Source organism: Bufo gargarizans, chromosome 1 (genome assembly GCF_014858855.1).
Source record: "Bufo gargarizans isolate SCDJY-AF-19 chromosome 1, ASM1485885v1, whole genome shotgun sequence".
In the NCBI taxonomy this organism is placed as follows: Eukaryota; Metazoa; Chordata; class Amphibia; order Anura; family Bufonidae; genus Bufo; species Bufo gargarizans.
The window spans coordinates 352,385,962-352,530,140 of record NC_058080.1 but is presented as its reverse complement, the minus strand read 5'-3'; the positions used below and the strand labels follow the sequence as shown (position 1 = coordinate 352,530,140).

Below are 144,179 nucleotides of genomic sequence, written 5' to 3'. Positions count from 1 at the left end.
CTGACTGTGATCAGTTCTGATCACTTACAGATACTATAAAAGTACCAATGCTGATTAGTGATACGCTAATCAGCGAATCAGTGACTGCTGTGCGCTGGGCTGGGCGCTACCCGATGTTAACTACCTACCAAAGCGGCCTAAACTAACCTAAATCCTAACAGTCAATACTGGTGAAAAAAAAATGTTTACACTGATCACTTTTTTCCCTTTCACTAGTGATTGACAGGGGTGATCAAGGGGTTAATTGGGGTGATGGGGGGGGGTGATCTGGGGATAAATGTGTAGTGTTTGGTGTACTCACAGTGATGTGTGCTCTCTGCTGGGACCAACCGACGAAAAGGACCCAACAGAGAGCACAGAAGCCATTTAACACACTATATTTTTAAATATAGTGTGTTATATGGCTTCTGATTTGATTTTTTAAAATTCACCAGCCTGCTAGCGATGATCATTGGCTTGCAGGCTGGTGACTAACTTCTCCTGCGATGATCATGTGCGGGCCGGCTATGCTTGAAATCTCGCGTCTCGCAAGAGGACACGCCGATGCGTCCTGGAGGAATAACCCGACCGCCCGCAGGACACAATCCTGCGTTAGGTGGTCGGGAGGTGGTTAATGGTACACACTCAGATTGGGTCACTGTCACTAGTGGGGTACCTCAGGGGTCAGTATTGGGCCCTATTCTCTTCAATATATTTTTAATTATTTTGTGGATTGCACAGTAAAAAATACATTTTTGCAGATGACACTAAACTGTGTAAATTAATGAACACGGAAGAGGACAGAATACTGCTACAGGATCTACAGGAGGGATCTAGATAGCTTGGAGGCTTGGGCAGAGAAGTGGCAGATGAGGTTTAACACTGACAAATGTAAGGTTATGCACACGGGAAGGAATAATGCAAGTCACCCGTACATACTAAATGGTAAAACACTGGGTAACACTGACATGGAAAAGAACCTAGGCATTTTAGTGAACAGCGAACTAAGCTATAGAAACTAGTGTCAGGCAGCTGCTGCCAAAGCCAATAAGATGATAGGTTGCATTAAAATGGGCTTAGATGCCCGTGATGAGATTCTCACCATGATGAGATTCTATTCAGACCACACATGGAGTACTGTGTACAGTTCTGGGCTCCTCTGAACAAGGCAGAGCTGGAGAGGGTTCAGAGGGAGGCAACTAAAGTAATAACTGGAATGGGTGGACTACAGTACCCTGAAAGATTATCAAAATTAGGGTTAATCAGTTTAGAAAAAAGATGACTGAGGGGAGATCTAATAACTACAGTGGAGGAAATAATTATTTGACCCCTCACTGATTTTGTAAGTTTGTCCAATGACAAAGAAATGAAAAGTCTCAGAACAGTATCATTTCAATGGTAGGTTTATTGTAACAGTGGCAGATAGCACATCAAAAGGAAAATCGAAAAAATAACTTTAAATAAAAGATAGCAACTGATTTGCATTTCATTGAGTGAAATAAGTATTTGAACCCTCTAACAAAAAAAGACTTAATACTTGGTGGAAAAACCCTTGTTTGCAAGCACAGAGGTCAAACGTTTCTTGTAATTGATGACCAAGTTTGCGCACATTTTAGGAGGAATGTTGGTCCACTCCTCTTTGCAGATCATCTCTAAATCCCTAAGGTTTCGAGGCTGTCTCTGTGCAACTCTGAGCTTGAGCTCCCTCCATAGGTTTTCGATTGGATTAAGGTCCGGAGACTGACTAGGCCACTCCATGACCTTAATGTGCTTCTTCTTGAGCCACTCCTTTGTTGCCTTTGCTGTATGTTTTGGGTCATTGTCGTGCTGGAACACCCATCCACGACCCATTTTCAGTTTCCTGGCAGAGGGAAGGAGGTTGTCGCTCAGGATTTCACGATACATGGCTCCGTCCATTTTCCCGTTTATGCGAATAAGTTGTCCTGTGCCCTTAGCAGAAAAACACCCCCAAAGCAAAATGTTTCCACCCCCATGCTTGACGGTGGGGACGGTGTTTTGGGGGTCGTAGGCAGCATTTTTCTTCCTCCAAACACAGTGAGTTGAGTTAATGCCAAAGAGCTCTATTTTGGTCTCATCAGACCACAGCACCTTCTCCCAGTCACTCTCTGAATCATTCAGGTGTTCATTGGCAAACTTCAGACGGGCCTGCACATGTGCCTTCCTGAGCAGGGGGACCTTGCGAGCCCTGCAGGATTTTAATCCATTGCGGTGTAATGTGTTTCCAATGGTTTTCTTGGTGACTGTGGTCCCTGCTAATTTGAGGTCATTAACTAACTCCTCCCGTGTAGTTCTAGGATGCTTTTTCACCTTTCTCAGAACCATTGACACCCCACGAGGTGAGATCTTGCGTGGAGCCCCAGAGCGAGGTCGATTGATGGTCATTTGGTGCTCCTTCCATTTTCGAACAATCGCACCAACAGTTGTCACCTTCTCTCCCAGCTTCTTGCTAATGGTTTTGTAGCCCATTCCAGCCTTGTGCAGGTCTACAATTTTGTCTCTGACATCCTTGGACAGCTCTTTGGTCTTTCCCATGTTGGAGAGTTTGGAGTCTGCTTGATTGATTGATTCTGTGGACAGGTGTCTTTTATACAGGTGACTAGTTAAGACAGGTGTCCTTAATGAGGGTGACTAATTGAGTAGAAGTGTCTAACCACTCTGTGGGAGCCAGAACTCTTAATGGTTGGTAGGGGTTCAAATACTTATTTCACTCAATGAAATGCAAATCAGTTGCTATCTTTTATTTAAAGTTATTTTTTCGATTTTCCTTTTGATGTGCTATCTGCCACTGTTACAATAAACCTACCATTGAAATGATACTGTTCTGAGACTTTTCATTTCTTTGTCATTGGACAAACTTACAAAATCAGTGAGGGGTCAAATAATTATTTCCGCCACTGTATGTATAAATATATCAGGGGTCACTACAGAGATCTCGTCCATCATCTATTTATCCCCAGGACTGTGACTGTGACGAGGGGACATCCTCTGTGTCTGGTGGAAAGAAGGTTTGTACACAAACATAGAAGAGGATTCTTTACGGTAAGAGCAGTGAGACTATGGAACTCTCTGCCTGAGGAGGTGGTGATGGTGAGTTCACTAAAAGAGTTCAAGAGGGGCCTGGATGTATTTCTGGAGTGTAATAATATTACAGCCTATAGCTACTAGAGATGGGTCATTACTCCAGGGAGTTATTCTGATTGCCTGATTGGAGTTGGGAAGGAATTTTTTTCCACTTAAGTGGGGAAAATTGGCTTCTACCTCACAAGTTTTTTTTTTTGCCTTCCTCTGGATCAACTTGCAGGATAACAGGCCAAACTGGATGGACAGATGTATTTTTTCGGCCTTATTAACTATGTTACTATATGTCTTATAAGCATAGAAATTTAGCAAATTGCAAATTTTTCTAAATTCTGGATAAATTTTACAGTGTGTTACGAGAAAACATTCTCAGAATGGTTTAGATATGTAAAAGCATTCCAAAACTATTACCATATGAAGTGACACATGATTTGCAATAATCATAGGTCCAAAGTCTATTTCCGTACAGCATTAAAATGTATTGTCTCCATGCAGGCAAAGTTCATATCGCCCAAAGTCGCACGAGACTTAGGTGTATTACTATGGTATTCCTTTCTGTGTATTTAAAAACATTTTAAAATAGGATACCGAAGTGGGCTTTAGTACCAAGGTACTAGCCAGTACCAAAGCTGACTTCTTATTCCTATTTTAAAATGTTTTTAAATACACAGAAAAGGAATACTGTAGTAATTCACCGAAGTCTTGCATGACACAATCTTTTCCTACATGGAGCAAATACAGTTTAATGCTGTTCAGAAACAGCAATAAAAATGACTTTTTTTAACGAATCAACTTCTCTTGCCACAGGCGGCCAGGAGGATGATCAGTGAGTGGAAACAACATTTTGGAGGAAACACCCCCCATCATTTACACTCTCCTCCTTCAGACAGCAGTATTCTGGGACTTGTAGGCAAGACTGCAGCAACATGGGAAGAAATTCTGAAAGAGAAGTAGCCATTTTTAATGAATATAGCAAAGAGAAAAGCCAGATAAAGATGTCAGACCAGCCATGGAAAACCAGAAAGGAGAATTGTAGCAGGGTTGCTGCAACAGTTAGACCTGTTTTGACATACTTGTAAGACATATCTTTAGGTTTACAGAATAAAAATGATGGGAGTGCTTTATTAATCCAGAGGTTCACTGCATTATCCAGGTATCTGCCTTAATGCCAGCTTTCAGCCAGACAAAAAGTTGTGCATGCATGAATTTTTGTCTGTCTGAAAACCAGCAATTATGCTATTATGCAGTCGGATCTCCATCGGATCCCGTTGTAGTCAATTGTAGTGTGCGTTTTTTAGTTTTTTTTACCTATAGCAATGAATAGGTCATAGCAATGAATGAGGCTAGGATACGCCCCCATTTGTCTGATAGGTGCGGTTCCTAGAGATGGGACCCCCACCTATCTCGTAAACTCAGCCGAAAACGAAGCCAACACACTCGGCTATTTTTTGAATCCCCATAGAAATTGATGGGAGCGAACAGTGCTTACGTGGCCACCATTTTCATTCACTTCTATGGGGCAGAAAGAAAATAGCTGAGCCAGTGCTCAGCTATTTTCGGTGGCCCCATAGAAGCAAAGAGAGGGCGGCAGGGCATGCATGGTGCACCTTCTTCACTTTGCCGGCGTTTACAAGATAGGTGTGGGTCCCACCTCTGGGACCTGCACCTATCAGACAATGGGGGCATATCTTAGCGATATGCCCCCATTGTCTGAGATGGAAAAAAAACCTTTAAAGGGACTGAATAATTTTGTCAATTCAATATTATAGGGGATTGAGTGCAGAGTTTTGTTTTTCATTTTAGCACAAGGCTTCAACATAAAATGTGAAAATTGTGGAAATATGTTAAGACTTTTGCAAAACATTATATACCACTATGAAGACATTTTTATGGAATATGCAGGGTGATGTGAACACAACCATGCAGATCATGTTTCTGATTTCTAACCAACTCCATACTCTGGACTGATGAAATACTGAATTATGAATCATCTTCTACTCATCATGCTTGTGTGACTATACTCTCTTATTACCGCTAGATGGCACTATCAATTTTCAGCATTTGAGGACTCTTATCTGCTGCCCAACAATCCTATACTACAGTATAAACTGTGTAAAGTAATTAACACGGAAGAGGACAATATACTGCTACAGATGGATCTGGATAGATTGGAGGCTTGGGCATATAGGTGGCAGATTAGGTTTAACACTGACAAATGTAAGGTTATGCACATGGGAAGGAATAATGCAGATCACCCGTAAATACAAACTGGTAAAATACTGGGCAAAACTGACATGGAAAAGGACCTAGGAATATTAGTGAACAGCAAACTAAGCTGTAAAAACCAGTGTCAAGCAGCTGCTGCCAAGGCCAATAAAATAATGGGATGCATCAAAAGGGGCTTAGATGCCCGTGATATGAACACAGTCCTACCAGTTTACAAATCACTAGTCAGACCACACATAGAGTACTGTGTACAGTTCTGGGCTCTTGTGAACAAGACAGACATAGCAGAGCTGGAGAGGCTTCAGAGGAGGGCAACTAAAGCAATAACTGGAATGGGTGGACTACAGTACCCTGAAAGATTATCAAAATTAGGGTTATTCAGTTTAGAAAAAAGACGACTGAGGGGAGATCTAATAACTATGTATAAATATATCAGGGGTCAGTACAGAGATCTCTCCCATCATCTATTTATCCCCAGGACTGTGACTGCGACGAATGGACATCCTCTGCGTCTGGAGGAAAGAAGGTTTGTACACAAACATAGAAGAGGATTCTTTATGGTAAGAGCAGAGAGACTTACAGTGAGACGACAAGAGAGGTGAGTTATTAAAGTTGGAGATTGAACAAAGCCGGAAGAAGACCAAGTCAAGTGTGTTACCGTCTTTATGTGTTTGAGAGTTTGAAAGTTGTGAAAGGACAAGAGAGGAGGTTAGAGAGAGAAGCTGGGAGGCAGACAGGAAGAAGGTGATGATTATGGGGTTATTGAAGTCTCCCAAGATAAGGTTTGGTATTTCTGAGGACATGAAGTGTGGCAGCCAGGCAGCAAAGTGATTCAGGAACTGGGTGGGTGAGCCAGGGGGGCGGTATACAACCGCTACTCTGAGGGAGAGGGCATGAAAGAGCCTGAGGGTGTGGACCTCAAAAGAAGGGAATGAGAGTGACCTGGTATGTGCATTGTGGGGACAAAAGTATGGCGACTCGTACCACCATATATGTTCTAAGGTCTGGTGGTATGGGAGAAGTGAAGGCTGCTGTAGGAAAGAGCAGCAGGGGAAGCTGTGTCAGATTCCTGAATACATGTTTCAGTGGGGGCCATCAGGTTAATAGAGTTAGTAAGAAAGAAGTTATAAATGTAGGGGAGCTTGTTACAGACAGACTGTGGATTCCAGAGTGCCCAATTAAAATAGGGAAGAGAAGGCAGTCAACAAATCTTAACCAGTTTCGTACCGCCGCATGACTTTCTAAATCATGGCAGTAGGCTCTTATCTGTAACCTGATGTATAATAGCGTCGGGTTACATTGCGAACTGCTGGCGACCATACGGTCACAGATGTGCCGTGGCCAGCTGGAGTGGTCTGGCTACAAGAGTGTATTACATTGAAGAAGTTGAAAGCCAGCAAGGAGCGCTTATGTAAGAGCGCCACCTGCTGGCTTTAAAATTGTCAGTGTGCAGGCTATGAATTAACCTCTTCCTGCTTTGATGTCACGGCCTTTGGTGCGCACCGTGACACTTTTGCCACGCTATCAGTTGCCCTGGGCAACGTGTTGCTGTTATGGCATGTGGTGGCAGTGTCTTGGCTTTTGCTGTGTGCGCCGTCGCATGGTTTCCACGCATGCTGTTGCCTGTGGTATCTTGTTGCTTGTTGGCTGGTGTGTGCACTTCCCCTTTTAGTGGTATCCTCCCTCTGTCTGGTGCTGGAAGGGTTAACTCCCTGACTAGGTGTGGCCACTAGGGTATATTCCCCTGTGGCTCCCTGGCTGGAGTCAGTTGTACTTCAGCTGTCGTTGGTGCTGGAGCTCTGCTCCAGTCCAGTGTGTTTTGTCTGCCTAGTCCTTGAGGGCCACCTTGTAGGACATACTGTCACGGTGGGGAGTGGGGAAAAACCCCAACGTACAATGTCAGGTATAATGGGGAAGCAGCTAGGCCAGGACGCCAGGATCAGGGAGCAGGTCACCTCCTAAAGCGTCCCTAATCCTCACCCTAACTCCTCACCGTATGAGCGGACCTTGATGGTAGGATGGCTCATACCAGGATACCTTTGGCCCTGAGTCGCCCTGATAATCCCTCACATAAGAGCAGGGGAGAGACGACCTGTTCTTCCCAGACACGGATAAACAGGAGTCTCAAATGGCCTAGCAGCAGGGAAAGGAAAAGACCATATGCAGCAACAGAGTCGGCAGGTAAGAATACCAGAAACACACTTACCTGATGCAGCCACCAAGACTGGAACCCGTGCATAAGTACAGGTGCCCACACACCAAATAGGACACCGTACAAACAACACCACACACTGATACTGCCTGGGCCCCATACAGCAAGGTGCACGGCAGCCCCAGGCAGCACTGCATACAGACTTATGGTTCCTCCCTCCGGGAAACCAACCCCCTTCCGGAGGAACAACACACACAGGTAAATGTCTTGCGCACATGTAGGGACAAACACCAACAACATCCCAGACATGTAACAGCAAACAAACAAACCCTGAACATAAACCCACACCAAACATACAAGTGAGGTTGGGTACACAGAGGATACAAGGGAGACAAAGGAATTACATCGCAGATGACATCAATGTCCTACAAGGTGGCCCTCAAGGACTGAGCAGATAGAGCACCCTGGACTGGAGTAGAGCTCCAGCACCAACGACAGCTGAAGTACAACTGACTCCAGCAAGGGAGCCACAGGGGATAAATCCCTAGTGGCCACACCCAGTCAGGAAGTTAACCCTTCCAGCACCAGACAGAGGGAGGATACCACTAAAAGGGGAAGTGCACACCAGCCAACAAGCAACACGATACCACAGGCAACAGCATGCGTGGCAACCATGTGACGGCGCACACAGCAAAAGCCATGACACTGCCACCACATGCCATAACAGCAACAGGTTGCCCAGGGCAACTTCAAGCATCGCAAAAGTGTCACTGCACACACCAAAGGCCATGACACTTGACTGTGGCAGAAAGGGGTTCATTCGCTTTAAAAAAAGTTAATAAAAAATAAATAATAAATAAAATAATACATTTTAAAAGATATAACAATAGTTACTAGTATTAGCAATAGTCGTTACACTACGTACACACCCATACAAACATCCCGCCCCTTTTTTGTTCATAAAAAAAAAAATATATATATATATATTTATTAAATGTATATATATTTATTAGTTTTAGCAATAGTATAGTGGAATTTATATGTGTAAAAATACAAACATATACACATTTGTTTATTTTAAAAATCTAGGTATTTGTTTTAGCTATATTTTGCATAGCAGGTTTTTTTTTTTAGCATAAAATTTACAAACGCACGCAAAAATGTAAAAACAGCCCAAAACCTTAAAATGTCTAAATTTCCCCAAGATGAACACCTTAAAAGACTAACAAAAAAAAGTCATATTGAAGGGGCTTGTAGCGTTTTGGCGCTGTACAAGAGTTTTTCTGGCAGTACGGTGCCATAGAATCAGCAATAAAAAAATAGGCCGCCAAAATCCAAAATGCGCTCCAGTCTTTTGAAGTCTTGCAGCGGGCCCAGCCAGTATATACGTTACATAAATAGTGTACATTTTTAGGGTGCAAGCATACAAAAATGGTTTTAGAAAATTTTTGTCTTTAAACCTTTTGTAATAGTTTGAAAATAAATTTAGAAGAAAGGAAAAAAAAATGTTTTTATAATTTTCAGTTTTTCCTTACATTTTAAAAAAATATATTATATCCAGCATCTAATGATACAAAATAAAGGTCTAAGGCGTCCCAAGAAAAATAATATCAAATACATGTAAGCTGGCTCAGAAGTTATTTGCAGTTAGATGGACGCATTGCTACAACTGAAAAACACTCCGGTAATGAAGTGGTTAATGAGGTTAGCAGGGTCCTATAAATAAATAAAGTGCAATGCTTATCTTGTTAAGATCCTGAACTATAAGGTATTATAGCCCAATTCTACTGGGCTGTTATAGTAGCACAGTGAGTTTTTCTGAGATAAGACTGCTGTACGGCCTATAGTGTTAAAACCACGCATCCCAGATATTCACCACAGCTAGATGTATACATTTAAAGGGGTATTCCCATCTTAATGATCACTGTTAAATCTGTTCAAAACAGTGATCATTTTTCTAAATATATTTAATTAACTAATTCCCACCCCTTAGAAGAAAATAAACATATACTTACCTGACTGTTGTCTTCCGTCTCCCCTGGTTACGGCCACCGCTCTTCTCAGGAATCGCGGTGGCCACGCTTGCGCAGACGACTTCTCTTCTCCCGGCCAGCCGTGCACAGTCCCGAAAGCGCACGCCGAGGCCGCGCAGGCGCTATGGTGATTTTTCCAGCGCACGGCCCAGCCGGGAGAAGACTTCACTCAAGATGGAGCCCGCCCCCTGCCGAAACCAGGAAGTGGACAGCGCGTCGGGAGCAGGTAAGTATGAAACTGCGTGATCAGAATACCCCTTGAAGGGCGTTAGGGGCTTAAAAGATCTTGGGGGGAGATTTATCAAAACTGGTGCAAAGGGAAACTAGCTTAGTTGCCCATAGCAACTAATCCAATTCCACCTTTCATTTTCCAAAGGAGCTATGGAAAATGAAAGATGGAATCTTATTGGTTGGTATGGGCATCTATGTCAGTTTTCCTATGCACCAGTTTTGATAAATCTTCCCCCTTGTTTCTAGTCATAAAGAAGCATTCTGGCCATTTTTTAACATATAATGCTAACTCAATACCAATGTTCTAGCAGTGTCTTTTGCTTCATCCATATCCATATGTTTTGATCCCTTTTATTATGGGTACCTGTTCAAGTGATCTCCAGTCTTACCCCAGTGCATATTTTCCTGTCAATCCTATCAAATCCATCCTGGCAGCTTTCAGGCACTTCCCCTCACCATCCATCTCCACCCTCCTTTTTTCTCTGTATGCTGTGCTGCATAAAATATAATTTTTCTTTATTTTTGCCTTTGCCTTAATAACCCCTTAAAGGGATATTCCAGTTAGATTAAGTTATCTCCTATCCAAATTAGATTGGTGGGGGTTCTACCACTGGGACCCTCTCCGATCACGAGAATGGGGGCCCTGAATCCCCTGCAGCCTCCTTGAAATGAACAGAGTGGCATTTAGGCATATGTGCGGAGTGGCATTAATTTCAGTGGGAATTAAGGAGATAGCCAAACGCTGTACTTGGCTATTTCCGGAACTCCCATAGAAATGAATGGAGCGGCCACACACATGTGGGGCTCCCAGCAGTAGAACCCCCACCGATCATGCCCACCTGGCATACATGTATGGCACAACAAGCAAAGTGTTTGCGCATTCCACTTTCCATATACGGTGCTCTGATTGAGAGGGCACAGGAGCTGTGTCTGCTCAATCAGTACAGAGGCCTGGCCGTTACTGAAAGCTGATGTACAGTATCTGCCTGCATTGCAGAAAACTCTGATGCCAATGGATTTACCCCCTGGGTGCAACAGTCAATGCTGAAGAGGTAAACAGATGGAGGGTGATCCTTCTCTCATTCCATCGGCTCAATGCAATGCAATCGCAGGTTGCCATGGCACCCAGATGCCTTGCAAAGGCCTACAGCCCTGGTGTGTACTGAAACCTATGAGGCCCAGCTCCCAGGCTGCGTCTAAAAGTCAACTGTCAGTGTGAAAATGACAGCTTTAATGCAGTACAGTAAAGCATGTATCAGTTCCTCAAAAGCACCACGGTGAGGCTAAAATTAAAACAAATGTTTTATAAAAAAAAAAAAAATACATTTCATCTGTAAAAAAAAAAGCCACCCTTTCACCTAATCAAGCCATTTGTAATAAATCTTAAAAAAAATTGACATATTGAAGGGGTTGTGTCACTTCGGCAAATAGTAATTATGTACAGAAAGTTAATACAGGCCATGCTTGTGCGCTTTAGAAAAAAGCAGCAGCCTTTGTGAGCTCCCACGGTCCCGGCCACCAGAGAGGCTGCCACTTTTTCCTATAGCGTGCAAGCACAGCCACTGCTGATGGATTGCAGGGTGGTTGTAACCTTGAGGTGGTCGACCTGGTGAAGCGCTCTGAGGCTACCAGGACTCTACAGGGGGGTTCTTTTGGGAGGGGAGCAGTCAAACCCCTGAAATCTCCACCCCAGACCCAGCGACTGGTGCCAGCAAAACCCGCCTGGGATGTACCCCCTACAGACCTATAACTATAGCTACCGCCACTCCTTGTATGCCAGGAAGCTGTGTGCAACAGGTACCCCAGAGACTATAGACAATAGCCACCTGTGCCAGGTGGAATTGGGAGACACTCTGGCGGTAGCTCTGCTGGACTCAGGGAGTCTGGTGTCCCTGGTAAGAGCTTACCTGGTGCAGCCCGCTGAGTATACTGGCCGAGAAGTCAGGGTCATGTGCATCCATGGAGACTTAAAGGACTATCCCACCACCCTGGTGTCTCTGTCCATGGTGGCCGGCAGGTGGACTTACAAGGTGGCCGTCGCCACTAATTTACATTATGAACTCATAATAGAGAGACTTCCAGGCTTCACCGCACTGTGGCCTGCTATGAGAGTGACTGATACCCATGAGACATGAGTAACCCTAGCAGAGTGGCCTGGCTCAGGGGGAGACCAGAACCCTGGGAACCTGAGACCGAAGGGCCAGCGGTAAGGGTGACCGCCACTTCGGTGGAAGAGGGGGGAGACAACCCCGCTAAGTGTGATTGTGGGAGACGTGGAGGACTTGCCGCTGGGTCCTGAATTGGCAGACCTCAGTGTCTCCGGGGATAATTTTGGTACCGCCCAAAGTCGGGATCCAACCCTATCCGGGTCCTGAATTGGAAGGCCTCAATGTCTCTGAGGATCATTTTGGTACCGCCCAACGTCGGGACCCAACCCTAACCCATTCCTTGGAAAATGTGTTAATAGTAGATGGTGAACCACATCAACCTGGGGCAGAGTCAGTGTTTCCCTGTTTTGTGGTTCATCAAAATATGTTGGATCAGGTAAACCAACTACGGGGTGAACCTATTGAACAGTTGGTGGTCCCCAAGGCTTATCGCAAGCTTGTGTTAGATCTAGCCCACAACATGTTTCTCGGGTGTCACCCGGGGCTGCAGAAAAATCAGGATTGTATTCTACAGCGGTTTTACTGGCCCAGCATATTCAAAGAAGTGGAAGCGTTTTGTAAGTCTTGACTGACCTGAGTATGTGACACAGTGAGAGGTTTGGTGTGGGAAAACAGGTATTTTCCTACTAGCATGTGCTGCTGGGCTGATCTACAGCCAGGTAAGGTCAAATACCGGACCGGATTTTAAATGCTGATCTGGGTTTTGCAGCACCTGGCTGTCTTTAAATAGGCAGCTGGGCTTAGAAGCCATGTCTCTGTGTTGGGATCTGGTGTCTGGATGGCATGAAAACAGGTTGGTGCGGCTGTCAGCAAGGACTCTGAGGCAGAATTGCCGCATGGGTTGAATTACCAACACCGCAAGGTGACTATTTGTTTGTTTTGTCACTTGCCTGAATAAAAACACTGGACTGTTTGATCCAAAGAACTTGTTGTTGCCTCTATATTGCGTCCGCAAATTCTGTCTACCAGAGCGAGTCCCCACAGTAGGCTGTGGACTCTAAGGGGTTAATGCAGAGGTGCTATCGTGCTCAGTTTTCTCTGTGAATTCTGTTGTATAATACAGCAGCATTCATAGGGTTCAACTCCTCTTTCTAAACTGAGCTGAAAAGATAACAGGCGATTGCTCCGATGTTTAAGTGGTTAAAATGCCCAAACCTTTGCCCAAGTAAATAGGCCACCTCCAGGAGGGTCTGACAGTAGCTTTCCCGCTCTGCCTAATGAACACATACATATGCTTGGCGGATCATGCTTGTGTATAAAGGGGTGCATTGCAGTAGCTGACAGCTTTCTTTAGAGTGTGACCATCCTAACAGGCTCAGCATCAGTGGGCACCAGTAGGAGTGCGTCCTATACAAACTCCCACCTTCTTCTTTCTCATGATCAGCCATGGCTTCAGCTACAGCCTTGTACTGTTAGGTCAAATAGAAATATATAGCCAACTCTGAACATAAGATGTGCTTTCTGTTTTTGCCTGGGGTCAGGGTTTACGTTTAGATATTTAGCTGTTGGACACTTGCATTATTTCAACCACAGCTAAGGTTTCCCTGTGTGAAGAGAGATAAAGTATAATGTTAGTCTAACTGTAATCCATTTCTGGAAATAATATCCCAGCACTTATGATGACAGGAAACTGGACATCCATGAAAGAAGTGTATTTCCATCTCTTTAGAACAAATGGAGAATCTGCTTTATTGGACAACCTTTGTTTTGTTGCCATGGTTTCCAATGCAGTGCATCTCATAAGAACCAGAACAGAATGGAACTGATTTATTAATGCTGTATTAAAGGGGTTGTCTCACTTCAGCAAATGGCATCTATTGTGTAGAGAGTTAATACAAGGCCCTGACTAATGTATTGTGATTATCTACAGGTCCTTCTAAAAAAAAATTAGCATATTGTGATAAAGTTCATTATTTTCTGTAATGTACTGATAAACATTAGACTTTCATATATTTTAGATTCATTACACACAACTGAAGTAGTTCAAGCCTTTTATTGTTTTAATATTGATGATTTTGGCATACAGCTCATGAAAACCCAAAATTCCTATCTAAAAAAATTAGCATATCATGAAAAGGTTCTCTAAACGAGCTATTAACCTAATCATCTGAATCAACTAATTAACTCTAAAGACCTGCAAAAGATTCCTGAGGCTTTTAAAAACTCCCAGCCTGGTTCATTACTCAAAACCGCAATCATGGGTAAGACTGCCGACCTGACTGCTGTCCAGAAGGCCATCATTGACACCCTCAAGCAAGAGGATAAGACACAGAAAGAAATTTCTGAACGAATAGGCTGTTCCCAGAGTGCTGTATCAAGGCACCTCAGTGGGAAGTCTGTGGGAAGGAAAAAGTGTGGCAGAAAACGCTGCACAACGAGAAGAGGTGACCGGACCCTGAGGAAGATTGTGGAGAAGGACCGATTCCAGACCTTGGGGGACCTGCGGAAGCAGTGGACTGAGTCTGGAGTAGAAACATCCAGAGCCACCGTGTACAGGCGTGTGCAGGAAATGGGCTACAGGTGCCGCATTCCCCAGGTCAAGCCACTTTTGAACCAGAAACAGCGGCAGAAGCGCCTGACCTGGGCTACAGAGAAGCAGCACTGGACTGTTGCTCAGTGGTCCAAAGTACTTTTTTCGGATGAAAGCAAATTTTGCATGTCATTCGGAAATCAAGGTGCCAGAGTCTGGAGGAAGACTGGGGAGAGGGAAATGCCAAAATGCCTGAAGTCCAGTGTCAAGTACCCACAGTCAGTGATGGTCTGGGGTGCCATGTCAGCTGCTGGTGTTGGTCCACTGTGTTTTATCAATGCAGCTAGCTATCAGGAGATTTTGGAGCACTTCATGCTTCCATCTGCTGAAAAGCTTTATGGAGATGAAGATTTCATTTTTCAGCACGACCTGGCATCTGCTCACAGTGCCAAAACCACTGGTAAATGGTTTACTGACCATGGTATTACTGTGCTCAATTGGCCTGCCAACTCTCCTGACCTGAACCCCATAGAGAATCTGTGGGATATTGGGAAGAGAAAGTTGAGAGACGCAAGACCCAACACTCTGGATGAGCTTAAGGCCGCTATCGAAGCATCCTGGGCCTCCATAACACCTCAGCAGTGCCACAGGCTGATTGCCCCCATGCCACGCCGCATTGAAGCAGTCATTTCTGCAAAAGGATTCCCGACCAAGTATTGAGTGCATAACTGAACATAGTTATTTGAAGGTTGACTTTTTTTGTATTAAAAACACTTTTCTTTTATTGGTCGGATGAAATATGCTAATTTTTTTAGATCGGAAATTTGGGTTTTCATGAGCTGTATGCCAAAATCATCAATATTAAAACAATAAAAGGCTTGAACTACTTCAGTTGTGTGTAATGAATCTAAAATATATGAAAGTCTAATGTTTATCAGTACATTACAGAAAATAATGAACTTTATCACAATATGCTAATTTTTTTAGAAGGACCTGTATATTGTCTCCTATGCTAGCTGGATTCATTTTTCTATCACATTTTACGCTGCTTGTATCCAGCAGTGGTGACAGTCTTGCACACTATATGAAAAGACACCTGTCTACAGTACATGCACTCCTGCAATCTCAGCACCTTTTTACTATAGAGCAGGGATGCTCAACCTGCAGCCCTCCAGCTGTTGTAAAACTACAACTCCCACAGTGCCCTTCTGTAGGATAATAGCTGTAGGCTGTCAGGGAATGATGGTTGTTGTAGTTTTGCAACAGCTGGAGGGCCACAAGTTGAGCATGCCTGCTATAGAGTGCAAGCACAGCCACCACTGCTGGATTGCAGGCTGGTCATAAACCCCTGGATATGAGCAGTGTATAATGTGATGGCACAATGAATAAAGCCAGCAAAGGAATATGGACAATCACAATACATTATATTAACTTTCTCCACATGATAAATGCCATTTGCTGTAGTGACACAACCCCTTCAAAGCTCTCAAAACTCTTATCCCTGGGCACCTGACAACTCAAAGCTAAACTCTTTTAGTACGATACAAATTCAACTTAAACTCTAAGTCTGGGTTCACACCTGAGCGTTTTACAGCGCGTTCCTACGCGCTGTAAAACGCTCAACAGGCAAGAACCAATGATTCCCTATGGGAATGGTTCTCACCTGAGCGTTTTACAGCGCGTACGATCGCGCTGTAAAACGCCCGACGCCCCAAGAAGTACATGAGCTTCTTAGGGGCGTCTTGTCGCGCGTTCCCGTACATAGACTTCAGCGGGAACGAGCGACAATAGGTGTTCGCTTGTCTCTGTATGCGCGATTGCAAACGCGCATACAGAGCGCTCCATCGCGAACTGTCAGGTGTGAACCCAGCATTAAGGACACAGGGCGTGACCCCCCCCCCCCCGTGTTAGCGATCGCTGCAAACCGCAGTCAATTCAGACCTGCAGTTTGCGGCTTTTACTGGAGTTGCGGCAGGCGGTCGGAGGTGCCATCGGGACCCCGTGCGGCTGTAAGGGGGACCCGATGGCATGGAAGGCAGCACAATGCCTTCCTCCTAGGCATCGGCGCTGCCTTCCGGTGACAAGCCTGTCATTTTTTTTTTTTTTTTAAAAGCTGTTATTGTGTAAAACTTAAGTAAATAAAAAAAAAAGTATACATATTAGGTATCGCCGTGTCCTTAATAACCTGCTCTAGAAAAATATCACATGACCTGACCCCTCAGGTGAACACTGTACCAGGGTACTCTTTATACAGAAGAGACAGAGAAGGCAAGGAGGAGGAGTGGCCCTGTATGTGAAAGATAGCATTAAATCTAACCTAATACAAGTTGGTGAGGCCAACATAGAGTCAGTTTGGGTTACGTTGCAGTTTGCTAATCATGCAGTAACTCGTGTAGGTGTGATATATAGACCACCTGATCAAGTTAAAGAACTAGATGATCTACTAGTTGAAGAAATAGCTAAAATGACAATGAAAGGAGAAGTTATCATTATGGGAGATTTCAATCTTCCAGATATAAACTGGAAAACCAAAATAGCAAGTTCTACCAGGAGTACAGATATTCTAAATTCCCTACTGGGGTTATCCCTACAACAAATGGTTGAGGAGCCAACCCGGAGGGAGGCCATTTTGGATTTGATATTCACGAATGGGGATTCGGTATATGATGTCATTGTAGGCGAAACCTTGGGATCTAGTGATCACCAGTCAGTGTGGTTTAATATAAGAACTGTGAAAGAGTCCCACCACACAAAAACAAAAGTTTTAGATTTTAGAAAAACAGACTTTTCAAAAATGAAATTAGTCATAAATGAGTCCTTATCAGACTGGAACGGATTACATGGAGTCCAGGAGAAATGGGACTACTTAAAAGGTGCAATATTGAAGGCAACAGAAAATTGCATTAGACTTGTCAGTAAAAGCAAAAAAAGGAAGAGACCACTGTGGTACTCAGCAGAAGTGGCCCAAATCATTAAAAATAAAAAGCTAGCATTTTGCACTTATAAAAAAAACCAGAGCAATGAAGATAAGGAAATCTACAAGATTAGGCAGAAAGAGGCCAAGCAAGTTATAAGAACTTCTAAAGCTCAGGCAGAAGAAAAACTAGCTCAGTCTATGAAAAAATGGGAATAAGACATTCTTCAGATATATAAATGAAAAAAGGAAATTAAAACAAGGAATAACTAAATTAAAAATAAAGGACGGAAGGTATGTAGAAGAGAATAAAGGGCTAGCCGACTGCCTTAATGAATACTTCTGTTCAGTTTTTACAAAAGAAAAAGAAGGACCTCCACTAGAAAGGATGACTATTAAATCGTTTGATGCATGTGTCTTTACAGAGGAAGATGTTCTAAGTTTGCTGTCTAAAGTGAAGACAAATAAGTCACAGGGGCCTGATGAGATACACCCAAAATTATTAAAAGAGCTTAGTGGTGAGCTGGCAAAACCGTTAACAGATTTATTTAACCAATCATTAGTAACAGGAGTCGTCCCGGAAGATTGGAAATTGGCAAATGTCGTGCCCATTCACAAGAAAGGTAGTAGGGAGGAATCGAGCAACTATAGACCAGTGAGTCTGACATCAATAGTAGGCAAATTAATGGAAACCCTATTAAAGGATAGGATTGTGGAACATCTAAAATCCCATGGATTGCAAGATGAAAAACAGCATGGGTTTACTTCAGGGAGATCATGTCAAACAAATCTTATAGATTTTTTTGACTGGGTGACTAAAATAATAGACGGTGGAGGTGCAGTAGACATCGCATATCTAGATTTTAGTAAGGCTTTTGACACTGTCCCACATAGAAGACTTATCAATAAACTGCAGTCATTGAGCATGGACTCCCATATTGTTGAGTGGATTAGGCAGTGGCTGAGTGACAGACAACAGAGGGTTGTAGTCAATGGAAAACATTCAAAATAAGGTCATGTTACCAGTGGGATTCCACAGGGATCTGTACTGGGACCAATTTTGTTTAATATCTTCATAAGTGATATTGCAAAAGGCCTCGATGGTAAGGTTTGTCTTTTTGCTGATGACACAAAGATATGTAACAGGGTTGATGTTCCTGGAGGGAAACGCCAAATGGAAAAGGATTTAGGAAAACTAGAAGAATGGTCAGAACTCTGGCAACTGAAATTTAATGTGGATAAGTGCAAGATAATGCACCTGGGGCGTAAAAACCCAAGGGCAGAATATAGAATATTTGACACAGTCCTGACCTCAGTATCTGAGGAAAGGGATTTAGGAGTAATTATTTCAGAAGACTTAAAGGTGGGAAGACAATGTAATAAAGCAGCACGAAATGCCAGCAGAATGCTTGGATGTATAGGGAGAGGTATAAGCAGTAGAAAGAGTGAAGTGCTTATGCCGCTGTACAGAACACTGGTGAGACCTCACTTGGAGTATTGTGCTCAGTACTGGAGGCCATATCTCCAGAAGGATATTGATACTTTGGAGAGAGTTCAGAGAAGAGCTACTAAACTAGTACATGGATTGCAGGATAAAACTTACCAGGAAAGGTTAAAAGACCTTAATATGTATAGCTTGGAAGAAAGAAGAGACCGAGGGGATAGGATAGAAACTTTTAAATACATAAAGGGAATCAACTCGGTAAAGGAGGAGAGCATATTTAAAAGAAGAAAAACTACCACAAGAGGACACAGTTTTAAATTAGAGGGGCAAAGGTTTAAAAGTAATATAAGGAAGTATTACTTTACTGAGAGAGTAGTGGATGCATGGAATAGCCTTCCTGCAGAAGTGGTAGCTGCAAATACAGTGAAGGAGTTTAAGCATGCATGGGATAGGCATAAGGCTATCCTTCATATAAGATAGGGCCAGGGACTATTCATAGGATTCAGATATATTGGGCAGACTAGATGGGCCAAATGGTTCTTATCTGCCGACACATTCTATGTTTCTATGTAAAAATAAACTGTAAAAAAAAAAGCAATTTTTTGTCACCTTACATCACAAAAAGTGTAATAGCAAGCGACCAAATAGTCATACGCACCCTAAAATAGTGCCAAACAGTCATCTTATCCCGCAAAAAATCATACCCTACCTAAGATAATCGCCCCAAAACTCAAAAAAACTATGGCTCTTAGACTATGGAGACACTAAAACACGTTTTTTTTTTGTTTCAAAAATGAAATCATTGTGCAAAACTTAAATAAAAATAGTATACATATCAAAGTAGTGCCGCGTCCGTGACAACCTGCTCTATAAAAATACCACATGATCTAACCTGTCAGACGAATGTTGTATAAAAAAAAAAAAAGTGCCTAAACCGCTATTTCTTGTTACCTTGCCTCACAAAAAAAGTGTAATATAGAGCAACCAAAAATCATATGTACCCTAAAACTAGTACCAACAAAACTGCCACCCTATCCCACAGTTTCTAAAATTGGGTCATATTTTTGGAGTTTCTACTCTGGGGGTGCATCAAGGGGGCTTCAAATGGGACATGGTGTTATTAAAAAAAAAAAAAAAAAAAAAACTGTCCAGCAAAATCTGCCTTCCAAAAACCGTATGGCATTCCTTTCCTTCTGCGCCCTGCCATGTGCCCGTACAGCAGTTTACGACCACATATAGGGTGTAAACTACAGAATCAGGGCCATAAATATTGAGTTTGGTTTAGCTGTTAACCGTTGCTTTGTAACTGGAAAAAAATTATTAAAATGGAAAGTCTGCCAAAAAAAGAAAAATTTTGAAATTGTATCTATTTTCCATTAATTCTTGTGGAACACCTAAAGGGTAAAAGAAGTTTGTAAAATCAGTTTTAAATGAGGGGTGTAGTTTCTATAATGGGGTCATTTTTGGTGGTTTCTATTATGTAAGCCTCACAAATTGACTTCAGACCTGAACTGGTCCTTAAAAGTGGGTTTTTGAAAAATTTCAAGATTTGCTTCTAAAGTTCTAAGCCTTGTAACATCCCCCAAAAATAATATAATTCCCAAAATGATCCAAAACATGAAGTAGACATTTGAGTAATGTAAAGTAATAACTATTTTTTTGAGGTATTACTATGTATTATCGAATTAGAGCAATTGAAACTTAAAAATTGGCAAATATTTTAAAAAAAATTGGTAAATTTGTTATTTAAAAAAAAAAAAAAAAAATGCATTGCGCTTGGGGCGCCCTGACGTCACTCTGGAGCTGCACGGACGGTAAGTATGCTGCTCCCCCGCTCCCCACTACACTTTACCATGGCTGCCAGGACTTTAGCGTCCCGGCAGCCATGGTAACCATTAAGAAAAAGCTAAACGTCGGATCCGGCAATGCGCCGAAACGACGTTTAGCTAAAGGCCGGATCCGGATTAATGCCTTTCAATGGGCATTCATTCCGGATCCGGCCTTGCGGCAAGTCTTCAGGATTTTTGGCCGGAGCAAAAAGCGCAGCATGCTGCGGTATTTTCTCCGGCCAAAAAACTTTCCGTTCCGGAACTGAAGACATACTGAACGGATTTCACTCCATTCAGAATGCATCACCCTGGGTTCACACCTAAGCGTTCCTCAAACGCGCGTTTTACGCGCGTTTTTATGCGCGTTTTTTGTAATAGTAAACGCGCGTTTGTGTCATTGACTGCAGTGTCCTATGGCCACAAACGCGCGTCAAAACGCCCCAAAGAAGCTCAAGTACTTGTTTGAGCGTCGGGCGTTTTACAGCGCGTTCGTACGCGCTGTAAAACGCCCAGGTGTGAACCCTTCCCATAGGGAAGCATTGGTTTTCATGTCTTAAGCGTTTTACAGCGCGTTTGAACGCGCTGTAAAACGCTCAGGTGTGAACCCAGGGTTAGGATAAAACTGATCAGGATTCTTCCGGCATAGAGCCCCGACGACGGAACTCTATGCCGGAAGAAAAGAACACAAGTGTGAAAGAGCTCTAAGTCAAAGCGTTTTAGGCTACTTTCACACTTGCGTTCGGAGCGGATCCGTCTGGTATCTGCACAGACGGATCCGCACCTATAATGCAAACGCTTAGATCCGTTCAGAACGAATCCGTTTGCATTACCATGAACAAAAAAATAAATAAAAAATATATAATTTTATGATAGTGCAAACGGATCCGTTTTGACTTTACATTGAAAGTCAATGGGGGACGGATCCGTTTGAAAATTGAGCCATACTGTTTCAACTTCAAACGGATCCGTCCCCCTTGACTTACATTGTAAGTCTGGACGGATCCGTTTGCCTCCGCACGGCCAGGCGGACACCAGAACGCTGCAAGCGGAGCCCCGAAAGCAAGTGTGAAAGTAGCCTTAAAGTTACCACAAAGTGACACTGGTCATAAATGCAAAAAAATGGCCTGGTCCCTAAGGGGTTAAAAAGAGGTATCAGGAAGGTACGGCTACAGTTGGAGCTGTTTGAGCAGCTCTCTAATGGATTTCAGTAAAAACCGAAAGCTTTCAACATGCTTGATTCTCAATCTCTCAATGGGAGATAATACACCATGTGTCTAGTAGAAGCTTATACCGCTCCCCCCATGTAAAACACAACCATGCTTGGCAGATTGTATGGGGCATCTATCTGAAACATATGGACGTTAGCACAAAGATTTACTGTATATCCGAGAAACTTTTAGGTTTCAACATTTGGAACAATTCTTTATGGGAAGCAATTGCAGAAAGGCATACACAAGTAACACAATCTAGTAAAATTGTCAGACAGCCCAGCACTTGCAGCATCGAATACTCAGGGCAAATAAAATGGCCGATGTCCACTTAGAGTACACAAAACCCGTCCTAACTCACAGCTGGACAGGTTAGTTCAATACAAGGAAGCAAAAGAGCTGTCTCAGCTCTCCTCACACCTCTGGCTGTCATGAATTACAATCCTACACACAGCCAATAACATCTTCAGCTCTGTGCGTGTGGGAACTAAGGGAAGTGAAAACCCAAAGGATGGACTGGTGCGGTGTGGCACTCTGCTACATTACCACAACCTCACCTTGTTCATTCCTACACATACAGAGCTATAGGTCGTATCAGCTGTTTGTAGGATCATAGTTCAAATGCTGTGATACGAGCAGAGACCGCTCTTTCGCTCCTGCTTTAAAGGAACTAACCCGTCCAGCTATGACTGGTTAGGGGACATTTTTTATTATTTAGTCATTTTAAGTAAATGTATTATTTCCTGGAACAAATGGATAGTAGTATATTTCAAAAAATTCACTTTTAGGTTGTCGTCCTGAAGCTTTTCTACCTTTTACAGATACATTAAATATAATGCTCTGAACATTAAATAATCCAGCATTGAGGATGAGCAAACTTGTGTTTTCAGGTTCGGGTTAGCTAAGAATTCCATTATGGATTCTGCTACCATAGACCATAACCTTTTACGTGGAACTTGAAACCACAAGTTTGCTCATCCCTCTCCAGCACTCATCAGGTCCCAATTATGTCCTACTGAATTAATCCTACTACAATGCTGTTATAGTGCCCACATGGTTCATTTTGTGTGCATCCACTAGAGCCGATCACTCATTAACACATCTTGAATATGTATCTTGATTCAAACTTTGTCTCAGCTTTCAAAATGGTCACATTAAAGGGGGGGGGGGGGGTAGAGCCAATGGCAGGCAGTGACTGGGACAAGCCTCCCTAGCATCGGCGCACAAGGAGAAGCAGCGGCGGCCGTGCAGGGAGCCAGGTTAAGTAGGGGACATTTCCTGTCTCGGATAACCCCCTTAACTTTCCAGTGTGTGCAGATAAATGTGGTGTTTTAATACAGTTTTACTTAACACCCTGAAGGTCAAAACATACAGACAGTCTTTTTTGCATTTTATATTTAATTTTTAACAGCCACATTACCCTTTTTGGTTAAATAGTTTGTTCTTTATTTAAAAAATAAAAAAAAGTATAATTAACATTTTGCCTAGTTCATTTTATTGATGACATTTAACAACTCTCAACTTTAAAAACATCTTTTGTATTTTTATACCAACATTGTGGTCATGTAACAGAACAATATAAGACGAACACTGAACATTGTGTTACTATTCTACCTTTAAATGTACATGGAACCTTTGTAAAAAAAAAAAAAAATTCTTAAAAAAAAAATAATAACACCAGGTTTAAAGCTCATCATTATGAACATTTTTTTTTAAAATAAAATATTTGGTCGCAGTCATTGCAGTTGTCCCCTGAAATGTTTAGAATTAAAAGTGACAGATTGTAAGACGTTATGGAAGGAATCAAGTGTGCACAACGCTCTTCCCTTTGCATTATAAGTTGTTGAGTTCTAATAGTGTTTGGTCCAATACTTGGTGCATTCCCAGGTTTTCTTCTTTGGCATTCGCCAGTTTGTCTGAAAAAGAAACAAAGATGAAGTATTTGCATATTTATAAAGAGGAAGGACATTTCTTTTCCACTATTAAAAGGGGTCACACAATCCCTACGATGACCCCCAGAATGCTTGGGCCCCTCCTCTAGACCATACTTACCTGCTCCCCAGCATCTCTCCAGATCTGCATGGCCGTCGCTGCACCATGCGATGCTAGGGAGACTTGTCATAGTCACGGCCTGCTAGTGGCTGCTCCCCCAGTCGTCGGTTTTGATCTGCGTGGTGGGAGATGCAGTGGTGGCCGTGCAGAGATCTGGAGGGACACTGGTGTCGGGGAGCAGGTAAGTATGCCCTAGAGGAGGGACGCGGCCATTCTGGGGTCATTATTGGGATTCGATTACCCCGTTAACGTGACTATACTGTGTGTGCAGAGCATGCACAATGTAACAGAGAGAGAATATGTGTACAAGCATCATGGTGAGACAATCTGAGGCATCATGATGTATCCAGTCATGGCCACTGAACACAAAATCTGAAATTGAGAGAGTAGATCTCATGTATGGAAAGTGTTTGACATGTGTTCATACATGCACTGTACACAGGAAGGAAATGAAGGAAAGGAAAGAAAAAGGGTGCAGATAGATTTTTATTTCAAGAGAATGAGCAGTTCAGAAATTCACAGACAAGAATAGGCAACAAAAGTTGAGAGCCACATGACATGGAACCAATGGACAGTCTACAACGAGGTCATGTCATTGAGAGCATGGTCAAGCTCCTCGCTGATAGCCTTGTACTTCAGCTTCTGGGCATACAATTCATCTGTCATAGAGAAGAAGCAGGAATCATTCAGAAGGACAGAAGGAGAGTCGTGTACAGATGCAGAACAGTACGGAGGAAGCGTGGAAGAGAAAGAAATCTCGTTATTACAGAAGTTCAATGCTACAAGTACTGCAATATTAAACAATTCTCAAAAAATGCAGGGCAGCAACTGTTCAAAATTACAGAAATTCAAATGAGGATTTATTCTACTGAAAAAAAAAAAAAAAAAAAAAAAAGCGATAACATATTGCTAAGGTTAGTTTCACACTAGCGGCTCTGGCAGGCTGTTCCAGCGGGTGAACAGCCTGCCGGATCTGTGCTGCCGCTAGTGCACGCTTGCCGTCGGAGGTCCGCTCCGGCCCCGTTGACTATAATGGAGGAGGGCCGGAGTTGCGGCAGCAGCACGGCAAACATGCAGAGAGGCACTACGACATGTCGTGGTTTTATTTCGGCAGCCTCTCGGCACACGTGCACTAGCAGCAGCACGGATCAGGCAGGCTGTTCACCTGCCGCTAGTGCGAAACTAGCCTAAAATATTCACTCGAACTGAAAAGTTTAACCTTAACCTTATTGACCACAAATACAGCTTTTTAGGACTGTCACTATTGGCCCTTAAAACTGAACTTTTGCGGCTCTTTTTAGTGGCAGTTGGGCTCCCGCTCTAGTGGTTGAGAAAAACACAGCAGTTTAACCTCCTAGATGCTGCAGTATATAGCCAATGCAACATCAAAGTGGTTTCAAAGACAGCCTCTGTCAGTCAAACATCAGCACCCCTGCCATTGGATTCACGTGGTGCTGATGCTATGGCTGATGATTCTGTAAAAAATATAAAAATTGTCAAATCAATTTGGCCAGTCCCTCCGCGCCACTTGCCCAGCCTGTCCCGCCGTCTTTTGCCTCACTGCCGGTAGGTCTAATGAAGGCATCTAATGAAGGCACCCAGGACTGCCAGCTTTGTATGCCTATTAGGCATGGCCTAATAGATTGCCTGTCAGTTTCCTAATGACAGCATAATACATTGCACTACTTAAGCCGAGGTGCGTTATTATGTAAGGGATCAAACAACTGCATGCTTGTAGGTCTAATAGATGGTAAAAAAATAAAATATAAATAGGTTTAAAAAATCCATTTATAAAAAAATATAAGTTTACTAAATAGAAAAAAATAATAATAAAAACCCCATAATTGGTATTGCTGAATCCACAGCGACCTAACAATTATCATGTAATTTATTCCATACAATCAACAGTGTAGAGAAAAAGCTTTTAAATCTACCACCAAAAAACTGAATAAGAAGCAATCAAAAAGTTACTAGTACCCCAAAATAGTACTATTGAAAACTACAAGTTGTCCTACAAAAATGAAGCCCATACACATTCAGTCAGAGGAGAAAAAAATAAAAAAAAAGATGTACAGGTCTTAGGATGTGGCAATGCAAGGCCCATTTTTTATTTTGTTTTTAAAAAGGGTTTTATTCTTCAATAGCACTAAAACTTAGATACACTGTGGTGTTAATAAAATCTAATAAATTGAGTTATATGCACCCCAAAATGCAGACAAAAAAAAATAAAAAAAATAATTGTCCTGCAAAAAGCAAGTTCTCTCACAGCTACATCACCAGAAAAATAAGTTATGGGACAATGAAAAAAAATAAAATAAATTTGCTTCGCAGTCAAGTTCCAAAACAGGCTGGTCACTAAAGGGGTTAAAATGGGTGGAAACGCTGCCACTCTAGACCATGCACTGACATACCACAGACAGCCCAGTGGCACAGTTTCTATGTGAAGGCGCTTTTGTATTCTCACACAAGCCCTTCAATGATAACTCAATATGCGCATTAAATGATAACTACACCCAAAACAGCCTTGGGTGCAGTTTCCTTTATATGATCATCCAATTTTCCTTTTTTTTTTTTTAGGAGTTTGGCCTTTCTGAGAGTGGCAACTCTCATCCCAGTCCGTGAGCGGACATAGTAGCCACCATCGAACTCTTACATGTAAAGCCCTTTGGAAAATACAACTGAGAGCAATGTCCAGCACAGCTCTTTGCACCGGAAAGCTGTACTGTCGCCAACCATAAGCCGTTAAGGTCAATGGACTCCGTGTAACAAGCATGAAACACCTCAGCAAGTGACTGTACAGGAAGAACTATACAACCAGTCCATTCTGCACCACACTTGAGAGGTACAGTGGAGGAACTTTCCTATTGTATATATGTTTTGTCCACTCTCTTATTTATACATTTATAAAACCACAAGAAAAAAAAAAAAAGAAGGGTCAATGATTAAAAAACAACAGCTTACCTTCAAGGTCATCAATCGTTTTTTCTAGTTTGGCAACGGTTCTTTCTGCAAATTCAGCCCGGGTTTCCGCCTGTTAAAGAAATAGGAGTTTAATGTAGACAGTAAACTATAGTGGCCCTACACTTATATACTGCTCTGCCAGTGGTGTATGTTGTGGAAAATCCACAAATCTGCATCAACATCCACATGAGTCACATGCAGATTGTGCCGCACAGTTGCCTCAGATTTCACCCACCGCATCCTCACAAATCCCCAGTGGAAACTTGCAGCCCAAATTAACATGCTGTGGATTTAAAAGCCACACCACACGTGTGGCATACATACATTTTCTGCAGCGTCTTAAGAAAATTTCACCCCTTTAATGTATTTGCTGCGGATTTTCTGGATGCAATTCTGCAGTATATATAGTGTGGTTGCACACTGAAAGGACCAACACCAGCCCACCGGTATGGTCCTGCTTTGTAATGCATGTTACCTCTTTGAGCTTGTCTGTTAAGATCTTGATTTCTTCTTCATATTTATCTTCTTTTTCAGAATACTAAAGTGTAAAAATAAAACAAAACATCAAAATCCAACTAAGTTTTGGCGAGTTTTTTAGTTGATGTTCAACTTTGTGAAAAGTGTGATAAACCAAGGCTTCAGTTCATGGCCTGGAAAAAAACCCCATCTTACTTGTACTATTTTCCTGGGATATACATAAATTAGTCTAGAAACATTAATCAGGTTGCAGTTAGGTGTGACCTCCTAACAGTCGCATTAAAATTTGAAAAACCCTCCCAAAAATGTCACTTTTATTGTAGATTTTTATTGTGTGTCTGAAGTAAACATCGTTGGCACACAAATTGTGTTTTTAACCCCTTAATGACATAACTAATTTTAGCCTTAAGGACTAGTACCCTTTTCCCTGTGTCCAGCAGCCATAACTTTAATTTTTCTTCAAAATGTATTTATTTTTTTGCAGGAGGAGTTGTAGATTTTTTATGAACCAATTTGGGGTATATATAGCATATTAAAATAAATTATTTTATTTTTAAGGGGAAAGATAAACACACAATTTTAACATTTTGTAGAATTTATTTATGGTGTTCCCTGCATGTTATAAATAACTATTATGTGGGTCAGCAGATCTATAAAATTTGTATTTATTTTTTCCTCTCTCTCCTGCATTAAGCTCCGCAACTGCCCCCTCCTCTAGATTGAAGGGGTGTGGGTGGGTTGCTTTAGCTGCTTATATCTCTGGACAGGTTACAGCTAGAGGTCTTGTTTGAGGCGCCCCCCCCCATCCTGCAGCCTGAGCTCTGCCCCAGTACTGTTAAATACTTTTCACAAAGCTGAAGTAGAGCTCAGGCAAAACTGTTGGATGGTTAAATAGACCCATGTCCATATTAAATATATCTGTAGTTGGGGGAATCCACACCTCAACCTTTAGTTGTTATTTAAAAGGTATTTATGCAAGACAATTTCTGTTATGTGGGGAGTAGATCTCAAGGATGATCATGTCTGTAGGACAGGTCATAAATTATGAGGGACTTACTGAGCAGCTTAGGCTTCAGCATTTCATTTTTGGTCAATGAACTGGGCATAAACAAGTACATTATATATGCTTTACTTCTAGTCCCTTTACCTTTTCAGATTGAGCCTCCAGAGATTTTAAATTGTTAGTCACATTTTTCAATTCTTCTTCCAGATCACCACATTTACTGCAAAAAAAAAAAAAAAAAAAAAGTTTGGATCAGAAAAATTTGCAGAAAACCTCATTGACTACTCTATTATGTTCCATGTAAATAAATTTAACCATTGTATAAAAAACAAACATAATTTTCATAAATTGAAAATTCAGCTATGCAGTGGGTGAATGAAACAAGTCTGTATAATAAAGGTATTAGGCCTCATGCACATTACACTGAATAATGGCCGTGTGACGGTAGTTTAAGTAACCGCCGTCACACAGCCATTTTTATCTCCAATGAAAGTCTATTGGGCTATTCACTTGAGAAGAGACTGCTGCAGTGCGAAGTGGATAAGGAGAGTTTTTTTTTTTGGGGGGGGGGGGGGGGCCCCCCAAGCCATTATTTAAACCGTGGGGGAAATTATTTTAAGATGAGGCCCTACATTGGGGCATTATTAATGCAGGGGGCGGTATGGAGAAGAAAAAAAACAAAAACAAAAAAACACACACACACTATGGGGGACATTTTACCAGGAAGCCGACGTGGGGGCATTCCTACACTATGGAGGACATTATTTAGCTGGGGGCCTACCATCCTGTGGGTGTTCTCGGAAGGGTAGGTCTAGAAATAACTGCCAATCAAATTCATAAATTTTTCATGTCCATTTTTAACAGATATGAAAAACTGATGCAAAACCGACATTAAAAACAGACGCACGGACAGAAAATGTATGCACACACCGATGCAAAATTGCTATGAAAAACTGACAAAGTGTCCGTTTTTGACGGACGTTTTTTTTTCCACTGTTGTGTGCATGTAGCCTTACAGATGAGCGAATTTCCGGTTAGGAAATTAGTTTGCGATTCGTTTACTGGTTAAAGGTGAATTGCGTTCTGGATTCAGTTACCATGGACCATAACGCAATTCTATGACGGAATGCCTTTAGAGGCATTCCGTTATTCAATCCGTCATAATAGAAGTCTATGGGCTGCATAACGGATCCGTCCCGTTTCAGTTATGCAGGAGAGGACGCCCCTGCATAACGGATGCAAAAAAAAAAGAAACCTGTGGTTATTTCTGATTCGATTCTACCTACATAACTGTGAATATAACTTTACCCTACCCTCCACTAAACACCTGATTTAAAAACCTTTTACAGTATTCCCAAATGAAGAGGCAATTGAGCCGCCTGAACAATGCCCGAGACCGGATGCAATCCATTACAGATTGTTAATGCGACCTTGTCCACACAGATCCATCCAGCTGCACATGGTATTACATTATAAAAGCAATGAAGTGAATGTCAAAACTTTCACCAAGATGTGAAGGAAAATGTTCTTACAGTTCAGATACTTCTGCGCGCTCCTCTGCTCTCTCCAGCTCCCCCTCAAGGATGACCAATTTACGTGCAACCTAAATGGAAGCAAACGGAAAACAAACTTGGTATATGAAGATATGTAAATAGTATTTTCCTTCCGTGTTGTGACATCATCGTGCATTTTCCTTGTACACTGAACCTGCCAAAAGGCAAAATACTCAAAGCACAGGCGAACAGTTAATAATCCCAAATAGAACAACAATGTAATAAAAATCTAATATAATACACCGTAAATGAAGTCAAAAAACATTAAATACTAAGATCAATTCATAATGCAAAGAGGTTTATGTTGGCAATGTATAGGAATTGATCTTAGTATTTCTTTGGTCTTCATTTACGGTGATCTATTATTATTATATTTTTAATACACAGTTTTATTTGCGATTATTAAATGGTCTAGAAATAACTCTATATACGGTCTGTGCCTTGAGTATTTTGACTTTTCTTATACATCTAGTTACACATTTTTCGCTCCATAGGCATATTACTCAGCATAGAGCAATCCATAGTTCTGGGCAGGGTGAGCCACTGTTCTAGTAATCATTCTGCATTGAGACACCAGAGCTGAGAACAGCTACGCAGGACTTCATCTCAATACGCCATTACTGTGTGGTGGGTTTTTACAGAGCTTTTAGCCATTTATTGCTCTTCCTTACCTCTTCATATTTGCGGTCTGCTTCTTCTGCAATGTGTTTGGCTTCCTTAAGCTGCATTTCCTGGATTTCCATTTTTTCTTCATCTTTCATGGCCCTGTTTTCTATTACCTTCATACCTCTTTAAACATAAAATAAAAAGCTTTTTAAACCTTGGATAGAAAATTTTGTATTACATTTTTTTTCTTCTAAACTTATGTGCACACTATGAAATAATCATTCTTTTAACATTTCAAATATATTTCCGACATTAAATAAGATGTAAGCAAAATTGTGATTTCCCATTACTATTGCAAAGTCAAGGCTGTCCAATAAAATTGGTCCAAGTACTCCCTGAAGCCTCAAAAGGTCTTCTGCAATGCCAAGTTACAAAAGCCAACATGGTCCTCCTGATATTGGTTATGACTGGCAGTAAAGATCACTTACCATCAGCACAAAACTGGATTTAGTAAGTGTGCATCACAGCATGCTTTAGAGCAAGAAGATGTATAATGTGCGCAGTGACATTCTACTACATTGACTTTGAAGTGGTTGTCCGCTTTTGCAATATTGATTAATAATTCAAAAGGGCACAATCCCACTAACTCAAGTAGCATGCAACTTGCTTGTGACTTGGCTGTCTATTTCACCGAAAGTGGCGCCACATCAAGTCAAAAATATTTTTTGTTGCACAACTTTGCTATTGTGCGACACATGTGGTGCAAAGCACGTACGCCAGCTTTTTTGGTGCCACTTAGAGGTTTGCAAGAACTAAATGATGGCTGATCCTTAGGATGGATTTTTAATATGTAACTGGCAGGTGTCTGACCCCTGCACCCCTTCCGATCTGCTGTTTGAGAGCCATAGTCTCATCCTATCCCTGTGACATCATATTCATTGACCACATGACATTTCAAGGGAGCCCCGTCATTGATCACCCCCCACCGGAAGGCTCCATTCAGATGTCTGTATGTGTTTTGCGGATCCACAAAACACATACGGATGTCTGAATGGAGCCTTACAGGGGGGGTGATCACCCCATGTACACTCCCTGATCACCCCCCTGTCAGGCTCCATTCAGACGTCTGTATGTGTTTTGCGGATCCGCAAAACACATACGGACCTCTGTATGGAGCCTTACAGGGGGGTGATCAATGACAGGGTGGTGAACACCCCATATAGACTCCCTGATCACCCCCCTGTAAGGCTCCATTCAGACATTTTTTGGGCACAAGTTAGCGGAAATGTTTTTTTTTTTTTTTCTTACAAAGTCTCATATTCCACTAACTTGTGACAAAAAATAAAATCTCACATGAACTCTCCATACCCCTCACGGAATCCAAATGCGTAAAGTTTTTTAGATATTTATATTCCAGACTTCTTCAAGCTTTAGGGCCCCTAAAATGCCAGGGCAGTATAAATACCCCACATGTGACCCCATTTCGGAAAGAAGACACCCCAAGGTATTCGTTGAGGGGCATATTGAGTCCATGAAAGATTGAACTTTTTGTCCCAAGTTAGCGGAAAGGGAGACTTTGCGCGAGAAAAAAAACAAAAAAAACAAAACAAAAACAAACAACAACAAACTATGAACTCGCCATGCCCCTCATTGAATACCTTGGGGTGTCCTCTTTCCAAAATGGGGTCACATGTGGGGTATTTATACTGCCCTGGCATTTTAGGGGCCCTAAAGCGTGAGAAGAAGTCTGGGATCCAAATGTCTAAAAATGCCCTCCTAAAAGGAATTTGGGCCGCTTTGCGCATCTAGGCTGCAAAAAAGTGTCACACATGTGGTATTGTCGTACTCAGGAGAAGTTGGGCAATGTGTTTTGAGGTGTCTTTTTACATATACCCATGCTGGGTGAGAGAAATATCTCTAAAAGACAGCAGCTTCTGATCGGCGGGGGTCCGACACCCGGGACCCCCGCCGATCAGCTGTTTGAGAAGCGCCGAGGCTTCTCTCACCGTTGGCCCAGTGACGTCACAACTAGTATCAACTAGCGTGGGTGGGGCTAAGCTCTGTTACCTTGAATGGAGCTTAGCCCCGCCCACGCTAGTTACTACTAGTTGTAATGTCAGTGGGCCGGCGGTAAACAGTGAGAAGGCTGCGGCGCTGCTGCCTTCTCAAACAGCTGATCGGCGGGGGTCCCGGGTGTCTGACCCCCGCCGATCAGAAGCTGATGATCTATCCATAGGATAGATCAGTTAAAACAAAGTGCATAACCCCTTTAAATGACGTCATACACACCTTGTCATCGTGCAGCCAATTACAGAGGCACAGACAGAAACAACACTATTCCGCATTTCCGTGATTGCGTACCCATTCAAGTGAATAGGTCCGCATCCGTGATGCGGGGTGCATACAGCCGGTGCCCGTGTATTGCAGACCCGCCGTATGTGGGCCGCAATACGGCCACAGGCACACAACGTTCGTGTGCAAGAGGCCTTACTATTAATTGAAGTGGCACCAAGAAATGCATTGCTGCAGAATTCAAGGGACCTGTAATTTAGATAATGGAGAAACCCAGGTACAGCCCTTTTCAAAGCTGTAACTGTGGTTATTTCCTGTTGTAACTTTTGGAAAATAGTAAGGACAGAATTAGTTAAAATATCCATCAGCCCCCAACTCAAGTGCCAGTTTTCTAACAGAGAAAATTAGATAAATAATCTGATGTAGGTATCCCCAAATGCCTCTCACAGAAGAGGATCTGACACACCTGACATTAGATTGTCTGCTGCTCCAAAATCTGGATTCACTTACAAAATATGGCTATAGGCAACTTTATACCCATCTAAACCTACATATACATAAATCATATAAACCAGATACACTGACTCTACTTTGAATACAAGCAACTAGTATCTACTTATAGCTGGACTGGAGCATACAAAAAACGTTTTTCATCTACAAAAGATAGGCTTGGCAGAAAATCCATCTGCGCCAAATAAAGATTAATATGGAGATTAATATGTGTAAAGTATAGGGGAAGTGATGCCAAACCATTTTTGTGATATACTTTAATTACTGAAATCCTACATTTCTTTTAGAAAAAAATAGCTAATTTTGAGCCTTGGCAACGCTCCTCTGTCTTCTGTTTACATAACGGTGGAGACATGCTCAACAGGACAGGAGCGTTGCCAAGGCTCAAAATGGGCCACTTTAGAGCTATTCTTCTAATAGAAATCTATGATTTCAGTAATTAAAGTAGATTACAAAAATGGTCAGCATCACTGCCCCTATACATTACACAAATAAAACGGCAATTACACCAAGACATACAGGAAAACCATAGTGGCTGATATGTATACTTTCTAAAGAAAGTAATTTAGACATGCTGCTTACAGAAGAGCAAGAATACACTATAGATGTCTATTCTTCACGATTGTTGGCATAATATTTGTCATAACTTAGAGAAGTATATGTTTTACAGCAACCGAGTAAAAAGTGCTCTAAACTTTGTGACAGGGGTGATGGTAGGAAGGGTGCAGTCAGTAGCCACAAGGTGTGTGCCGCAATGATACCTTTCACTCTCATCAGCTGCCTTTTCTGCTTCTTCTAGTTTTTGCAAAGCTGTAGCTAGACGCTCCTGAGCACGATCCAACTCCTCTTCCACAAGCTGGATACGACGGTTTAATGCGGCAACATCCCCTTCAGCCTGAAATAAAATGACATGTATGTATAGGAGACATTCATAGAGACAAAAAGCAAATTGCTGTCATTACTTAGTTAAAGTTCTGCAAATTAACAGGATCTCAATACAGGACCTTGGGGGAGGTTCATCAAGCTGGTGTAAAGCAGAACTGGCTTAGTTGCCCATAACAACCAGATTCCACTTGTCATTTTTCACAACTCGAAAATGAAAGGTGGAATCTGATTGGTTGCTATGGGCAACTAAGCCAGTTCTGCTTTACACCAGCTTGATAAATATCTCCCTTTGGGTCTCCTAGCTCCCTGTTCTTTCAGTAATGCACTTTAGGCAATATTACATCCTAGGCTACTTTCACACTCGCATTTTGGGCGAATCAGTTTATATTATCTGTAACATTGCCAAGGCGGATCCGTCTGGAACACCCATGAAAGTCAATGGGATACGGATCCATTTTCTATTGTGCTAGATTGTGTCAGAAAACAGATCCGTCCTGGCACACAGTGCATGTCAGTGGGGACGGATCCGTTTGGCTCAGTTTCATCAAGCTGCAGGCAGCATTTTGGTGTCTGCCTCCAGAGCAGAATGCTGACTGATCGGAGGCAAACTGATGCATTCTGAGCGGATCCGCATCCATTCAGAATGCATTAGGGCAAAACTGATCGGTTATGGACCGCTTGTGAGAGCCCTGAACGGATCTCACAAACTGAAATCCAAAACGCCAGTGTGAAAGTAGCCTTAATAGGAGAAAGATCAAGTAGATTTCTTCTCTTCTCTTATAACCAGACACAATCTGCTTGAATATAGGGCATAAAATCAGGAACTGAAGAGAACAAAGTTCTGAAGAAATGAATAGAAAATAGCTTGTGTTCCATCATTGCACAAGAGTAAGCTGCGAGTAAACGCCCTCCTCATGGAAACTCCACCCTTCCCTTCTAGAATGCGAGGCGTCTCCTTATAAGGTAAAGGCAGTACGGGAAGCCTGGCTGACAGGAAACCGCCCGCAGAGCAGCACTGGAAAGCCGGCAGGATGCTATCTGTGGGAAGAGCTGGAGAAATGCTGATCTCTGGAAAGATTACTAATAGGTTACAGATTGCCAGCACAACTGCATGCTATTACCACCCTTACATTTCCTACGGTAAACACGCCTTAAAAAGCAACCAAATATAATAGCCAGAAACACTGCAATGTCTGGGGTACTTCTACTGAATATTGTAAAGCTCTGGCGGTCCCGATAAAGTAACGTACGGATTTATTTCAGCTCCAAACGGATTAAACAAAACAGAAACACCACCAAAAAGCGTTAGCCTGGCTCGGCTCGTATAGTGAGGGAGCACCCCTGCCTGATGCTCCCAGGGGTGCTGGTAATACTCGGCTCTGTTACCAGTCTGCTTGTGTCCCTCAGCTAGGTTCTTTTACAGAGACCTACTGCTGGTTCCCTCAGGCTTTTATGCACCTGTGATGAGGCACCCTTTTCTCAGCTAAACGGACTGAGTCTCCCACACTCTCTATTAGAGTGGGAGTAGCGAATCCCACTACCACCTATTCACCACTCCATCAAAGCCGGCCCAGATTTTACCATTTGCCAACAGTTCATCAGCTAGGCTCCTGAACAAAACAACATTATCCGACTTTTAATATCTCACCCAGCTTAACTTTCTGGACGAGATACACTCCCTCCAATACAATTCCTGCTCTCTGCCTACAATAGTTACAGTGGCAATCAAAACGAGAACACACAATTTACACTATGACCATGACATTTTGGAGTCCTATGTGAATCTATTCTAACACGAGTAAAATAGCAGTATTTTAAGATTTCATAAATTGTATTTATTCTAAAGCACAGAATAAATTTTTTAATGAGATAATCGAAAAAGAACCCTGATCAAAATTAGAGAACACTTTCAGATACCTACAAGTTATTGGTGTTAATCTGGCAACTGGTGCCAATTTTCCTAATGATCTGACAAACCCTATGCAACTGGCAGCTTAACCTTCCAGTTTTCACTGACTTTGCCAAAATGGTGTGCCGTTCCAAAGTGACTGAAACCCTCCGGCAGCTGGTTGTCCAGATGAAGGCCAAAGGGGTGACCCTATCAGCCATAGCAAGAGAAGTTGGTTGTTCCAAGTCTGTGATTTCTGGAATATTGCACCTTTACAACATCAAACTCATTCAAGTCCCCCAAGAAGGCTGGTCGCCCTCGAAAGACAAATGCAAGAGAGGACATGATAATGGAGAATCTCCATGGGTAATCGTTTCAATACTGCAGCTGGAATTGCTCGCCAGTTCAGCACTGAACAGGGTAAGGATCTGTCTCGACATACAGGGTCTCGACGTTTAAGAGCATTTGGACTGAAAGCCCACTCTGCAGTGACCAAACCTCTCATTAGGAGAAAGAATCAAAAGGCTAGACTCGCCTTTGCTGGGGAGCATGTTGTGTGGACAGAGGAGAAGTGCTCCAGAGTTCATTTTAGTAATGAAAGCAAGTTTAATTTATTTGGGTCTGATGGGACACATTATGTTAGTCGACAAACTGGGGAAAGACTGAATCCAAAGTGTGTAAAGAAGTCAGTGAAAGGTGGAGGAGGAAGTGTCATGGTTTGGGGAATGTTTTCTTCTTATACAGCCACATGGCAGCGTGAATGCAAGTGTGTATCAGAACCTTCTTCAACAACACATGGTTCCTTCCTTGCGTACATCACTCAATCAGCCAGCAATTTTCATGCAGAACAATGCCCCCCGTCACACAGCAAAAGGGGGAAAGCAATTCCTTGAAACTGAAAACATTGAAACAACCAGCCCAGAGCCCTGATCTAAACCCAATAGAAAACCTCTGAAAAATCCTTAGGCTACTTTCACACTAGCGTTCGGGGCTCCGCTTGCGAGTTCCGTTTGAAGGCTCTCACAAGCGGCCCCGAACGCATCCGTACTGCCCTAATGCATTCTGAGTGGATGCAGATCCGCTCAGAATGTATCAGTCTGGCATTGTCTGTCCTCCACTCAGCAAACGGACACCCGAACGCTGCTTGCGGAGGCAAACTGATCCGTCCAGACTTATAATGTAAGTCAATGGGCACGGATCCGTTTGAAGTTGACACAATATGGCTCAATTTTCAAATGGATCCGTCCCCCATTGACTTTCAATGTAAAGTCTGGACGGATCCGTCTGAGCAACTTTTCACATTTAGGCCTCTTTCACACGGGTGTCATATTTTTGGCACGGGTAAGAGGCGGGTGCGTTGCGGGAACACGCGCGATTTGTCCGCGCGAGTGCAAAACATTGTAATGTGTTTTGCACTTGCGTGAGAAAAATCGCGCATGCTTGGGATTGATGTTCTGAAGATTGTATTATTTTCCCTTATAACATGGTCTCTTCTTTACTAGCTGTGGGCTAAATGACCTGTTGTGACGTCAGATCACATGCTCCAATCACATGGTCCATCACCGTGGTCATGGAGCATGTGATCTGACGTCACCACAGGTCCTTTAGCCCACAGCTCATCATTAAAGAGGTAAAGAAGAGACCGGGAACTACACGATCAAGAGGAGAAGGAGAGTTAATTTTTTTTATTTTTTTTTAACCCCTCCAGCACTATTATACTATGCATTCTGTATTCAGAATGCTATTATTTTCCCTTATAACCATGTTATAAGGGAAAATAATACAGTGAATAGACTGTCATCTAGAAACCATGCGTGAAAAATCGCACTGCATCCGCACTTGCTTGCGATTTTCACGCAACCCCATTAGTTTCTATGAAGCCTGCGTTACGTGAAAAACGCAGAATATAGAACATGCTGCGATTTTCACGCAATGCATAAGTGATGCATGAAAAACACCGCTCATGTGAACAGCCCCATAGAAATGAATGGGTCAGGATTCAGTGCGGGTGCAATGCGTTCAACTCACGCATCGCTTCCGCACGGAAAACTCGCCTGTGTGAAAGGGGCCTTAGAATTTTTTCTAAACTATAATGCAGACGGATCCGTTCTGAATGGATCCCATCGTCTGCATTATAGGAGCGGATCCGTCTGTGCAGACACCAGACGGATCCGCTCTGAACGCAAGTGTGAAAGTAGCCTTAATGACAAAGTTATGGTCAAGAAACCCACAACAGTCACAGAACTGTTGAAATGACTGGAAGAAGAGTGGACCAAAATCACCCCAGAGCAGTGTGAGAGACTAGTGATGTCCTGTGGCCACAGATGTTCTGAAGTCATCCAGAGCAAGGGCCTGTACACTTCCTACTGATTGGTGTAACCTCTGCGCTACAGTCATTGATGTTCTCTAATTATGATCAGGTTTTTTGAAAAATAAAGGTTTTAGGTTGATATCCTTTGGTTATTTTGGAAAACACTGTTCTAATGGCATGGTGTACCCCTTACAAAAAATCCTTTAAATGATGATCAATGTAGATTATATTATTTCTGGAAAAAAAAGTGTTCATAAATTGTTCTCCAATTTTGATCGCCAGTGTACATGGACTTGTTAGATAATATGATGTACGCAACACATTAAATACAATGGTAAGCCTCTCTTAAAGGGAAAGCTGCAACGTGAAGACTGCGCCTCTAAATAGATTTGTCTATTACAATTCATACTCAACCTGGGTACATAAAGTATACATGCACAGAAAGCAAGTTCTTTATGTTACAGGGGTTATTTATCACCTATCGACAGGATAAAAATCACCTCCGCCCGTGAAGCTGAGAAGTCCCCTCTCTTAATTGACAGTAGTACGCACTTTGGTGTCTACATCAGCTCCAGAAGAGTTAGGCCTCCTGCACACGACAGTATTTTTTCACGGTCCGCAGGTCCGTGACCGTTTTTTTCGTCCGTGGGTCTTCCTTGATTTTTGGAGGATCCACGGACATGAAAGAAAAAAGTCGTTTTGGTGTCCGCCTGGCCGTGCGGAGCCAAACGGATCCGTCCTGAATTACAATGCAAGTCAATGGGGACGGATCCGTTTGACATTGACACAATATGGTGCAATTGCAAACGGATCCGTCCCCCATTGACTTTTAATGTAAAGTCAGGAGTCCCTTTATACCATCGGATCGGAGTTTTCTCCAATCCGATGGTATATTTTAACTTGAAGCGTCCCCATCACCATGGGAACGCCTCTATGTTAGAATATACCGTCGGATATGAGTTAAATTGTTAAAACTCATATCCGACAGTATATGGTGATGGGGACGCTTCTAGTTAGAATATACTACAAACTGTGTACATGACTGCCCCCTGCTGCCTGGCAGCACCCGATCTCTTACAGGGGGCCGTGATCAGCACAATTAACCCCTCAGGTGCCGCACCTGAAGGGGTTAATTGTACTATCATATCCCCCTGTAAGAGATCAGGGCTGCCAGGCAGCAGGGGGCAGACCCCCCCCCCCCCCTCTCCAGTTTGAATATCATTGGTGGCCAGTGCGGCCCCCCTCCCTCCCTCTATTGTAATAGGTTGGTGGCACAGTGTGCGCCCCCCCCCTTCCTCCCTCTATTGTAATAATTCGTTGGTGGCACAGTGTGCGCCCCCCCTCTATAGCATTAACAACATTGGTGGCCAGTGTGCGGCCTCCCATCTCTCCCCCCACCCCCCGATCATTGGTGGCAGCGGAGTTCCGATCGGAGTCCCAGTTTAATCGATGGGGCTCAGATCGGTAACCATGGCAACCGGGACGCTACTGCAGCCCTGGTTGCCATGGTTACTTAGCAATAGTACAATAGTAGAAGCATCATACTTACCTGCTGGCTGCTGCGATGTCTGTGTCCGGCCGGGAGCTCCTCCTACTGGTAAGTGACAGTTCATTCAGCAATGCGCCGCACAGACCTGTCACTTACCAGTAGGTGGAGCTCCCGGCCGGACACAGAAATCGCAGCAGCCAGCAGGTAAGTATGATGCTTCTACTATTGCTATGTAACCATTGCAACCAGGACTGCAGTAGTCGCCATGGTTACCGATCGGAGCCCCAGCGATTAAACTGGGACTCTGATTGGAACTCCGCTGCCACCAATGATCGGGGAGGGGGGGAGGGATGGGAGGCCGCACACTGGCCACCAATGTTGTTAATGCTATAGAGGGAGGGGGGGGGGGCCCATGAGGGGCGCACACTGGGCCACCAACGAATTATTACAATAGAGGGAGGAAGGGGGGGGGAGGGCCGGACACTGTGCCACCAACAAATTATTACAATAGAGGGAGGAAGGGGGGGGGACCGGACACTGTGCCACCAACAAATTATTACAATAGAGGGAGGACAGGGGGGCGGCACTGGCCACCAATGAAATTTAAACTGGGGAGAGAGGGGGTCTGCCCCCTGCTGCCTGGCAGCCCCGGATCTCTTATAGGGGGCTATGATATGCACAATTAACCCCTTCAGGTGCAGCACCTGAGGGGTTAATTGTACGGATCACGGCCCCCTGTAAGAGATCGGGTGCTGCCAGGCAGCAGGGGGCAGTCTTGTACACAGTTTGTAGTGTATTCTAACTAGAAGCGTCCCCATCACCATGGGAACGCCTGTGTTAGAATATACTGTCGGATATGAGTTTTCACGAAGTGAAAACTTAGATCTGAAAAAGCTTTTATGCAGACGGATCTTCGGATCCGTCTGTATGAAAGCAACCTACGGCCACGGATCACGGACGCCAATCTTGTGTGCATCCGTGTTTTTTCATGGACCCATTGACTTGAATGGGTCCGTGAACTGTTGTCCGTCCAAAAAAATAGGACAGGTCCTATTTTTTTGACGGACAGGATAAACGGATCATGGATGCGGCTGCAAAACGGTGCATTTTACGATTTTTTCACTGACCCATTGAAAGTCAATGAGTCTGCGAAAAAAAACGGAAAACGGCACAACGGCCACGGATGCACACAACGGTCGTGTGCATGAGGCCTTAATGGTACAAGGGACAACCATGTGAAATACCACTCCATGTACAGAGGAGGCTCCTCTTTTTTGGGATCACTGCAGTCCCATCTGTCGCCCCCCTATAATCCATTTATCACCTATCCTGTAGTGATAATTTTCATGCTAGAACCCCTTAAATAATCTTCAGAAGAAAAAGCACAAGACACTAGTGAAAACCACACACAGGAGAGCCCTAAATCCGCTCCCTACAGTGCTTACACCCATTTTCACCATCCCTGGTTTTGCAGTTCACCATTTGGATTCTTTTTTTGTAACACTGGAAATGCCCATGAATGCTTAAAAGGGTTTTCCTCTGGATAGGTTATCCGTATCTGATCATGAAGTCCAACAAGATAGGCCCCCACCAATCGGCTATCTGAGAAGGCAGTGGCGTTCGCAGTAGCGTCGCGGCCTTCTCACAGCTTTTCCAGTGACAGCAAGTTCATCGATCATGTGGCCTAGGTGCAGCTCAGCCCCATAAAAGTGAAGTTCCAGGTGTTGCACCCCCACTGATGACCTATCCAGAGGATCCTGGAAAACCCTTAGGCCTCTTTCACACGGGCACCCCGGATTTTCTCCAGATGAGTCGCGTGTGCATTGCAGGAAATGCGCTCTAGTAGGCACGAAATTGCAGTCAGTTTTGATGTTCATTTTTTTCTGCGTGAGTGCAATGCATTTTGCAAACGCGTAAAAAAACAAAGGGGTTCTGCACTTTGTTTTAACTGATCTATCCTCTGGAAAACTCTCGGTAGACGACCTACTATACAGTTACAGCAGGAAAGGGGGAGTCTGCCAGATACGGTATCGCCAGGCTCCAAACACAACCCTGCTGCCCACTTTCAGATAGAAGCATTACCGATTTCCACAACTGTAGAATTAATAAAGTATTAGGTTTACCAACACATTTTGAAGCATCTGTATACATAGAAGCAGATTGTGCATTACACTTACACGCTCCACTGACCCTTCAAGGGAGGATATGAAGTCCTTAAAGGAGTTTTCCAGCTCTATAAAAGTGATGACCCAACCTTGGGATAAGCCATCAATACCAGATTGGTGAGGTAAGAACTCTTAGCACCATCAAGTAGAGTCACTACTAAGGCCTTTTTCACATTGAGGGCCGCATATGGCGGGTCCGCAATACATGGGGCACTTGCAGTGTGCATTCCGCATTCACTTGAATGGGTCCGCAAATCCGGAGATGCGGTGTGGAACGGAAGCACTACGGAGTGCTTCTGTGGGGTTATGTTCCGTGTTCTATCTTTTTGCGGAAAGGACGGACCGCAAACCCCATTGAAGTGAATGGGTCTGTGATCCGCATGAAGCTGCCCCGCGGTTGGTGCCCATGCATTGCAGACCGCAATTTGCAGTCCACAGCACGGGCACAGAGCCTTTACGTTCGTGAGCAAGAGGCCTAAAGGTGCAGGGCATCATCACATAATGATGGCCTATCCTAAGGACAGACCATCAGTGTTGTAGACCTGGAGAATCAATACAGTAGGATCTACAAATCCTAATATTTACACTCCCTCGTACCCTTGATTGGCGAGAGAAAAAATAAAATTTTAATAAATTGAAAAACAAAAACTGTCTAGGGATACTTTCACACTAGCGTTATTCTTTTCCTGCCAAAATCCCGAAACAATACCGCACTTGCCGGCATTCATTTCCATAGAGATGTACTAATGCCGGATTCTTGCGCCGAGCTTTTGATCTTTAAAAAAAAAAATTAAATAGCGAACCCGTTATTCCAGATGAGACGGAACTGGGATATCACCGGATCTGGAAAAAAAAAAAAAGCCATCCGTTTGTGCACAGCTTGCCGGATCCGGCAAGCAGTTCTGCTGCCGGAAATGCCTGCAGGAGTCTAACAACGAGAGTGTGAAAGTACCCATGTCCGTGTTGTGATCGGAGTACAATATTTTCTCAGTCCCATTACTAGAATTGACTTGCCTGCAATACGGACATGTTCTATAAATTTGCTGAACAGACGGCACACAGGATGACATCTGTATGCTTTTAATGTGGACCCATAGGAAAGAATTCATCCATGTGCAATACGCAAAAAAATGTGACAGGACACGTGGAAGGCATGTACACAAAATGGTGACAGACACGTAGACTAGTTGTTTGCTGCAAATTGCATGTAAATTCTGATGCATTTAGCTTAGAAAGTCTCCCCCAGTGTATTTTACTGCCATTTTAGTGGGGGGGTTCCAGTAGCAGGTTGCTCAAGGGCAATATCTCATGCATAGACCTCAATCCTAATGCTTGTGTGATCCAAGTTCTGAATCTAATTACACAATTTAAATTGCCAATTAGCCTGAAGGTATCACAAAAACTGTGTGGCAGATTCCAGTTTAAAACAAAAACATTTTTTTGTGGATTGGAAGCGGACCCATTCCTTTCAAATGGGACAGCAAAAACAGTATTCTGTCCGCATCCATACGTCCATTCCGCAGTCCCACAAAAAAAAGAACGTGTCTATTTTGCGGACAAGAATAGGCATTGTTACAATGGGTCTGAAAAAAAAACGGATGCAACACGTCATACGTATTTCTTGCGGATCTGCGTTTTGCGAACCACAAAGTACATACAATTATGTGAATTCACCCAAAGTAACATCACAAGCAGAGGGCACGCAACATAAAAAACACTTTGGCTGTCAACGTACGTTCAATCTATATGGTAATATCCTGAGGCAAAGTTTTAATCTCCACGTATCCCAAACAGGCATGGTGGTAACTGGGTTCATATTTCCGTACAGGGCTGCAAAGTGCATTGAATGACTGTTCCAAGCAAGAATTCAGACATAGATTTTCCACAGCAGAAATCCAAGATGGACCTTCGATTTCTGCAGTGGATTTGCAGTTTGCACTGCCACAGATCACTGGAGATGGCCAGGAGAATTAGCCTCCCCCAAAATGAGTGACACCACAATTTTTTTTCGCAGCACCTACCAATTCACCACAGAAACATTCCAATGCATGTGAACAGCGTTGCAGAAACCCCATTCATATGCATGGGATGTGGATCTCCACATGGCACGACACGCACAGAATTCTGCATAAGAATTCCTGTACCAGAACATAGCCTAAGGGCTCTTTCACACGAGCGGATGACGTGCGTGGAATTTGCTGTGTGAAAGACAGACACGGAGCAGTAACATGATTGATAATGCTCCGTGCCTCTCGGATCTTTGTACTACATAATCACAATGACAACTTTATCTCTCTGTGATTTTGTAGTAAAAAGGTCACACAGAGCATTATCAGTCATGTTACTGCTCCGTGTCTCTGCTGTCCGGAACGGGGCTTGGCTCTCTTTCACTCAGCGGATTACCCACACGTGTGAAAGATTAGGGATAGATCTAGGATTTTGGCGATCGTGCTTTTAACAAAAAAATTAAAAAAAATGCCACAATAAGCTCTTGAGGGTCATTTATCAAATTGGTGTAAAGTAGAACTGGCTTAGTTGCCCATAGCAACCAATCAGATTCCACCTTTCACTTTGGACAGATACTTTGGAAAATGAAAGGTGAAATTTGATCGGTTGCTATGGGCAACTAAGCCAGTTCTACTTTACACCAGTTTGATAAATGACCCTCTTTATTTGCCACTTGTGGAATTTGTGGTTTTTCTGTGGCATTGTCTGCAGAGTCCTACATTTGTTTTGGACCTCACAAACAAAGCCAAAATGAGAGTGTGAAAGTAGACTTAACTGTATAAAAATACACAGGTGCCACCCCCACCAAAAAAAAATGTATACCCTGCCATATGAATAATGCCCTATTTACTGGCGCACAAGTAGAGCCATACAGTATCCCCATATCCGGTATACAAGCATGTGCGTTATTTATAGTGGGTACGGGGCACTGTCCTCTGCCATCCTGGGCCAGTCTGTAGACAATACACAAAGCATGAATTGATATGTATATTATGAAGGAAATCTTCCATATGTATCCTGCACATAAAAAGTAGGTCCCAGCTCACATTTAACTAATTGTGGGCAATGTAATCTGTACTAATGTTTAATGTGTGAACAAAACTGAGAATGGGTGTCCGCTCTAACAAAGTACTCCATTGTCTGTAGGTGTCGGGGTGGCCGCCGCAAGGCAGCAGGTGTGAATATTAACCAGGATCAATACACAACATGCAACGGATACATAGTAGAAGTAAAGCTATGGTGCAGGCCTTTAGGAGACCGATGTGCTGCCATTTTACACTTGCTTAAATGGAACAAAAAATTAGCTATTGCTCAAATCACGTTTTTTGGGTTTAATTTTTTTTTTTTTTTTTTTTTTTTTTACTTGTGAATTTTTTTCTATGTTACTATACAGTGTAGTGTAATTACAAGTGCTTATCCAATTCAAGTGAATAGAGCGAGTACTTACATTTGCTTCAAGATGACGCATAGTGTAATAAAAAAAAGAAGTACTCGCATGGTGCGCCACCTCCTCTGTGGCGGTGCCAGGTATCGGACTCCCACCAATCAGAGGATGACCTAGCCTGGAGGTTAGGTCATCAATATAAAATCCCTGACAACCCCTTTAGGCCTCTTTCACACGGGCGTCACGGGTGAGGGCTGGATGCGATGCAGGTGCGTTCAGGGAAAATCATGCGAGTAGGCATGCTCTGTGACTTGTGCAGAAGTCAGGAGGATCAGCTCCGATATCTACTGTGAATGGTGGAGCCTGATTGTATGTGTAATATACAGGTCCTTCTCAAAAAATTAGCATATTGTGATAAAGTTCATTATTTTCTGTAATGTACTGATAAACATTAGACTTTCATATATTTTAGATTCATTACACACCAACTGAAGTAGTTCAAGCCTTTTATTGTTTTAATATTGATGATTTTGGCATACAGCTCATGAAAACCCCAAATTCCTATCTCAAAAAATTAGCATATCATGAAAAGGTTCTCTAAACGAGCTATTAACGTAATCATCTGAATCAACCAATTAACTCTAAACACCTGCAAAAGATTCCTGAGGCTTTTAAAAACTCCCAGCCTGGTTCATTACTCAAAACCGCAATCATGGGTAAGACTGCCGACCTGACTGCTGTCCAGAAGGCCATCATTGACACCTCAAGCAAGAGGGTAAGACACAGAAAGAAATTTCTGAACGAATAGGCTGTTCCCAGAGTGCTGTATCAAGGCACCTCAGTGGGAAGTCTGTGGGAAAGAAAAAGTGTGGCAGAAAACGCTGCACAACAAGAAGAGGTGACCAGACCCTGAGGAAGATTGTGGAGAAGGACCGATTCCAGACCTTGGGGGACCTGCGGAAGCAGTGGACTGAGTCAGGAGTAGAAACATCCAGAGCCCCCGTGTACAGGCGTGTGCAGGAAATGGGCTACAGGTGCCGCATTCCCCAGGTCATGCCACTTTTGACCTGGGCTACAGAGAATTATTACTGGGCTCAATTGGCCTGCCAACTCTCCTGACCTGAACCCCATAGAGAATCTGTGGGATATTGGGAAGAGAAAGTTGAGAGACGCAAGAGCCAACACTCTGGATGAGCTTAAGGCCGCTATCGAAGCATCCTGGGCCTCAGCCACGCGGCCACGCGGCATTGAAGCAGTCATTTCTGCAAAAGGATTCCCGACCAAGTATTGAGTGCATAGCTGAACATAATTATTTGAAGGTTGACTTTTTTTGTATTAAAAACACTTTTCTTTTATTGGCCGGATGAAATATGCTAATTTTTTGAGATAGGAAATTTGGGTTTTCATGAGCTGTATGCCAAAATCATCAATATTAAAACAATAAAAGGCTTGAACTACTTCAGTTCGTGTGTAATGAATCTAAAATATATGAAAGTCTAATGTTTATCAGTACATTACAGAAAATAATGAACTTTATCACAATATGCTAATTTTCTGAGAAGGACCTGTATATAGGATCTATTACACCAGTGGATGTCATACAGATCATGATAAACAATTGAAGATGTAGCAACTCCTTGTCACTTATTATACACAGATAATTCTTGCAGTCGTTACTTGTTCGCTTTTAAAGAGGGGACCCAGGCTATAAGGGCTTATGGACATACAAAGAGGATAACTCTCCACCCACCTGAAACCCCAAGAGTGATTTTTTTTTTTTTTTTTTTTTAACTGATGCTTAAAAAGGTTGCTGAGGTGACAACTTTCCCACCACCGATGCCTTAGCTCCGCCACATCCATGGTGACGTAACATCAGATGGCCTCATCACCCAGGTGCTGCAGGCCACAGTGACATTTACAGTATTCATAGTGATGTCACATCCTGTGGAAGCCATGATGACACGGCTATGTTACATTACATCACTCTGGATGTGGCATTGCAGAGTTTTTTCCCTTTTTTTTCTTTAAAGGTATATTCACATAATCCAAGCATGTGATGCAGAACAAATCCCACTGAGACGAATGGAAATGTTCTGAAACATTTCAGGAAAAAACAAAACAAAAAAAATTAGGGTCCGTTTAGATGGGACAATTCAGCAGACGATTGTTGGAAAGGAAGCGTTCCTTCCTACCTGCTTGTCAGTGGGGAGACAGCTGCATTTACATGCAGCAATCTTCTCCACAGTACGGGGAGGAGTGATCGCTAATGCCATAGCCTGTTTGCCGATTTAGTGCATTTCGCTCGTTCATCGGGTAATCAACAGCACCTTTACACCGCCAGATAATCGCTAACCAGCATTCCTATGAACGCTTGTTAGCCATTATATGGCAAATTCTAGTCTAGCTGTCCATACGCAGGTTGATCAAGCATGCAAGTGCCCTGAATGGGAAGAGGTGAGAAAGCAGCAGATTATCTCCCAGTTGAAATCCAATTGCATGATCCTTATCTCCCCCAACACTTGCCATCAGGGGAGAGTTGGAAGACCCCAGTACACATGTGGTTTGGCCAACATCTGTCTAATGTGGATTGCCAGTTTATGACAACCAATTGCTCCTAACGTCTACTAGATTCTGTCCAGAGCTGGTCTAAAGATTCCACCAAGGTGATGAACCTGCATAAAGTGAGACGTGGGGCGTAGTGTGAAGTAAGCCATGCAGCCCGTCCTGAAGTGACATTCACCGAGTAAATCAATCCCTTTTGTCTGGCTGAAGTCACATGCTGCACATTCTCCCATGGCCCAGGACGGTGAGTCATGTCTGCTCACTAATGAGTGAGCTCATGGAGGTGATTCACAGAGAGGAATGCCTTACTAGCACAGGCAGGGTGCCCTGCTATCTGCATGGACATACCACATTACTCATCTGCTAACCTGTGCATTCAGAGTAATCTGCAGGCAGCATGTTATAGATCAGGAGGAGCTGAGCAGATTGAGTTATGGTTGCAGGTAAATATTCTGTAAAATTTGTAATTTATATATTTAAATCTTTACTTTTTCTGACTTCAGTTGTACACAGGGAGGTGTTATCAGTGGTTGATAGTAGGGATCAACCGATTATCTGAGTTACCGATATTATCGGCCAATATTCATGATTTTCATAGTTATTGGTATCTAACCTTGCCGATAACGCTGATAATGCGTCCAGCGCGCTATCACAGAACATTAGCGAGTTGCTGTCAGCGTGCTCATGTTCCCTCAGCAGCACAGGGGAGAAGGAGTCACCATCTCCCTCCCGCTGTGCCACGCTGCCAATGAGGAGAGACGGTAGGAGGAGGGATGGGCGCACTGCGCCACCAATGATAATTTACGTCTAATACAAATACAGGAATCGGTGCCCAGCCTATATGACAGGAAGCTGCGATCAGCGGCAGTTAACCCCTCAGGTGCCACAGTGATTGCAGCTCCCTGTAAGAGGTAGGGTGCCAGCTATGTGATTCTGCGCAGACACAGCCGCCTCCTGTATTAAAACGTTAATTATCATTGGTGGGGGCAGTGCTCCCTCCCCAATATTAAAACCATTGGCGGTGCACCCCCCGCCACATTTTTTAAAACATTGGTGCCCCCCCCTCCTCCTCATTGGTGGCAGTGGCAGCTTCTGATCAGAGCCCCAGCAGTGTAATCTTGGGGCTCCAATCGGTTACCATGGCGGCCAGGACACTACTGAAGCCCTGGCTGTCATGGTAATCTCCCTGCTGCTGTGTGCACTATGCACAGGGACAGTGTGAAGTCCTATTCTCCCTAATAGAGCTCTATTAGGGCAAATAGGACATGGGATTAAAGATACCAGGTTCTACCTTTCCCAATTTTACATATAAACATATCACATATTGCCACATCTGAAAAGTGTAAACTATTAAAATAGAGAGCGTCAAATTCATTGGTCACATGGCCTAGGCATAGCGCCGTTCTATTCAAGTGAATGGGCCCAGGCTGCAATACCAACCACAGGCCCTATACGATGTACCGCGCCATGCTTGGTAAGCTGTGAGGAGACGACAGTAATCAGCAGAGCGCCATTGCCTCTTCATACAGCAGGGGTGCCAGGAGTCAGGACTAGGAATGAGTGGCGCAAACTTCGGATCTTAGATCCAAAGTCGCTTCAGTCAAAACTTTGGATTAATGCTTTACGGAGATCCGTCTCCATACAGCATTAAAATGTACGGCCTCTGATGAGGCGAAGTCATTTATTCCAGCTGTGTCCATTTTGCAAACCGTGGATCCACAAAACACGGGCACTTACTGTGCACCCCACATCACAGTGTTGACCCACTGACTTCGATGGGTTCACGATCTGCAAAAGGCGGCCAAAGATAGGACATGTCTTGTCTTTTGCTGAACTGAGGCACAGACCCAGAAACACAAAAGCTCTTTTGGAAAGTAATGTTCATATATTAGACACTGAGAAAAGAACGATTAGCAATAATTACTACAATCTGTGGGTGACTACTCCACATGCCCTTGCTCCTGTGACAACCAGCATAGCCAAGTTTTTCTTTCTTTATGTCCAAGTCCACTTTCACACTCGCGGTTTAGCTTTCTGTTTGTGAGATCCAATCAGGCCTCTCACAAGCGGTCCAAAACGGATCAGTTTGTATTCTAATGCATTCTGAATGGATGCGGATCCGCTCAGAATGCATCAGTTTTCCTCCGTTCCGTCTCCATTCCGCTTTGGAGGCGGACACCAAAACGCTGCTTGCAGAGTCTGAGGAAACTGAGCCAAACAGTCCTAGCACACAATGTAAGTCAATGGGGACGGATCCGTTTTCTATGACACAATAGAAAACGGATCCGTCAGCCATTGACTTTTAATGGTGTTCAAGACGGATCGGTCCTGGCTATGTTATAGATAATACAAACGGATCCGTTCTGAGCGGATGCAGATGGTTGTATTATCTGAACGGATCCGTTCAGATCCATGATGGATCCGCACCAAATGAGAGTGTGAAAGTAGCCTAATACAGACTACAACTGGCCATATTTTCTGTAGGCTATAAAAACATGTAGTAATAAAGATTATTATTTTTATTTATTTTTTAACTTTTTTAGAATCGGCTGGTAAATGCAGCAATAGTGAACATTAAAGGGGTGACCCACTCCCATCTCCAGAAGTGAAGGAGCGCGTACTGCTCATGCACAGTGTTCTATCAATTTATCACTATGGGAGATCCCAAAAAAGCAGAGCTAGCGTGCTGTTTTAGGAGGTCCCCCAGCAGTAAATGGAGAGCGCACAAGCGTTGCCACCGCTCAATTCACTGCTGGAAATAGCCAGGCCACCACTCAAACTCCCATAGCAACGAATGAAGGGTGGTGGTGCATGTGTGGCTGCTCTCCATTCTGGAGATAGCAGCAGGTCCCAGAGCGATAATCAATATTCCAGATAAATCGTATGAAATAAAAAACATTAATTCATAGAGCCAATGGCTGCTGCACGCAAGGAGCTTACAACCAAAGATATGTCTGCTGGATATGCCATAGACATCTGACAGATGGAGGTCCTCTCACTGGGTCATATCATGGATGACAGGGTTACTGAAGGGTGGAACTGGGATTAAGGGGGCATTTCCAATCCAGCGACAAGTAGCTATGCCATAACATTATGTCTGCTGGGAGTCTGATCCCGAACATGTAGCATAAATGCTGTGGATTTTCCACTGAAGAATCACATTTCAGAAATTAAGCAACATTTACATAGCAGCAGTGGATGAGAATTGAGAAATCTCATCTGGGCGAGACACTGCTGGGGGTTCAGCTGGGTACTACTGGCATACCCTGGAGACATCAGCATGGAGTAAACCCAGGTGAACCATGTCCATCTTTCAGGATCTGGTTTCTATAGAAGTTCCAATGTTACTTTTTTTTCTCCATCCATATTACGGTTACGAGGAAGGCGTGACATATAGGACATGATACAATAATCTACAGACGCTGTACATATACTGCTGCATGAAAGCCCCATATCAGAGCCTGGGCACGCTGAACAATAGCAGGATAACTTCTCAATGGAAAGAATCCATTTCCTGACAGAAAACTATTCCTACACAGTTCACTGACCAGTTCATTTTAGACCTGTACTAGAAACCCACCCCCCCCCCCCTCCAAATCGACATTAAAGTGATGTCCCCTGTGTGTCTTTGGTAAAACACCAACACTGGCACCGGAGAAAGGGGGAGCAGCAGCTCACTTTCCACAGGACCGCTGGAGAGAAACTACTTGGTCTAAAACTAGTTTTAATACATTTCCCGCAGTGTCTTGGAATAGAAATGGCATTAGGAAACATGGGATGGGCGACATCTCAGGTATCAAAATGTCTGGTCTAGCCACCTTAAAGGGAATGTCCATTATGTAGGAGCAGATCCTGAACAATGAATGGGACCTCCGTGTAATGGACACAATGGACCATAGCTGTAGTGAAAGAAACCATCTGCAACTGAACACCCACAACTACATGATCACCCAAGTACACGTCCACATGTAGGCACATTATTGAGCCCAGGCTTTACATGGACGTTTCCATGGGAGACCAAGTAGTTCTACCACAAGAATGGAGACACAGCAACCATTTGGAGGTCCAGCCCTGGAAGTAAGAAGGGATGGAGAAGGACTGGTACTGACAGACAAAGCCTGGAAGATGGCCATCCAGCAGAGAGAAGGAGAGAGTGGCCGGCTGGAGGAGCAGCAGAGGAGGACAGTCAGTAGGGAGAGGACAGAGACAGGAGGCAGAGGCCGTATAGCTTGGAGTAGCTGCGCCTCACTTTCTCACACTTCTCCCGTTCAGTGTCCAGTTCCCGCTGGAGGGTCTGCGCTCTGTCTTCAGCATCGTCGGCCTGCTGCTGGAGAGCATGGATCTTCCTCTTCACTGCTTCCAGGGAGTTGAGTCCAGCCATTGTGTATCACCGGAGGCTTTCTTTGTAGAGTGCAGGCTGCGGTGGTAACTATTGCACTGCAGATGCCTGGCTACTGCCTAGATGCTACACTTTCTATGTACAGTGCCGGGCGCTGCCTGCAGAATAAGTGGAGTCAATGAGCAGCAGCCTGGAATTCTTGGTGAGGTCATGGCACGGGGTGGGCGTGGTTACCTGTGGGCGGGGGTCGAGCCGTGACGTCGGCGGCTTAGGGCGTTTCCCACCTTAAAAATATGCAGGGGTTTTTCGACTTATTTGGGAAAGAAAATGAGGATTTTTTTTTGGCATTCCCGCCCCTCGCTGAGTGAGTGAGACCGCTCATGGAAAGTTCAGGCAGCTCCCAGGGCGAGCCCGTCTTCCTGTGGAGTGGTAGTAGCTGGGGAGAAAGTGCCCGGCTGCTAGGGCTAGTCCTGCTCACGTTTATAACTGGAGCCTTTGGTCTCATGCACACGACCGTTGTGTGTTTTACGGTCCGCAAAACCCGGATGGCGTCCATGTGCGTTCCGCAATTTGCAGAATGGCACGGACAGCCTTTAATATAACTGCCTATTGTCCGCAAAGTGCGGACCACAGAACGGAGCAACGGATGTGGACAGAACACGGAGTGCTGTCCGCATCTATTGCGGCCCCAATGAAGTGAACGGGTCCGCATCAGAGCTGCCAAAACTGCGTCTCAGATGCGGACCAAAACAACGGCTGTGTGCATGAGGCCTTTCTCTGAGGCTCCGTCCCGTAGGCTTGCCCAGGGCAAATCCATTCATCAAACCCTGAGTGTGTGAACACAGCCTTACCTAAATGGCAGTGCAGCTTGGGCCCCCTTCCCTCAGTGCTTTGTGGTCAGGGGTAGAGGAGCACATAGCCTTCATGCTGTCTGAGGCACAAATTGAGACTGCAGCCCCCATCCACCTTCTCTTCCAAATTCTTGACCTAGGCTCTTCCCTGGAGCCAGAGTGTAACTTAAAGATTCTAGGCCCCACTGCAAAATCTATGACAGAGCCCTCCCAGCATGCACTTTGTATAATACCGGTGTCTTCTTATGTGGCACAAGGGTCTTTGTGGCCCCTCAAGGTCCTAGGCCCGGCTGCTACCTCTGCACCCCCTATAGCTACGCCCATAACTACATCCCATGTACCGTACGGTGGAGAAAAAACCTCCCTAGCTGTGAAGCTCTGCGATTGGACAGCGCTCCAGCCAGGGGAGAAGGAGACTCCCAAAGAGAAAGACTGCGTCTCCCCCCCCCCCATTGCTCCGATTAGCATACTGAGCACATTTGTGGGGGGCCATAAAGGGGCGCAGGAGCGCTAGGTTAAAAAAAAAACAGGCTGGGTGGCATCATAGCAGGGGGACCCGGCAGGTACAGATATTTATCTCAGTTACTACAAGCCCATGAAAGGTCCTCTTTAAATGCTGTACTGTATGGGCAACCAATGCAATGACTGGCACATGGTGGAGTAGCCTGGCTGCTGTCTTCAGCATAGATTAGAGAGTAGTCACGATGAGAAAGGATCACAGCAACAATGAGAATTTTCGTGGTTTCTACAGTAAGGCCTTATTCACACTTCTGTGTCTGCGATGAAATCCCTGACAAGATGGCCAATGATTCATCCGTGTTTGGTCCCTCTGTCCTTTTTTTGCTCTCAGTGTGTCATCCGTGTTTCACAGTCGCTCATAGGCTGAAAATACTTTTTCAGAGTATCCATGAAACATGGATGGTGTCTGCGCTTTTCACAGACCCATACACTATAATGGACGTGATGGATCCGGAAACACGGACAAAAATAGAGCCTGCTTCCGTGCTAAAACCATGGACCATGCTGAAACACAGATGTGTGAATACACGCATTAAAATGAATGGCTATGCGTGCTGTCAGTGGAGAACAGCACACGTCTGTCCATCAATGTGAATAAGGCCTATGAACGTGGCAGATTCTAGAGATGCTTTTCAGGCGCAGAAGGCAAATGCAGAGGAATCCAGAAGGATTAGTAGTCACCGTTGCATTTAGCTGTCAGGGGGTCATTTGTCACTTTGGTGAGGGCAGTTTCTGTAGAATGTAGAGAACAGAAATCCTATTGTAAGGGGTCAAGGACAGCGTTAGCGAGGTTGTGGATGAGATGAGAGTAGACTAGGTGTTCCAGAAGTTTAGAGATGAAGGACAGATTGGAGACTGGTCTGTAGTTAGTTGCGTAGACGGGTCAAGAGAAGGTTTTTTTCAGTATTGTGGTTTTGACTGAATGTTTGAAAGAGGGGAAGATACCAGATGAGCAAGAGAGGTTGAAAACTTTAGTAAGGTAAGTAGGGACAACTAGAGAGACTGGAGGAGGTGTATAGGGTCAGTAGTGCATGTGATAGGGCCAGAAGACAGGAGTCTGGAGACTTCTTCTGTGATTTGGTCGTATCAGAGGTGGTACGGGAGGGAAGGGGAGCGGCTGGGAGCAAATTTCTTGATGGATATTTTCAGGACAGCGGAGGAGGGCATGAAAAGTGTCAAAAAGCTTTTCTGGATTGTGAGGCTAGTGTGAAACCTAAGGATGCTGCTATATACAGTATAGCTATATACAGTAAATATACCAGAAATGTCTGGTGTTTTTAGGGGTGATGTCTTTTAGTCGCACAATTCTTTGGGACATTTTTTGCTATATAGAGCAGTCTATGGGAAAACATCATTAAAAAAATGTCACACCAAGAGCATGCTGCAACTTCATATGAGTGCCATAGGTCCAAATGCCTGCTTGTCCTACGTTTAACCCCGTGATAACATGAGCCAAAAATGTACTATGGATATCGTCTCTTTAGGCCAGCTCTAGAGCGGAGCAGACGTTAGAACGGCCAGCTGCCTGCTGTTTCACACAGGGTCCAATGTCTGTGATCAGTAATAATATTGATCGCAGACATATACCAATTGGTCATTATTGAGTGCGAGAGCCCAAATGGCTTCCCTGCACTGAAATCGGGGAAATCTTTTGTTTGTATTAATATGTTGTTGCCTGTATGAGGCTACCAGGCCTATCACAAGTATATTCCAATGTAGGCCTGCAGGTCGCCATGCTGCATTAGAATATACTAAATTCACCATATACTACTTTAATAAATCACTTAAAAACTTTGAAAAAACTTAACAGGAACTGGGGCAGCAGAGGGTCTTCATTAGGACAACAGGGGGCAAGTATGCTGGTTTGAAGCAGTATATGGCATTTTGACAAATTACATAGGAAACGGGCCAACACATATAAGTGCCTTTAGTGATGTAACTAATTTTACCCTTAAGGAGCAGTAACATTTTCTCTGTTCCAGGAGTCATAACTTTTTTATTTTTCCATTTAGTTTAGCTGCAGGAGACCCTGAAATTTGCTGGATGGGTTGCAGCTTTTATAGGAATCATTTGGGGTACTTAAAATGTATTAAATAACCTTTTATACATTATGTTATACTACATGTACAATAAAAACACTTTTTATTGTGTGTTGCCGCATTGCAAGACCCATAATAATTTCACTTTTCTGGAAAACAAATACCCCCATATGTGACAATCAGAGAGCAAGTATGCTCTCTTAATTGATGGCGAGATGTTGATAACATGCGGAGAAGTCCATGTTACCCTCCCCTAGGAAGTGTACAGTTATACAGGGAGGTGAGGATCTATGTCTCTCCTTTTCCGTGCTTCCTGGAATGAAAGCTGTGGGATGATTATTTGCTGTAGGCAAAAAAAAAAAAAAAAAATCGGTGGGGGAGATTTATCAAAACCGGTGTAAAGGAAAACTGACTTAGTTGCTACTAGCAACCAATCAGCTTGATCCTTTCATATTTAAAAGAAGCTCTGACAAATAAAGGTTTTCTTTTGCACCAGTTTTGATAAATCTTCCCCAGAATTTATTTTAGTTTTCATACATCTGGCCAAATGCCATAGTAAACTAGTCAGTATGTTTGGGAACAAACCCACATTAAATGTTAAGTGTACAAAGTCAGATTTAGATTGTCAGTTGAAAACAGTCTGGTTGATTGACTGACTGGAAATTTGGAGAGTACAATAGTGTTTGTATTGAATGCATACAATTCCTATTGTCTGCAGGTTCTCAGATGTTGAACTAGTTTTTCAGGTGAAATGCCCACAAGCCAATTGTTAAGTGCTGCACACTTGAAGTCACTCATTTATGTGAGGACACCAATTGCATTTCCAGACTTTTTGTCCTATGGGTCAGTCTGTCAAAAAGCATGACCTACCACAAAAGGAAAGCGCTAAATGTATCTTCAGTTTACGTTTCTGTCCTAGTGACCAGTTTGGACTAAACACAAGTCTCTCATAGAAACATAAGATATGATTCTTAATGAGGGTATATCCCACAGGAGGTGGAACTGGCAGTGGGAGGTCCTTCACATTTCCATATTTCCTTTTTGAGCCCAATGCAAAAGCTATACCTGAGCCCTCTACTTTCTGTGACTGCGTATATGCTAGAAAATCTTGTGTATTATCAAGGTGCTTTTGAAAATCTAAGTCATTGATTCAACTAAACACCTTCAATTTATGGCATAATGGGCAAATGTGGAAGTCTAATATTTATTTCCTAGAAAATTCAGTTTATAGTTTAGAAGTTCTCTTCTCTAAGCCACCTTACATATACTACTCAAAAAGTTAGGAATATTTGGTTTTCAGGTGAAATTCATGGAAAAACTAAATGTTCACGCTACAGTGATATTGTATCATTAAAGTAGGGCATTTAAGTAGAAGCATGCAATGGTGATTTCCTCATCTCAAACAATTTATTGAAACAAAAGGCAACAATGGTGGTGGGTATAATCCCATGAAAAATGTCAATGTCTCAAAAACTTGTTATGTGGCCTCGAGTATCAATTACAGCTTAACAACAATGTCTCATGCTCTTCACGGGTCGACTTATTGTCTGCTGAGGCATGGCAACCCACTCTTCTTGAAAGACGGCCCTCAGGTCATTGAGATTCTGGGGCACAGAGTTACGAGCCTCTACACGGCGACTCAGCTGATCCCATAGGTTTTCAATGGGATTCAGGTCTAGAGAAAATGCAGGCCACTCCATTTGAGGTACCCCAGTCTCCAGCAGCCATTCCCTAATGATGCAACCTCGATGAGCTGGTGCATTGTCATGCATGAACATGAAATTAGGCCTGTGTTGTTCACACAGAGGCGCAATGACTGAAAGTGTAGGGCAGTTCTGTATCGACTAGACACACCTGCCCACACTGTAACACCACCAAAGGCTCGTCTGGAGACAACAGTGGCTGATACATAGCGCTCTCCTTGATGTCTCCAACATAGTTTGAGGCCATCATTTCTGCTCAGTGTGAGTTGACTTTCATCAATGAACAGCACTGAGGCCCACTTGTCCCTCGTCCAGCGTAGATGATGCCTGTGCCTGGGCGATGTGGTCAGGTACCCTTGCAGGTCGTCTAGCACACAGACCACTCTGATGTAAACGGTTTCGCTTTATGAAGGCTTGCTTTTTCATGGGACACTTGTATTTTTTTATGGCACCATTTTTGGGTAAAAATTATGTATTGAAAAAATGCTTTTTTTGGGAGGGGGATAGTAATAAAATATTTTGATTATTGCTATAACAATTTTTTTTCCCTATGTTTGTACAATGAGCACACTTTCTAAAAAACATACAGTACAGACCAAAAGTTTGGACACACCTTCTCATTCAAAGAGTTTTCTTTATTTTCATGACTATGACAATTGTAGATTCACACTGAAGGCATCAAAACTATGAATTAACACATGTGGAATTATATACATAACAAAAAAGTGTGAAACAACTGAAAATATGTAATATTCTAGCTTCTTCTAAGTAGCCACCTTTTGCTTTGATTACTGCTTTGCACACTCTTGGCATTCTCTTGTTGAGCTTCAAGAGGTAGTCACCTGAAATGGTTTTCACTTCACAGGTGTGCCCTGTCAGGTTTAATAAGTGGGATTTTCTTACCTTATAAATGGGGTTGGGACCATCAGTTGCCTTGTGGAGAAGTCAGGTGGATACACAGCTGATAGTCCTACTGAATAGACTGTTAGAATTTGTATTATGGCAAGAAAAAAGCAGCTAAGTAAAGAAAAACAAGTGGCCATCATTACTTTAAGACATGAAGGTCATTTAGTCCGAAAAATTGGGAAAACTTTGAAAGTGTCCCCAAGTGCAGTCACAAAAACCATCAAGCGCTACAAAGAAACTGGCTCACATGCGGACCGCCCCAGGAAAGGAAGACCAAGAGTCACCTCTGCTGCGGAGGTTAAGTTCATCCGAGTCACCAGCCTCAGAAATCGCAGGTTAACAGCAGCTCAAATTAGAGACCAGGTCAACGCCACACAGAGTTCTAGCAGCAGACACGTCTCTAGAACAACTGTTAAGAGGAGACTATGTGAATCAGGCCTTCATGGTAGAATATCTGCTAGAAAACCACTGCTAAGGACCGGCAACAAGCAGAAGAGACTTGTTTGGGCTAAAGAACACAAGGACATTAGACCAGTGGAAATCTGTGCTTTGGTCCAAATTTGAGATCTTTGGTTCCAACCACCGTGTCTTTGTGCGACGCAGAAAAGGTGAACGGATGGACTCAGCATGCCTGGTTCCCACCGTAAAGCATGGAGGAGGAGGTGTGATGGTGTGGGGGTGCTTTGCTGGTGACACTGTTGGGGAGTTATTCAAAATTGAAGGCATACTGAACCAGCATGGCTACCACAGCATCTTGCAGCGGCATGCTATTCCATCTGGTTTGCGTTTAGTTGGACCATCATTTATTTTTCAACAGGACAATGACCCTAAACACACCTCCAGGCTGTGTAAGGGCTATTTGACCATGAAGGAGAGTGACCTGGCCTCCACAGTCACCGGACCTGAACCCAATCGAGATGGTTTGGGGTGAGCTGGACCGCAGAGTAAAGGCAAAAGTGCCAACAAGTGCTAAGCATCTCTGGGAACTCCTTCAAGACGGTTGGAAGACCATTTCAGGTGACTACCTCTTGAAGCTCATCAAGAGAATGCCAAGGGTGTGCAAAGCAGTAATCAAAGCAAAAGGTGGCTACTTTGAAGAACCTAGAATATTACATATTTTCAGTTGTTTCACACTTTTTTGTTATGTATATAATTCCACATGTGTTAATTCATAGTTTTGATGCCTTCAGTGTGAATCTACAATTTTCATAGTCATGAAAATAAAGAAAACTCTTTGAATGAGAAGGTGTGTCCAAACTTTTGGTCTGTACTGTATATACCGTATTTTTCGCCCTATAAGACGCACTTTTCCCCCAAAAAGTGGGGGGGGGGATAGAACTGCGTCTTATGGGCCGAATGCTGCAATTTTACACTGATACAGCGCGGCCGGCGTGTGTATCAGCGGGAGGAGGGACATCTTGTTTTGTAATGGCAGCGGGGTCCGCTGCAGTGACTGTATTCTACTACACCGGGCCCCGCTCATTGTAGTAGTCATATAGGCAATGTTAAACTGTAAATTCATTAATCCAGGCTGTAGTACGGTACTTACTACTAACTTCCATACCAGGCAGGTGGCCGGGCCTGCGGCGCCTGCTTCATTCATAAAGTGGGCGGAGCAGGCGCGTGACGTAGTGAGTTACGCTGCCGGCTCCCGCCCGCTCGTCCGGCCTCCTGCCTGCTATGGAAGTTAGTAGTAAGTACCATGCTACAGCCTGGATGAATGAATTGTAGTAGAATACAGTGACTGCAATGGGCCCCGCTGCCATTACAAAACAAGATACCGACCCCCACCCCCTGTATTGGGGGTCATTTACTACACAGGGACACTGTTATGGGGGGGATCTGTGGATGACGCATAGCATAAGATGCTATGTGTCATCCACAGATCCCCCCCATAGCAGTGTAATGCCATCCCCAGATGCCACCATAATAGTGCCATCCCCAGATGCCACCATAATAGTGCCATCCCCAGATGCCACCATAATAGTGCCATCCCCAGATGCCACCATAACAGTGTGTCATCCACAGACCCCCATAACAGTGCGTCATACACAGATCACCCATAATAGTGTCCTCCACAGACCACCATTAGTTCAAAACCCACCGAAAGCACACCTTTTGGTTCAACATTTTTTATTTTCTTATTTTCCTCCTCAAAACCTAGGTGCGTCTTATGGGCCGATGCGTCTTATAGGGCGAAAAATACGGTAACACACTATGTATTATGCAAGTTAACTATTAACAGGATTTTAGTAAAATTTGCATTTACCAGTAGGTTTTATTATTTTTTTAACTAAAGCATTTTATTTCTCATATCTTTTTAGATGTCTGGTATCAATCTCAGACAGGTTGGTTAATTAGATTGCCAGATGATCTGAGTTAAAGGCAAAGTTATTTAAAGAGATTTTTCCACATTATTAAAAAGTGTTTTATAAGTGATGATCTATCCTTTGGATAGGTCATCAGTATCTAATCAGTGAGTTCAGGCACCAGGGACCCAGACGATCAGCTTTTTGATCCATCCAACCATCACTCCTGTGATCGCTGCAGACTTCTCTGTGCTCACGAAGCACAGTTCTGTACATTATATAGCAGCTGTGCTTGGTATCAGTATGGTGCTCAACCCCATTCACTTCAATGGGGCTGAGCTGCACCTAGGCCACATGACCAATGAGCATGTCATCACTGGCCTAGAGGAAGCTACAAGAAGGCTGTGCTGCTACTGTGAGCACGGATGCCTTCTCAAACAGTTCATCAGCGGGGATCCCGGGACCCCCACCGATCAGATACTGATGACTTATCCAGAGGATAGGTCATCAGTATTAAAATCTCAGAAAACCCCATTAAGCAAGTCACAGTTCTCGTTCAATATAGGGAGGAAGAAAGAGCTTTCTGAAGATGAAAAGCTTGAAATAGTTCAATGTCTTGCATAAAAACAATTGATATTACAAAAACTGAAGAGAGATAAGTCAGTGATTCACAGCACAGGTGAATACAATCTGAAAAAGTTTTATTAAAGGGGTTATCCGAGCCACATGCGATGCTAGGGAGGCTCATCCAAGTCACCGCCTGCCATTGGCTGCCGCCTTCCCCCCAATACCAGATATTTTCATCCACGCACGTAAGTAGAATCAGTGCGAGGGGCCCAGGTATATGGGGGAGCATTTCCAGTCTCGGATAACCCGTTTAAGGAAAGTTTCTGTCAGACAAAATAATCTTAATAAAAGGGCAGCTCTTAAAAGATACCACTGATGAGCAGCAAACAGATATCTGAAGCTGCTGATGTCTCCAAAGTGTCACAAGCCTCTCAATGCAGGATGGTCCACAGGTTGGAAGTTATTTGGCCACCCCTAACCAAAGCTCACATGCTCTCGTTTGACAAAGGTATCATAAAAAAAAGCAAACTTACTAACAAGATTGAGCAGTTTACAAGACCCGCTTCCCCCTGTGATCCCAGGGCCGATACACCAGAAGATTCAGCTTCTTCTGCTGTAGACCCACCTGTGCAACCTGTTGAGCAAGATAATAGTCCCACTATTGCAAATACAGTGGGATGCGAAAGTTTGGGCAACCTTGTTAATCGTCATGATTTTCCTGTATATATCGTTGGTTGTTACGATAAAAAATGTCAGTTAAATATATCATATAGGAGACACACACAGTGATATTTGAGAAGTGAAATGAAGTTTATTGGATTTACAGAAAGTGTGCTATAATTGTTTAAACAAAATTAGGCAGGTGCATAAATTTGGGCACCACAAAAAAGAAATGAAATCAATATTTAGTAGATCCTCCTTTTGCAGAAATTACAGCCTCTAAACGCTTGTAGGTTCCAATGAGAGTCTGGATTCTGGTTGAAGGTATTTTGGACCATTCCTCTTTACAAAACATCTTTAGTTCATTCAGGTTTGATGGCTTCCAAGCATGGAGAGCTCTCTTTAAGTCATACCACAGATTTTCAATTATATTCAGGTCTGGGGACTTAGGTGGCCATTCCAGAATGTTGTACTTGTTCCTCTGCATAAATGCCTTAGTGGATTTTGAGCAGTGTTTAGGGTCGTTGTCTTGTTGAAAGATCCAGCCCCGGCGCAGCTTCAGCTTTGTCACTGATTCCTGGACATTGGTCTCCAGAATCTGCTGATACTGAGTGGAATCCATGCGTCCCTCAACTTTGACAAGATTCCCAGTCCCTGCACTGGCCACACAGCCCCACAGCATGATGGAACCACCACCATATTTTGCTGTAGGTAGCAGGTGTTTTTCTTGGAATGCTGTGTTCTTTTTCCTCCATGCATAAGGCCCCTTGTTATGGCGAAATAACTCAATTTTAGTTTCATCAGTCCACAACACCTTATTCCAAAATGAAGCTGGCTTGTCCTAATGTGCTTTAGCCCACCTCAAGCGGCACTTTTTGTGCTGTGGGCGGAGAAAAGGCTTCCTCTACGTCACTCTCGCATACAGCATCTCCTTGTGTAAAGTGCGCCAAATGGTTGAACGATGCACAGTGACTACATCTGCAGCAAGATGATGTTGTAGGTCTTTGGTGCTGGTCTGTGGGTTGACTCTGACTGTTCTCACCATTCGTTGCTTCTGTCTATCCGAGATTTTTCTTGGTCTGCCACTTCGAGCCTTAACTTGAACTGAGCCTGTGGTCTTCCATTTCCTCAATATGTTCCTAACTGTGGAAACAGGCAGCTGAAATCTCTGAGACTGCTTTCTGTATCCTTCCCCTAAATCATGATGCTGAACAATCTTTGTCTTCAGGTCATTTGAGAGTTGTTTTGAGACCCCCATGTTGCTACTCTTCAGAGAAAATTAAAAGAGGAGGGAAACTTACAATTGACCCCCTTAAATACTCTTTCTCATAATTGGATTCACCTGTGTATGTAGGTCCGGGGTCATTGAGCTTACCAAGCCAATTTGAGTTCCAATAATTAGTTCTAAAGGTTTTGGAATCAATAAAATGACAACAGTGCCCAAATTTATGCACCTGCCTAATTTTGTTTCAACAATTATAACACACTTTCTGTAAATCCAATAAACTTCATTTCACTTCTCAAATATCACTGTGTGTGTCTCCTATATGATATATTTAACTGACATTTTTTAGCGTAACAACCAACGATTTATACAGGAAAATCATGACGATTAACAAGGTTGCCCAAACTTTCGCATCCCACTGTATAATCAAGACTATAGCTGAAAGCCATTCAATCCTTAAAGGGGTTCTCCGGGAATTAAGAAAATGAAAATACTTACCGTATTTTTCGCTTTATAAGACGCACCTGATGATAAGACACACCTAGGTTTTTGAGGAGGAAAATAAGAAAAAAATATTTTGAACCAAAAGATGTGCTTTTGGTTGGTTTTGAACTAATGGTGTTCTGTGGATGACACACTGTTATGGGGATCTGTGGATGACACACTGTTATGGGGGATCTGTGGATTATGCACTGTTATGGGGGATCTGTGGATGACACTGATGAAGGATCTGTGGATGACACTGATGGGGGATCTGTGGATGACACTGATGGGGGATCTGTGGATGACACTGATGGGGGATCTGTGGATGACACTGATGGGGGATCTGTGGATGACACTGATGGGGGATCTGTGGATGACACTGAGGGGGGCTCTGTGAATGACACTGAGGGGGGCTCTGTGAATGACACTGAGGGGGGCTCTGTGAATGACACTGAGGGGGGCTCTGTGAATGACACTGAGGGGGGCTCTGTGAATGACACTGAGGGGGGCTCTGTGAATGACACTGAGGGGGGCTCTGTGAATGACACTGAGGGGAGCTCTGTGAATGACACTGAGGGGTGCTCTGTGAATGACACTGAGGGGAGCTCTGTGAATGACACTGAGGGGGGATCTGTGCATTACACTGTTGGGGGATCTGTGCATTACACTGATGGGGGATCTGTGGATGACACTTATGTCATCCACAGATCCCCATAAGTGTCATCTACAGATCCCCCATCAGATGCATCAGTGTGGAGGGTGGAGGCGGGGACACTCATGGCGGGGCCCGGTGCAGTGACTCTACTCTAATACACCGGGCCCCGCAACTGTTAAACATTCAATCTAATCCATATCTAATTGTATATGCTCTGTACGGCACTTACTGTAGTACCGTAAGCCTGCCCCAGCTCCCTCGGTCATGCGCCACCTGCCCCAGCTCCCTCCTCATGCGCCGCCTGCCTGCTTATCTCGCTATATGAATGAATAGGCAGGCAGCGCATGAGGAGGGAGCTGGGGCAGGCGGCGCATGACCGAGGGAGCTGGGGCAGGCGGCGCATGACCGAGGGAGATGCCGGTCTGCGCCGTCTTAATGCTATACTTACGGTACTACAGCAAGTACAGTACAGAGCATATACAATTAGATATAGATCAGATTGAATGTTTAACAGTTGCGGGGCCCGGTGTATTAGAGTAGAGTCACTGCACCGGTCCCCGCCATGAATGTCCCCGCCTCCTCCCTCCACACTGATACTTCGCTGGCCGCGCTGTGCAGCATAGCGGCCAGCGAAGTATTCGCTTTACGAGACTCCCTAACTCTCAGCTTTGGAAGCAGAATGGCGTCACGGGTATCCTCTGCTCGTATCGATGGGGGTATTCTATGCTCTTTTAAAAACCAACCAGCTACTTTTAATTTCCCTGACAATGTGCTTTATAATTACTACCAATTGAATGCTTTTATGGTGCAGTTTGGGGGTTTAGATGTTTTTTAGACCTTCCACTTATAGAGGGCAAGGCGAAGCATGAAGCTTGTAAAGCCACTTTCTGCCGTTTATGAGCATACAGTCTGGCATCTTGCACCTCTCAGGGATAGGGCACTTGAACGCTGGTAGAGGATATTCCTGACCTGGATGAGTGTGACTGTAAGATCTTCTGTCTAGTTTAGGGCCCCCCTTAATTAGTGCTATAGATACACTAGTTCAAGTTCATTCACAGGATATATTATGCCAGTGGCGGATTGGCTATAAACCTTACAGGGAAATTTTCAGGTGGGCCAATGCCCAGGGGGCCACCCAAGCCCCGCTATCTACCACTGACATTCCGACAACATGAGGGACTTTTTTCCAGGGCCACTTTTTAATATTCCTGTAATATACACCACACAGACTTTACATGATGGGTGCTTCACCCTCAGCAGAATGTTCTAGGTGTTGGATGGCTGATGCTATGATGTTGCACATGTTTTGGGAGTGTAGTGTTTTACAGATATTGCACCCCAAAATCTGTCTCCACTCTAAATAGTTACTTTACTATGCTAAAAAGTTTTATATATATTTTAAAAGACCCACTAAATCGACCTGAATTCGGCAAGTTACCAAGGTGCTCCCATTGTATAAGCTTCCTTTTATGCCTCGTGGATGTCCTGACTTTCTATAATTAGGCTCAGTGCTAGACCCTGCATTATGCTAGAACCCTACGTCTGGTTACATGGGGTTTAGATCATTACAACACCGAGCTCTCATTCTGGCTAAACCATGTGTCACTTTCACAGACCTGTACTAGAGGAATCTTTTGCTCCTGGCCATCTTAGGTCATTTGCATAGAACTTCCTGGCTCCAGCTGCATGCTTTTCCACCCCCCATAACGGAACCGTTACTGAATTGCTGTCTCATGCTCTGGCCAACATTTCCTGTTTATATATTCTGTAATTCCATAGAATAAATTTAGTATGTCTTCCTAAAACTTTCTCTGCAGCAAATCAGTAGACAAAACAGTTCTCAAAACACTACCACTCCCAAAAAGCTTGGAGAGTAAGGCAGATTTTACGTTTCGGAGTTCCACTCTCCTGTTGTGCTCTTTAACTAAACAAAAAAGGAAACCTTATGATTTACATTAGAAATTCCCTATTAAAAGGGCAGTGCTACCGTTAAATGTTTTTTTAATACAGCCTGAAAAACAGGTTACTTTTGTAATTTAATTTCCGTTACAAAAATGTCCCAGTTGTGAGGTATTCTCTTGTAATACTGCGTCTTGGTGGCTTATCTGCATAGCAATGTGTATGTCCCATCTGCTGAGGTGGTCACACATGCTCTGTTTCATCCTTCAACTGCCTAAGGGTACTTTCACACTTGCGTTGTGAGGATCCGGCAGGCAGTTCCATCGCTGGATCTGCCTGCCGGATCCGGAAATCCATATACAAACAGATGCCAATTTGTAGACGTATCCGGATGCGGATCCTTCTGACAAATGCATTGAAATGCCGGATCCGTCTCTCCGGTGTCATCCGGAAAAACGGATCCGGTATTATTATTATTATTTTTTTCATTTTTAAAGGTATGCGCAGACTGGGACACCGGATCCGGTTTTCCAGAACACTTGGTACCGGATCCGGAATTAATACATTTCAATGGGAAGTGTTCTGTAATTTTGGCCGGAGAATATACCACAGCATGCTGCGGTATCTTCTCCGGCCAAGTACCGTAAAGGGACTGAACTGATGACATCCTGATGCATACTGAGCGGAATGCTTTCCATTCAGAATGCATTAGGATAAAACTGAAGCGTTTTTTTCCGGTATTGAGCTCCTGTGATGGAACTCAATACCGGAAAAGACTAAACGCTAGTGTGAAAGTACCCTAAGGCTTTCTGCACATGATTTGACCATGCAGTTTGCAAATCACGGATCTGCAAAATGCAGATACTGGCCATGTGCGTTCTGCATTTTGTAGATCAATACATCCTGCCCTCTGTTAGAAATGCCTATTGCTGTCCGCAAAACGGCGGAATGGAAATATCACGTTGCGCTGTCTGTATCTTTTGTGGCCCATTGTATTTAATGGGTCCGCATCCAATCCACATTTTTTGTGGATTGAACCAAAACTATGGTCGTGTGCATGAGGCCTAAAGGCCTGAGTTTCAGGGATAGATCTGGGCAGTTCCATTCACTGTTGCTCAGCAAGGAGTGTAAGATCACATGACCGGCCATTCAACATGCATGTAGAGACTAAGAGGAACGGAGCCCCAATAAATGTTTGTGCACAGCGATTAACAGAATTTTCCAAGATTTTTCTGAAATCTGCCAAGAACTTGAAACTGTATAAAATAAAGAATAATCTCACTCACCTTTTAAATGTTTTGCTGCTTTTGCTCTGCCTCTGCTGTGACATGTACATGAATGGTAAATGAACGCTGAAGCCAGTGACAACGAACAACATGTGACCACTGCAGACCCAGCTGGGATTTATACAGATGCAGGCAAATCGGACGTCAATCAAGAGGAGCGGGGCGGGCTAGAAGAACTACATGGCACACATAGCTCCTAGAGGCTCATTAGCATATGGATAAAAGTACGTTTTTTAGGTGAACGTCCGCAGACAGAAGTGAACAAAGAAGACTGTTATGTACTGCTGACACTAGCACATCGCTAGTGTCAGTCAGCTATATATGGCAAAATCTGATGGTAGAAACCCTTTAAGATTTACAGGTTTCAGGAGGACCACATACTCAAGAATACAAATTACAGGCAACTATGATCATCTTACAGCGTACACAGACTGTATTTTGGGCTGATTGTGTCTAAAGGGTGAATTAGCTACTTAAGGCCACATTCACACATCCGCAAAATGCGGAAGGGAAATGCGGACCCATTCATTTCTATGGGGCGGCACGATGTGCGGCCCCAATCCGGAAATGCGGACCTGCTCTTCCGGGTCCACATTTCCGTTCCCGAAAAAAATAGCAATTGCTGACAAGAATAGGCATATTCTATTAGTGCTGGCAATGTGCGATCTGCAAAATGCGGAACGCACATCGCCGGTGTCAGTGTTTTGTGCATCCGCAAAACACACACGGATGTGTGACTGGACCCTTAAAATAAGCTTGGCAGAAAGTAAAGGTCTTAGGCCTCTTTCACACGACCATATGGCTTTTTCAGTATTTTGCAGTCTGTTTTTCACGGATCCGTTGTTCCAATTTTTGTTTCCATCGTGTCTCCATTTCCGGTCCGTTTTTTCGTATGGCATATACCAGGCATGGCCAACCTGCGGCTCTCCAGCTGTTGTAAAACTACAACTCCCACAATGCCCTGCTGTAGGCTGATAGCTGTAGACTGTCCGGGCATGCTGGGAGTTGTAGTTTTGCAACATCTGGAGAGCCTCAGGTTGGCCATCCCTGGCATATACAGTATACAGTAATTGGTCTGGGCATAACATTTTCAATGGATGGTTCCACAAAAACGGAATGGATACGGAAGACATACGGAGTACATTCTTTTTTTTGCAGACCAATTGACTTGAATGGAGCCACGGAACGTGATTTGCGGGCAATAATAGGACATGTTCTATCTTTCAACAGAACGGAAATGGAATGCATACAGCATATATTCCATTTTTTTTGCGGAACCATTGAAATGAATGGTTATGCATACACACCGTATACGGAACACAATAAAAAAAACGGCCCCGCAAACAAAAAAAAAAACATCCATGTGAAAGAGGCCCTAGTTAGGGAGACTTTAAATAATAGTTAAATCCATATTTAATTGCAGAAAACTACCGGTATGATGGGTTATGTGATGCTGTATGATATCCCAGCAGTAAACCACATCTCGTTATCATAATGTAGCCCGTTTTCCACTCTGAAATGTATTAACTAAAACTTCATTTTGAAATATTATACTTTTTTTTTTTTTATACATTTCACGCCCATTTCTAATCTGGTAAAGAGTAGGTGACATGGCTAAGAGACTTTTGTTAATCTCAGCTCCGCTTTAAGTCATCCAGTGCTACTGAGAAAGGTCTCGTCTTAATAGTTTCAAGATTTCTAGGCTTCTTATTTTGGACTGGAAGACAAAACCGCTTGTTTGCATAACTGGCATTCTTTACATTCTCCAGCTTCTACGAGGATGTAGCCGTTCATATACGCCCTGCTGTGCATACTGCTGCTGATACCTAAGCTGGGAAGGCATATGTTAGCAATCAGGCACAGAGGTCTGCCTCTGGCTGTAAAAAATGGTTGAGAAAAGACAAGCAAAGGAGTAGTACTGTACAGGAAATCACCACCGAGTTCTGTGCCGCACTGATCGGGTCCGATTTGTGGCACAGCTCATGATTTATTTCATAGAGTATCTTTATTTCTATATGGCTTGCCACCACTGCCCCATATCTGCTGACTATTGTTTCTCACATCACTTTCTTCAGGGGTCTGTTGGACATAATGACTAGTTGTAAACTCAGGTTTGCGTTGCTTCTCATTTTTACAACATAAAAGCATAGTGCCAGCACTGAAATGTCCAACAGAGCTTACATTCTGAGATATACTACAGTCGTGATTCAAATATAGATATAATTAAAGTATAGTGTTGCCTACTAAACAGATGCCAGATTTAAAGAGGACCTGTCACTGGATTTTTCTTTTCAAAAATCAATCCCATTGCAGATGCCAACGTGCTCTAAAAACCCCCAAAAGGGATGCCTTCCACTCTGTTCTAATGCCTAATATGCTACTTACTAGAAATGTTACAGGGAGGAGGAGACATCCTCTCTTCTGCCTGGCTGTGACGCTGTCTAATCGCTGTGGATCGCTTCACAGCCAGGGAGAAGGTGAGCCGTTCTCCTGAGATTTGGTAAACCTCACAAGAACAGACTATGTTAGCAGTACTATACTCACTTACATAGCCTATTCTCCTCAGATTTACGTACCAAGCCTCTTTAAATCAATAAGGACAACTACCTTATAATGAAGAAAAGGAAGCATTCTTTTTTTATTTTTTTTTATTATTCTTTATTTGAATTTCACACAAAAACAGATCCATAAAAGTCAAATAAGCAACGATCAACAGTTCACAGTTAATGGCTACAGTTCCTTTTCCTTTCCCTTCCTTCTCCCATTTCCCACCCTCCTCCCCCCCTCCCTCCTCGTGGGGACGTGAGAAAAAAAAAAAAAAGAGAAAGAAAAAAATAAAATAAAAATCCTACAACACTAAAGTAGCCAGTTTTTCCACACCTAGTCGAGATTTATTGACCTTTTTTTGTAATTCTCCATCGCACGTTCTTCTTTAATTACATTATCTATCATTTTTCTCCACTGTCCCACCGTCGGTAAATCTGCTTTTATCCATTTCCTGAGTATAAGCAATCTGGCCTGAAATAATACTTTATTCAAAACCAGTCGTATTTTTTTGTTTAACTTCAAATGTTCAGTTGCCCCTAGAATACAGATTATTGGGTCATTGGGCAGCCGAACTTTAAGGAGCACGAATACGGTTTCCATTATTTCTGTCCAATATCTATGGAGCTTGGAACATCTCCAGAAACAGTGTATTAAATCTGCTCTCTCCTCCCAACATTTTGGACACTTATCTGTTGCTTTTACTCCCATTCTTTTCAACCTCCATGGAGATCGATGTAGTCTGTGCACTATAAAGAATTGTGAGATCTTGTGTGAGCCCCTATCCGAGATTGTAGCGTAGTTTCTAAGGGCATCTCTCCAATTTTCTTCTGTAAGGGAGCCTAGATCTTTCTCCCATTTTCCCACCGCAAGCATTGTGATTTTTTTTCTCTTTCCTATTAGGAGTATTAGGAGATAGAATTTTTTTTAATTCCTCAGTTACGCTCTCTTTATCTGAAATCAATGATAGCCAATGGGAGTTGAACTTAAACAACGGTGGAGTATTGTCCTTATTCAGATCCAATTCGACTGTCATTGCATTATGGTCTGACAAGGCCATAGGTATGTATTTTGTCGTGATCCTATTTAGGGACATTAGATTTTTATTTCCAAAAGTCATATCTATTCTCGACCAAGTTTGGTGTGTTTTTGAGTAGCAAGAGTATCTAATTTCATCCGGGTGTTGAACCCTCCAAACATCTACCCAATTGAATTCATGGGCTACTTTGCATAAATCTACATTTTGTGCTCCTCCCCCTCTGCTAGGCGTCCTATCCCTGAGTGGATCCATAACCGCATTGTAGTCCCCTACCGCAATCAATATACATTCCTGTTTATTCAACATAAATCTATACAATTGATACAGAACATCTGATTTATATGGTGGTGGAATATATACAGGGAGTGCAGAATTATTAGGCAAGTTGTATTTTTGAGGATTAATTTTATTATTGAACAACAACCATGTTCTCAATGAACCCAAAAAACTCATTAATATCAAAGCTGAATATTTTTGGAAGTAGTTTTTAGTTTGTTTTTAGTTTTAGCTATTTTAGGGGGATATCTGTGTGTGCAGGTGACTATTGCTGTACATAATTATTAGGCAACTTAACAAAAAACAAATATATACCCATTTCAATTATTTATTTTTACCAGTGAAACCAATATAACATCTCAACATTCACAAATATACATTTCTGACATTCAAAAACAAAACAAAAACAAATCAGTGACCAATATAGCCACCTTTCTTTGCAAGGACACTCAAAAGCCTGCCATCCATGGATTCTGTCAGTGTTTTGATCTGTTCACCATCAACATTGCGTGCAGCAGCAACCACAGCCTCCCAGACACTGTTCAGAGAGGTGTACTGTTTTCCCTCCTTGTAAATCTCACATTTGATGATGGACCACAGGTTCTCAATGGGGTTCAGATCAGGTGAACAAGGAGGCCATGTCATTAGATTTTCTTCTTTTATACCCTTTCTTGCCAGCCACGTTGTGGAGTACTTGGACGCGTGTGATGGAGCATTGTCCTGCATGAAAATCATGTTTTTCTTACCTTGCAGACTTCTTCCTGTACCACTGCTTGAAGAAGGTGTCTTCCAGAAACTGGCAGTAGGACTGGGAGTTGAGCTTGACTCCATCCTCAACCCAAAAAGGCCCCACAAGCTCATCTTTGATGATACCAGCCCAAACCAGTACTCCACCTTCACCTTGCTGGCGTCTGAGTCGGACTGGAGCTCTCTGCCCTTTACCAATCCAGCCATCTGGCCCATCAAGACTCACTCTCATTTCATCAGTCCATAAAACCTTAGAAAAATCAGTCTTGAGATATTTCTTGGCCCAGTCTTGACGTTTCAGCTTGTGTGTCTTGTTCAGTGGTGGTCGTCTTTCAGCCTTTCTTACCTTGGCCATGTCTCTGAGTATTGCACACCTTGTGCTTTTGGGCACTCCAGTGATGTTGCAGCTCTGAAATATGGCCAAACTGGTGGCAAGTGGCATCTTGGCAGCTGCACGCTTGACTTTTCTCAGTTCATGGGCAGTTATCTTGCGCCTTGGTTTTTCCACACGCTTCTTGCGACCCTGTTGACTATTTTGAATGAAACGCTTGATTGTTCGATGATCACGCTTCAGAAGCTTTGCAATTTTAAGAGTGCTGCATCCCTCTGCAAGATATCTCACTATTTTTGACTTTTCTGAGCCTGTCAAGTCCTTCTTTTGACCCATTTTGCCAAAGGAAAGGAAGTTGCCTAATAATTATGCACACCTGATATAGGGTGTTGATGTCATTAGACCACACCCCTTCTCATTACAGAGATGCACATCACCTAATATGCTTAATTAGTAGTAGGCTTTCGAGCCTATACAGCTTGGAGTAAGACAACATGCATAAAGAGGATGATGTGGTCAAAATACTCATTTGCCTAATAATTCTGCACGTAGTGTATATTTGCGATTACAGTTTTAATCCCTTCTACAGAACAATGTAAAAAGAGGTATCTACCATGATCATCAATCTCACAAGCCAGAGATTCAAACTTAATCTTATTATGTATCAAAATTGAAACCCCTCTGGAGTAAGTGGTGTATACAGAGTGATATCCCGCCACCACCCATCCCCTCTCCAACCATCTTATTGATTCCTTATCCAAATGTGTCTCCTGGAGGCAGATGATAGCTGGCAGGAACCTCTTCATCCACTCAAGGATAGCATATCTTTTAACCCTCTCACGGAGCCCCCTCACATTCAGTGAAAGGATCCTAACCATCTAACAGAGGGGGAGGAGGGAAGAAAAGAAAAAAAAAAAAAAAAAAAAAAAAAAAAGATTTTCGCCACGTCCCCAATCCCACCCTCGCCCCCCCTCTATACCCCCCCTCTATATAGTCCCCCCTTCTGCTGTACAGCAGTCCGGGCGACTCCATAACTTAGCGTGACTCCTATCGCCCCCCCCCCCCCCCACCAGCCTCAGAGGCCCTCTCCATCCGCCCAGTCACTGACTTCCTCCGGAGTCTGAAAGAAGGAAATCTTGCCGTTATGTTCCACCCTTAGTTTTGCCGGAAAAAGTAAGCTATATTTTATACCGGCCTCTCTTAATCTTTTTTTGACAGATATAAATTCTCTTCTTTGTGCGTTAGTGCTAAATGAATAGTCCGGAAAGAGTTTGATCTTTACACCCTGTATATAATATTTTTCTGAAGTTCTTGCATCAGCTAGTATTCCATCTCGGTCCTTAGATAGTAAACATTTCACCAGTATAGATCTGGGATAGTCCCCTGGTGCCCTATTTTTTGTGGGGACCCTGTGTGCTCTTTCAACAGAGAATAGGGGAGAAAGAGTACCTACTTTACTATTTTCCCTCAACCATTTTTCCATAAATTCAGTACAATTTCCTCCCTCCGCTCTCTCTGGGACCCCCACACATCTTATATTAGCCCTTCTTGATCTATCCTCCTGGTCTACCAATTTTTGTTCCATCTTAACGTTTGTTTGTTTTAAAAGGGCCACCTCCTTCTCTAATTTCTGCACAGATTTCTCTAGGGTGGGAATCTTTTTTTCCATCTCTTGTAGGCGCTGTCTTACTTTTTCCATCTCGGCTCTGATAACCATAACGTCCGTCTGAACTGCCCCAAGCTGGGTTACTAAATTATCCATTAAATTTTCCATCCTTGAGACAGTGCAGAGTATATCCTGCACCATTTTTACATCCGTTTCTGTGTATGTCACAGGTATTCCCCTATCCCCCTCTCCTCCCTCCGTTGGCTTCTCATGTGTCGAATCCTGTACTCTGGCATCGGCCATTTTTTCTTTTTGTGGGGATCTAAGCCCAGGTGAATTCGGGGCCAGGTACTTATTTAGACTCGCTTGTTTAGGCCCGCTTTCGAGCCCTCCTGCTGATCGCCTAATAGTACTCCCCGCGGGGCCACGTTGTTCTTCCCTTTTTTTTGACGGCATTTTAAGATCTCTTTCCTCTTTTCTTAATCCTATTTCACTTTTATTATTTTTTTAATTTCTTTTTCACTTTTTTTTTTTTTTTTTTTTTTTCCCCTCCCCTCTCCCTTTTTTTCCCCTTCTCCTCTCCCCCCCCTCCCCTCTTTTCTTTCTTTATTCCTATCCTTCTTTCCCTCCTTCCCCCCCTCCTCCTTTCTTCCCCTTCCTTCCTCCCCTTCCCCCTTCTCTCCCCCCCTTATCTTTTTCCTTTTTTCTCCCCAGTTAATCACAAAAACCCGATACAGTCAATGCATTGCGTCCATGATTAAATACAAGGGTTAGTACAGAGGGAAAAGAAAAAAAGAGAAAAAAAAAAAAAGAAAGTCCATAATATCAATAGGATCCGGTCGAAGATGGAGATGCTCCTTAGAGGGTTGAGGGTCGGGGTCTGGAATCCAGACGTATAGGGGGTATAGTCAGTTAACTGATTAGTTCGGAAAGGTATAGTACAGTTAGATATCTTGAGGGGGGGGATGGGGGTCCCAGTCGGGGTTGTTAGAATTGTTAAACGTTGCACTCCATACCCCAAACCCCCTCCCCCGTTCTCTTTTTTTTTTGATTCAGTTCAGTTCACACTGGCGCGGTCCACTCTCAATAACTGCCTCCAGTTGTCTCAGTGTAGATTTGCTTCCTTTATTTTACGGCAGCGTCAATCTGCACCCCCATAGTCGCCGTCACATCTACAACGGCCAGCTAACCCACTGTCGCCTGCAATCTCAGGGGTACTTAACAGGGGTAGCTAACTTTACCACAAGAACCTATGGACAGTCCTTCTTTAGTTTTCCACTTCCAAATTGCTGAAGTGGCCGCCCTTCAGATATTACAGGCGGAGCTGGCCTTACCACTTAAGAGTCAGTATGTGCAATAGGGGTCGGTAGAGATCCAATAAAAACAAGATCACAGAGACCAAGAAAGTATCCCCCCGGATATTCTCTCTGTCAGGGCCAGGGTTTTCACTGCTAGCAGGCGAATGTCGGTTATCGGATATCAACCAGAGCTCCCCTTTAGCACCGCAGATTAGTACACTGTACACTGTACTCCGGCCCCACCAACCTTCATCCTGACAGCGCTTTTTGTTTCCCTCCCACACCACAGGTGCTGCAATATCTCACCGCCCAGCGGCTCAGGTCTCAGGTCTTCCAGGGACAGCGGTACAGGTCCGGACACCAGCGTCAGACTCTTGGACAATCAGGGCGGCAATCAGGGCGGGCACGGCCTCAGCGCATGGGCTGCGGTAGTCGGCAGGCTAACATGGGCTGCGGTAGTCGGCAGGCTAACATGGGCTGCGGCGGTCCGGCATTCCAGGCGGTGGTACTAGCGTTGGTACGGACGGCCAGCGGCCGGCGTGCAGGAGAGGCGGGGGGGGGGGGCGGGGGGCGGAGCCCTAGCGTCCCACGTCAGACGCTCTCACGCATCACCCGCTCAAAAGGAAGCATTCTTAAGCATAAATCAAGTCTCATCATTCATTTATTAGGGTGTTTTTCCCTTTTCTTTTTTGGTCTGGGTTGCATGGTAACCTTGGAGTTGGGTTTCCTATGGGTGGCATTGCACCCTGTTTGTTTATTGCTGTATATCACAGGATAGGGGATAAGTGTCTGATAGGTGGGGGTCCAACCACTGGGTTCAGCACTTACCTGTTTGAATGGAGTGGTGGTCATGCATGTGTGTGGGCTCTATGGGGCTGCAGGAGATACACACGGAGCAGAAACAGATACAGGTGTGTCTGCTGCTCCATTCTAACGAGGAACACAGGCCCCGATCTCATGATTGGCTAGACCCCTGCCAATCACACACTTAGCCATCCGGTGCTCAGTACTGGGCCCTGGATAGTTTGCTGCCAGGCAGTGGGTACATGGAGGAGAAGAGATCAGGTTGGCGTGAGTGCACTTGTGCGCACTCCTTGCTTTCATCTGTGGCCGCACAGCAAGAAGGAGGAAGAGTGTTCCTTCCCACTGTGATGCCGGCCAGCGCAGCTACTGCCACTACTGAAATGGCTAAGGATGGGGTAGTCAGGGAGGGCTCTAAGATTGTCAGCCACTGCCCCACCAATAAAAATATAGATGAGGGACCAAGGGGATTGTAATCAGTGTCGGACTGGGATGCTTAGGACCCACCGGTAAAATTTATTTTGGTGGCCTGCCATATAGATACATTCAAATATTTCCTGCTCACACAGCAGCAGAAAGATGCTACAATATGATTGATTACACCGCGCAACAATGATTTTGCTACTGAGAGAAAAACATGTGATTCAGGGGCGGACATACCGCCTGTGCAGCTGGTTGAGCTGTACAGGGGCCCAGCAAGGGAAGGGGCCCATCCCAGTGCCAGCAGAGGCATTTATTATTTTATCTTATCATATTTTTCATTCCATACCTCTGCCAACAGGGTAACCTGGGCACTATGGTGTGGAGGTCAGGAGGGGGCGTAATTTTTTTGGGGGAAGAGGCCTGATTAGCACTTACTGCGAATCTGCTGCCTATTTGCGTCTACACTCCATAGCTGAAGGACTTTCGATGACATCATAGTCATGTGATCTTTTCAGCAGTGGAAGTGGAGGTAGGACCTGTGATGAGGTCACCGTCATGTGACCAGTGCAGAAAGAGGCAGCTCAGCAGTGGAGACCTGTGATGGCATGGTATGAATTTAAGTGTCAGAGAAATGCTAGGAGATGTGGTTCTCCCCATTATACCTCCTCCCTGCTTAGTGGGAGGGAAATATGTTAATTAACTGGGACTGAGAATGCTCAGACTGGGAGAAAACATCTGTAAGTGGGTAAGTAACTGGCTCAGTAATAGAAAACAGAGGGTGGTTATTAATGGTACACACTCAGATTGGGTCACTGTCACTAGCGGAGTACCTCAGGGGTCAGTATTGGGCCCTATTCTCTTCAATATTTTTATTAATGATCTTCTAGAAGGTTGGCACAATAAAATATAAATTTTTGCAGATGACACTAAACTGTGTAAAGTAATTAACACTGAAGAGGACAATACACTGCTACAGATGGGTCTGGATAGATTGGAGGCTTGGGCAGAGAAGTGGCAAATGAGGTTTAACACTGACAAATATAAGGTTATGCACATGGGAAGGAATAATGCAAGTCGCCCGAACATACTAAATGGTAAAACAATGGGTAACACTGACATGGAAAAGGACCTAGGAATTTTAATAAACAGCAAACTAAGCTGTAAAAACCAGTGTCAGGCAGCTTCTGCCAAAGCCAATAAGGTCCCTTTCACACGGGCGAGTATTCCGCGCGGGTACAATGCGTGATGTGAATGCATCGCACCCGCACTAAATCTGGACCCATTCATTTCTATGGGGCTGTGCACACGAGCGGTGATTTTCATGCATCACTTATGCATTGCGTGAAAATCGCAGCATGTTCTATATTGTGCGTTGCGGTGCGATTATCCATGCAACGCAGGCCCCATTGAAGTGAATGGGGCGGCGTGAAAATCGCAAGCATCCGCAAGCAAGTGCGGATGCGGTGCGATTTTCACACACGGTTGCTAGGAGACGATCTGGATGGAGACCCGATCATTTTATTATTTTCCCTTATAACATGGTTATAAGGGAAAATAATAGCATTCTGAATACAGAATGCATTGTAAAATAGAACTAGAGGGGTTAAAAAATAAATAAAAATAATTTTACTCACCTTAATCCACTTGATCGCTCAGCCGGCATCTCTTCTGGCTTCTTTCTTTGCTGTGTGGAGGAAAAGGACCCGTGGTGACGTCACTCCGGTCATCACATGATCCATCACCATGGTAAAAGATCATGTGACGGACCATGTGATGACCGGAGTGACGTCACCACGGGTCCTTTTCCTCCACACAGCACAGAAGACAGACAGAAGAGATGCCGGCTGCGCAATCAAGTGGATTAAGGTGAGTTAAATTTTTTTTTATTTTTTTTTTACCCCTCCAGCGTTATTTTACTTAGCATTCTGTATTCAGAATGCTATTATTTTCCCTTATAACTATGTTATAAGGGAAAATAATACAATCTACAGAACACCGATCCCAAGCCCGAACTTCTGTGAAGAAGTTCGGGTTTGGCTACCAAACATGCCGATTTTTCTCACGCGAGTGCAAAACGCATTACAATGTTTTGCACTCACACGGAAAAATCGTGCATGTTCCCGCAACGCACCTGCACCTTTTCCCGCAACGCCCGTGTGAAACAAGCCTAAGATAATGGGTTGTATCAAAAGGGGCCTAGATGCCTCTGATGAGAACATAGTACTACCACTTTACAAATCACTAGTCAGACCACACATGGAATACTGTGTACAGTTCTGGGCTCCTGTGAACAAGGTAAACATAGCAGAGCTAGAAAGAGTTCAGAGGAGGGCAACTAAAGTAATAACTGGAGTGGGGCAACTACAATACCCTGAAAGATTATCAACTTTAGGGTTATTCACTTTAGAAAAAAGACGACTGAGGGGAGATGTAATTACTATGTATAAATATATCAGTGGACAGTACAGAGATCTCTCCCATCATCTATTTATCCCCAGGACTGTGACTATGACAAGGGGACATCCTCTGCGTCTGGAGGAAAGAAGGTTTGTACAGAAACATAGAATAGGATTCTTTACGGTAAGAGCAGTGAGACTATAGAACTCTCTGCCTGAGGAGGTGGTACTGGTGAGTTCACTAAAAGAGTTCAAGAGGGGCCAGGATGTATTTCTGGAGTGTAATAATATCACAGGCTATAGCTACTAGAGAGGGGTCGTTGATCCAGGGAGATATTCTGATTGCCTGATTGGAGTCGGGAAGGAATTTTTTCCCCCTAGAGCTGAACCCGGACATCACCTTCTTTTCACCCGGGCAGCCCCCCCAGATGTTGGCATCGGAGAATCTGATGCACTCCCTTGCCCTGCGCTAGATCACGCAGGGCAAGGTCTCTTTTGTTTTCAATAACACACTGCCAGGCGGAAACTTCAGCGCGTTCGGTGACGTCACCGGCTCTGATGGGCGGGCTTTAGCGCTGCCCTAGCTGTTTTACTGGCTAGGGCAGCACTAAATCCTGCCCATCAGTGCCGGTGATGTCACGGGGGTTCCTGGCAGGTCTACTTTGACAGGGCCTGGCAGTGAAAATGTCATCCCACCGGCCCATGTTAAAGTGCAGAGGGCGCGGAAGTTACAGAGAGCTCGGAGCCTCTAGGTGTAATTGTAACGCCCCCGTTTGTATATAATAAAACATCATTTGTCTAAGCTAAGCAGGCACATAAGGACATGGTGCTAACACAGATGCCTTCAGCTGCCAAGCGCACACGTAACAGGTCAGTCCTTTAATTGTCCAAGTGTATGAGGGAGTCCTGAGAGATAGCTGAAGGCCTAGGGAGCATTTTACCATCAGCTATGGACTTCATTGGGGGGAGAAAGCTGCCACTAAAGTGCCTAGGGCAGCATCAAATATAAATATGGACCTGGCTCCACAGTAGCAGAAGGATGTAGTGTCACACATCACACTGCTGGTCTGTGTATGAGGAGGAGGGGCGCGGCCAGGAATATGCTGTGCTCCTCCTCCACAGACCAGCAGAGCAATGTGTGGCACTACACCCTGCTACAGCTGTGGAGCGCCAGCGGCTGAACTATGATCATGGGGAACTAGGTGAGTTAATTTTTTTAACTTCCTGTAAAGGGGGCATATATCTGACCATTACTACTGTGAGGGGGCTCATATCTGGACGTAACTACTATGTACTGGCACAAAGGGGGAAAATTACTATGTGACGGCCGCACGAAGGCCATCACTGTCTGGAACTGTTGTCCATTTTTGTAAACTTCCCTTGCCATCCATCCCCAAAGGTTCTCAATTGGATTTAGATCAGGGGAACACGCAGGATGGGCCAAAAGAGTGATGTTATTCTCCTGGAAGAAGTCCCTTGTCCTGCGGGCATTGTGTACTGTAGCGTTGTCCTGTTGAAAAACCCAGTCGTTACCACACAGACGGGGGCCCTTAGTCATGAGGAATGCTCTCTGCAACATCTGGACATAGCCAGCGGCCGTTTGACGCCCCTGCACTTCCTGAAGCTCCATTGTTCCACTGAAGGAAAAAGCACCCCAGACCATTATGGCGCCCTCTCCACTGTGGCGCGTAGAAAACATCTCAGGTGGGATCTGCTTGTCATGCCAGTAACGTTGGAAACCATCAGGACCATCAAGGTTACATTTTTTCTCATCAGAGAATAAAACTTTCTTCCACCTAACGAGCAGTTCTGTGGCGTTCAAGGAGACAAGGTGTTTTTGAAGCCCTTCAGTCTCAGATACCGTCTGATGGTTATGGGGCTGCAGTCAGCACCAGTAAGGGCCTTAATTTGGGTCGAGGATTGTCCACTGTCTTGACAGACAGCCAATTGGATCCTCCGGCTCAGTGCTGATGACATTTTTTTGGGGTCTTCCACTTGACTTTTTTGTTCCATAACCCTCAGGATCATTTAAGGAATTCCAAATGACTGTCTTACTGCGTCCCACCTCAGCAGCGATGGCGCGCTGTGAGAGACCCTGCTTATGCAGTTCAACAACCCGACCACGTTCAAAAAGGGAGAGTTTTTTTGCCTTTGCTATCACAACGTGTGACTACCTGACAGAAAATGACAATAAATCCACATCTTTGCACAGATTTGGCTTTTTAAAGGCATGTGGTCCTAAACTTTGGATCAGCTGAAAAACAGCCTGTTTCAGTTTAATCGTTATTTTCAATTAATTGAATGCTCCAATTTTTTTTTGTCTCACTCTCATTTCTTCTTGTTGCATGTTGAAGCTCTACTTGGAACCTTGTTAAGATCCAACAATGTAAAATATGATTTTTTGCAATTTTTCAAGTGGTCTTAAACTTTTGATCAGGACTGTATGTTTATATTTGTATGTGTGGTTTGGGGGGGGGGGGGGGGCAGGTGCATCCTTTGCTGCCTGTGTCCGCCCCTGGTGCATTCCATCATAGAATTGCGTTATGGTCCGTGGTAATGGGATCCATAACGCAATTCACCTTTTACCAACAAATGAAGTGTGAATAAATTTCAAAATATAAAATTCGCTCATCTCTAATCAGGACCCAGAGTGTTTTCTTCTGAATATGACATTGTCTATCAGGCTCTGCAGCAAGTACAATGTCTGCATGACACTCTGCCTGTCATAATCATCCAGGAAGCAGCAACAAGTTTGCCTTAAGGAAATATTCTGCCACAGACACCAAAGTGTGAGCTGTCGGACAATGAAGCCCTGACCTAAAGTCTTGTTCAAACATCTTGTCAGAAAGATAACGGATGTGTTTTCCTGCTACATTGCAACCATCTACCCCTTGCAGAAAAAAGATTTACAATTACAAATATTTTTAACTATTACATCTTAAGAGCAATGTGACTGACTTTTTTACAGTAGTATTTCCGCTTGGCACTGGGCTTTGAATTTGCACATGGCAGCATGGAGTTAGTGTATTTTCTATAAGTTATTAAGATGAATTAGTCAGGGTGAACTGGTTTGTCCCCACATGCTTGAAGCTTACTCACATAATCTGCAACTAAAATAATTTTTAAAATGATGTCCCCTTTTCATAATGGTCATTTTGATATAGAGGGATATATAGTTTATGGTCACCAGGGGTGAGACTAGAAGCTACAGCAGTATTTGTCTGACTGAAAGATGGCATTTATGCCAGATCCCCTTTGACTATAATGAAATCTGATAGGGATCCGGTGGTGCCTGGTGGTATTCAGCCTTACCGGATACGGTAAACTCTAGTAGCTTGTGTCCTCTGCTGGCAAATAGCGGTTCACATAGCACAGGCATCGGCCATGTGGCTGCAGTTTGCGGATGCGAACCCATACAGAGCGATGCGCATATTGAGGACCAGTGCATGAGCCCTAAGGCTGGGTTTCCACATAGTGGGAGTGTACCAAGTGGCCAATCCACATGTGGGAAAAACCACATACCTTTTAGGGCTCATGCACACAACAGTATGTATTTTACGTTCTGCAAAAATGGATCCGCAAAAAATACGGATAACATCCGTGTGCATTCCGTATTTTGTGGAACGGAACAGCTGGCCCCTAATAGAACAGCACTTTCCTTGTCCGTAATGCAGTCAATAATAGGACATGTTCTATCTCTTTGTGGCCGAAACCAGTCAAAAACATAGAACAGGTGCAGATCCCTCACACTTAATCTCTGCGGAGGCTCCAATCCTGTTTTTTGCTCACAATCACTGATGGAAATCATTTTTTCACCTGTAAACACCATGTGCCCTTTAATTGCAACATGTTATGTGAATTCACACTTACTACGCTATGTGGACACCCAGCCCTGGGCCTAATGCACCATAAGCATTTTGTGGTCCACAAACTGCGGATCTGAAAATTCGGAAGAGGTCTGTGCCGTCCACATTTTTTTTTGCAGACATTGAGGTACCTTTATCAAAACTGGTGTAAAGGAAAACTGGCTTAGTTGCCCACAGCAACCAATCAGACTCCATCTTTCATGTTCCAAAGGAGCTCTGAAAAATGCATGGTGGAATCTGATTGGTTGCTATGTGCAGCTAAGCCAGCTTTCTTTACACCAGTTTTGATAAATCTCCACTATTGACTTCAATGAACCTGGAGTCAACACTCTGTGGATGAGTATAGGACATGTTCTATCATTTGCAGAACGGACACATGTCTTATATTTGTCCGAAAGAGTTGACCGCAGGTCCATTGAATTCAACAGGTCCACAGCAAAATGCAGCATGCAAACTGACCTCATCGGTATTTTCGGGCACTGTGGTTTTCAGACCGCAAAGAGGACGCTGTTGTGTGCACGAGACCTTAAAGAGGACCTTTCACTACTGTATAAACTAAAAACTAACTATACCTGTGGGCAGAGCGGCGCCCAGGGGTCCCCCTGCACTTACTAGTATGCCTGGGTGCCGCTTTGTTCGCCCGGTATAGGCTGCGGTGTCTGCGCTCCCTCTGACTGATTTTTTGTAGGAGGCGTGTCCCTTGCTGCACTGCTGGCCAATCGCAGCACACAGCTCATAGGTCATCAATATTAAAAGCCCAGAGAACCCTTTCATACTTCTCACAACTGAGCGTTTAGTTCAATCGTATTCAGTCCAAGTGTAGGTAATCTTTGGTGAGATAAATAGCCTAAACTCCAGACAGGCGCGTGAATAGATAATACTGGGACAGCCTATATAATCATCAACAAGATGAAGATCAGTGTGTGACAAAATACATAATATCACCCAAAAACTAAGGACACACATGTAATACAATGACATTTTATTGAATTACATCAATTATAAACAACATATAAATAAATGAATAAGGCCTCTTTCACACTACAGTTTTTTGCGTTCCGTATACGGTCCGTTTTTTGCGTTCCGTATACGGAACCATTCATTTCAATGGTTCTGCCAAAAAACGGAATGTGTTCCGTATGCATTCCGTTTCCGTATTTCCGTTTTTCCGTTCCGTTGAAAAGATAGAACATGTCCTATATTTGGCCGCAAATCACAGTCCGTGGCTCCATTCAAGTCAATGGGTCCGCAAAAAAAACGGAACACATACAGAAATGCATCCGTATGTCTTCCGTATCCGTTCCGTTTTTTGCGGAACCATCTATTGAAAATGTTATGCCCAGCCCAATTTTTTATATGAAATTACTGTATACTGTATTTGCCATACGGAAAAACGGAACGGAACAACGGAACCACAACGGAAGCAAAAAACGGAACAACGGATCCGTGAAAAACGGAACGCAAAACACTGAATTCAACATACTGTAGTGTGAAAGAGGCCTTAGTATGTAGCAGCAATGCAGTCAGCATAATGGCAGCGAGTAGCTGGTATAGTAATATAGAATAGAGAGATCAAACCCGGACCTGCAGGGAGCGCTCCTATTCTACATTACTATACCAGGTAATCGCTGCCATTATGCTTCACTTAGGTTAGATTATTTGTAAGTGTTATTTCCTTGTTGGCACTTATCTTGCCTGTTGGGCTAATGTAATTGTGGCTTGTGTACCTTAATTGTAATTTGTAGTGTATTCCTGTTTTTTTTTGTTTGTTTTTTTAATGCTCTTCTATGTATTATATTGATGGACATATAAGTCACTCCCGGGGGGATCTATTATGCTTGTGTACCTGCTGGGGAACTGCTTTTCCCAGCGCTGACTGCATTGCTGCTACATACTTATTCATTTATTTATATGTTGTTTATAAATGATGTAATTCAATAAAATGCCATTTGTATTACATGTGTGTCCTTAGTGTTTTAGATAATACTGGGCCCACAACATTATTGACTAAGGGTAACTTCGGCTATTTGTAATGTTGCCACCCAGTATCCATATAATACAGCAAGAGGTTGCTGAAACCCTAAAATACCTAAAATTAGTAAATAGGCACACGCTTGTTACATGCAAGCAACACTAATAGGCATAGTCAATACATACAGTACATAGTCCTACAGACAAAAACTCCTACATGGTCACAAATGTAGATCCTTGCTACGTTCACTCCCTACCTAGACCCAGATGCACATGCATGCGCAGACACATGCTTACTACTAGGGATGAGCGAATGTTTCATCAGAAGTCGATTCGCTCATCCCTACTTACGACAGAAATGTGTGCGACCACTCACCACCTTGTGTGTCATTTGGTACACAGTAAACCCGTCACTCATTACTATGTGCGGACTGATCTATAAGGGTACTCATGTACACATACTGATTTGTTAGAAGATTTGAGCCCCTCGTAATGACATGGGTGAAATCTCACCTCTTTCTACAGGAGCATTGAGATTTTTACAACATGCCCTAAAACCTGTGTGGATTACTTCCAAAATGGGGATTTCCATGCAGATTGTATGTAGAGAATACGGAACAAATCTGGCCCTTGGAAATATCCCCTAGTGTAGAGGTCACCCAGCGGTCTTTCTGTGCTCTAGGGCTTATTCACACTTAAATTGCGGTCACATTTTATCTTCCACATCTTCAATCACAATACTGTATATGCTAAATGGCATTAAAACACCACAGTTCTTAAAAGATTGCTGCAGATCCATTCTGTGACTGTTATAGGAATGAAGGCAAGTTTTCTTTTTGGGGGGGGGGAGTCGATTCCTTCTAACCTTCTGCTCCTGCATGAAGCAACAGTCTGCGGTAGAAACATAACATTGCTACACTAGCGCCTGCCACTGATACAGTTTTATTTGTGTCATTTACCATTACCTCTGTAAGTGCTGCTTTAAGCGTTTATCCCACAAATTTTAAGGTCTTTTTTTTTCACCTACTGGACTTACTTTACTTTCTTCTGTAGGTGGGCAGCAGCTCATCTGAGACATGACGCGCCGGCATCTCCCAGGATACATTACGCTTAGCGTTTGTTAACATTTTCCTCTCTGCACAGAAAAGAATTCCTTACATATAGCTCCACTGTGTAGCGACAGATAGAGACATATATTTCTATTCATTTAGGAGTGGGAATGAATGAACCAAAGGTGTCTGGACTGCTTCACTATGAGACCACGTTAGCGTGGGAGGGGAACAGGGAAGCTACTGAGCATGTAAGTCCACCGTGGAATGTAGGAGAAGCTGGAGCAGAAGGATTAACAGCAGGGGGTGCTACCCGAGATCAAAACGTAAACTACATAAAAAATAAAGAAAAACTTTTATTGCATGTATAATACAACTATTTCAAATCCCCTATTCATTGCATTGTGATACCTTTCTTGGGATAACCTCTGTAATATCCTGGTTACAGGAGACCACCAGTGCAATCCCTCTACAGCCGAGGAGAGAGTTTGAGCAAAATAGGGGTCATTTACAAAGAACAGAGTTTTACGCCGACTTTGATTTCCCCTGCGCTGATGGAAAATGCGCCTAATGTATGACCAGGTGCATGCTTCCTCATAAATTCGGCACTCCAAATTGAGTGAAAAACGACTCCACAACTGTTTTCAGTAACTTTGCCAGGGCTGATATTCCAGTCCCCACCACTCCCAAGTGGCGAGGATAGCATAAGGGCCGTTTCACACGAGCGGATGCCGTGCGTGGCATCCGCTCCGTGAAAGAGTGCCAAGACCCGCTGCAGACTGCAGAGGCACGGAGCAGTAACATGACTGTTAATGCTCCGTGCCTGTCTGTGATCTCTTTCCTACGAAATCACAGGGACAACTGTGATTTCGTAGGAAAGAGATCACAGACAGGCACGGAGCATTAACAGTCATGTTACTGCTCCGTGCCTCTGCAGTCTGCAGCGGGTCTTGGCACTCTTTCACGGAGCGGATGCCACGCACGGCATCCGCTCGTGTGAAACGGCCCTAAAAATGCCCATGCATCAAAATATTGTTACATAGGCATTTTAAAAGTTTTTACCCCAAAAACTAGCATAGGGATGTTAGTAAATGACCCCCAATATGTTTAGGCTTCTTTCACACACAAATTTGCGCTGACATTTTTTTGGGTAATGCTAAAAGAAAAACATAAAAATCTCTTGCAGTTTTTGCCATACTGCATGGGTTTTTATAGTTTTTGTGTGAAAGGAGTTTTGAAAAGCAAAAAAGTCATTGCTTCAGAGTGCATTTTACAAAGAAGACTCTAGAGAAACCAAAAAACACCAATGTATGGCCTGCGTTTCCCACAGACTTTCAGCTAACATTTGGAGCTGGCATTTTCTAGCAAAAACCACACACACAGATGCAAACAAACAACACCGTTTTTGTGGCATTTTTTCAGCACATTTTCTAAAAACCTATTTCTGAATCCACCCTCAAGAAAAGGGCATATATTAAAATGCAATATGCAGATTAACTGTGGGAATTCAGAAGCGTATTAGTAATTGCCAAGGGAGTGAAGCAAGAGCAGGACGGACATGATAAGTAGCTGGCGGGGAGCTTGCCTGGAGATTATGATTTCACCCGGTGTGAAGACATTGCTGCTCCTCCCCCTCCTCCTGGGCATTCCATTCCTCTGACATCAGCCAGTACCGACATCATAGGCAGCCACAGTCTACAATGATGCTGCTGCACCCGGCCATAAAGAACAGGTATCTATGAAGCATGAGGGAACGTCTGCTAGTCCTACCCAGTCCTGCTTTTTCCTCAGACATTGAATATAGCTCCAGGATGTTGGGTTGCATTAAATGTTCTGAGACAGACTGTACCCATGCTCAGAACTAGGGATGAGCAAACTTCTGTTTACAGGTTTGGCATACAAGGTTCAGGTTATCTAAGAATTCCGTTATGGACTTTCGGGAATGTGCGACAATGGGCGTTCGCTTGTCTCTGTATGCGCGATTGTAAACACCGGTACAATCGCGTATACATAGCGCTCCTTTCAGAACGCTCAGGTGTGAACCCAGTGTCAGGGTATATGCACACGCCCCAGATTTTTTTTTTTACAAAAGTTGACTCTTCCGAACATCAGAATGGAGCTTGCAAAAGTCTGTGAACATGGTGCAAAAACAACCCCGTTCACATGTATGGACACATTTACTGTGTGTGAATTTACTTGAAAATTTCAATTTTTACAATCCCTCTCCCTAAGGGCTCATGCACACGGCCGTTGCCTGGCAGTGCCTGTATTGCGGCCTGCAAACCCTTCGATGGGTCCGCAATTCGGAAGGTACTACCCCACTGAAGTACTACAGGGTTTCTCTCCGTTCCTCTGCACCGCAAAAAAACATGCTGTATTTTTCCCAATGCGGATGGATCACGGACCCATTCAAGTTGAATTGGTCTGGATCAGTTTGTGGAATTCCGCACGGATGTTGCCCATGCATTGGGGACCGCAAATTGCAGTCCCTTATGCACGGAACGGCCGACCAACGGCCTTGTGCATGAGCCTTAATAGTGTGTCCAAAATGGCCAGAAAATCAATTAAAGCAAACCGAAAAACCAGGCCCTCTATGTCACAGGTAGGTGAACATCTACAAAGCTGTATATGGTGAGGACCCCTCCAAACAAATACTTATACCTTTATGTGTGGCATATAGAATCAGTAACAAATTTCTAGGTCTTTAATGGAATTGGGCTTTAATTCTTTTTAGAAAAAACTACTCTGGCCTCATGCGCACGACCGTGTCCACAGATCCTCAAAATGTTTCTTGCTCTCATTAATAGAAATTACCTTTTTTGTCCACAATAGAGACACAAATAGGACATGTTCTATAATTTGTAGAATGGACACACATATGCAGACAACACATATGCAGCTCCTACCCGTCCCCGCCTTTCCTGCGTCACAGCCTACAGAATTATGCCCTAAGGCAAGGCCTTTTTATCCAGATTATTGGATCTGCTCCCAGCAGCCACAGAGCAGGACTCCCTGTTTTTTCTGGATGCCCAAGCAATGGCCGACTTGGCCATGTGGGATTCCTTCCTGACCAACTGGAATTGGATCTCCTTATTTGTTCCCCAAATGGAGTCCCTCTTCTCTGCCTCCAGAGGTTTCGCAGCCATCTACAATAACCAGTGGTTAGTAGGCCAGTGGCCACCAGAAATCTCGTCACTCAACAAGTACTTCAGTTCCTCCCCTCTTTTAGAAATCTACCCGATTTGTAGTGGCCGCCCAACTTTGTGGCAGGCAATCGGCCAATTCCCCGGTGACTTTCATCACGGACAATCAGACAGTAGTGGACATCATCACCAAGGGCAGGTCAAAATCACATCAAATCAAATTAGTTTGACTCTCTTTACAGTAAAATTTCCAGATATCATGCAGACATATCCAGGGCGTCCAGAATTCAGCCGCTGACGCACTGTCACACTTCAATTTACAACATTTCTTTCAGGTCATGCCAGAGGCGGAGCCAGCAGGACTATCCCCTCTAGAGTTCAACACCCTACGCATGGATTAGCACAATTCATTTCATCCACCAAATCCCTCGTACAAAGACCACTGCCAACACAGCTAGAAATTACAAGACCGGTGAACAGCTTTAAAAAAAATATAACTGTCACCAACACCTCAAACTTGGCTATAATTCCATCAGATTATACATGGCAGGGGTGCAATACTACTCTACCTTTAAAAAATCCTGATGGTAGGGTAATCTTCCCGTCCCCCGCAATCAAGGCAATTCTTAGGGGGATTAAAAAGAGTAGCCAACCCAGCACTCCAAGCAGACAACCAGTTTCAGGGGAACTGTTTAGGAAGCTCTCCAATTCCCTAGACAGCAACTCTTTTGGGCTCCAACCCAGCATGGTTATCCAGGCGGCCATGTATTTAAGCTTCTACGGTTTCCTGCGACCAGGAGAGTTCACAGGTTTCTCTTCCAAATCCAAGGGCTTAAAGAGGACCTTTCATTACAATAAAAAAAATCTAAACTAAGTATACAGACATACCAGTTCTCCCGGTATAGGCTCCGGTATCTTCGGATTTTTGGCTCAACTGGGAAAAGCCTGCTCTTGTTCTCCTGGGCATCTCCTTCTCCCAGTGGTGGCCAATTGTGGCCTGGAGTGGTGGCCAATTGCAGCACTCAGTTGATAGCCTGGGAGAAAAAAACCTCTCAGGCTATGAGCTGAGCGCTGCGATTGGCCAGCGCTACAGCCTGGAAGAAGGAGACGCCCAGGAGAACAAGAGCAGGCTCCTCCCAGTTGAGCCAAAAATCTGAAGATACCGGGAGAACGGAGCGGCGCCCAGGGATAATAGTAAGTGCAGGGAGAACCCTGGGTGCCGCTCTCCATGTCTGTATACTTAGTTTAGATTTTTTATAGTAATGAAAGTTCCTCGTTAACTAAGAGCCAGCTAGCCTGGAATCACGATCACTTCATCTTGCAACTACCTTCCATCAAAACATCACAATCAGGGCCTCCAGTCCAAGTCAAATATTTCAAATCCTTCAATAAGTGGTGCACCGTCCAGGTTTTAAATAAATGAATAAGTTCCCTGGGTAATTCTTCCCCAGATAGCCCGCTATTGCCTTTCAAAGCCAAGCCCCTCACTACAACACAGTTCGTATCCCACATCCGTCTATTAGTTTCAGGCCTAGGTCTTGATCCCAAAATCATATCAGGACACTCCTTTCGGATCGGGGCCGCCTCCTCGCGTCCAAGCACAACGTCTCCAGTCATATCATCCGTAAAATGGGTCGTTGGGAATTATCTTGCTTCACCAGGTACATTCCCAATCCACACCAGGAAATTTCGGAAGCTTTTCGTAACCTAGTTTTGTAAACCGTGTACCTATTCAATAAAATCCTAAAAAACCTACCCTGCTTGACTTTTTGGCCCCTCATAGGCTACCCATGTTGGAGGTTATGGGCACAATCCGGCCTTTTAGTTAGTCAGCAGCACGGATATGTCTATTCCTTGGCACCGTCGCGCCAGCCCCAGTATCCGTAGCCATGACCATATTAGCTGCATTACATACAATCGCTGATCCCTATACAGAATCAATGTTTACTGGCAGCAGATTCCACAGCAAATGCTGATTTTATATTCCACAGCGAGTGTTTGCTTGTTCATTAGGTGACTGGTGTCACATTCACACGGCAGTTTTCAGGAATGAGTGTTCCTAGGACTGTGGGACTGACAAGCTGCCAGCAATTTTTCATTGTTGGTTGCTAGGGCCTCTTAATATTCCGCTGTATTGCTGTCCTCAGGGCTGTGATACAGTTGAATTCTGCAATGTCTCTCATAGACTAGCGATAGATTATTATTTACCTGGCTGGCAGCCATGAGGAGGGCTCAGGCGGCCCCCTAGGCACCGGCCCACTGGGAAATTTCCCTGTAGAGTCTATGGCCAATACTCTCAACCCAGCAGGTTGTCAGCAGCTCAGGACAGAAGAGGCCTTTGTCCTGAACAGCAGCACTGACAGCATCATGGAGGTAAGTATTCATTTTTCGCCTTGGCGCAGCATTATTGGGGCACTACAGATGGGGATTATTATAATTTGAGCAGCACCATGTGGGGGGTCCATTATTATAATTGGGGCACCACTATTGGGCCACTATAAGGAAGGGAACATTATTATAACTGGGGCAGCATGATTGGGATACTGTGGGGATCATTATTATAACTGGGGCATTATAGGGGGTGGATCATTATTATAAGGGAGGCAGCACCACTGGGGAACTTTTGGGGGATGCGGGGAACTATTGTGGTACCATGGGGTGTCATTATTACACTATGTACAGTCATTAATTTAACTAGACTGGCACTATTGGGACACCATGGGGGAGGGGGTCATTATTATAACTGGGGGCTGGGGCACTATAGGGGATCATCATTTTAACTGGGCGAGCACTATGGGGACATTAGTACTACAGGCAGGGCTACAAGGGGGCATTTTTATTACATTACAAGGGCTTTATTGTTACTGGGTGTTACTATTGGGGGAGTTAATACTACTGGGCGCACTATAAGGCACCATTTTTCTTTCAACTAGGACACTTTATGAGGGTTTGTTAATATTGGGAACACTATAAGGGGGCATAAGTACTACTGGGGCACATTGTGTGGGCTTTACTACTACTGTGGTACTATAAGGGGTCATATTTACTACTGGCACATTGTGTGTGCTTTCATCCTACCAGGGGCACTTTATTACAACTGGGGCACTATAGGGTGCATTAGTACTACTGGGGAACAAACCAGAAAGGGAAATGTAGCAGCACAACAGTTGGATCCTTCAGTGGTGGTGCCCGCGGTGTCAGCTGCCAGTCTGTAGCACCCCGTCACAGCAAATACAAAAAAGAAGATGTACCACGGCACTCTCATGTCTTCAGCATTCCAACATTTAATCACCAAATCACAGCGACGTTTCGACCAGTGTGACCACACTGGTCGAAACGTCGCTGTGATTTGGTGATTAAATGTTGGAATGCTAAAGACATGAGTGACGTGGTACATCTTCTTTTTTGTATTAGTACTACTGGGGGCATTGTAGGTTATTATTACTTATGGAGTCATTATTACTACTGGGAGCATTATGGTGGGCTCTACTTCTACTGGGGGCACTATGGGCAAATACTAATTTTGTGGGCATTATGGTGGGCTTTACTACTACTACTGAGGGATTATGGATAACATTATTACTCCTATGTGGATTATTACTTCTTGGGCACAATGGCAGACATTATTACTATTGGGGCACTATTACTACTAAGGGTACTTTAGGATAGAATTATTACTATTGGTAAGACTTTTGGGGGCGCTCTTACTATGGGGGGCACCCTGGCACGGTATCAGCTTAGCACAATTTTGACACCAATACTGTGAGAGATGCTATGTGCTCAGTGCAGTTATTTTTGACAGCGCATTCTCTTGTGGTATGAGTATTTTCACAAGGACTATTTATGTAGTATAGTATTGAGGAGCACAGCAGGCACAGTATTTGAGGCGACAGGATGGGGTATTCAGAAGATGGGGAGAGTGAAGGAAAAGTAGGAAACTAAGAGGTCTGTGTGGCAAACTCTGCAGAGACAAGACATGGCTTAAAGAAGCAGTACATAACAGCACTCTCATAGTACTAAATAGAAATGGGATATAAAAACTAATGCCCCATTTTGATATGTGTGGGTAATCACTCTGGTAGGCAGGGTGAGCGGTCGCATAACACAAGCACCAAAAACAGATCTTGATCAAACTGCAGTGTTTTATTCACACAAGCAGGTTTAACAGCTCAGAAACCAACTTCACCTTAGTTGAAAGTCCTGGTGTTCGTTCACACCATGCTGCATAAAAAGTCCAAGTCCAGGTGTGTGTTCACACTTTGCCAACAGGTCCACGCCAAAGGCTAAGTCCAGGATTTAATCAACCTGTTTTCCCCCAAACAAGTCACAAGCATTCATCCAGGCACAGGCCTTCTCTCCCTGCTGCCACCTAACTGTCTTAAAGGGAGCCTGTCACCGGGATTTTGTGTATAGAGCTGAGGGCATGGGTTGCTAGATTGCCGCTAGCACATCCGCAATATCCATTCCCCATAGCTCTGTGTGCTTTTATTGTGTAAAAAAACTATTTGATACATATGCAAATTAACCTGAGATGAGTTCTGTCCCTGAGATGAGTCCAGCATAATGGAGCCCAGCACCGTCCCGCATCCTCACAATCTCCTCCTTGCTCCCTGACGTCAGAAAGCTAGAGCGCCGTAATCTCGCGATGTGTAAGCTAGTGCATGTGCAATGTCGTCATAGTGTTCCTTCCCTGTGCTGGCATCAGCCTCAGGCAGGGCCGGACTGGCCTGCCGGGATACCAGGAAATTTCCCGCTAGGCCAGCAGGCCTGAGTGCCGCAAGGCCGCGGCCCTGGTGACAAGTGGGGGCGGCAGGGCACAGCAGCAGGAGATGAGCTCTTCCATTGTGGAAGCGCTCATCTCCATAGTCATCTGTATCGCTGTCCTCGGGAAGGTGATACAGATGTCTATGCTGCGGCAGGGGAGGGACAGGTGTGTCCCCTCCTGTTCCTCTGATAGGCTGCCGGCCTAGTGCTGTACTGGCACATGATAAGGGGGGACTACTGTGTTGGCACATAAGGGGGGACTACTGTGCTGGCACATAAGGGGGAACTACTGTGCTGGCACATAAGGGGGGACTACTGTGCTGGCATATAAGGGGGGACTACCTACTGTGCTGTCACATAAGGGGCGGCTACTGTCACATAAGGGGCGGCTACTGGCACATAAGGGGCGGCTACTGGCACATGATAGGGGGGAACTCTGGCTACTGGCACATGATGGTGGGGGGCTCTGGCTACAGGCACATGCTGGTGTGGGGGCTCCTATTACTGGTACATGATTGGGGGCATCTATGGGGGCACATCTTACTGGCACATGATTGGGGTCATCTATTGGGGCACTTATTACTGGCAAATTATTGGGTGGCACTATAGGGGCATCTGAGGCTAAAAAGAAGGGGTATTTTATTTGGGGGGCTCTGTATAGGGGCATTTTATACTGGGACACATTATGGTGGGTACTATGGGGAAGGGGGGAGGAGCACTATGGGGGTCATCTACAGGGTTTATATTGGCACATTATGGGAACATTAGCTCAACTGGGGGCATTACAAAGGGGTATGTTTTGCACATTATAAGGAGAATTATTACTACTGGGGGGGGGGGGCATTATAGTGGGCTTTATTACTCCCCCATGGTATGACCCCCTAGTAGCAGCGCCAGCCTCTCCCTGCTCTGCTATCGCTCTGCCCCTTCTCCAAATCCTTATTATGAAATCTTTCTCATTAGGATAAAGCACAACATCAGCTCCGCCGAGCCCCCGGCCAAAGTGTGGAAGTAGTGTCCGAGATCCTCAAGGGCCAAGTAATTGTAAGTTTGTATGTGAAATATGTTTGTTTGGAGTTGATCTTTATTGATTTTACATTGCAGATTATTTTTTATTTTTTTTGCAGCATATGGGTGAGATTTTATAAATATTTGTATTATTTGGTCGAAAGGCTCATTGGGGGGATTGTAACAGGACTGCCGTAGAATATCTAAAATAGCTGGTCAAGTAAAATGTTGCATGCGACAATCATTAAATAGGTGGCCAACAAAAAAGGGGCGGGTCAAAGGCGTGGTAAAACACTGTCTGAGCATGCTGAGAGTTGTAGTTTTGCAGCAGTTGGAGGCATCCTGGTTGGGAAAACACTGTGATAATATGAACAATGGGGGTTCTACAAAAGAGCTATTGTGGGGCAAAGTTCATATTTTCGTGTTTACACATGTGTTTTAAAATGAATGCTTTCTCCTATTGTAAGCAAGTAAATAATGACGCAACGCTGTGGGGCTGCTATGCAACTTTTTCCAGGGCTGGTTTTTATCCCCAGCCCGGCCCTGGCCTCAGGGAACGAACTGCGCATGCGCTAGCTCGCGCATCGCGAGATTACAGCGCTCTTACTTTCTGGGGAGCAAGGAGGAGATTCTGAGGATGCGGAGCGACACAGGACTCCTTTTAGGTAAATTTGCATATGTATCAAATAGTTTTTTTTACACAATAAAAGCACACAGAGCTATGGGGACTGGGTATTGCTGATGTGCTAGCGGCCATCTAGCAGCCCATGTCCTCAGCTCTATACACAAAATCCAGGTGACAGGTTCCCTTTAAGACAGTTTGGTGTCAGCAAAGCCCGGACCGGCACCTAAGATCCGATCCGGTGCTTGACCTCACCTGGCTGTCAATCAGTCCCTTCCTCTCCACACCAAACCTTTTACTGTGTCACATATGATAAATAAGGCCTCATGCACACGACCGTTGTGTGCATCCGCAGCCGTTGTTCCGTTTTTTTTCGCGGACCCATTGACTTTCAATGGGTCCGTGGAAAAATCGGAAAATGCACCGTTTGGCTTCCGCGTCCGTGATCCGTTTTTCCAGTCCGTGAATAAAATATGACCTGTCCTATTTTTTTCACTGACAACGGTTCACGGACCCATTCAAGTCAATGGGTCCGTGAAAAATCACGGATGCACACAAGATAGTCATCCGTGTCCGTGATCCGTGTCCGTTTTTCCTATCATTTTCAATGCAAACTTGACTTAGTTTTTTTTTTCACTTTTCATGTCCGTGAATCCTCTAAAAATCAAGGAAGACCCACGGAAGAAAAAACGGTCACAGATCACGGAACAACGGAAATCCGTTTTGCGGACCGCAAAAAAAAACGGTCATGTGCATGAGGCCTAACTTTGAGGTTCTTAGCAAATATATTTTGACCAAAACAAATATGTGCACATCTACCATGGCTGGTGACCTCAATCCAGGTAGGAACCTACTCTAATTCATACCCATCTCTATGCCAGTGAGCATCTACATCCAGAAGAGCAGACCTTGCACATATACTGTGTTGCTGCTTGTTATCTCGTGTGCATTTAGGCTAGGGCTACATGGCGACATGTGCAGCCACACCTCACGTGTGAAAACAAAGCAAAACGCATCCTGCACAATATGGTAAATGAATACTATTATGCAGGATGCTTTTATTTTTTGGGCAGTATTTGGAAAATCATAATCCCTGCTCTTTCCTTGGGAACAGCACAATTCAAATCTATATAAACCCTCCATGGTACAGCAGCCCACATGCTGCCATTCATCAGACAAGTAAATTGCTCTGAACTTGACTTCCCTTCATTGTAATGGGGTCGTGATGAATGGAGCAAGTCCATAGATAGATACTTGTATTAAAGGATGGTCACATAAACAAGATGCATACAGTATGTGTTACTATAGACTGTGCCTCCATCAGAGTGCTCTGCTGTTTACTGTTCATTGCACTGTAGTGTACTAGTATCTGTTCCGCTAGAATTGCTCTGCCTCTGCCCTCTGGTGGACAGATGAAAAACTTTTAGGATACTGGAAATCACTATATCACGAATAACACAAATACATGTTTATTTAAAAATATGTTTATTTTAAAAAATTCAAATTTTTATGAAGCCCCCCCACCAGATTTCAGTGCACTGTAATCTTGATTTGTAACAGTTTTAAACACTGCTATCTGAGCAGGATCTTTGGCTGTCACTATGCATCAGGATCCTTGAACATAATATCTGACCTACAGTGAGCACAGACACTTAGGGCTCTTTCACACAAGCGGATGCCGTGCGGGTAATCCGCTGCGTGAAAGAGAGCCAAGCCCCATTCCGGACAGCAGAGACACGGAGCAGTAACATGACTGATAATAATGCTCCGTGCCTCTCTGATCTTTTTACTACAAAATAACAATGACAACTTTATCTCACTGTGATTTTGTAGTAAAAAGGCATTATCAGTCATGTTACTGCTCCGTGTCTCTGCTGTCCGGAATGGGGCTTGGCTCTCTTTCACGCAGCGGATTACCTGCACGGCATCCGCTTGTGTGAAAGAGCCCTTACGGTGCCTGCACATGCGGCAGATTTTGTGGCAGAAAATTCTGTGACTGAAAATCAGTTCCATTCATTTGAATGGGGCAGCAAACGCATAGATTTTTGCAAGCTCCATTAAAGGGGTTATCCAACCCCTATAATGCCCCCTCTAATGCACTGGCCCCTCACACAGGTTGTACTTACCTTGCTTCCCAGCACCCGTGTCAGTTCTGATGCCCGCACGGCCTGCATCTCTCCGTCAAATGAATCAAAACAATAGTAGGCCGCGACGGGGATGAGCCTTCCTATCATCACCCGCTATGCTAGGAAGGCTCATCCCTGTCGCAACCTACTGTTGGCTGACCCGTTACACCGCCCTACCCCAGCGCTGGAATTGATTTTCAGTTGCAGAATTTTCTGCCACAAAATCTGCTGTGTGTGAAGGCACCCTTACTCAAGCAGCATAAAAAGCAAAGGAATGTATGGAAAATGACATATTTCAAAACAATAAAAATGTATATGTTATCCTGGGTTTGTGGAAAGCCTAGTAACAAATATTTTTCACACTGAAAGGGCACATTTACACATAGTTTGGCCTCTTGCACACAAACGTATTTTCTTTCCGTGTCCGTTCCGTTTGTTTTTTTTGCGGACTGTATGCGGAACCATTAATTTCAATGGGTCCGCAAAAACCCCGGAAGGTACTCCATGTGCATTCCGTTTCCATATTTCCGTATATCCGTTTCGTTAAAAGATAGAACTTGTCCTATTACGGACAAGAATAGTACTGTTCTAATAGGGGCCAGCTGTTCCATTCCACAAAATACGGAATGCACACGAACGTCATCTGTATTTTTTGCGGACCGCAAAATACATATGGTCGTGTGCAAGAGGCCTTTAAAAGAGTTGGTCCAGTTCTCCTGCCCTGGCTGAAGACTGCTGTAGCCAGTCACTGTCCTCAGTGTATACCTGCGTGCCACTGTACACGTCACCAATAGCAGGACCAGACTAGCGCCACAGAGAATGGTGCTGTTATTTTAAGGCTACATACACACGACCATATTCATTTTGTTATCCGCAAATCCCTATCTGCATTGCTCTCTACATTGTGCTGCTTCACAGCCCCTCCACTCTGCTGTAATGGTCTCCAGGATGGATCTTACATCTGTCACTCAGAGCAGCGTGAAGGGGCTGATAATAAAAGCTACCCTAAAGGTATAATTACCCACCTATCCCCTAGCTCTGTCAGCAGTTTTGCACGGTCATTACTGAAGACATATTCCCTTTAAACACTATTCACTTACATTGAGTACAAGTCCCATCAGTGCATCTGTAATATGGCACCCATCAACTTCTATAGGGCCCTTGATTTCAGACTAACGCTGGGTTCAGACCTGAGCGTTCGCGATGGAGCGCTCTGTATGCGCGATTGTACGGGTGTTTGCAATCGCGCATACAGAGACAAACGAACGCCCATTGTCGCGCGTTCCCGCTGAAGTCTATGTACGGGAACGCGCGACAAGACACCTCAAAGAAGCTCATGTACTTCTTGGGGCGTCGGGCGTTTTACAGCGCGATCGTACGCGTTGTAAAACGCTCAGGTGAGAACCATTCCCATAGGGAATCATTGGTTCTTGCCTGTTGAGCGTTTTACAGCGCGTAGCAACGCGCTGTAAAACGCTGAGGTCTGAACCCAGCGTAAAGCATAAACTGTTTTTTTTTTCTGTCTGAAATTGAAGACATCGTTGAAGTTATTTTGGATGCCATAATACAGATCTATTTTTCTAGTATTGGTTCTACAGGACAATATTTTTGTGTCTCCATGGGGGAATTTATCATTCTCCTCACTCCACTTTTCTGGCTTTTCTGTCATGTGCTTTTTTAAACACCACTTGCAACAAATTGTGTTGTAGGTGGCGTTTTTACGCCTCTCTCTCGCCACGTTTCCGAAAAGGGGACATGGTGAGGGATGGGTGGGGGCCAGTAGGTAGGCACACTTCTCTTCAGTTACTGCAGCTTTCTCTCTTAGGCTACTTTCACACTAGCGGCAGGATGGATCCGACAGGCTGTTCACCCTGTCGGATCCGTCCTGCCGCTAGTGTGAAAGTACCCTTAAATGAAGACAGCAATCTACGGCATCTCTGTGATGGGAGAGAACATACAAGAAATATCTCTTCTACAAGATGTTAGATGCATTTGTATCTGATGACCGCGGGAAATAAAATACTGCACTCAACAGACTTACATCAGTTGCTTTTTTCTCAGCTTGCTCCAGTTTCTCCTGAGCATCTTTCAGAGCTTCAGAGTACTTATCCAGTTCATCTTCTGTTCCTTTCAGCTTTTTCTGCAGTGCCACCAGTTCATCTTCCACCTAGCAACATTAAAAACAGTCTGGTTACGGTGTATTTGGCTTGTACTTCCCCCCCCACAGAAACGTATTTAGAATTAAAAGGCAGGAAGAATATACCCCATGACACTGTTGGGTCCAGTCACATCTCGATAGAGAGCATGAAGCAGAGACCAGTGCTGGAGGGGGATCGGCAAGGTGAGTATCACTGTTATGTTATAATGTTCTGCGCTTTTTTATAAATAATTATTCATGACTGGACAATCCCTTGAAAGGAGGATACATCAATTGTCATAGATATTGATTTTAATGTACTGTAAAAATGAGAGGCATATGAGTTTTGTGCGATTCTTTAGAGTTGATGTAGGCTGGGAAACATGCCCTATTTAAAAAAAAAGCCACCCACAACCTTTACTTAACAGGTAGTGTTGAGCGAACTTGTGTTTTAAGTTCGGCATATAAAGTTCGGGTTATCGATTCTTCGATAAACTGAACCTGAACTTTAGACGCCGAACTTAAAACACAAGTTCGCTCAACACTATTAACAGGTCTTTTACATGCTGCAAAACTTCTTGGGTTCAAATTAAGGTTGCACTGCGTATCAAAGTCTAAATACTTGTTTGATAATAAGATGCCCAGTTCAGTTTGATATCTGGATTACCCTTTTTTTTAACCACTTCACATCTGAGCCATTTGCCCCCTTCCTGACCAGGCCTAATTTTGCAAATCTGACATATCTCACTTTATGTGGTAATAGCTTTGGAACGCTTTTACTTATCCAAGCCATTCTGAGATTTTCTTCTCGTGACACATTATACTTCATGATAGTCATAAATCTGAGTCAATATATTTCACCTTTTATTTATGAAAAAATCCAAAATGTACCAAAAATTTAGAAAAATTCTCAATTTTCAAAATTTCTATTTCTCTGCTTTTAAAACTGAAAGTGATACCTACTAAAATATTTATTACTTGACATTCCCCATATATCTACTTTATGTTGGCATCATTTTGTAAATGTCATTTTATTTTTTTAGGACGTTAGAAGGCTTAGAATTTTAGAAGCAATTCTTAAAATTTTTATGAAAATTGCCAAAACCCACTTTGTGGGGCTTAGATAGTGGATACCCCCATAAATTACCCCATTGTAGAAACTAAACCCCTCAAGTTACTCAAAACTGATTTTACAAACTTTGTTAACCCTTTAGGTGTTCCCCCAGAATTAAAGGAAAATGGCAGATTTTCCATTTTTTTCTTTAACACATCAAGGGTTAACAGCCAAGCAAAACTTAATATTTATTACCCTGATCCTGCAGTTTACGGAAACACCCCACATGTGGTCCTAAACTGATGTAAGGGCACACGGCAGGGCGCAGAAGAAAAGGAACGGCATATGGTTTTTGGAAGGCAGATTTTGCTGGACTGGTTTTTAGATGCCATGTCCCATTAGAAGCCCCGCTGATGCACCCCTACAGTAGAAACTCCCAAAAAGTGACCGCATTTTGGAAACTAGGGGATAAGGTGCCAGTTTAATTAGTACTATTTTGGGGTACATATGATTTTTAATAGCACTATATTAAGTTTTTTGTAAGGCAAGGTAACCAAAAAATGGCTGTATTTGGTACTGTTCTTTTTACAACATTCATCTAACCGGTTACATCATGCACTATTTTTATAGAGCAGGTTGTTACGGACGCAATGATAGCAAATACTGGTATGTCTACTTTTTGTTTGTTTGTTTTAGTTTTACGTAATAAAACATGTTTGAAAAAAATTATGTTTATGTGTCTCCATTTTCTGAACGGCGTATTTATTTATTTTTTTCCTGCCGATCGCCTTGTGCAGGGGGGCTTGTTTTTTGCAGGAAGAGTTGACGTTTTTATTGGTACCATTTTTTGGTACATATGATTTTTTTGATAATTCATTATAAGGCCTCTTTCACACGACCGTATGGCTTTTTCTGTGTTTTGCAGTCCGTTTTTCACGGATCCGTTCCGTTTTTTGTTTCGGTTGTGTTTCCGTTTCTTTTCCGTTCCGTTTTTACATATGACATATACAGTAAATGGAGCCACGGAACGTGATTTGCGGGCAATAATAGGACATGTTTAGAGTTGAGCGGACACCTGGCTGTTCGGGTTTGACGGGTTGGGCCAAACTTTGGAAAAAGTTAGAGTTCGGGACCCGAACTTGCCCCCTAACCGGAATCCCATTGAAGTCAATGGGGACCCGAACTTTTGAGCACTAAATGGCTGTAAAAATGTCATGGAAAGGGCTAGAGGCCTGCAAATGGCATTTAAATGTGGTTAAGAGCATGGCAAGTGCTCTGCAAACAAATGTGGATAGGGAAATGACTTTAAATAACATAAAACATGTAAAAATAATAATCTTGATCTAGGAGGACTAGGTCCATATGGAGTAGGAGGTTGAGGAGGCGGTGGATGTGGCGGTGTAGGTGGAAGCGGCAGTGGAGGAGGAGGTAGCCTACACTGGTTTTTGGTTTTAAATTACATTTTTTTAATTGGGGTACACCCCAAAACATTAGGAAATATAACCTGTGATAACCCCCTGCAGTCGTGCTAAACACACGTTCAGACAATACACTGGCTGCAGGGCAGGCCAGCACCTTCAAGTGGTAAAGGACAAGCTCAGGCCATGTGCCCAATTTGGAGATCCAGAAGTTGCAGGGGCTGACCCCTGTCAGTCAGTTCATGTAGGCGTGTGCAAACTTACTGCCCCACCATGTCGCACATCCCCGTGATGTTCAAGATCCAATTTGATATCTGCTCTATCAACTTTCGATGTTCTTTTCTGCGCCTACCATGGTGATCGCGGGTGGCGGGGAATCGGGGAGGATACATTTTTTCAAATGTAAAATTATAGAGTTAAGTTATGGGAGAAATTATTAAAGCATAAAAGTGTGACCACTTTTAAAGTTTAAGCATTGAATGAAAGGATGTGGCGCGCATTAATTACTGAAGAATTTATAAAATGTTATTCCCTGTCACCTATGCAGAGCAGGGGTTTATTCACGTCTAAAATTGTATAATGTCAACCCAAGAATGTAACAGAAAAATTTGTGAAATTTATTAACCTGTCTACTTGGTAGAGCAGGGGTCTATGACAGAAAAAAATTGTTTATTGTCACCCGAAAATATTAAAGAAAAATTATTGAAATTTATTAAGCTGTCAACTAGGTAGAGGAGGGGTATATTACACCCAAAAATTTGTGAATTTCACCAAAAAATGTAACTGACAATTATTATTATTTTTTAACCTGTCTACTAGGTATAGCAGTGGTACATCACACCCAAAAATTGGTGAATTTCACCCAAAAATGTAAATGACAAAGTAGTGAAAGGACATAAAATAAAATATGTACAAATAAAATAAAAAAATTTGATTTATGAGGTGGAGTTCCATATGGAGTAGGAGTTTGAAGAGGCGGTGGACATAGTGGTGTAGGTGGAAGCGGCGGTGGAGGAGGACGAGGTAGCCAACACAGGTTTTTGGTTTTAATTTAATTTTTTTAAATTGGGGTACACTCTAAGTGTACTATCCAAAATACAAGAATGAGCAATTGCGCTGCAGTATAACAATGGCTGGTTAGTACCGGTATACATGTCTATTCTGCACAAGGTACGGACAAGTCCTGAGGGATCCATGACTGGTTTATTTTAATGGATGTAATCTTGTCCACATTGGCTGTGGACAGGTGGCTGCGCTTGTCTGTGGTGATGCCCCCTGCCGTGCTAAACACACGTTCAGATAATACACTGGCTGCAGGGCAAGCCAGCACCACCAAGATGTAAAGGGCAAGCTCAGGCCATGTGCCCAATTTGGAGACCCAGAAGTTGAAGGGGACAGACCCGGCATTCAGTACGTGTAGGCGTGTGCACACATACTGCTCCACCATGTTGGTGAAATGCTGCCTCCTGCTGAGACGTTCAATATCAGCTGGTGGTTGGTGGTGCTGGTTGTTGTGGCATGCTGACAAAGATTTTCCACATTTCGGCCATGCTAACCCTGCCTTCTGAGGTGCTGGCGGTGCCCCAGCTGCGTTGGCGACCTCTTCCTCTGCCTTCGCCTTGTGCTTCCACTGTGCCCCCGCTGTCAGGTGGGAATGCCACCAGCAGCGCATCTACCAGCGTGCGCTTGTACTCGCGCATCTTACGATCATGCTCCAGTGAGGGAATGAAGGACAGTACGTTGTCCTTGTAACAGGGATCCAGAACCGTGGCCACCCAGTAGTCAGCACAACTTAGAATGTGGGCAATTCGGCAGTCATTGCGGAGACACTGCAGCATGTAATCGCTCATGTGTGCCAGGCTGCCCAGAGGCAACGAAAAGCTGTCCTCTGTGGGTGGTGTATCGTCTGTGTCCTCTGTATCCCCCCAGCCACACACCAGTGATGGCCATGAGCCGGTCTGGGTGCCACCCTGCTGTGAACATGATTCCTCCTCCTCCTCCATCTCCTCATCCTCCACCGCGTCATCCTCCAGAACTGTGTCCTAGCTGGACAATTGTGTACCTGGCGTTTGTGAGTGCAGGAACCCACCCTCGGAGCCACTTGAATGACTGGCCGAAACCCTACGAAATGATCCCTCTTTCTCCTCCTCCTCCTGTGCCACATCCTCTTCCATCATCGCCAGGAGCGTATTTTTCATAGAGGCATAGAAGTGGGATAGTAACGCTGAGAACTGCGTTATAGGCACTGGCCATGTTGGTGGAGTACTCGAAACAGCGCAACAAGGAACACTGGTCTCGCATGGAAGCCCAGTCATTGGTATAGTAGTGGTGCTGTTCCGCCGAGCGACTCACCCGTCTATGCTGTAGCTGAAACTCCACTATCGCCTGCTGCTCCTCGCACAGTCTGGCCAGTATGTGCAAGGTGGAGTTCCACCTTGTGGGCACGTCTCATATGAGGCGGTGAGCGGGAAGGCCAAAGTTGCGCTGATAGGCGAGCATCAGAAGGGTGAGAACGCCGAATGCATGCACAGACGCCCCGCACTTTATGCAGCAGCTCTGACATATCTGGGTAATTTTTAAGGAATCTCTGCACCACCAAATTCAGCACATGCTCAAGGCAATGGATGTGCGTCAAACCGGCTAGTCCCAGGGCTGCTACGACATTTCGCCCATTATCGCACACCACCAGGCCGGGCTTGAGGCTGACTGGCACAAACCACTCATTAGTCTGTTGTTCAAGGCCCGTCTACAGTTCCTGCGCGGTGTGGGGTTTGTACCCCAAACAGATACGTTTTAAAACAGCCTGCTGACGTTTACCCCTGGATGTGCTGAAATTGGTGGTGAAGGTGTTACGCTGACCGGATGAGGAAGCGAAGTAGGAGGAGGAAGCAACAGGAGGCAAACTGAAGTGCTCTGCAATCCTCGGTGGTGGAAGGACATGTGCAAAACTGCTATCCGCCTCAGGCCCAGCCCCCACTGCATTTACCCAGTGTGCTGTTATGGATATATAACGTCCCTGACCGTGCTTACTGGTCCACGTATCCATAGTGAGATGAATCTTGACACAGATGGCGTTGCGCAGTGCACACCTGATTTTGTCCCCCACTTGGTTGTGCAAGGAAGGGATGGCTTGCCTGGAAAAGTAGTGGTGGCTGGGCACGACGTACTGTGGGACAGCCACCGCCATAAGGCCTTTAAAACTATTCGTCTCCACCAGACGGAATGACAGCATTTCAAAGGTCAGTAATTTTGAAATGCTGGCATTCAGGGCTAGTGATCGCAGTTGGGTAGGGCGGTACTTCCTCTCCAGCGTTTGGGAGATGGAGAGCTGAACGCTTCCGTGGGACATTGTGGAGATGCTTGGTGACCCAGGTGGTGGTGTTGCTGGAAGATCCTCTGTTAGCTGGGTGGCAGGTGGCACTGTCACTCCAGAGGTGGATGAAGAGGCCGAGACTGCAGCAGAAGAGGAAGCAGGATGAGCCAGAGACCTTTCTTGGTTTTTGAGGTGTCTACTCCACTGCAGCTCGTGCTTGGCACTTACGGTAAATGCCTGGTCATGCAAGTTGTGCTCAGGTTGAGAACGTTTATGCCTCGCTTCAGGCTCTGATTGCACAGCGTGCAAACGACTCGTGTCTTGTCGTCAGAACATTGTCTGAAGAACTGCCATGCCAGGGAACTCCTTGGAGCTGGCTTTGGTGTGCTCGGTCCCTTGCTGCGGTGGGCAGTAGGAGGCGTACTGTCTATAGGACGGCCGCTCTGCTTTTGCACCCTGCTCCCTCTTCTGCTGTGCTGGTGGCTCTGTGCAACCACCGCCTCTTCCTCCGAACTACATAGGTCATTCGCATGACTTTGATTCCATGTGGGGTCGAGGACCTCATCGTCCTCCACATCATCATCTTCCACCCAGTCTTCACCCCTGCCTTCCTTGTTGGTTTGCACACTTTTGAAAGCCCCAGCAGTTGGCACCTGTGTTTCGTCATCATCCGAGACGTGCTGCGATGGTCCTCCCATGTACTCATCTTGAAACATAAGTGGTTGGGCATCTGTGCACTCAATCTCTTCCACTTCTGGGGCAGGGCTAGGTGGATGGCCCTGGGAAACCCTGTTAACAGAGTCATCAAAAAGCAGAAGAAACTGCTACATGACTTGGGGCTCAAACTGCTTGGCCGATTTGCAAGGGGGTGAGGTGAAAGACTGATGGACAGGGTGCCAACTGTGAACTTTCAGCAGGAGACTGAGTGGGAGACAATGTAAAGGAACTGGATCCACTGTCAGCAACCCAATCTACTATCACCTGTTCTTGTTCAGGCCTCACCATTCGTAGAGCCGCATTAGGCCCGACCAAATACCGCTGCAGGTTCTGACGCCTACTCACACCTTAGGAAGGGTTTTCACTTGTACGTGTAGCTGGCACAGATCGACCATGTCCTCTCCCTGCAACGGGTGCTCCACCAGCAGCACCATGACCTGGGCCATGTCCCTTATTTGACGCTCTCCTCATGTTTCTCGAATTTAGGATCTTGCCCTAAATGGGTGTTTAATAAATAGTAGAATAGAACGACCGTATGTACAGGGTGTATCTCAACCAGACTAGGCCTCAATAAAATTAAATTTGTTTGCCCAAAATGGCTGTATTTCAAATACCTGAATAGAAGCCCTGTATTTAAAGAGTGTATCTCACACAGCCTGATCCACACTAGGACGCTATCAAAGAATTGTGCCCAAAATGTCTTTATTTCAAATAACTGAATAGAAAGACAGTATGTAAAGACGATATCTCACAATGATCTCTGCAGCAAAGGCTGCCAACAATTATTTTATTTTTTGCCCAAACGGGTGTTTGTTTAATAACTGAAATTGACAGCAGTATATAACCCTGGAATTTCACATGTGCTGATGCTGCAAGGCCAGAAAAATAGTGGAATCTGGCAAAAAAGTGTGTTTTTAAAAATCCAGAAAATGATGGCTGTATTTTTAGCTTAAATTGCACATTGATTAATCCAAATGTTCTATATTGCCCAAAAAGTTTTTTTGGGGTAACAGAATATGAAAGCTGTATATATTAAACTTGAATTTAACACTTGCATATCTGGAAAATAGTGTTTTTTGGCAAAAAAAGTGTGTTTTTAAAAACACAGAAAATGATGGCTGTATTTCTAGCTTAAATTGCACACTGACTAAGCCTGCACGTTGACAATTATTTAATATTTTTATTTTTTACAGATTATTTGTGCTGTTTTTAAAGCTTGGATTTCAATGTCCCAAAAGCTCAGATGCAGTGCTGGTGCACTGAGCTTGCATAAAATGGCCGCCGCCGCCCACCTAACTGACTTATAAAAGTTTTTTTTTTTCGGTCACTGGGCTCAGGGCAGGATAAAAAAATTGTGCCCTACACCCACACAACACAATGTATGTAGATTGCTGAGTTAGATTCGCATTTTGAGCAAAGATTCTCTCCCTGAAATCACCAGCAGCATCCTCTCCCAACACTAAGCACAGCAGAGTGACGTGTAGCGCTACATGACTCCAGCTTATATAGAGGCTGGGTCACATGGTACACTGGTCAATCACAGCCATGCCATGCCACTGGGGCTACATAGTAGCCCCAGTTACAGGGGAACTACACCCCCAGAGAGGCTTTACAGCAGAAAACAGGGCTGATGGAGGTCTGTGAAAGACCCGACAGGTCCTGCACTCTCCCAGCCCCGGCGGTCACATGACTCACATAGCGCTTCTTGCTCTGTATACACAGCGCTTGGTGAGCACTATGTACAAAGCAATCTAGAAGGCAAGGACACCTGTGAACTGTCCCTGCCTTCTCTTAGGGTTGCCTTGCTGTCACTGACAGCGGGCAACCCGCTCTGCAGCTGCACGATTAGCGTGCAGCTGCGATCTCTAAATGGACGTTCAGAAACATCCATTCAGAGATAGCGATCCACCTCCCGGATGTTTATAGTCAATGGGCGGACGAGAGGTGGTTAAACCCATTCCCGACCAGCTATGTACATGTACGGCGCTCACCGGGACTTTAACCACTTAAGGACCACAGGTTTATACCCCCCTAGTGACCAGGCCCTTTTTTACAAATCGGCACTCCACAACTTTAGCGGTTCATTGCTCGGTCATGCAACTTACCACCCAAATGAATTTTACCTCCTTTTCTTCTCACTAATAGAGCTTTCATTTGGTGGTATTTCATTGCCGCTGACATTTTTACTTTTTTTGTTATTAATCGAAATTTAACGATTTTTTTGCAAAAAAATGACATTTTTCACTTTCAGCTGTAAAATTTTGCAAAAAAAAACGACATCCATATATACATTTTTCGCCAAATTTATTGTTCTACATGTCTTTGATAAAAAAAAAATGTTTGGGCAAAAAAAAAAATGGTTTGGGTAAAAGTTATAGCATTTACAAACTATGGTACAAAAATGTGAATTTCCGCTTTTTGAAACAGCTCTGACTTTCTGAGCACCTGTCATGATTCCTGAGGTTCTACAATGCCCAAACAGTAGAAAACCCCCACAAATGACCCCATTTCGGAAAGTAGACACCCTAAGGTATTCGCTGATGGGCATAGTGAGTTCATAGAACTTTTTATTTTTTGTCACAAGTTAGCGGAAAATGATGATGATTTTTTTATTTTTATTTTTTCTTACAAAGTCTCATATTCCACTAACTTGCGACAAAAAATAAAAAATTCTAAAAACTTGCCATGCCCCTCACGGAATACCTTGGGGTGTCTTCTTTTCAAAATGGGGTCACTTGTGGGGTAGTTATACTGCCCTGGCAATTTAGGGGCCCAAATGTGTGAGAAGAACTTTGCAATCAAAATGTGTAAAAAATGACCGGTGAAATCCAAAAGGTGCACTTTGGAATATGTGCCCCTTTGCCCACCTTGGCAGCAAAAAAGTGTGACACATCTGGTATCGCCGTACTCAGGAGAAGTTGGGGAATGTGTTTTGGGGTGTCATTTTACATATACCCATGCTGGGTGAGAAAAATATCTTGGTCAAATGCCAACTTTGTATAAAAAAATGGGAAAAGTTGTCTTTTGCCAAGATATTTCTCTCACCCAGCATGGGTATATGTAAAATGACACCCCAAAACACATTCCCCAACTTCTCCTGAGTACGGCGATACCAGATGTGTCACACTTTTTTGCTGCCAAGGTGGGCAAAGGGGCACATATTCCAAAGTGCACCTTTCAGATTTTGCAGGCCATTTTTTACACATTTTGATTGCAAGGTACTTCTCACACATTTGGGCCCCTAAATTGCCAGGACAGTATAACTACGCCACAAGTGACCCCATTTTGGAAAGAAGACACCCCAAGGTATTCCGTGAGGGGCATGGCGAGTTCCTAGAATTTTTTATTTTTTGTCACAAGTTAGCGGAAAATGATGATTTTTCTTTTTTTCTCTTTTTTCCTTACAAAGTCTCAAATTCCACTAACTTGCGACAAAAAATAAAAAATTCTAGGAACTCGCCATGCCCCTCACGGAATACCTTGGGGTGTCTTCTTTCCAAAATGGGGTCACTTGTGGCGTAGTTATACTGCCCTGGCAATTTAGGGGCCCAAATGTGTGAGAAGTACTTTGCAATCAAAATCTGTAAAAAAATGACCGGTGAAATCCGAAAGGTGCACTTTGGAATATGTGCCCCTTTGCCCACCTTGGCATCAAAAAAGTGTCACACATCTGGTATCGCCGTACTCAGGAGAAGTTGGGGAATGTGTTTTGGGGTGTCATTTTACATATACCCATGCTGGGTGAGAGAAATATCTTGGCAAAAGACAACTTTTCCCATTTTTTTATACAAAGTTGGCATTTGACCAAGATATTTTTCTCACCCAGCATGGGTATATGTAAAATGACACCCCAAAACACATTCCCCAACTTCTCCTGAGTACGGCGATACCAGATGTGTTACACTTTTTTGCTGCCAAGGTGGGCAAAGGGGTACATATTCCAAAGTGCACCTTTCGGATTTTGCAGGGCATTTTTTACACATTTTGATTGCAAAGTTCTTCTCACACATTTGGGCCCCTAAATTGCCAGGGCAGTATAACTACGCCACAAGTGACCCCATTTTGGAAAGAAGACACCCCAAGGTATTCCGTGAGGGGCATGGCGAGTTCCTAGAATCTTTTATTTTTTGTCGCAAGTTAGTGGAATATGAGACTTTGTAAGGAAAAAAGAAAAAAAAAGAAAAATCATCATTTTCCGCTAACTTGTGACAAAAAATAAAAAATTCTAGGAACTCGCCGTGCCCCTCACGGAATACCTTGGGGTGTCTTCTTTCCAAAATGGGGTCACTTGTGGCGTAGTTATACTGCCCTGGCAATTTAGGTGCCCAAATGTGTAAGAAGTACCTTGCAATCAAAATGTGTAAAAAATGGCCTGCGAAATCCGAAAGGTGCACTTTGGAATATGTGCCCCTTTGCCCACCTTGGCTGCAAAAAAGTGTCACACATCTGGTATCGCCGTACTCAGGAGAAGTTGGGCAATGTGTTTTGGGGTGTCATTTTACATATACCCATGCTGGGTGATACTGCTACTTTTCCCATTTTTTTATACAAAGTTGGCATTTGACCAAGATATTTTTCTCACCCAGCATGGGTATATGTAAAATGACACCCCAAAACACATTCCCCAACTTCTCCTGAGTACGGCGATACCACATGTGTGACACTTTTTTGCAGCCTAGATGCGCAAAGGGGCCCAAATTCCTTTTAGGAGGGCATTTTTAGACATTTGGATCCCAGACTTCTTCTCACACTTTCGGGCCCCTAAAAAGCCAGGGCAGTATAAATACCCCACATGTGACCCCACTTTGGAAAGAAGAAACCCCAAGGTATTCAATGAGGGGCATGGCGAGTTCCTAGAATTTTTTTTTTTTTTGCATAAGTTAGCAGATATTGATTTTTTTTTTGTTTTTTTCTCACAAAGTCTCACTTTCCGCTAACTTAGGACAAAAATTTCAATCTTTCATGGACTCAATATGCCCCTCACGGAATACCTTGGGGTGTCTTCTTTCCGAAATGGGGTCACATGTGGGGTATTTATACTGCCCTGGCTTTTTAGGGGCCCTAAAGCGTGAGAAGAAGTCTGGAATATAAATGTCTAAAAATGTTTACGCATTTGGATTCCGTGAGGGGTATGGTGCGTCCATGTGAGATTTTATTTTTTGACACAAGTTAGTGGAATATGAGACTTAGTAAGAAAAAACAAAAACAAACAAAAAATTTCCGCTAACTTGTGCCAAAAAAAATGTCTGAATGGAGCCTTACCAGGGGGGGGGGGGGTGATCAATGACAGGGGGGTGATCAATGACAGGGGGGTGATCACCCATATAGACTCCCTGATCACCCCCCTGTCATTGATCACCCCCCCTGTAAGGCTCCATTCAGACATCCGCATGATTTTTTACGGATCCATGGATACATGTATCGGATCCACAGAACGCATGCGGACGTCTGAATGGAGCCTTACAGGGGGGTTATCAATGACAGGGGGTGATCAGGGTAATCAGGGTGATCACCCCCCTGTCACTGATCACCCCCCCTGTAAGGCTCCATTCAGACATCCGCATGATTTTTTACGGATCCATGGATACATGGATCGGATCCACAAAACGCATGCGGACGTCTGAATGGAGCCTTACAGGGGGGTTATCAATGACAGGGGGTGATCAGGGTAATCAGGGTGATCACCCCCCTGTCACTGATCACCCCCCCTGTAAGGCTCCATTCAGACATCCGCATGATTTTTTACGGATCCATGGATACATGTATCGGATCCACAAAACGCATGCGGACGTCTGAATGGAGCCTTACAGGGGGGTTATCAATGACAGGCGGTGATCAGGGTAATCAGGGTGATCACCCCCCTGTCACTGATCACCCCCCCTGTAAGGCTCCATTCAGACATCCGCATGATTTTTTACGGATCCATGGATACATGGATCGGATCCACAAAACGCATGCTGACGTCTGAATGGAGCCTTACAGGGGGGTTATCATTGACGGGGTGATCAGGGTAATCAGGGTGATCACCCCCCTGTCACTGATCACCCCCCCTGTAAGGCTCCATTCAGACATCCGCATGATTTTTTACGGATCCATGGATCGGATCCACAAAACGCATGCGGACGTCTGAATGGAGCCTTACAGGGGGGTTATCAATGACAGGGGGGTGATCAGGGAGTGTATATGGGTGATCACCCGCCTGTCATTGATCACCCCCTGTAAGGCTCCATTCAGACGTCCGCATGTGTTTTGCGGATCCGATCCATGTATCCATGGATCCGTAAAAATCATGCGGACGTCTGAATGGAGCCTTACAGGGGAGTGATCAATGACAGGGGGGTGATCAATGACAGGGGGTGATCAGGGAGTGTATATGGGTGATCACCCGCCTGTCATTGATCACCCCCCTGTAAGGCTCCATTCAGACGTCCGTATGCTTTTTGCGGATCCGATCCATGTATCCGTAAAAATCATACGGACGTCTGAACGTAGCCGGACAGGGGGGTGATCAATGACAGGGCGGTGATCAATGACAGGGGGGTGATCAGGGAGTTTATATGGGGTGATCATGGGTGATCAGGGGTTTATAAGGGGTTAATAAGTGACGGGGGGGGGGGTGTAGTGTAGTGTGGTGTTTGGTGCGACTGTACTGACCTACCTGAGTCCTCTGGTGGTCGATCCTAACAAAAGGGACCACCAGAGGACCAGGTAGGAGGTATATTAGACGCTGTTATGAAAACAGCGTCTAATATACCTGTTAGGGGTTAAAAAATTCGGATCTCCAGCCTGCCAGCGAACGATCGCCGCTGGCATGCTGGAGATCCACTCGCTTACCTTCCGTTCCTGTGAGCGCGCGCGCCTGTGTGCGCGCGTTCACAGGAAATCTCGCGTCTCGCGAGATGACGCCTATTGGCGTTAGTGTGACCTGGGAGAGCCGCCGCGATGACGCCTTTCGGCGTTAGCGTGGCGGCAAGCGGTTAAAGAAGGCTTTTAAACATCAGGCACCTGGGACTAATACTTTTAAGGGTACTTTCACACTTGCGGGCTTCCTGGAAGCCCCATGGAGAGCTCCGGTATGTCACCGGATCTCTACAAAAAAATGCCTTTTTCCTGCGCGATTTAGTGCAGGGCAAAGAAGAGCATCGGAGCATGAACTTCTCCTATGCTCAAGACAGGGGGGGCTGCCGGGGTGAAAATGGAGGTATGTCCGGGTTCAGCTCTGTTGAATCCCTTTACTTGGCGTAAAACACTAAACAAAAATGGATTTCATGGGAGGATACCGCAGAGGAAGCCACTGCCTTCCAAAAAAAAAAACATTGCTGCACGTTTACAGTTTGCACAAGAGCACCTGGATGTTCCACAGCAGTACTGGCAAAATATTCTGTGGACAGATGAAACCAAAGTTGAGTTGTTTTGAAGAAACACACAACACTGTGGGCCAGATTTATCAGTACTCTAACAGCTCACTCAACTTTCACATAAGTCAGTTTTAGCTAAGTCAGATTTATGATCGACCCTTTAGGACTATAATAAATGTGGTTTAACGGTAGCAGTTTATCCGTCAGTAAGCAGCTTTACAAAAGTCGCACATCTTAAAGTTGCATGTTCTATTAAAAAGTCTCATAAGATAAGCATGGTCCTCACTGGAGAGAAATTGCGCATTTTTTGCAACTTTTTAAATAGTCGCAATAGTAAATCTGTCTATAGAATAATTTACATAAGAAAACACGTCCACTTTCAGAAAACTGGCGAGCATAGTGCAGAGCAGAAAAAAAGTCACAAATTTATGCGCAGTTTTAGCGATTGCGCAAAAATTTGCTACTTTTTCACTCCATTATTCTAACTTGAGCGAATTATAAATCTGGCCCTATGTGTGGAGAAAAAGAGGCACAGCACACCAAAATCAAAACCTCATCCCAACTGTGAAGTATGGTGGTGGGGGCATCATGGTTTGGGGCTGCTTTGCTGTGTCAGGGCCTGGACGGATTGCTATCATCAAAGGAAAAATGAATTCCCAAGTTTATCAAGACATTTTACAGGAGAACTTAAGGCCATCTGTCCACCAGCTGAAGCTCAACAGAAGATGGGTGTTGCAACAGGACAACGACCCAAAGCATAGAAGTAAATCAACAACAGAATGGCTTAAACAGAAGAAAATACGCCTTCTGGAGAGGCCCAGTCAGAGTCCTGACCTCAACCCGATTGAGATGCTGTGGCATGACCTCAAGAAAGCGATTCACACCAGACATCCCAAGAATATTAGTGATCTGAAACAGTTCTGTAAAGAGGAATGGTCAAGAATTACTCCTCACCGTTGTGCATGTCTGATCTGCAACTACAGGAAACGTTTGGCTGAAGTTATTGCTGCCAAAGGAGGTTCAACCAGTTATTAAATCCAAGGGTTCACATACTTTTTCCACCTGCACTGTGAATGTTTACATGGTGTGTTTAATAAAAACATGGTAACATGTAATTCTTTGTGTGTTATTAGTTTAAGCAGACTGTGATTGTCTATTGTTGTGACTTAGATGAAGATCAGATGACATTTTATGACCAATTTGTGCAGAAATCCATATCATTGCAAAGGGTTCACATACTTTTTCTTGCAACTGTAGATGCAAACTAACATACATATGATGACAAAGATGTCTTAGGTTTGATCATCTTTAGGCTACATGCACACGACCGTATGTGTTTTTTGCCATCCGTTTATTTAATTTTTTTGCGGATCCATTGTAACAATGCCTGAAACAAACAAGAATAGGACCATGTTCTATTTTTTTTGCAGGGCTACGGAACTGACATACTGATGCGGACAACACACGGTGTGCTGTCCGCATTTAAACGGAACGGACACGGACACAAAATAGGTTTGTGTGCATGACTCCTTAATCTCTCTTTTGTAGACTAAATATATTGCTATTATAAAAATAGAATTTCTTCTTTAAAGAGAGCAACTGGTCGACCTTTTTCATTTCTGACCTAACACTAAACACTAATCCAGTTGATATTAAAATGAGAAATGATCTCACTTTATATTGTTTCTAAATCTCTTCCAGGCTCCACATAATACCATCCAAATTCTGCTCAGAGGTCAGTTAATTCCTGCTATTGTCCGTAGGAGTGCATGTGTCAGAAATTAGCTAGATGATTTAACTTGTTGGAGAATCTGGTATAGTGATACCCAGTCCTACAGCACAGCTGACATGATCCCTGGCTATTCTTATATAAGTACAGAGTATTTGTGCTAGAAGACTTCATGGGGAACATTACAACTCTGCATTGTACAGTGAATTTAAAATATAATTTAACTTACTATTGTAATGCATTTATGTTCTTATAAGCAATATTAGTACAGTTGCAAGAAATAGTAAGTGAACCCTTTAGAATTATATTGATTTCTACATTGATTTCTAATAAAATTGTCACTATTTATAGACAAACATGATGTGATTAAACTAATAACACAGACGCAGTCTTTTACTAAGCATAATGAGTAAGGAAGTGAGTAAGTGTCAAAGATGCAACTGCAGAATGTATAAAAGAACTAAAGAAAGCATTCCGGACCAGAGGTGGTGACATGCCACGTAGAAGTACGTGACCACTGCCGGCCAATCAATAGCTGAACTGGTGCTATCTGCATAAATGGCACATGACCACAGTGGATCACCACTGGAACCAGGTCCCTGTGAAAAGGCAAGTCTTTTGTTTTTTACACACTGATCGGCCACCCTGTAAATTTTGTCAGACAACTATTTTAATGTTTTTTCTAAGAGCTAAACGGGGTAAAGGTGCTTCAATTAAGGAGAAGAGAAGGCACACAAAACAAGGTTACTGACAAATCGGTTCTTCTCAGAAAGGATTGGTTATTGTGAACCATGCCTTGATGCAAACTGCTTCCAGAAGACCTCAGAAAACATGTTATAGGGAAGAATTAAGCTGGAAAAGGCTACAAAAACATTGTAGCCTACCTGGGTGTACATCAATACATGGTAAGATAAATTATATAGAAATGGAGAGAATTTAGGACTGCTGTTACTTTCACTAGGAGTGGGCATCCTGTTAAGACTTCTTTACTGTAAGAACTGTGAATCTGTGGAATAGACGTCCTCAGGACATGGTCACAGCAGGAACAGTGGACAGTTGTAAAAAGGGTTTAGATAAATTCTTAAAAGTAAATGACATTAATGCTTATGAAAATGTGTACGAATCTGAGTCTCACTTCCTTCTGGGATTCAAGTCCCCACATATCCCTTGGCTGAACTTGATGGACTTATAGTTAATACGGTTGAAAAAAAAACATGTTACTATGTAAGATCACTCCAGATGCACAGCATGAAATCCTGAAACAGGTAAAAAATAAATAACAGAAGACCCGAAGAAGTGTCACGGCAAGTGGGGATATGAGGAACACCAATTAAACAAACAACAACAGTTAAACAGACTAGGGCCCCAAAGCTAGGGAGGAGGGAATGGTAACCTCCTGACAATCCCTGAGCCTCTCCCTGACTGCTGACAGTATGAGCAAGTCCTGATGGTGAACGAACTCATACGCTGGAACCTAAGCCCTGCTGACACCGAAGCAAACCCTAACTTGGGGAGAGGGGAATGAGACAGCCGGTACCTTCCACCGTGAAGGGATCAGCATCTCCCTGAGACCTAGCAGCAACACACGCAAAAAGGAGAAAACAGGAGGACTTAGGTTGAAACGAGCGTGAAGTAAAGGATCCACAAACAACCAGTATACAACTCCAGAAGGAAAATATCAACTGCAAAGTCAGCAGTAAGAAGGGTATATATCCACCATATTTATTTTTTCTTTAATAATGAAACCCTATTGCCCCCCCCCCCTCCTAGGCATTGGTACATAATCAATAAGCCAGCATTTGAGATCTTTTTCTTTATGATTAAAATCTGCAAAATATCTAGAAACAGGAAAATCCACTCTTTTTTGTCGAATACTTAATTGATGGTTATTCATTCTTGATTTAAAATCCTTAGACGTTTCCTTGACATATAAGATATTACACGGACAAGATAAGACATATATCACATGATCTGAGATGCATGTCAAATGGAAGCGGGTAGCATAATTCACACCTGTGGAGGGATGAATAAATGCAGTAGATTTGCACATATATCTACAATTGACACAACCTAGACATGGAAAACATCCCAATCCAGGCCGTGTCACCGTAGACTGTCTCAATGCTTTTTTAGTTCCAACATCAACCCTAACCAGCTGATCCCTCAAACTCATGGATCTCCTGTAGGAGAACAATGGTGGACTGTTGAATTCTGGTATATCCTTAATAGACCCAGCCAAAGTGGGCCAATGTCGTCTGATAATTTGACTAATATCATTGCTCACCTCTGTATAGGTGGATACAAAGGGGATTAAGGATGTTGTACATTTCACTATTGGATTGAAAAGGATTTTTTTCCTGTCCAATTCCATCACAGCAATACCATTTTAATTCAATAATTTATATGTATATCCACGATTTCGGAATTTCCGTATCATGTTATCCATAGTTCGTCTAGATTCCGCCTCATCCGAAACAATTCTCTTGATGTGAAGCATCTGTGAATATGGAAGAGAGTGTACCATTTTCCTAGGGTGACAGCTACTATTATAGAAGTGCAGTGTTCTTATCTGTAGGTTTGGTGTACAACTGTGTGTGAAAAATTCCATCCACAATTGACACCTTAGTGTCCAAAAATTGCATTTCACTGGTAGAATAAACCAGTGTAAATTGCAACGATGTATAGATACCATTAAGAAACCTATGGAAATCCATGAATTGATCCTGACTACCTGTCCAAATGAGGAAGACGTCATCTATGCATCTCCACCACCTCAGTATATACCTTAAGTGGCTAGATAGATAGATGACGCCCTCCTCAAACACACGCATGTATATATTAGCGTAAGTGGGGGCCATATTAGACCCCATAGCCACACCCCACTTTTGGATATAAAAAGTATCTTGAAACAAGAAATAATTGTGTTCCAATAAAATAGTAAGCAAACTCAGAATGAAGTCCACAGCCACATCAGTCACTGTGAAGGTGGACAACATTCTCCTAACCGCATTAATCCCCATACAATGTTCAATTGAGGTATACAAAGAAACAACATCAAATGATGCTAAAATTACATTCTGAAAATCTAAAATATCCACTTGACTCAATCTAACAAGAAAATCACTGGTATCACGAATATAAGAGGTACCACCAATGGCAAAACCTCGTAATATTATATCAAGAAATGTGGCCGGATGACTGAAAATGGAATCAGAACCGGATACTATTGGTCGCCCAGGTGGGTCGATCAGTGTCTTATGGATCTTGGGTAGTACATATAATACTGGGGTTACAGGATGAGCTACAATGAGATAGTTCATGATATCTATGTCTATAACCCCTGCCATATAAGCATCATTAAGGCACCGTCGAATCATGTCGCCTATTCAGAATTTTGGATCACCATCCAAGATTCCATAGACATCAGTATCCTCCAATTGTCACAATATCTCAGCCACATATTTCTTGGAATCCATAACAACAATAGCACCACCCTTGTCCGCAGGCTTGAAGACAAGGGTGGTGTCGTTCTTGAGTTGTTTCCTGGCTTGTACCTCATCCCTAGTGAGGTTGGGATGTTTAAAGGTGGAATCATCATAACTAGATCTCAATCTCTCAATATCAAACCGTTCAGCTTTGATAAATGCATCAACAGCAGGTTCACCCGTATCAGGAGTGAAGCCGCTCTTGGTATATAAATCAAAGTCACGTAAAGATAATTCACAAATTTTATCAGTGACCTTGTTAGTTTTACCCCTGAACCAGGTTTTTAATTTGATAGAGCGGAAGAATGCAAACAAATCATATTTAAGTTTCAACCAATCAACATGCATGGTAGGACAGAAAGAGAAACCTTTATTCAAAACACTCACTTGATTTGCGTTGAGTTCTTTGGAAGAAAGGTTGACAACAGTCATTTTTTCTTGTTCATGGCTTTGTTGGACATACCTCGTGTCTTGAAACTGCGTGGTTTGTCGCTTTTGTCTGTAGCGTCGACCGCCACGTCTGGTTCTACGTTTTCTTTCGACTGTTTCTGTATCTTGTCGCCTAAAAAATCACTGTCTGATGAGAATGTTGGAATGCGTCTTCTTCTTTTGTTATTATCCCTGTAGTGCGATGCCGATGAATCACTATGCCAATTATATATTGAGCCCCTTTTATAATCATCAGAGTCCCGGTTCCATTTAATGTGTTTTCCTTCCTCCGCTTGAGTTTGGAACTTCAACAAGTATTCATTCAAAACATTAGTATAGGTGTTGAAATCATCAAGTGACATATTTGCCTTTAATCTGTGTACAATGTCCGTGATATCACACGACAAAGTGCATAATTCACGCTGAAGATACTCGATGTTCATCCAAATAAAATCAAATGCATATTGATTGGAAAGGGTTCAAATCTTTTGCAAAAAAGTTAATCGCCAGAAAATAAGTTGGGACGTAAATTGGACCGCATACCTCTTAGAATCCTGCGTTCCTTGAAATATTCCCCCAAGGTAGTCATGTGCAGACGTAATGAAATGGATCTCCTGGCCAGAGATTCATGTTTCCTCTTAAGTTCTTTGAGTGATGGTATATTAAGGAAGGTAGCATCTCCCTGAATACCACGCATGATACGCTCAGTCTCCTCCTGTGAGTAGGTGACACCGCTGGATGAATTTGTGTCGGAACTCGACATGATGCAAAAAGCAATAATTAAAAATTAAATAGAAAATTGTTTTATTTATCTGCGATGATATGGTTGTTCAGATTCCTTAAGTATGAGTGTGAATATACGAGGAGATCCCTCATAATGTTGCAGGATCAGCAGGTGTGAAATTGCTGGTGGCTCGGCTCTTTCAACACATGGTTCCCTTTATATGATCCAACAATTGCTACCTAACGGTGACTTTGGTTGGCACAGTTGATCCTATAAGCAACAATGTGTTTTGTGTGTGATTAGTATGGTTTTGCCATGGTTTGAGTTATATTTGCACAGGTGGGGGCGCTGTGTTACAGTTGGGCTTCGCCTGTGCTTTACCTCTCCCAAGATGGCGATTGTTGAGGAATCTTGAATACTGCGCATGCACATGGTTGTTATGACGCTGCTATATGACACTGAGATGATGCGCCACCTGGAGAATGCGCACTGGAGGATCGGGGACGCCGTGCACATCGGTCGATCCATAATCGGGTTGTATAAGTTGCCTTGGCATGTGTCTTCAGTTATGCCCACCATCATGTGTTCCGTTTTTTTTTCCCCACACACAAATAAATTTGAATAATTGTTTTTAACCATTTAATGATGGGAGCATTTTTATAATACTTTATGCACTCCTGGATTTTGTACTAATCATGTATTGCCATTTACCACATTGTTCTTTTTATATGGTATTATGTATTTATTACACATGTTTTTTTTTGATAAATTGCAATATTTTGATGTATTCATTGCTACACATGCCAGCATGGGGTAATAGCTGCTTCATTATGTAAACACTTTTGATGTGATGATGTCACTTCCTTTCTCCATATATATGTTCACATTGCTTGAGAAAGGCTTCATGTTGGAGCCGAAACGTCGCGTCACCAATGGGTGAATAAAAATACCACTTTTTTACTGCAATTTTGGAGTGCTGCTCTATTTTTTCATTATACAATTTGGGTAAGCTTTTCCCTTTGAGCTAGCACCCGTTTCTCCTCTTTTTTTTGGTTGGTGCTGCCATATTTTAATTTTTTATACATCCAGCTTTTGGGCTGAGCACAACCTTTTGTCTCTTTTCATTTTTATTTTCTATTTAGTTTTTTATTATTGCTTTTTGCATCATGTCGAGTTCCGACACAAATTCATCCAGCGGTGTCACCTACTCACAGGAGGAGACTGAGCGTATCATGCGTGGTATTCAGGGAGATGCTACCTTCCTTAATATACCATCACTCAAAGAACTTAAGAGGAAACATGAATCTCTGGCCAGGAGATCCATTTCATTAAGTCTGCACATGACTACCTTGGGGGAATATTTCAAGGAACGCAGGATTCCAAGAAGTATGCGGTCCAATTTACGTCCTAACTTGTTTTCTGGCGATTAACTTTTTTGCCAAAGATTTGAAACCCTTTCCAATCAATATGCATTTTTAAAAAAATTTTTTATGAACATCGAGTATCTTCAGCGTGTATTATGTACTTTGTCGTGTGATCTCAAGGACATTGTACACAGATTAAAGGCAAATATGTCAGTTGATGATTTCAACACCTATACTATCATTTTGAATAAACACTTGTTGAAGTTCCAAACTCAAGCAGAGGAAGGAAAACGCATTAAATGGAACCGGGACTCTGATGATTATAAAAAGGGCTCAATATATAATTGGCATAGTGATTCATCGGCATCGCACTACAGGGATAATAACAAAAGAAGACGCATTCCAACATTCTCATCAGACAGTGATTTTTTTTAGGCAACAAGATACAGAAACAGTCGATAGGAAACGTAGAACCAGACGTGGCAGGCAACGCTACAGACGAAAGCTACAAACCACGCAGTTTCAAGACATGAGGCATGTCCAACAAAGCCATCAAGAAAAAGAAATTACTGTTGTTAACCTTTCTTCCAAAGAACTCACCGCAAATCAAGTGTTTTGAAAAAGGGTTTTTCTTTCTGTCCCACCATGCATGTTGATTGGTTAAAACTTGAATATGATTTGTTTGCATTCTTCCACTCCATTAAATTAGCGAATTATCTTTACGTGACTTTGATTTATATACCAAAAGCGGCTTCACTACTGTTACGGGTGAACCTGCTGTTGGTGCAGTTATCAAAGCTGTACGGTTTGATATTGAGAGATTTGAGATCTAGTTATGATGATTCCACCTTTAAACATCCCAAACTCACTAGGGATGAGGTACAAGCCCGGAAATAACTCAAGAACGACACCAAGCCTGCGGACAAGGGTGGTGCTGTTGTTGTTTTGGATTCCAAGAAATATGTGGCCGAGATATTGGGACAATTGGAGGATACTGATGTCTATGGAATCTTGGGTAGTGATCCGAAATTCCGAATAGGCGCCATGATTCGACGGTGCCTTAATGATGCTTATATGGCAGGGGTTATAGACATTGATCTCATGAACTATCTCATTGTAGCTCATCCTGTAACCCCAGTATTATCTGTACTACCCAAAATCCATAAGACACTGATCGACCCACCTGGGCGACCAATAGTATCCGGTTCTGATTCCATTTTCAGTCATCCGGCCACATTTCTTGATAGAATATTACGAGGTTTTGCTATTGGTGGTACCTCTTATATACGTGATACCAGTGATTTTCTTGTTAGATTACGTCAAGTGGATATTTCTGATTTTCAGAATGTAATTTTAGCATCATTTGATGTTGTTTCTTTGTATACCTCATTTGAACATTGTATGGGGATTGATGCGGTTAGGAGAATGTTGTCCACCTCCACACTGACTGATGTGGCCGTGGACTTCATTCTTAGTCTGCTTGCTATTTTATTGGAACACAATTATTTCTTGTTTCAAGATACTTTTTATATCCAAAAGCGGGGTGTGGCTATAGGGTCTAATATGGCCCCCACTTACGCTAATATATACATGCGTGTGTTTGAGGAGGATGTCATCTATCTATCTAGCCACTTCAGGTATATACTGAGGTGGTGGAGATGCATAGATGACATCTTCCTCATTTGGACAGGTAGCCAGGATCAATTCATGGATTTCCATAGGTTTCTTAATGGTATCTATACATCGTTGCAGTTTACACTGGTTTATTCTACCAGTGAAAAGCCATTTTTGGACACTAAGGTGTCAATTGTGGATGGAATTTTTCACACACAGTTGTACACCAAACCTACAGATAAGAACACTGCACTTCTGTAATAGTAGCTGTCACCCTAAGAAAATGGTACGCTCTCTTCCATATTCCCAGATGCTTCGCATCAAGAGAATTGTTTCGGATGAGGCGGAATCTAGACGAACTATGGATAACCTGATACGGAAATTCCGAAATCGTGGATATACATATAAATTATTGAATGAACATGGTATTGTGGTGATGGAATTGGACAGGACGAAAATCCTTTTCAATCCAATAGTGAAATGTACAACATCCATAATCCCCTTTGTATCCACCTATACAGAGGTGAGCAATGATATTAGTCAAATTATCAGACGACATTGGCCCACTTTGGCTGGGTCTATTAAGGATGTACCGGAATTCAACAGTCCACCATTGTTCTCCTACAGGAGATCCATGAGTTTGAGGGATTAGCTGGTTAGGGCTGATGTTGGAATTAAAAAAGCATGTAGACAGTCTACGGTGACACGGCCTGGATTGGGACGTTTTCCATGTCTAGGTTGTGTCAATTGTAGATATATGTGCAAATCTACTGCATTTATTCATCCATCCACAGGTGTGAATTATGCTATCCGCTTCCATTTGACATGCATCTCAGATCATGTGATATATGTCTTATCTTGTCCGTGTAATATCTTATATGTCAAGGAAACGTCTACGGATTTTAAATCGAGAATGAATAACCATCAATTAAGTATTCGACAAAAAAGAGTGGATTTGCCTGTTTCTAAACATTTTGCAGATTTTAATCATAAAGAAAGAGATCTCAAATGCTGGCTTATTGATTATGTACCAATGCCTAGGAGGGGGCGCAATAGGGTTTCATTATTAAAGAAAAAAGAAATATGGGGGATATATACTCTTAATTCTTTAAGAGCTCATGGCCTTAATGCAGACTTTAATTTAGGATAGGTATTTAGAAGGTAGCTTGCCTGGTCCAACTGTATGTCCGTTTATGTCTGTATCCTAGAGTTAGGTTGTAATGTAATTATTGTATTACAATATATGGAGGATATATGTATAATAATTATTTTTCTCTCTTTTTTTCTTTTTTTTACATTTCTATATATAGATTGTGGTGGTGAATAACCAGGGACTATGTGATTGATGGACGATGTGATGCACAATCAACACCACTTCAACCCCAGATTTGTTTACGAGGCGTCTCTTTTGACATGCATTTTTTATCTGCGATGATATGGTTGTTCAGATTCCTTAAGTATGGGTGTGAATATACGAGGAGATCCCTCATAATGTTGCGGGATCAGCAGGGTTAGCACTGTGTGAAATTGCTGGTGGCTCGGCTCTTTCAACACATGGTTCCCTGTACATGATCCAACAATTGCTACCTCACGGTGACTTTGGTTGTCACAGTTGATCCTATAAGCAACAGTGTGTTTTTTGTGTGATTAGTATGGTTTCGCCATGGTTTGAGTGATATTTGCATAGGTGGGGGCGCTGTGTTACAGTTGGGCTTCGCCTGTGCTTTGCCTCTTCCAAGATGGCGATTGTTGAGGAATCTTGAGTTTTACGCATGGTCGTTATGACGCTGCTATATGGCACTGAGATGATGTGCCACCTGGAGCATGCGCACTGGAGGATCGGGGACGCCGTGCACAGCGGTGGCATGTGTCTTCACTTACGCCCACCATCATGTGTTCCGTTTTTTTTTTCAGACACAAATAAATTTGAATAATAGTTTTTAACCATTTAATGATGGGAGCATTTTTATAATACTTTATGCACACATGGATTTTGTACTAATCATGTTTTAACATTTGCCACATTGTTCTTTTTATATGGTATTATGTATTTATTACACATGTTTTTTTTTATAAATTGCAATATTTTAAAGTATTTATTGCTACACGTGCCAGCATGGGTTAATGGCTGGTTCATTATGTAAACATTTTTGATGTGATGATGTCACTTCCTTTCACCATATATATGTTCACTTTTAAATGTTAACATTGCTTGAGAAAGGCTTAACGTTGTGTCACCAATGGGTGAATAAAAATACCACTTTTTTACTGCTGCTCTATTTTTTCATTATACAATTTGGGTAAGCTTTTCCCTTTTTTTGGTTGGTGCTGCCATATTTTTATTATATATATATATATATATACTGTATATCTATCTATCATAGTTAGAGAATGCAGGAATTGCGCATCAGGCATCTGACAGATCCTATTCACTATATTGGGAACTGCTGGGTTTCCAGCATAATGCCGTATTCTTCCCAGGAACCCGGTGGACCCCATTATAGTGGACAGGATCTATCAGGCTCCAGTGGTGCGTGGCATATGCTGAATATGGCAATTCTGGTATTCTGGTGCTATGCTGAAACAGAATACCTTAATTTGAAATGGAGATGTGAGGGTTGCCTAAAACATAGCTGTTCAAATTAAAGTGCCCATACACCTGACCTCCTTATACACATACATGCTCTGTTTGGCGTGTGCCAGGGGTGTGCGTACTTTCCTTGTGGAGAGAAGAGAAAGCCGCTGCTAGACACCTTTGGCAGTGCCTTATCTACTGGGAAAACCAAAACATTAGGCCAGAAAAAAATTAAAATTCACAGTCTCCTTCTCTCCCCTGACATCACCTGTCAGGTGAAAGACAGGAGCTCCTGATACACGTTTGTCAGCCAATCCCCATGAAAACAGCAAAGTCGTCAATGTTACACTAATGTATATTGGGGGCTTTAGACATTCCTTTTAATTAAAAGGGCACTTTCTCTTTATTCTGTGATCCAGCTAACCTGTATATATAAAAATACATATGAAAGCAATTAAAGAATGCATGATATACAGTGAGGAACAGAAGTATTTGAACACCCTGCAATTTTGCAAGTTCTCACACTTAGAAATCATGGATGGGTCTAAAATTCACAATGTAGGTGTATTCCCACAGAATAAAAAAATAAATAAATCAGGAAATCACATTGTATGATTTTTAAAGAATGTATTTGTCTTGCACTGCTGAACATAGGTATTTGAACACCTGAGAGACAGCAAGAAATCTGGCTCTCAAAGACCTGTTACTGTGACTTTAAAAAGTCCACTTCTACTCCACTCATTAATCTAACTTAGTAGCATCTGTCTGAGCTCTTTAAAGACCCCTGTCCACCCCACAGTCAGTCAGACGCCAACTACTACCATGGGCAAGACCAAAGAGCTGCCAAAAGATATCAGAGACAAAATTGTGGACCTCCACAAGGCTGGAAAGGGCTACGGGGCAATTGCCGAGCAGCTTGGTGAAAATAGATTAACTGTTAGAGCAATTGTCTGAAAATGGAAGAGGCTAAAGACGACTGTCAGTCTATCTCAGTCTGGGGCTCCATGCAAGATCTCACCTCGTGGGGTATCACTGATGATAAAAAAAGGTGAGGAATCAGCCAGAACTACAAGGGAAGAGCTGGTCAATGACATAAAGAGAGCTGGGACCACAGTTTCAAAGTTCACTGTTGGTAGAACACTATGCCGTCATGCTTTCAAATCATGCATTGCACGGAAGGTTCCCCTGCTCAAGTCTTCACATGTCCAGGCCCGTCTGAAGTTTGCCAATGACCATCTGGATGATCCAGAGCAGGCATGGGAGAAAGTCATGTGGTCAGATGAGACCAAAGTAGAACTTTTTGGTCTAAACTTCATTCGTCGTGTTTGGAGGAAAAAGAAAGATGAGTAGCATCCCAAGAACACCATCCCTAATGTGAAGCATGGGGGTGGTAACATCATGCTTTGGGGGTGTTTTTTTTGCAAAGGGGACAGGATGACTGTACTGTATTAAGGAGAGGATGAATGGGGCCATTTATTGTGAGATTTAAGCACCAACCTCCTTCCCTCAGTCGGAGCAATGAAGATGCATCGTGACTGGGTCTTCCAACATGACAATGACCTTAAGCACATAGCCAAGATAACCAAGGAGTGGTTCCGTAAGAAGCATATCAACGTTCTGGAGTGGCCTAGCTAGTCTCAAGACCTAAATCCAATAGAACATCTTTGTAGCTGAAACTTCGTGTTGCTCCGCGACAACCCCGAAACCTGACAGATCTAGAGGAGATCTGTGTGGAGGAGTGGGCCAAAATCCCTGTTGCAGTGTGTACAAACCTGGTCAAGAACTACAGGAAACATTTGACCTCTGTAATTGCAAGCAATGGCTTCTGTACCAAATATTAACACAGGTGTTCAAATACTTATGTTCAGCAGTGCAAGACTCTTTAAAAATTCTTTAAAAATCATACAATGTGATTTCCAGATTTTTATTTATTCTGTCTCTGAGTGGGAATGCAAAATCACAGAGTGTTCAAATACTTCTGTTCCTCACTGTATGCTACACAATAAAAATGCCTTATATGGCATGATTTACATGGCTATTTTAGAGGCCTTAATTTTAATAGGCAGAATGCACATTATTGTCAGACTTCCATAAAGGCAAGGTTTGATTATCTGTAACATAACTATGTTCCTTAGTGACTTGGTTCCCCATTATTTGAAGACATCCCTATGCAGCCATAGTGTCACAGCAGAACCTTCAGGACTTTAAAGCAGTTGTCTTGTCCAGGTTCATGAAGAGAAACATGTTTAAAATCGTAATAAACTAACTCCCCCATATTATTTTCACAGAATTCTTCCAGTTGGTTGGATCACATTGCTGAGATTTAAACAGCTGGCTCAATAACAACCTTTAGATTCTGCAAGGTTCCTTGCCAAATAAGGAAGAGAATTTGCTATTCTGCTGTCAAGTAGGCATAAACTAAGTAATGTGGCATATAACCAAACAAAAGAATAGACACTCCACAGATAATACTTGTGGAACAGGATTTACTCCATAAAGGTGTTAAAACACAAAGTCAAGGTTTTAGACCATTTGCAATGCTGTGCTATTCAAAAGTCAGGATTGCCTACAAGAAGAGTGGAGGAATGTATTCAATTCTGTATGCCGGTTTTCTGGTGTATAAACTTGCATATGTTTCATATTTTTATACAGGTTTTCCAGCACTCTTGCCACTTGTGAAAAGTGGGTTGGAATGTGGGTGAGGTTTACGAGGTGAGTAGCTATCTCAACTCCAGAACAGGGTTGGCATAAAAAACTGTTATTTTTAAAGATGCACCAAATTTATCAAAATTCGCAAAAATAATGGCAACAAAGACTTAAGAAGTCACCTCATAATAAATTTCCCCCAATCTGTTTTCAAACTGCCTTTGCAAGAGATAGTACAACATTAATTTCATTATATTCATTTTCATTGAAGTTTCATTGAAACTTGGTGATTAAGAGCTAGTGCCACATTTGTGTAGTGCATAAGAATAAAAACATATCTTAGGCTGTGTATACATCACATTTTTGTCCTACATTTAACATATATTTTGGTGGGAAAAGATGCAAAAGCGTGTACTATGCTTTTCCATTCTGCAAAGTCCAAGAAAAAATGTAGATTTTTTTTTTTTACAATAGACCCCCTATGGCGACAGATTCTACTGTAAGGCATCTGTCAGAAACATCTATTTAACGTATACGTCAATGTACTATTTTTGATAGATCAGGAACTCATCCACTTGATAGACATGTTTTATTTCTTTTGCTACTGACTGGTACTTTTTATATAAAGTTTTGTAAAGCACAGTTACTATAAAAAAAAGGCATATATAACATACTTTTGGTATATGGCGAAACAATTAAAGGTTATGGGAATGTTGAAGTAGATGTTAAGCAATTGCTTATTTGATTCCTTAGTTATGAAAAAAGTATAGAGCCTTTTCACTATTATTTTTATATTTTATAATCTCTCCTATCTATTATGCTCTAGAAACAGCAGTTACATGTTATAATTGTACCGCATACAATACACATCTTTCAGGCTATTTAACTGCTCAGTGTGCCAAATGAACATGCCCAATCTGAACACATCTGCGCAGAACAAGAAGAGGCTGAATAGAAACAGTCTCACCAAGTATGGAAAGAGTACAGCTAGTAAGATTTCTGATAATGACCCAGTTTTTTGCTAAAGGTAAACTGCTATAAGATATTAAAGGGCTCGTGAAGGATAAAAGTCAAATAAAAGGGCACTAGATAAATAGTGAGCTTTACATATATAGTTTCCACCTGGACCAGATACATAGAGTTCTAGAGACTATCACATTTAAACAAGTAATGCTGCCTTGTGCCCTTCATCCACAATATCAGAGATAGGATTTAAGATCAGTTTTTAACATATGGTCGTTTTTGTGTCAGATTTAGGTCTGGCTTTGCTTTGTGTTCCTGCACCAAATGTATGAACTGGTGTATATTAATAATATATGTGGCTTAAGTTTAATGTGGTTTATACCTTTTTAGATGTAAAAGTACACCATGTAGTTGCCGTTTTTTTTGCAACTCTCCAAAAGTCACACGTAGTAAATGGGCCATAATCCAGGTCTAATCGCAGTTTAGGCTCTTAAACATAGACCACTGCAAAAAGTGGTGAAGATCACTAAATATCGCAAATTCAACCAAATGTTGCAGTTGCCATAACTTGCAATTTTTTAGACTACAAAACTGACATATCTGATTTGATAAACGTCCCCCATAGTTTATAAAGCTGAAAAAAGACCTATGTCCATCTAGTTCAGCCTGTTATCATGCAAGTTGAGCCAGAGGAAGGCAAAAACAAACTTGCATGAGGTAGAAGCCAATTTTTACTCATTTTAGGGGGGAAAAATTCCTTCCCGACTCCAATCAGGTAATCAGAATAAGTCCCTGGATCAACAACCCCTCTCTAGTAACTATGTAATATTATAAACATGTGATATATATACCATATAAACCTATAATATTACACTCCAGAAATACATCCAGACCCCCTTGAACTCTTTTAGGGAGCCTCGGGCAGAGAGTCCCATAGTCTCGCTGCTCACTGTGTTAGCTGCTAAGCAGAGATTGTCTGCACCTCCTGTTTAAAGCCTGTGAATGTTTACTCTCTAAATCTAGATTAAAAGAGGAATAATACAAAAACTCCTATGTTTCAGTCATAGCATCTATATATCATATATTAGTAGCTTACAGCACATCTATTGCTACTTTATTTGAACCATATGTACTAAATCCTATTGACCAATTTCCTTTATCTGTGATGCAAGTGCCTATATGATTGTCTTTCTTCTAGAATATATACCTGTTTACACTTGTCCTCTGCTGCTTTTTTATCTGCTTCCGCTTGCTCTGCCCTGTCTATAGCATTCTCCTTATCCAGCTTCAGCATCTGCATCTTCTTCTTAATTGCCTCCATCCTGGCTGAAGTGTGTAGTCTGGCTGCAGAGAGGAGAGGAGCAGGACCTTGCGCAGAAGACTGTTTGAACTGAGCAGAGTACAACTAGAGGAGGATAATCTAGAAGCAGCTCTGAACTCACAAAGAACATCATTGGATGCTTTACTCCCCTGAGACACTACAAGTCTTTCACTTGCATCCTTTTTAAGGAGAGACTTGGACTCCTTTCAACTTCGAAATCCACAGCCCTGAACCAGTCACCTTATTTGGGATTGATTTTGCTGTAAAGGAGAAAAGAAAAGATTTGGTTTCCATTTTTAACTTTCTGACAACAGCAAGTGTGCTGACAAATGAACACATGCCACAGATAAGGCTTATTAGCATATCTGGGTATACTTGGCCAGTGTGATCAGCTGCCCTTTCAAAGAGAAGTGGCGTATGTCATCAAGTCAGTAGAATAAAAGCTAACAGTAATAACTCTGCCATGATAATGCCCTTTTAATTATTTTCTCATAAAACTGCCCTATAATAGTTATATGTTTTACTCCACCATAACTGGACTTTGAGTATATGCTTAGAATTGTAGCTATGCAGTCAGAGTATTAGGATTTCTTTGTAATGTGCATTGCTTATTACTACTGAACGTGACGGCCATTGTATTTGCTCCAGTATACTCTAACGTGACCACCTTTCTATTCACAATGGTAGCGGCAGCATCTAGTTGACATTTATAATACATCCTGTGCATATGCTATACATTAATACGATTTGAATACACCTTTAAACTCCCCACTGACCAACAATGTTCGTTTGGGCAGGAAAGGACAATACTATTTTGGAATCCAGAGTCTTTTTCATGAACCCTTTATGTGACCTAATAAAAATGTATGAACATATAAAATACAGAGATCTCTCCCATGATCTATTTATACACAGGACTGTGACTGTGATGAGGGGACATCATCTACTTCTAAAGGAAAGAAGGTTTCTACATCAACATAGAAGGGGATTCTTTACTGTTACAGCAGTGAGGATGTTGTCCTAGTGAAGTCAAGTTAAAAAAAGACCTGTCCTGGATGCCTTTCTTAAGTGTAATGTTACAAGTTATGGTTAATAGATCAATGGAGATGGGTCATTGAGAATATGATTTATTTGGAGTCAGGAAAAGAAAAGCACCATTACTCTTTTGTGGTAGAGTAAAGGTATAAGGGAGTTAAGAAAGACCTGTCACCACTCCTGACATGCCTGTTTTAATAGCTTCATGCATTCCCCATGTACTAACAATTCTGGAGCATCTATTCTCATGTCTGTATGTTGTGCCATTCCTTTATTATTAGAATTTATGAATGAATTGCTAGCAGTCTGCAGTAAGGGTACAGAGGGGAGGTAACCAGTTGGGGGGGGGGGGGGGTGTACCTGCACAGTCTGACTCTATCCAATCAGTGCTGCCATTTTCAGACTGTGCAGGTACATCCCCCCCCCCTCCCTAACTGGTTACCACTTCTCTGTACCCTTACTGCAGACTGCTAGCAAGCCATTCATAACATCTAGTAGAAATAGAACAGTAACTACACAACATAGAGCCATAAGAAAAGATGGTCTAGAATTGTTATTACACGGGGAATGCATAAAGCTATTAATTTTTTAACTATGTTCGGCGAGTATATTTGATAAAGTGTCTTTGATAAAATTTTACACACCTGTCCATTATTTGCCATATATTGAGTGACCCCCAAGTTTTCCTACTAACCAACTAATGAAGCTATTAAAACAGGCATGTCAGGAGTGGTGACAGGTCCTCTTTAAAGGGGTTTTCTGTCACTTACATAATGATGCGCTGTCTTTTGGATAGGTCAGTGGGGGTACGACACTTAGTATCCCCACTAATCAGCTGATTAAAGGGGACGTGATGCTCCAGCAAGCGCTGTGGCCTCTTCATTGTTTACCAGGCACACTCTGTACATGTAATCAGCTGTGCCTGGTATTGTAACTCAGCCCCATTCACTAAAGATACTGTAGGTCAGGGGTACTCAAATGCTTTTTGTAAAGGTCCACATACTTGCTTGTCATTGTTGGATGAAGGTCCAAATGGAAAAATGTAAGGCGAGACAACACTAATGGCATATAATTCACAGTGGGAATTTGTTTTTTACAATAAGCTATACCTCTATTCCTGCCCAATCCCCTTTGTGGCCCCTACACAGTAATAGTTGACCCTTAGCGCCTCCTCACTTATTAAAAATTCTACCTTAGTGCCACAGCACATTAAAAATGCCACCTCACAATAGTAATACTCCTTAGTGCCTCCCAGACAGTGATCATGCCCACTTAGTGTCCCAAACACAGTATGATGCTTTCTTAGTGCGCCTTACACAGTATTATGGCCCAAGTGACCTCTCACGGTAGGATGTCTTCCAAGTGCCCCCATTCACAGAAGGGTGATCCCTTGGTGCTTCCCCACTTTCATATTCCTTTAGTGCTCCTGACATAATATGATGCTCCCTTAGTTGCTCCCGACAAAGTATGATGCCCCTTAATGCACACTATGCAGTATGATGCCCCTAAGTATCTTCCTCATAGTGGGATGTCCTTGAAGGGCTTTACCAGTGGTTAATGTAAAAAAAAAAAAAATCTGACATCATATAGTACATGACAACTTCTGTCTAACATAGCTAGAACCAGCCCTGCACCTCACATTGATCCAGAGATATCACCATTCATTGCAATGCTAGATTTATATCAAGCTGGCAGCACAAGTGGAGTGTCCTTTCTGCTGCAGCTCAGGAGGCGTTATACAGATACATTTTATTGTATAACTCAGTGGCTATACAAAATTTTTAATTACATGCAATTACAAAAATATTTTGTTCCTTGTTTGAAAACTGTAGAATATTTTTAGTGGGACAACCCCTTTAAGTGCCCTCCTCACAGCAGGATGATCCCTTGATTCCTGCCACACAGTATGATACTCCTTATGTATCCCGCACAGAGAAGGAGGCCCACTTAAGTGCTTTTCACACAGTGATACCCTCAAAGTGCTCCTACATAAGTATGATGTCTCAAATCCCCCCTCACAAACTGATTCCCTTTAAGTGCCTCAGCAGAAATAGAAGAATACCACAGCACTTGGCTTCGTTTCAATAGTTGATCAGGTTTATTCACCAAGATAAATGCAGAGTTTTGACTTCCTACAGTCTTTGTCAAGCAATGTGATTGTATACCCCCATCCAGATATATATACACACACCTCATAACACCATATGAATCACATTATACAGATTAGCATTGCACAGTTCTTTGGCATGTAAATTAATCAGTGAGCATATTCATAATTAACATGTATCCTCTCTAAACATTAATAAGCAGGAGAGACCAAGTAGGAGGATCGTATCCCACATGATAGTATGGGTGGTTGGCGCCCCAGACGTACAACTGTGCATGCGCAGGCTAGAAAACACTTCATGTCCTGTAGAGGTTGACTCGCCAGAAGTGGTTGTCTAGGAGGTAAAAACGTGCATGCAGGGCCGGCTCCAGGTTCATGTGGGCCCTTGGGCGATAAATCCCAGTGGGCCCCCATGAGGCATTTTTTTACATTGACATGTCCCCCTGTGGCTCCCACACGGTATAATGACCCCCAGTGGCCCCTATACAGTATAATGACTACTAGTGGCCCTTCACACAGTATAATGACTACTAGTGGCCCTTCACACAGTATAATAAACCCCCAATTCCCCCCCCCCCCCACTGTATAATGACCACCTGTGGCCCTGCATTCAGAATAATAACCCCCAGTCGCCCCCATTCAGAATCATGACCCCCAGTAGCCCCCACACTGGGGGAATACTGTATGGAGGGGGCTCTGGGGGTCATTATATTGAATGGAGGGTCATTGGTGATCATTATACTAAATAGGGGACACTGGGGGTCATTATACTATGTAAAGGGCCCTCACAGTATAATGACCCCACAGTGACCCTCCATTCAGAATAATGACCCCCAGTCGCCCCCACACTGGGGGTTATACTGTATGGAGGGGGCACGAGGGGTTATTATATTTAATGGGGGCTCTGGTGTTCATTATGCTAAATGGAGGATCAATGGGGATCAATATACTAAATGGGGGGCACTGAGAGTCATTATACTGTGTAAGGGGCCCTCACAGTGTGATGAATGACCCCCCATTGGCCCCCTCACATACCTATCATTGCAGGGGAGCTGGTGGTCCTGTCCATCACTAACCGCAGCTCCCTGCGCTCCTTCTCTCCGGCCGCCCGCTGCAGCAGTGAGCCAGGCCTGGAGGAGAGAAGGAGATGTGCCGTGATGTAGCTAGAACTGACTGGGCCCCACAGCAAATTTTAGTACGCCCCCCTCCCCCCCAATGTGTGTTCACATCACGTTTTTCCTATCGGTTTGATGTATACAAATGTGCAGCACTCCACGTTTTTGTATCCTGCAGAGTCAAGTAAAAAATGCATACATTAACGTATATGTTTTTTTTTACAATGGAACTGTATGGTGAACAAACGCCACTGTACGGCATCAGTCTGAGGATTGTATGGTGAACGGACGCCACTGTACGGCATCAGTCTGAGGATTGTATGGTGAACAGACGCCACTGTACGGCATCAGTCTGAGGCATCTGTTAACTCATACATTTTTGGTATGCATTAAATGGATGGCACAAATGGCATGTGAACCCAGCCCTAGTGTCAGAACCAGTGCACAGCGGAGCAGCGTGGCGGAGAGGGGAGGCCGCCATGTGCTGACAGAGCGCTAACTGGTCCTGGTGGTCAGGGATGAGGACTGTGCTTCCCAAGAATCATTTTCTACTGGGAAATACAGGGCACAGTATAATACACTAGAATCTATATAATATAAAGATATTAGCCCTACCCCCGAATAATAATACAATTAGGGGGTCATTTATTATATAGAAATACGTCTATATTAGGCGTATTTCTGATACAGATTGTGGCGCAAAGGTCCTTAACACCGCAATCTGTATCTTTTCCCGCTCATGCCAGATCTAAAAAAAGTGGTGTGGGCATGGGAGGGGATACAGTTATGGCCATGCAGTTATTGGATACCACCGCCATATAGTGATAACACCGCCAAATAGTGATAACACCGCCATACTGTGACCAGATAAAAGGGTATAAGAGGGCACAGTACAGGGAATGACTATGGGCACTGCACAGGGTGTGGTAAGAGGGCACAATGCAGGGTATAAAGGGGGTACAGTCACATGACCCTGTGACGTTAGAAGGTCCTTATGGTGAATGCGGTTCAGATGCCACCATAATGAGAGGCAGAGGAGTGAGACAGGGGCCCTGGATGGACAGGAGGGGTGAACACAGCAAGTAGGGGGAAGGGGCTCTGAGGGGGATTCATACAAGAAGTAGTGGCAGGAGGTCTGTGCAGGGCAGCAATAGGAGATAGGAGGGTGAAACAGGAGCTCTGGATACATCAGGGAGGAAAGAAGACAGCAGGGGCCCCATGAGGATGAGATAGGACAGGATATGGGGGGGGGGCAGGTGTCATGGAGACAAACTGCTTAATGAAACAGTAACACAACTAAATAGAATGAAGCATCAGCAGATCGAAGAGTCCCCCCCCCTTCTGTTCCACAGACAAGAGACAGTCACAGTGCAGACTCACTCACAGACTGTCTACACACTTCTCTGCTCCAGCCCTGCGGTCTCTCTCCTCAGGCAGCATGTGTCCTGTGTAGAGGGGGCGTGTTCTGAGTCTCTGCAGTCAGAGGGCCCACCAAAGGGGTACTGCGTCAGTGAAATGACAGCAGTGAGAGCTCCCATCTGTATTGATGGAAGTGCTCATAGCAGCTCAGTGGGCCCCCCCAGGAGCATTGGGCCCCGGCACTTTCCCGGGGATGCCGGGTTATGACACGGGCCCTGCGTGCATGTCCCAGTTCCATCCATGTCAGTCTCTACTAATGATGTTCTTGGTAACGTGGGTCTATCTGTGCACGTCATTGGGTATGTGCAGGAGTGGTAGACATCGTCAACTTGTTGCTAAGCAATGATGGACACAAAAATGGTGCCAGCACTCCTCTAGAAGTGGTGCATAACATGTAGAACGTGTCTAAAGTATGGATAGTCATAGCAGCATGTATCAGTCATTCAGTATGCAATGGTTTAAAGAGGACCTGTCACCACTCCAGACATGCCTATTTTAATAGCTACATGCATTCCCCGTGTAATAACAATTCTGGAGCTTCTACTCTTATGGCTCTATGTTGTGCCATTCCTTTATTATTTCTACTAGAAGTTATAAATTAATTACTAGCAGTCTGTAGTAAGGGTACAGAGGGGTGATAACCAGTTGGGGGGGGGGGGCTGACCCTGTCCAGTCAGTGCTGCCATTGTCTGTGCAAGTACACCCCCCCCCCAACTTGTTACCACTTCTCTGTACCCTTACTGCAGACTGCTAGCAATTCATTCATAACTTCTAGTACAAATAATAAAGGCATGGCACAACATACAGACATAGGAATAGATCCTTTGGAATTTTTATTACATGGGAAATACATGAAGCTATTAAAACAGGCATGGTGACAGGTCCTCTTTATTGCTGAATTATAAAAGACTAATAGATGTAACAGGCGCATCACCAGCGTGTGTACATATCGGCTGCCTGAACATCCTTGTACCTAATACTCTATGTAAAATGGATGTATAAATGCTGGCAACAAAGGACATTAACAACCTAATCAACAGCTATCTTATTATCATGACCTCCATCTCATGTGCTCGAAGTCCAAAAAGGATAAGGGGATGGGGGGGGGGTCCCATGTAGACAGACAGCAGTGGGGGGATGCACACCCAGTGCCTAAGATAGGTGATGGCGCTGAGACAAAAACATTCATGCTTGTCATGGTGCGGTTCACTGTGACAGTTGTGGCCGTGTAGACTGGCCTCACGCTCTATCGCGTACTAGCTGCAGGCAGACTCCTGTGTATGCTGGTTGCTTGGGGCTGCGTGCTGGCTGTGGTGTCTTGTGTGAACTGTTGCCTGTGAATGTGTGTACTCCCTGTGCCTGCATCTCGGTGCAGTTCTTGTCACTGTTGCCGTGTAGGCTGGCTGCACGCCCTCTCGCGTACTGTCTGCAGGCTGACACATGTGTATGCTGGTTGCTTGGGGCTGCGTGCTGGCTGCGGTGTTGTGTGTGAATTGTGGCCTGTGTTTGTGGATTCCTGTGTCTGTTTCTCTGTGGTTACAGTCACTGCTGCCGTGCAGTCTGGCTTCATGTGGTTTATGTACTGTCTGTGGGTGTTCCCGTGTATGCTGGTTCTGCGATGAGTGCTGGCTGCGGCCTTGTGTGAATAGGGACTGAGTTTGGATTCACTTAGCATTGTATGTTCTATGGTTCCGGTGCTCCTCGTTTTGATGGGGTTCAATTTCACTGATCTGGGCCTGGGTCTGGCTTATCAGGTGCCCTCACAGCTATATCCATCTGTGAGCTGTGGGGCTTGGGGTAAGTCTATCTTGTGTCTTTCTGGGTGTAGCACCTTGCTGCTCACCCAGGAGGTCAGTCTGTTTCGTGCCTTACTGGGTGTAGCCCCTTGCTGCTTACCCAGGGGATTTTGCCATCTGCCCTTGTTTGTGGTGTCGCCTGGTAATGCATTGTAGTTGCCTTGTCTGATCTTCTGTACCTGTCCTGTGGTGTTGTTCATGTTATTCCCTTCCCTGATCTTCTGTATCTGTTCTGTATTGCTTGCCTGATCTTCTGTACCTGTTCTGTATTGATGTTATTATCCTTGTCCTTGCCTTGCCTGTTCTTCTGTACCTGTCTCCGTCCGGATCCACTCTGTTCCATGTCAAGCCTAGCAGTGCTCTAACTGCGTCTGATCTAGTCTATTCCTTTTCTGTCCTGCAGTGCCTTACTGCTTCTGTTCCTGTGTTTGTTCTGTCTTCTTTAGAGGGCCCCTGGTTTCTCCGGAGGGAGGATCTCTAGTCTGTGTGCCGCTCTGCCTGAGACATGATTTCATTCCGCATTTGGTCCAGGCATCTGCTTCTGTGCTGGTTCCCGTTTGTCTTGCTGTCTGATCCATGTCCTGTGTTTGCTTGGGTTCCAGTCCTGCTGTCTGTAGTTCTGTTGTTGTCTGTTCCGCTGGTGCTTGCACCTGCATGGTCCACTGCAGGTAGCGACCAAGTGTACCAGGACCATCCTAGAGGTGCAACCAGTGAGCCTTTGGCCCAGTTCATACCCACCACAAGGGGCCTTGTGAAAAACGGGGCTCACTGGCTCTCCACCCTCTGAGTTCTGCCTCTGGTCTGCCGGTGCACTTGGTTCTGTGGTAGTGCTACCACTGTTGCCTAACCTGCATATGTTATTGTCATGTTTCTTATTACATTTGTAATAAAGTACTCTGTTGATTCCTGGTCTGTTTCTGCCTGTTTACTGTTTGCAAGATGTCCTGGAGGTCTGCCTTGGGCCCCCGAAACGTGACAATTCTGAGGAATGAAGGGGAGATTATATAGAGATGAACTGCTGCATGCATATTAGTCAGGTTTGCTATGACCAGTCCAGGTGCATTACATCCCTGCTAGGGGAGCAGACATCTGTTCCAATCATTCATAACCAGACCTCAAATCTCTCAGGTATGTGTAACCCCCTAAGAATAGTCCTGGTGCAGAACTTCCATACCCAGCTCTACGATATGGGCTCCTGCAATAGTCCTCACACACATATAAGGACCCACTCAGAATAGTGAGACCCCCCCAAAAAATTGGGAGGATCCCTCCCTTCCAAGTGTAGTCCCCTGAGCACCCAGGCTGGAAAACACCCTCCTGTGAGGTAAGGTGTTTACGTCTGACACATAACCAGTTCTCTCAGTATGAAAAAAACTGCCTTCTAGAGTATGTGTGCCCACACAAAACCCCTGGTGGAGTACATAAGTGGATGTCCTGACTACTATGAGGGACCATGTCCAGGTAAGTAAATCTACGAGTCAGAGGAAGTCACTAGTCTAAAGCGAGTAACATATAAACATAAAACACACAGCCAAAGGTTGGGCACATATATTGAGGAGAAATTCAAAGTTACAGGAGTGAGAAGTACATTCCTATCAGGCACCTAGAAAATAGAACCTAGTTTGAACTCCTTATAAGCATCTGTCAGCAGATTTGTACCTATGAAACTGGTTGACCTGTTACATGTGCGCTTGGCAGCTTGTGTTGGTGCCATGTTCATATGTGCCCACATTGCTGAGAAAAATGATGTTTTAATATATGCAAATGAGCCTCTAAGTGCAATAAGCTCAACTCTCTCTGCAATGGCAATGCCCCCATTGCCCCTAGAGGCTCATTTGCTTATATTAAAGCATTTTCCTCAGCAATTCGGGCACATATGAACATGGGATCAACACAGATGCCTTCAGCTGCCAAGTGCACATGTAGCAGGTCAGCCAGTTTCATATGTGCAAAATTTGGGTTTTAGGATGTCCAGTTCAAAAATCCATTGTAATTCAAGTCTCTTAAGTAAGTGTTCGCAGTCCCCACCCTTCCTTTGGAGAGGAACAATGTCAATGATCCAAAACCTAATTTGTAGTTCACAAATGTTCCAGTATCAATTATTAAGATCCAGTTTTAGGTCTAGCTGAAATCAACAGAATAGAGTGGCCTAACTGGGAGGAAAAACTGAAACCCCAAATACTTGTCACGGATGTAATAGGGGAGAACAAAAGACAACAAGTAAGGGGAAAGACACTAGCCCTCCCCGCTAGGGAAGGAAAAGGGTCACCACCTATAAAACCCTGCTTCTGGCCCTAACTCCTATCTGTATGGGCACCTCTCGATGGTAGAGATGCCCATACACAGGAACCTAGAAAACCCTGGTGACCCTCGGATGCCCTAAAGGTAATGACAGGGCAGAGACAACCAATCCTTCCCTGGTGAAGGAACCAGCGTCTCGCTGAGGCCTAGTAGACAACCAGTGGGGGGGGGGGGAATACAAAATACAACAAGCGTAACACTTAACTTCTGAGGATGATGGATGAACAAGACTTCAACATGAACCACACTCCAGCTCTTCCAAAACCAAATGAAGCTATCCAGAGCAAGGAGTGATGGGTAAAGTCAGACTTAATAGGGATGGGTAAAGGTCACATGATCCACACCGGAACAAGAGTTGTTGACATACCAGCAACACACAGACAAGTGAAACCAAAAGAGGCTGTCAGATCACCAATGTGCAGATAATCTTTCAGACCTTCTAAGACCTGTCACAGGAGTGACAATACTGTAGCGTATTTATAACCGGCGGAGCAAATCCTCCATATGTGATCCGTTGCTAACGGCAATCCCCATAAAAAATGCATGCAATGGAGGATGCCCACAGCGGACCACATGTACCACAAAAACATCCTACACAAGATGAAATAATGTGCGGATGAAAATATAAGAGTAAATAGATCATTGCAAATGGTGCACCACAATAGTTAGGCCACCCTATTCTGTGATTTTTCTTGATATGTATTGAATGTGTGGACTCTTATCATTGGTAACATTCTAGTGCACCTGGAAGCCTGTGTCACATGGCCTGCTATAGCTGTGACTCGCAGCCTGCTCACTCCTCCCATTGTATTAGTGATCTTACTTTGGAGGTATGTCAGGGTTTGGCTGTGAGCCGGACCTTGGCACCTATCGGACAGTGTTCACACACTATAGGTAGGTTAGCGGTATGTCCCGCGCTAAACTGAGATACCTTGGCGGGGTGTGCGGGCTCCGATATGTTCCTGACAGGAATATATTGGCTAAAATCAGTGTGAGGGTTTAGCCTTGTATTGTTAACTTTGTATTTCTCCTCAATGTATGTGCCAAACCTTTGATTGTGTGTTTTATGCCTTAACAAATTAAATGTTATTCACTTGTCTCACTTTTTTCTTATGGTGGTTCACATGGAGGAACAGGGTCTGAACATTTCAGAGACCTGTACTGCATTCCCTTTCCCGAGACTGGTGACTTCCTCTGACTATTAGATATACTTACCTGGACATGGTCCCTCATACTAGTCAGGCCGAGACTTCTTCCTCTCCAAGTCTTTCTTGTGTACATGCTGCCCTTCCAATTGAATCCTTTGACATAAATTTATGTACCCCCTTACTTTATTGTCTAGCTCACAGTTGCCTATTATACTCTTTTGTGTGACAGACACCATGGGTTTTGGGTGGGCACACTCCCTCTAGAGCCAGGGATCTCAAACTGCGGCCCTCCAGCTGTTGCAAAACTACAACTCCCAGCATCCCCGGACAACCTACAGGTATCAGCCTACAGCAGGACATTGTGGGAGTTGTAGTTTTGCAACAGCTGGAGGGCCGCAGTTTGAGATGCCTGCTCTAGACAGTTGTTATTCCCATATACGGAGAGAACTGGTTATGTGTGGGACATAAAGACCTTACCTCATGGCAGGATATTTTCAGGCCTGAGTGCTCAGAGGACAACACTTGGACGGGAGGGATCCTCACAATTCTTTTGGGGGGAGTCGAACCATTCTGAGTGAGTCCTTAATTGTGTGTGAGGACTATTGCAGGAGCCCATATGGGAGCTGGGTATGGGAGCTCTGCTCTGATTGGCACAGACGTCTGCTCCTCTACCAGAGACATTATGCCCCTGGACGGGTCATAGCAAACCTGACTAATATGCATGCAGCAGTTCATCCCTGTATAATCTCCCCTTCAGTCCTCAGTATGAATGCGGTTGTCTCTCTGTGGCGCTATAGCCTAGTTCTTAGGCATTGGATGCCCACCCCCCCATCTGGCCACATGGGACCCCCCTTATCCTTTTTGGACCTCAAGCACATGAGATGGATGTTATGATAATAAGATAGCTGTTGATTAGGTTGTTAATGTCCTTTGTTGCCAGCATTTATACATCCATTTTGCATAGACAGACATTTGGAGTATTAGGTACAAGGATGTTCAGGCAGCTGATATGTGCACACGCTGGTGATGTGCCTGTTACATCTATTAGCCTTTTATAATTCAGCAGTATGAGCATGGCCAATGTTGAAGCGCAACAAATCAACAGCGCTCACTTCTCAGATTAAACCATTGTGCAGTTTATACTGAAATGACTGATACATGCTGCTATGACTGTTCATACTTTAGACAACGTTCTACATGTTATGCACCACTTCTAGAGTAATGCTATCACCATTAGCGCATCCACCGTTGCTTAGCAACGGGATGACGACACCTACTACTCCAGCAGAGTCCCAATGATGTGCACCGCTATGGCGTACATTAGACACACCCAAGTTAGCAAGAACTTTATCATTAGCAGAGATTGATGTGGATGGAACTGGCACATCCACGTTTTTACCTACTAGACAACCACTTCTGGCAAGCTAACCTTTACAGGACATGAAGTGTTTTCCAGCCTCTGCGTGCACAGTTGTCCGTCTGGGGCGCCAACCCACCATACTATTATATGGTATATGATCCTCCTCCCTGGTCCCTCCGGGTCACTTGAGTAAGTGTAGATTTGCTCCGGCATTCCTCATTACATTAAGAGATAGAATAATTTGAGCAACCTTCCCTTCAGGTTCCTTCAAAAACTGTGCTGCGAGTGTACTTACAGGAATTGATGCTATTTTGAAGTTAAAAGGTGGTCATAACAAATATTGTTTTACATTGAATTTTCTCTTTTGTTCATTCACTTTACATTGTGTTAATATATAAAACGATAAACTATAAATTAATAATAAACGATTATCAGATGTTAAGTATTGTTCATGTGTTAAAATGCCATTTTGGTACTGTGTTGTACTGCAAAGATCAAAAACAAACATCAGAACATGGCTGAAATTACAAAATTGAATTCAATTAAATAGCACTCTGTTACCACAAAATTAATGATCACTAAATATATAAACTAATCTTCTTCAATAATATGGCCAGGGACATTCGCACATTTGTATATCATACTGTGCAGGATGTTTTTATCTTTGTTTTTTCTGTGATTTTTTTTGTTTATGTAGTATATGCTTGAGGGAGTGGCACCTTCAAGTGTGAATACGCTCCTATTTTATCTTGAGAGTAGCATTCCTTTGCACTTTTGCCCTTCCTATCTCATAGACCACCTTGATTAGGTGGTACATATAGGTGTGCTTGCTCCTCCTCCCATTGGTTGCTTGATGCACATGGAGGTGACTAGAAGCAGCACACCATATGTGCGGGGTCTGCGTTCCTGAACATAGAAGCCTAATGGCTTAGGTAGGTTTAGCATAGGACCCGCCTGACCTGAGACCACCTTGGCACTTGGTAGGCGGGCACAGATTTGTTTTGAGCAAAGTATATTGGCTAAGTGTCTCAGATTTTATCATATCAGAGTGAGTACTTTGTCCATAGATGATGCGTGCATCTACTTTATTGAGTGCATTATTATCTTATTTCTGTGATTTTCTTTAATAATATGGCCAGGGACATCCGCACATTTATATATCATACCGTGCAGGATGTTTTTATCTTTGTTTTCTCTGTGATTTTTTTCAAATACATTTTCATCACTATTATTTGTTCCTACCCTCCACAGCAGGTTGGCCTCACTTGGACAAGAACCTATGCTGAAAGCTACCTTTTTGGGGCCTTCAATGAATTCAGGGCAAGTAATTTCACTTGCAGGATATACTGGCTACCTTTTTTTGTGCCAATAGGCCTCCAATGAATACAGCGAGAAGAGGTTCCAGATTTTTACTGTAAGCCTTGTACAGGGGTGGGCTCTCCAGTATACAGTGAAGTCACGAACGAGGAAAGCAACTCTGACACCAGGTTTTGTAAAACATGCATTTTTTTTTACTATAACAGGGTATTAGACACAATCCCAAATGCAAGTATCATAAAATGAGGTTACATACACTCAGCCTGGAAGCCGAGACCCCTGTGTTGCACAGCACGGCGCCCTCCGATGCTAGCCGGAAAACACTTGAGCAAATTTACCTACTGTGAACAGAGTTAGCACTGCCTCGCCATACCCTAAAGAACAG

At 43.6% G+C, this 144,179-nt stretch overlaps 1 protein-coding gene across 4 annotated transcripts; it reads right to left on the bottom strand.

Moving 5' to 3' along the window:
• Positions 1–23,225: 23,225 nt before the first annotated feature.
• On the bottom strand, positions 23,226–130,325 carry TPM4 (tropomyosin 4). Of its 4 annotated transcripts, none has more exons than XM_044268803.1 (9): positions 130,083–130,325; positions 99,391–99,516; positions 33,969–34,102; positions 30,471–30,588; positions 29,779–29,849; positions 28,391–28,466; positions 27,242–27,304; positions 26,767–26,836; positions 23,226–23,669 (listed from the first exon to the last, which is right to left on the bottom strand). In XM_044268803.1, exons 1-9 carry the CDS (start codon positions 130,194–130,196, stop codon positions 23,587–23,589), a joined length of 855 nt encoding a protein of 284 aa, XP_044124738.1. In that variant the 5' UTR covers positions 130,197–130,325; the 3' UTR covers positions 23,226–23,586. The 4 variants fall into 4 exon arrangements, with proteins under 4 accessions (XP_044124738.1, XP_044124752.1, XP_044124729.1 ...); XM_044268794.1 differs by lacking the exon at positions 23,226–23,669 and adding an exon at positions 24,274–24,464 and having other exon boundaries at positions 130,083–130,322; XM_044268817.1 differs by lacking the exons at positions 99,391–99,516; positions 130,083–130,325 and adding an exon at positions 52,148–52,403.
• Positions 130,326–144,179: the final 13,854 nt, after the last annotated feature.

Coding starts and splice junctions, on each gene's coding strand:
- TPM4 (XM_044268803.1), bottom strand. CDS start 130,196: ATGGAGGCAATTAAGAAGAAGATGCAGATGCTGAAGCTGGATAAGGAG. Junction 29,850..30,470: donor CAGACCGCAAATATGAAGAG/GTAAGGAAGAGC, acceptor GCTTCCATTTAG/GTTGCACGTAAATTGGTCAT. Junction 27,305..28,390: donor TGGAGGCTCAATCTGAAAAG/GTAAAGGGACTA, acceptor TTTACACTTTAG/TATTCTGAAAAAGAAGATAA.